General features: G+C 39.3%; 3 protein-coding genes and 1 non-coding gene across 8 annotated transcripts in view; 3 read left to right on the forward strand and 1 right to left on the reverse strand.

The window, feature by feature from the left end:
- Nucleotides 1-1403: 1403 nt before the first annotated feature.
- On the reverse strand, nucleotides 1404-18995 carry anp32a (acidic (leucine-rich) nuclear phosphoprotein 32 family, member A). The gene is made up of 7 exons (XM_061887700.1): nucleotides 18812-18995; nucleotides 16868-17017; nucleotides 16671-16793; nucleotides 13164-13362; nucleotides 11814-11923; nucleotides 7641-7713; nucleotides 1404-2412 (listed from the first exon to the last, which is right to left on the reverse strand). The coding sequence occupies exons 1-7, from the start codon at nucleotides 18863-18865 to the stop codon at nucleotides 2330-2332; spliced, it is 792 nt and encodes a 263-aa protein (XP_061743684.1). The 5' UTR covers nucleotides 18866-18995; the 3' UTR covers nucleotides 1404-2329.
- Nucleotides 18088-59795, forward strand: LOC133543190 (uncharacterized). The gene is made up of 7 exons (XM_061887701.1): nucleotides 18088-18749; nucleotides 52169-52367; nucleotides 52454-52489; nucleotides 52557-52640; nucleotides 53878-53926; nucleotides 53991-54122; nucleotides 58887-59795. Exons 2-7 carry the CDS (start codon nucleotides 52194-52196, stop codon nucleotides 59159-59161), a joined length of 750 nt encoding a protein of 249 aa, XP_061743685.1. The 5' UTR covers nucleotides 18088-18749; nucleotides 52169-52193; the 3' UTR covers nucleotides 59162-59795.
- Nucleotides 59796-68566: 8771 nt separating this feature from the next.
- Nucleotides 68567-68660, forward strand: trnai-uau (transfer RNA isoleucine (anticodon UAU)). The gene is made up of 2 exons: nucleotides 68567-68604; nucleotides 68625-68660. It is a non-coding gene; the product is annotated as a tRNA-Ile (tRNA).
- A 17592-nt stretch (nucleotides 68661-86252) lies between these two features.
- The window catches only part of glceb (glucuronic acid epimerase b), an 83275-nt gene continuing 35741 nt past the window's right edge, over nucleotides 86253-133786 (forward strand). For 3 of the 5 annotated variants that reach the window (XR_009804292.1, XM_061887444.1, XM_061887445.1), the window contains exons 1-4: nucleotides 86253-86454; nucleotides 112436-112525; nucleotides 117821-118335; nucleotides 132291-132536. Coding sequence is in view for 3 of the 5 variants with exons in the window: in XM_061887444.1 (XP_061743428.1) it covers nucleotides 117834-118335; nucleotides 132291-132536 (748 nt within the window). In the remaining 2 variants the exon portion in view is untranslated. The remainder of the gene's footprint in view (nucleotides 86455-112435; nucleotides 112526-117820; nucleotides 118336-132290; nucleotides 132537-133786) is intronic. The other 2 variants (XR_009804291.1, XM_061887443.1) reach the window with 1 other exon arrangement.

Below are 133786 nucleotides of genomic sequence, written 5' to 3' on the forward strand. Positions count from 1 at the left end.
AAACCTGTATGTACCTTTCAGCATTAATGGGGCCTTCACAGATGTGTAAGTTACCCATGCCTGGGACATTAATACACCCCCATACCATCACAGATGCTGGCTTTTGAACTTTGTGCCTATAACAATCCGGATGGTTCTTTTCCTCTTTGGTACGGACACAATGTCCACAGTTTACAAACACAATTTGAAATGTGGACTCGTCAGACCACAGAACACTTTTCCACTTTTCATCAGTCCATTTTAGACGTGCTCGGGCCCAGCGAAGCCAGCAGCGTTTTTGGGTGTTGTTGATAAATGGCTTTCGCTTTACATCGTAGTTTTAATTTACACTTACAGATGTAGCGACAAACTGTAGTTATCGACGGTGTTTTTTAAGTGTTCCTGAGCCATGTGGTGATATCCTTTACACACTGATGTCGCTGGTTAATGCAGTACCGCCAAAGGGATCGAAGGTCCGTAATATCATCCCTTAATTGCAGGGATTTCTCTAGATTCTCTGAACCTTTTGATGATATTAGACAGTAGATTGTGAAATCCCTAAATACCTTTCAATAGCTTGTTCAGAAATGTTGTTCTTAAGCTGTTCGCATTCGTTCACAAAGTGGTGACCCTTGTCCCATCCTTGTTTGTGAATGACTGAGCATTTCATGGAAGCTGCTTTTATACCCAATCATGACACCCATCTGTTCCCAATTAGCCTGTTCACCCGTGGGATGTTCCAAATAAGTGTTTGATGAGCATTCCTCAACTTTATCAGTCTTTTTTGCCACTTGTGCCACCTTTTTTGAAACATGGTGCAGGCATCAAATTCCAATTGAGCTAATATTTGCAAAAAATAACAAATTTTTCCAGTTTAACCGGTAAGTATCTTCTTTGTAGTCTATTCAATTGAATATAGGTTGAAAAGGATTTGCAAATCATTGTCCATCCATCCATCCATTTTCTACTGCTTATTCCCTTTCGGGGTCGCGGGGGGCGCTGGCGCCTATCTCAGCTACAATCGGGCGGAAGGCGGGGTACACCCTGGACATCTCATCGCAGGGCCAACACAGATAGACAGACAACATTCACACTCACATTCACACACTAGGGCCAATTTAGTGTTGCCAATCAACCTATCCCCAGGTGCATGTCTTTGGAAGTGGGAGGAAGCCGGAGTACCCGGAGGGAACCCACGAATCACGGGGAGAACATGCAAACTCCACACAGAAAGATCCCGAGCCTGGATTTGAACCCAGGACTGCAGGACCTTCGTATTGTGCGGCAGACGCACTAACCCCTCTGCCACCGTGAAGCCCAAACCATTGTATTCTGTTTTTATTTACGATTTACACAATGTGCCAACTTCACTGGTTTTGGGTTTTGTAGATTGATTACATCGTACAAATCACAAAGCGCCAAAATTATATCAAAAATGGTTTTATTGAGGTAAATGGGATGGGAAAAGAACATAATTTGGAGGGTTGACATAGGCCAATTTGACCATTACGTATAATAATGAAAATCTGAATAATTAACAGTTCATTCCGCACATTTGAAGTCATAACTTAAGGTCCACACCTACGCCCGGCATATTTTCAAACCAGAAAGAACACAGACAAAGCCAGAGAGAGTTCTTCGGCCGAGTCTTGATGAAAATCTGCATATAAAGTCCAAATCCAAGAAATATCACACTGACCCCATTTCAGGTATAGTAGCATACATCATCCATATCTTAATACATAGTATAGTTTGACATTAGTTATAATGTTCAATGTCTGCTGCCGTCAAGAGGATACAAAAAATAGATTTGGTCATTATTTACAAGAAACACATAATATCTGAACTATCAAAGCTGAGGATTAGACGAGGGTAGAGTTTTGGCGATAATTGAAAAACATGCCCTTAAGATGGTGTCAGCATGTAGCATGTTCATACACACCATTACATCTGGACAGCCTGTGACACAGAATTTGTATTTCTGGTAAATACAAGACAAGGGATGGACACATTCACCTGGATTTGATGTGATTACTGGACTGTTACTTGCAGCAGTCCCAGCTGCGACGACTTGACCTGCACTTTTTCCTCTCCTTTGACTTGTTATAGTGCGGGGCTTCAAATCTACAAGTCTTCACAAACTGGGTTCTTACAAAGAGTGAGAAAACAAAATGTCTTTTAAAAAGGTTGACCCTTGCCTTGTTTTTTTGTACAAAAATGTCGCGTCTGCAAAGTCGTTAAAGAGTGGACCGTAAAGAGCATCAAATGTGCTCTACTGCTGCAGGAAAAGACACTGGGAAGAGATCAAGGATATAGAAAATTCAACCAAACAAATTCTCCTCCAAATGACTCAATCGTCGTCGTCGTCATCGGGTTCGTCTTCTTCTCCTTCTTCATCCAGTTCCCTTTTTCTCTTCTGACCTCGCTCCTCCTCTATGGTAGGAGAGTAAAGATCAAAAAGATGCAAGCAGAAGCTTCTCATTTAATCAAAAGAGAAGTGCACTTTTTTTTTGCCTACATTTCCCATTCCTTATGTAAGACAAGAACACATCTGGCTAATTTGTAATGTACGGCTAGTATGAGGTGGCTAACAATGCAGCTCATGGGTGTGATCTATTATGCCCGTAAAACATTTTAAAAGGTCTACTAAAAGAGATTTTCTTATTTAAACGGGGATAGCAGGTCCATTCTGTGTCATACTTGATCATTTTGCGATATTGCCATATTTTTGCTGAAAGGATTTAGTAGAGAACATCGACGATAAAGTTCGCAACTTTTGGTCGCTAATAAAAAAGCCTTGTCTTTACCGGAAGTAGCAGACGATGTGCGCGTGACGTCACGGGTTGTAGGGCTCCTCACATTGTTTTCCAATCATAGCCAGCAGAAGCTAGAGCTATTCGGACCGAGAAAGCGACAATTTCCCCATTAATTTGAGCGAGGATGAAAGATTCGTGGATGAGGAAATTTAGAGTGAATGACTAGAAAAAAAAGAAAAAGAAAAAAAAAAGGCGAATGCAGTGGGAGCGATTGAGATATTTACACATTTACAAGGATCATTCTGGAAAATCCCGTATCTGCCTATTGTGTTGCTAGTGTTTTAGTGAGATTAAATAGTAACTGAAAGTCGGAGGAGTGTGGCCACGGGTGTGTTGACGCCACAGTCTCTGAGGGAAGTCACGGCAGCTGCAGCAGGACGGAAGCTCCGCTGATGTCTCCGGTAAGAGGAGACTTATTACCACAATTTTCTCACCGAAAACTACCGTTTGACATGTAGTCGGGATCCATGTTCGCTTGGTCCATAGTAAAGCTTCATCTTCCGGTATTTTAAACAAGGAAACACCGGCTGTGTTTTTGTGGCTAAAGGCTAAAAGCTTCCCACCTCCATCTTTCTACTTTGACTTCTCCATTATTAATTGAACAAATTGCAAAAGATTCAACAACACAGATGTCCAGAATACTGTGTAATTATGCGCTTAAAGTGGAAAACTTATAGCTTGGATCGGGCTGGAAAATAATGTCCGCTACAACCGGTGACGTCAAACGCACGCGTCATCATACTGCGACGTTTTCAACACGACACTTCGCAGGAAATGTAAAATTGCAATTAAGCAAACTAAAAAGGCCGTATTGGCATGTGTTGCAATGTTAAGATTTCATCCTTGATATATAAACTATCAAACTGCGTGGTCGGTAGTAGTGGGTTTCAGTAGGCCTATAAGGAACATTCAGAAATCGCCAACAATACTCCAGTTACAAGTCATGACCTGCATATTAACCCAGTATTAGCGATATTGTTATTCTAAGTGCTGACCCAGAGGAACTACTTTTAGCAGCGCAATGATCACAGAGAGGGAACTCGCTTATGCAGCTACATTGGCATACTAAGCCAGTGAGCTGCTGCATCACCTCTGAGCTGGTGAAAGTTAATTCTAGATTATAAATCATGCATCTCACTTGTATAGTTGAAGGTCATGGACATAAACCAGGAAGAGTTTGCTTAGTTAAAAAAATTAGCTTTCATTTTTTATGGAAAAACTGCTGTTCTAAATGTGACTGGATGTCACAATAACAATTCTGTTATTCCAGTCTATACAAACAAGAGATAAACAGTGGCTATGGCTCCTCCCATTCGACATGAATGAAACGTAATACTTGCCGTTTTACATCCTTTGATTTGAACAAATTGTGCTTTGGCACCCTCATTGCCCCAATTTTGGCTGTCAAAAAAGAGAACAGTGGATGCAGAATGCAACTCAACTCTCCTGTACGCCTAGGTCATCCGTTTTTCGTTTAGATTAGAAAAATAAAAAACTTTCCCAGTTTAGTTTGATAATACAAAAAAAACAGTTGTCTGTTATCTGAACGTATTAAAGATAGGGTATCCAAGTTGTATTCTTTAACTAAAAAAAAATCATATTAGCATTATACAGTATATCGTAACAGTAATCATTTACAAAAAAATGGTATGTCTGCGCCGTATAATTAAGTATTTTAGTAAATTAAACCCCGGAAGACAAAAACATTTGTCAACCCCTCTAGATCCAAACGCAGGATTTAAAGGCCTACCAAAACCCACTACTACCGACCACGCAGTCTGATAGTTTATATATCAATGATAAAATATTAACATTGCAACACATGCCAATACGGCCGTGTTAGTTTACTTAATTGCAATTTTAAATTTTGCGCTGAAATACCCTGCTGGAAAAACGTCTCGGTATGATGACACGTGTGCATGATGTCACGGATTGTAGAGGACATTTTGTTCCAGCATCGTGTCCAGCTATTAATCGTCTGTTTTCATCGCAAAATTCCACAGTATTCTGGACATCTATGTTGGTTAATCTTTAGCAATTTGTTCAATGAACAATGGAGACATCAAAGAAGAAATAGGTGGGAAGCGGTGTATTGCGGCCGGCTTTAGCAACACAAACACAGCCGATGTGTCATTGTTTACATTCCCGAAAGATGAGAGTCAAGCTTTACTATGGAACAGAGATGTCAAGCGAACACTGTTGGATTGGACCACACACAAAGTACAGTGTATTATGTGTATTAATAAAAAACATTTTACCATTCTGTATTTTGAAGGCGATCTATCATGTGCTACTCCAGCATCAATAACAGCAGCGTCCTCCTGACAGTCAGCGACGGGTTCAAAGCGGTATGGCTCCATCCTTTGTTGCGGTTGGGACTGGCCGAGTGGTCCTGCCACCCCCACAGCGCCTCTCACAGTATCTTCTCTATCTGAATCGCTCCCACTGACTTCTTGTCTTTTTTTTTTCTACTCCTTCACTCTCACTTTCCTCATCCACGAATCTTTCATCCTCGCTCAAATTAATGGGGAAATCGTCGCTTTCTCGGTCCGAATCGCTCTCGCTGCTGGTGGCCATGATTGTAAACAATGTTCAGATGTGAGGAGCTCCACAACCCGTGATGCCATGCGCACATCGTCTGCTACTTCCGGTACAGGCAAGACTTTTTTATCAGCACCAAAAGTTGAGAACTTTATTGTCGATGTTCTCTACTAAATCCTTTCAGCAAAAATATGGCAATATCGCCAAATTATATTAAAATGGACCTGCTATCACCGTTTAAATAAGAAAATCGCATATCAGTAGGTCTTTAAAGAAAAGGAGGGCTGAGCAGAGGCCATCAAAAAGCCTTTTCATTAGCTGACTTGATATGTAGTAAAGCGCATGCACGATGCCAACTTGTGGTTGCAATACCTGCGCTTCTTGTCACAGCTTATACTGCTTAAACACCACCAAAAAGATGAAATCAGAGGAAGAAAAGAAAGACGCTGTACATATAAAAACCCAAAGAAAAGCCAAAACTCAAATAAATATTTTGGACATGCAAGGGGATGTTTTCCTTCAATAGACAGGTAATCTAATGTTCCATTTTCCTATATTTTGTGTGTATCCTTTTACTTAGCAACGTGTGCTACCTAACAATAGTCATTTAGTTTCTGGATATGGGGATCCTTTGATGCAATTTCAGACTGTGAACGACCTATCCGTGTGCACATACGTGCATTGGAGACTGGAAAAGACTATCAGTGAGGTTCGCAGGTGCGCAGAATGGGGGGCGGGATTTACAGTTTGAACTCTGCCTGGTGACACAAGATTCAAGTACCACAGCTTTAATGTGTTTGAAAATCGAAAATGTGAATTTAAAAAATAAGTGGAAAACTATTTTCTCTATTCCTCGACATATGGGTGGATTACACATGTGCAGTGTCTCTTCTCAGGACCCTCGTCTGTGTGTGACGCGGATGAACAGAAGAAGACGACAACGACAAAGAACAGTGTCCTCGTCGTCAAAACAATTTTGTTGCAGTCAAGAGTTTCCCTTTTATATTAATGTGCACAGACATTGAAAGTGGCTCATTTGATTGGTTCTCTATCAAGCAGGCAAACCTCACTCTTCTTCTTCTGTTGTTGGTGTTCCGAGTCACACACAGACGAGGATATGGAAAAGAGACACTGAACATGCGCAATTATACCATATCTCTAAACATTGAAAATGGCATACAGAAAATAGTTTTCCACTCGCTGTTGTAATTCACATTTTCGATTTTCAAACACAGTATTAAATTGGGATAATGGATAACGATCCATATTCCGTTTTTTTTTTTTTTTTTTTTTTATTATATCAAAAAACAGGGAACTGCTTTTCTGTTCCAAACAAAAAGCGGATGGCCGTGACGTACAGAAGAGTTGTTATTTTTGTATTATCTACTTAGTATTTTGTTCTATCGTAGATAGGCTGTGATTTAAAGTTCAACCATAGTTGTGTAGATAGACAGACAAATTCTAGGTTCATTGTGTCCTTTGTTGTGTTTTGGAAAACAAACAAAATCTGAGGTGGTCTTTATTTTTAAGTTATTGTGCCATGATTTTACCAGTCCGGCCCACATTGGCTAAACAGAGAAGTTGGTCAACATTCAACTTAGACCTGGAAAGGGCTCGTTTGTGCCCATTTAATTTCACCTGCGTGAGGATTATGACTAATTCTTCATCTAAACGGGGAGCTATGAAGATCCCATCAGTTGGAATCCCATTAAGAGCAAACACTGTACAGTAAGTGAATATCTTTTAAATGTTCGTAGTTTGTATTTCTTGTTTAGCATTTGGCAATAGTGCTAATTGCTGGATCTGCTTATCACTCAGCTTTTAAAATTTGTAGCTCATTCTCCTAAATTCAGCCGCAAAAATATTAGGTTCTGGATAGTCAGTTGCCGTTGGCTCTCATAAAGTCTGCCATTATTAGTAGTTGTTGTTGAAGGAAATAGCATACGTGGTGATGAGTCTGTGAAATTTGTACGCCGCTGTATGCTTAAAATGCATAAATATTACATTTTGATACTAATGTATTAAAATATATATATGTATGTATATATATATATACATATATATATACACATATATATATATACAGAATGTATATAAAACTGAGTTTTTTTTAGAGCGCTTTATTGGCGGAATCGAGCAAATCTCAATACCTTCATTATTAGCTGACTTTTGCTAGCGTTTATTGAGGAATTAGAATGCATTAAAAAAAGCTATACCTGTGCTTGTCTTACATTAGGATTGTGAATGATAGACACAATTCCAAAATAAGTGCAGTTCCCTTTGAAGTTAGTCAACTCCACTCACCCTCCTCATCTTCGCTGTCGTCGTCCTCGTTGTCGTCATCTTGGTTATTGACATCCTCCTTCTCGCCTTCCTCCTGATTATTACAAAGTCATGTCCATGAATTGTTCTGTGACATTTATACCATTAATTGAAATAAACCTTGCAGTACACCAAGATAACCCCTTAATACCTCGGTTCCCAAAAAGCAGGGTACGTCTAAAGTCTATATATGAAGATATATGTTGCAGCCTACTGCCATAACAATATAAATAACATTATGTGTGGTATGTAAATGATAGAAGCATTTCAAAACAGTTTACAACAGCTCCTAATTTAGCTGCTGACATATGCAGTCACATATTGAGTCATATCCAGTTGTATTATTTTACTTTCTATTTACAGGTAATATTTGATTACTTCATGTTGAACCATGTTTTTTTTCTACACTTCGGTTAAAATATAATATGCACATATTTTTCTGTTGTTTGGATACTTAGCTAGTTGTGGACGACACTCCAAACTTGGGTATCAATCCAATACCAAGTAGTTACAGGGACAGTATCGGTCATATCTATTCTGATGCTGATAATTTAATGATCTTGAAAAACAAATATTTTTGATAAGTGGTGTAACAATACCAATTAAATATTCAAATTATTTCCAACTGTAGGCTCTGATTTAAACATGTGCGCAGAGTGTAACTCCACCCTTCTTAATAGAGTCCGTGTTAGTCGAGACCATCCATTTTTTGTTTGGAATAAAAAAAAAACCTAACACAAACATCTACTTTACCGGTTTGTTAGTTTAATAATTAAAAAACAAGAAACGGAAAGTTATTCATTATCCGTTATATATATATTGTCTTGCAAATTGTTGTATATTTTCGGATAATGTAGATCTGGACATTTGTCCTTCTTAATGGTTGATGCATACAAACAATGTTATTGTAAGTATTATATCAAACCCAAATTAAGCTCTGATTAGAATATATAATAATAATCCATCCATCCATCCATTTTCCACTGCTTGTCCCTCTCAGGGATGCGGGAAGACTGGAGCATATCAGAGCTGCACTCGGGTCCAAGGCAGGGTCCAAACTAGACAAGTATAATGCAAGTATTCCTTTCAAACGCAAAAAATAAGCAGTTGTCCTTAAAAGCATCCAGACTCCAACAAAGCAACATTTTAAAAAGGAAGAGGAAAAAGCAATAAATTCCCCAAAAATGAACAAATCAATACAATACTCTCAGCAGACAAAGGGCGGACAACAGTCTTCCTGGATAAACACACATACCACAAACAGATTGAAACCACGCTACAAGACAGCGACACATACTCACTGTAAATATGGAACTCGTTAATAAAGAACTCCAAAAATACACAAGAAAAACATGCCATTACAACCAATGATTGACAGCATAGCATCACCCAAATATAACTTATCAAAAGCTTTGGTTTGGGGGCGGCATAGCTCGGTTGGTAGAGTGGCCGTGCCAGCAACTTGAGGGTTGCAGGTTCGATTCCCGCTTGTGCCATCCTAGTTACTGTCGTTGTGTCCTTGGGCAAGACACTTTACCCACCTGCTCCCAGTGCCACCCACACTGGTTTAAATGTAACTTAGATATTGGGTTTCACTATGTAAAGCGCTTTGAGTCACTTGAGAAAAGCGCTATATAAATATAAGTCACTTCACTTTGGTTGAAATCATCAGCTCCCACTTCAGTAACACTAAACACCACTGCAAGAACTCCCAAAAGCTGTCAGAAGAACTGAAAAAACATAACTCTTAAAAAGAATGAAACATGCATATATCATTATGTCACCTCATTATTAAACAAGACAGAACCCTCAAGACATGCACAAACTTAAAAATAAATGACATTGCCACTTTACTGCAATTTGCCTCCAAACGAACATACTTCCAATACAACAGTGATTTCTAGACAGAAGGAAGGTTTCGCCATGGGAGATCCACTATTCCCCGTCATGAGCAATTTCTTCATGGAGGACTCCGTGAAAAAAATCCATTCAAACTGCACCGCCTTGGGAAGCATTACTGTATGTAGACGACATAATGGAAACAAAGACTGGACACAAGTTTTACAGATCACAAAGACAATAGACAGCACTGGTAACACAAAATGTACACATTAAGAAGAAACAAACCAGACAATAGCATTTCTGAACATGAACATATGCCACAAAGATGATGACAAAATTAAAACCTCAAAACCCACACATACGGACCAGAACTCCCTGGACATCAGAATCTCCTACAGCACAAACTCTCGGTAGTCAGAACCCTTTACAACCAGATTAACAGATTAAAAAGGACAGGCAAGAGAAATAAAAACATATACAACATGATCTCACATGCTGCCAATATTTAAGATGGTCCATAGAGAAAAGAAAACAACAAGCCAGACAGAAAAAAGACAGACGAGCAAAACAAAAAGAGGAAACTAGCACAGAAAATAAAGATACGATAACACTACCTAACAAAAACCATACAACAAACCATGAACACATTTCAAACAAGCACAGCAGTAAAACCACACAGAAAACTACAACAGCAACATGTACACCCAAAAGATAGTATAACACGAGATAGGAAATGTGACATAATCCATTAAATCACAAGCAAATCATGCAAAAAAACATATTGGAGAGACTAGACGAACTTCCAGCACCCGGAAAAAGAACACAAAAACAAATGCAGAAATGCAGAAAACTGTTTCAAAGTAGGGCTGGGCGATATTGGCTTTTATTAATATCGCAATATCTTTATGCCATATTGCGATATATATTACGATATTTTGCCTTGGCATTGAATGAACACTTGATACATATAATCACAACAGTATGATGATTCTGTGTGTCCACATTAAAACATTGTTCTTCATACTGCATTAATAAATGCTACTTTTAAACTTTCATGCAGAGAGGGAAATCACAACTAAGTCAATTGACCAAAACTGTATTTATTAAATACTCTTCATTCTCTCACGGGTGACTTTTTAAATGAAAGAACAAATTAATAGTGTTGCTACCTTTTTGTAGTAACACTTCTGCTGCATACTTTGCATATTGCTGTTGTCTGCTGAATATCTTCCCACTTGAAGCCAAACAACCACCATTATTTTGGGCATTTATTGATCTTCCTCCATTTGTGATCAGTTTCGCACCTTCTCTCTCTTGTATTGTCACAAGCTCTGCTCCGCTCTGCTTGTACAATCTGCCTCAGCTAACGTTAGCCATGCTGCTACCTCTCTGGTCGGCAAGAGCGTATGAAGCTAGACGCGCAACAGTATGTGACGTATGTAAGAAGGCGGCCTTATTTTCCGTCTCTGTGAGAAGAAGAGACGAGGAGGAGTGAACAACGCCAGTAATGTAATGCCCTCAGCTAAAAGCAACTGTGTGAGAATATATAATCGAATATTACAAAACAGTCATTTTATATATCCCACAGAGACAAATCTGCGATATATCGTTTGTATCGATATGTCGCCCAGCCCTATTTCAAAGTTTACCAGAACAAGATAACAAACAAAAAAAATCAGCTATAACAGACAACTGCATGAGGAGCAATCACCTCATGGACTGGAACCAGGGAAAATTCATAAGATCAGAGACAAATACAACAGATGGATGAAGGAGGTTATGGAAATCAGGAAGCGAGGGCCTGACCTCATCAACAGCGATGAGGGGCATACATGCTTTTTGCACAAATGAGACACTGTACTTCATTGGCGACGCCAGGACAGACAACAGATATGGCCGGGAACATTATTTTGAAAGTTTTCCCGACCCAGTCAGCTGTTCTTTGACACTTCAGACCAGAAAGGTAAAACAGCTCTGCCAGAGGCTGAAGTGTTAGCAGAAACTGTCAGCAGGTAAGAAACCTCTTACACAAAAAATTGTTGCCTGACCACATGAGTTTTGCACCTATTTTAGAAAACATCATGAACTCAATCGATGACACATTTAACGTCTTAATAAGCCCCCAACACACACTTTTAACCATTTCAAACATGACATACACACACGATGTACGTTTAACATGAAACAGGTACTAAAATCTTAAGAGTTCTCAATTGTACTGTAATATTTGCAATGTACTGAGGCTGCAGTAAATCAACCGCAAATCGGCGAGGGAACGCAAACACTTTTACTATAACACGTTTCAAGTCTCACCTCTCCACTAAGGCCCTCTTCTTCATTCTCCTCATCATCATCATCTTCTTCGTCGTCGTCTTCCTCATCTTCCGTTGCGCCATCTTCATCACAGTCCTCCTCGTCTAACGCTGTGTGAAACAATTGGTTTTCACATGAATGGTGTACACTCGATATGTTCCCAACAAGATTTTATGTTGCCGATTCAGATCATCCATGAGTGAAATGGGCAAATACCAATACCGATCACATGTATTGGATGTACATTTTTTCCACTTTATTTCTAGTGAGTGCTATTGGCAGTTTCACAATATTGACACAATATTTAAATTAGTCCCTTATTCTCTTTTATTACAGTGGGGCAAAAAAGTTTTTAGTCAGCCACCGATTGTGCAAGTTCTCCCACTTAAAATGATGACAGAGGTCTGTAATTTTCATCATAGGTACACTTCAACTGTGAGAGACAGAATGTGAAAAAAAAATCCAGGAATTCCCATTGTAGAAATTTTAAAGAATTTATTTGTAAATTATGGTGGAAAATAAGTATTTGGTCAACCATTCAAAGCTCTCACTGATGGAAGGAGGTTTTGGCTCAAAATCTCACGATACATGGCCCCATTCATTCTTTCCTTAACACGGATCAATCGTCCTGTCCCCTTAGCAGAAAAACAGCCCCAAAGCATGATGTTTCCACCTCCATGCTTCACAGTAGGTATGGTGTTCTTGGGATGCAACTCAGTATTCTTCTTCTTCCAAACACGACAAGTTGAGTTTATACCAAAATGGATACATGGATGATACAGCAGAGGATTGGGAGAATGTCATGTGGTCAGATGAAACCAAAATAGAACTTTTTGGTATAAACTCAACTCGTCGTGTTTGGAGGAAGAAGAATACTGAGTTGCATCCCAAGAACACCACACCTACTGTGAAGCATGGGGGTGGAAACATCATGCTTTGGGACTGTTTTTCTGCTATGAGGACAGGACGAATGATCCGTGTTAAGGAAAGAATGAATGGGGCCATGTATTGTGAGATTTTGAGCCAAAACCTCTTTCCATCAGTGAGAGCTTTGAATGGTTGACCAAATACTTATTTTCCACCATAATTTACAAATAAATTCTTTAAAATTCCTAAAATGTGAATTCCTGAATTTTTTTTCCACATTCTGTCTCTCACAGTTGAGGTGTACCTATGACGAAAATTACAGACCTCTGTCATCATTCTAAGTGAAAGAACTCACACAATCTGTGGCTGACTAAATACTTTTTTGCCCCACTGTACATACATTTGTTTGAGCAAAAAAAAGAGTCTAGTACACAAAAACTAAATAAAAAATTGGTAGTTCAACCTGAAAGGTGTCAAACTTACCATCATCATCTTCATCATCATATTCCCAGCCTTCGGAATAAAACTCGGTGTCCGAATCCGGTGCCTCTTTGTCGTTTTTGTCGTATCCGTCCAAATACATGAGATGTGGTATCAGCTTGAAAACACTTTCTCTATAGTCGCTCAGGTTTGTTACATCACAGTTCCAGAAGTCGAGGCTTTTCAGGGTCCTCAGTTCCTTCTGTCAGAAGAAAGACTTATGACCAATCATTTTATATACATGCACTGCTTCCCATAGATGTATTTATAAAGACAGAAAGTAGGGATTGGTAATAATGGCCTAAAATTTATTTTGCACGACCATATACATTACTTTTGCCTCCTTGTTTGGTATATAAATGATAAACGAAGCATTTCAAAATGGGTCAAAGGGCTCCTAATTTATCTAGTTATGTATGCAGTAACTAAAGGTAGGGGAAATAATCAACCATCTGCCGGTGGACCTTGTGTCTCTGCGCACTCTACATTACCATGCGACAGGTGGCGGGTGATTATCGATTAGTAAATGTCAATAATACATTTTTTTATTTATATATTGTAAATAAAGTAATGCAGACAGTTCTAAAATTTGGCTGACTGCAGCGAGCCACATCACCAAGTGATCTGACCAACTCCTTTAAATTAGGGCACTACTTCAGGTTTTGCACATACAGTATTTCCATTAATTTAGTAAATAGTATAATTATTTTAACTGTTTATTTTGTTTTTTAAAGTTGCAAGTGATAAACGCTTATTTAGTGAAACGAAAATAAGTTTTAATTTATTAATATATATAAATTACAGAACCATCAATAATTGATTTTTAATCGATTTGTAGTTCCCGAATCGTGAAGTGCCTAAATATTCCCACCTCTAGCAGTAACATATTGCATAATTTCCTGTTATTATTTTGTCAAAACTATTATTAATCTACTTGCTAATTTACTGTTAATATCTGGTAACTTTCTGTTGTAGCATGTTCCATCTAGACTTCTGTTAAAATGTAACAAGTACTTATTAATTTGTTTTTTGGATACTCTATATTAGTTTTGGGCGATACTACCCACATTTTTAGTATTGTAGTAGTTACAGGGGAAGTATTGTTCATATCAATGCTGATATGGATATTTCAAATTTTCAAGACCATTGAATCATTACATTTTTGATCACATTTATAAATCAGACAAAAACACAAGATGGCTTTACAACAATACTCAAATATTACAATTTATTTAAACTATTCTCTCATATTAGATACAATATGTCGAGTAAAATAAAGCCAACGGTGCAAAAATAACTAGACGTACGCAAAAACTTCCATTGGCTCTTATTTAAATCCTTTGATTTTTTTTACCTTAAAAGGGAACTTATTATGCAAAATCAACTTGTCTCACCTACTGGTATTTGCTTTTGTGTATTTGTGATTGGCCCAAAATGTTGAAATCAAACCGGGGAGTCATTGCAGGGATATTTATAAAATAATATTGCCTTCCATCATACTTCCTTTCATAAGAGTCGTTTAAAATTTGGAGAAGGCACTACCGGCTCACAAGCTGATGAAGGATCACCTCACATTGCTAGTTTGTGCTAACGCTGGGGGTCACCATGCAAAGCCACTGCTCTTTAATCACTCCGAAACTCCCAGACTGTTCAACAATGCCACAAATATTTGGAGACGCAAGGTCAAAAGGTTTAATTTTTTTTTGTTTTCTGAGCGCACAAACAAGACTTTTGTGTTGACATTTAAAGGCCTACTGAAACCCACTACTACCGACCACGCAGTCTGATAGTTTATATATCAATGATGAAATATTAACATTGCAACACATATGCCAATACGGCCTTTTTAGTTTACTAAATTGCAATTTTAAATTTCTCGCAAAATGTCCTGTTGAAAATGACGTGTGCATTTGATGTCACCAGTTGTAGCGGACATTTTTTTCCAGCCCGATCCAAGCTATAAGTAGTCTGCTTTAATCGCATAATTACACAGTATTTTGGACATCTGTGTTGCTGAATCTTTTGCAATTTGTTCAATTAATAATGGAGAAGTCAAAGTAGAAAGATGGAGGTGGGAAGCGGTGTATGGCAGCTGACTTTAGCAACACAAACACAGCCGGTGTTTCCTTGTTTAAAATTCCCGAAGGTGAAGCTTTACTATGGAACAGAGCGGTCAAGCATACATGGTTCCCGACCACATGTCAAACGGCAGGTTTCGGTGAGAAAATTGTGCTAATAAGTCGGCTCTTCCCATAGACATGAGCGGAGCTTGCGTCCTCCTGCAGCTGTGGACTATTACCTCCTCCCACCGGAGACACTGGCGGTCACCACACCTGTGGCCACACCCCTCCGACTTTCAGGTACCATATAATCTCACAAAACACTAGTAACACAATAAGCAGATAAGGGATTTTCCAGGATTATCCTAGTAAATGTGTCTAAAAACATCTGCATCGCTCTCACTGCCCTCGCCTTTTTTTTTTGTTTGTTTTTCTAGTCCTTAACTCTCACTATCCTCATCCACGAATCTTTCATCCTCGCTCAAATTAATGGGGAAATTGTCGCTTTCTCGGTCCGAATCGCTCTAGCTGCTGGTGGCTATGATTGTAAACAATGTGAGGATGTGAGGAGCTCTACAACCAGTGACATCACGCGCACATCGTCTGCTACTTCCGGTAAAGGCAAGGCTTTTTTATTAGCGACCAAAAGCTGCAAACTTTATTGTTGATGTTCTCTACTAAATCCTTTCAGCAAAAATATGGCAATACCGCGAAATGATCAAGTATGACACATAGACTGGACCTGCTATCCCTGTTTAAATAAGAAAATCTAATATCAGTAGGCCTTTAAGCTTGGTGTAATGTTATTTGGATAAAGAGATTGAGCCATTAACCCCTCAATATATTGGTTTAAAATATATATGTACAGTATACTCTACACAAAAAAGTGTCTTCAAAGTGTACAGTTTTACAAAAATAGGGACTTTGTTGTCGAGGCAAGAACTATTTATGTTTACACTGTTTCTTATGGGGAACTCTGCTTCACTATACATTTTTTTAGTCTGCAAACAATTTTCAAAAACCAAATAAGTTTGTAAATTGAGGTTCCACTGCACTAAATACTCCATAACCACAAACACATTACAACTTCAACTGTGTTTTATGAGTGACAAAGCACATTTACAGTTGCAGTGTTTTTTGAATAGACGCGTATTGAGCCAAGGCAAAATATTTTACAGGTGTATACACAGGTTAATTATGTTTGCTATCTAGTGGAAGAGCATTTAGTTGTCACTATACTGTACTAAAAAAATCGAAACAAAATTATTTTTTTCATTGTAAACAAATACTTTTCGGACCAATTAATGTAAACTGGATAATTTCCTGCAGCACAGCTGGACTCTCACAGCTCAACATGCATAGAAACGTATGTTTAAAACGAATGAGCGCAAACAGCAACAATAACTACCATTCGGCTGCATGTTTCAGCCATGTTAAAGTCACAACTCACCAATGGTTCAATGGAGCTGATGTCTTTTATCTTGTTGGCACTGAGGTTAAGATGTGTGAGATTGGGGCATTTCTCTGCCAACACTTCCAACCCTCCGGAGATCATATTTTCACTGAGTTCAAGCTGGGGATAACGTAAGCAATCAAAACATGCGCACACCCTCTCGCAGCATTGGTGTAACCAGGAGAAAAGCAAACCTTCTTGAGTTTTTTGAGCTTTGGAAAGTGGGCCACTGTCGTCAAGCCAACCCTGATTGTGCTCAGCAATTCCAGCTCCTCAAATTCATCCGTTAGACCTTCGATTTTGCCTTCATTGGAGACACAATAATCCAGCACAAGTTTTTTCACCTAAAGAGGAGACAAATCACAATTGTGTCGGTTTAGTTTTTCTTAGCGTTATTGCTCAAGCAAGCACAAGGCGAACGTGCAAACACCACACACAAATATTTTAACGAAAATTCCCTCCCGGTTCTCCAGACTGTAAGCTTGGCGTGTTAATGCTAACTACTACATTTTGTGAACAAACAGCGAAGAAAAGACAGGACGCTTCTGCTTAGTGTGGTAGAAGACAGGTTGATGCTGGAATCATTTTATTTAGCATTGAACAGGGAGTCACTGTGCACACGTTTTGCTTTTAAACAACCTATTCAAATCATATTATTAGTGATTTAATTTTAAAACAAGTATAGTGATGCATGGTTGGTCATGGTTTAAATTCATAACCAACGACTGTTTATTGTCAGTATCAAGATTATGTTTTTAATGATTTCTGCTGGTGGTGTGCCTTTGGATTTTTTCAATGAAATAAATGTATGTCACAAGACCTTACAAACTGCTGTTTGTAAGTTGGGCAGATGGATTTTCATATTGGTGATTAGGGCTGCAACAACTACTCGATTATATGTATATATATGTATATATATATATATATATATATATATATATATATATATATATATATATATATATATATATATATATATATATATATATATACATATATATATATATATACATATATATATACATATACATATATATATGTACACATACATATATATATACACACATATACATATATATGTATATGTATATATATATATATACACATATACATATATATATATATATGTATATATATATATATACACACATATACATATATATACACATATATGTATATGTATGTATATATATATATATATATATATATATATATATATATATATATATATATATATGTGTGTGTATATATATAAATATATATATATACACACAAATATACATATATACATATATATATATATATATATATATATATATATATATATGAAATACTCGAGTTGGTCAATTGTAGCTGTAAATATACTCCTCCCCTCTTAACCACGCCCCCCGCGCCAGCCACGCCTCCGCCCCACCCCCCGAAATCGGAGGTCTCAAGGTTGGCAAGTATGTTTGTGAGTAAGAAGGAAAGCTAAAGCCGATTAGTAAACGTTCATTCTTCTTTTACGACGAACCGACAAAGACAGGCTCGATTTGCTTCTATTATAATATATTTTATATACATATGTCTTCGTTTGTGTCGAAACAACGCGGCGTTCGAAGTGCCTTTGCACGGCATTAAAATGGCGGCGTGTCCTGGTTGGAAATAAACAGCACACAAGCCATTTGGTGTTTTGCAATGGCAGATGTTACGTATATCAAAAAAATACCAAGTCGTACACGGAGGATACCTGCCTGTTAGTCCCGATAAGAGGATGTTAATGTGGGCGGATAATGTCGCTGTTTCGACGGTGTGAGTGCTAAGTTACACGATGTTTAGCGTGACAAGAAACCCAATAACAGGACTATGGAGGTGTCGGGTGGTGTTAGCACTTGGAGTTTAATGGACTCTCGCAGAATTTAAAAAAAAAAAAGTTACTATTATGGCTTCTCATGCTGTTCGCCTTGTTTGCACGGTGGCGCTTCACACTTTTTAAATAGTCTCTTATGACAGGCGCACCTGTCACTTGTCAAGGTGTCGGCGTCGATGTCGGCTTCACCCTCACTTGACAAACTTCGGAGCACCACCACGACCAAGGTAACACATCAACGCTGTCTTCCCGCCTCCGTCATTCGGGGGAGACTCGGATGTTAACTTACGTCTTTCGGTGTGCGGTTCCGCAGTTCTAGAAGGATTCTTTTCTTCATCTCCATCCTGGATCAGGGCGCCCCTTAGACACACACTTGGAATAATTAACGCTAAAAAAAAAAAAATAATCTCCCTGGCACCTCCGGAGCGAGGCTGCTGCGCTTCATTCAAACTTGATCCGCTAAAGTGGGCGGGAGCGCGGGGTGCAGATTGACGTTACTACCGACCAATGAGAGGCGTCTACTCCAGCGGGCGCTGAGAGACGCATGGACCAGCCAATGACGTGGAAGCTATAAACTGGGTGGGGTGTTTGTTGACACAGAAACGATAGCCCAAGTCAGTGGTTCTCAAATGGGGGTACTTGAAGGTATGCCAAGGGCAGTGGTTCTTAACCGAACCCCACCATTTTAGTATACGCATTCACCGAACCCTTATTTAGTGAAAAATATATACATATATATTTTTTCAAATTCAAGACAAAATACCGTAATTTTCGGACTATAAGTCGCAGTTTTTTCATAGTTTGGCCAGGGGTGCGACTTATACTCAGGAGCAACTTCCATCCATCCATCTTCTTCCGCTTATCCGAGGTCGGGTCGCGGGGGCAACAGCCTAAGCAGGGAAACCCAGACTTCCCTCTCCCCAGCCACTTCGTCTAGCTCTTCCCGGGGGATCCCGAGGCGTTCCCAGGCCAGCCGGGAGACATAGTCTTCCCAACGTGTCCTGGGTCTTCCCCGTGGCCTCCTACCGGTTGGACGTGCCCTAAACACCTCTCTAGGGAGGCGTTCGGGTGGCATCCTGACCAGATGCCCGAACCACCTCATCTGGCTCCTCTCGATGAGGAGCAGCGGCTTTACTTTGAGCTCCTCCCGGATGGCAGAGCTTCTCACCCTATCTCTAAGGGAGAGCCCCGCCACACGGCGAAGGAAACTCATTTCGGCCGCTTGTACCCGTGATCTTATCCTTTCGGTCATGACCCAAAGCTCATGACCATAGGTGAGGATGGGAACGTAGATCGACTGGTAAATTGAGAGCTGTGCCTTCCGGCTCAGCTCCTTCTTCACCACAACGGATCGGTACAACGTCCGCATTACTGAAGACGCCGCACCGATCCGCCTGTCGATCTCACGATCCACTCTTCCCCCACTCGTGAACAAGACTCCTAGGTACTTGAACTCTCCACTTGGGGCAGGGTCTCCTCCCCAACCCGGAGATGGCATTCCACCCTTTTCCGGGCAAGAACCATGGACACGGACTTGGAGGTACTGATTCTCATTCCGGTCGCTTCACACTCGGCTGCGAACCGATCCAGTGAGAGCTGAAGATCCTGGCCAGATGAAGCCATCAGGACCACATCATCTGCAAAAAGCAGAGACCTAATCCTGCGGTCACCAAACCGGAACCCCTCAACGCCTTGACTGCGCCTAGAAATTCTGTCCATAAAAGTTATGAACAGAATGGGTGACAAAGGACAGCCTTGGCGGAGTCCAACCCTCACTGGAAATGTGTTCGACTTACTGCCGGCAATGCGGACCAAGCCCTGGCACTGATCATACAGGGAGCGGACCAACACAATAAGACAGTCCGATACCCCATACTCTCTGAGCACTCCCCAGGAGCGACTTATGTGTGAAATTACTAACACATTACCGTAAAATATCAAATATTTTATTTAGCTCATTCACGTAAGAGACTAGACGTATACGATTTCATGGGATTTAGCGAGTGATAGATTGTTTGGTAAACGTATAGCATGTTCTATATCAGGGGTAGGGAACCTATGGCTCTAGAGCTAGATGTGGCTCGTTTGATGACAGCACCTGGCTCTCAGATAAATCTTAGCTGACATTGCTTAACACGATAATTAATGAATAATTCCGCTGGTAAATACAGTGTCAAAATTATGTTCAAAATATAAAACATTCTCATGCATTTTCATCCATCCATCCGGTTTCTACCGCACCTGTTCAAGAATTCGCATTAATGGTAAGAAATATTTGATTTATTTTTGGTTAGCCTCAGAATAACAATGTTATTAAAAAGAATAAAAGACTTATTATACTCTAAAAATGTTGGTATTTCTTAAAAATGCAGGTATAAAAAAATTATATGGCTCTCACGGAAATACTTTCAAAAATATTTGGCTTGTATGGCTCACTCAGCCAAAAAGGTTCCCGACCCCTGTTCTATATGTTATAGTTATTTGAATGACTCTTACCATAATATGTTACGTTAACATACCAGGCACCTTCTCAGTTGGTTATTTATGCGTCATATAACGTAAACTTATTCAGCCTGTTGTTCAGTATTCTTTATTTATTTTAAATTGCCTTTCAAATGTCTATTCTTGGTGTTGGCTTTTATCAAATACATTCCCCCCAAAAAATGCGACTTATATTTGTTTTTTTCCTTCTTTATTATGCATTTTCGGCAGGTGCGACTTGTACTCCGGAGCGACTTATACTCCGAAAAATACGGTAGTATGTTTTTGGTAAGACTTTAATATGGGAAACATATTCTAAGTAACAAAGACTTCATTTAGAGTTATTTGGCCACTAGGGGAACATATTCTAAGCAGTAAAGACTTAGTTTACAGTTATTTGGTTAGGGTCAGGGTTAGAGAGTTAGGGTTATAATAAGGCCATGCCGAATAAGGAATTAATAAGTACTTAATAATGACTTGTTAAGAGCCAATATGTTACTAATTTGCATGTTAATAAGCAACTAATTAATGGTGAATATGTTCCCCATGCTAAAGTGTTACTATGTTTTTTTTTACTGGAGCACACAATGAACCGTGCATGAACATCACCTTGTTCAAAAAACAAAACCAACACATTGCATAAACTCACAACAAATTACACACCTGCAAATCAGTCAGGTGATAGGGGGAAGTTTGTATTTACACGATGAGTCGGGTGTGTTTTGACCTCCGCCGAACCCCTGAGGCCGACTCACCGAACCCCCAGGGTTCGATCGTACCCAGGTTAAGAACCACTGGCCTAGGGGTGTGTGGCATTTTTTTTTTAAATAGTCTAAAAATTGTAACATTTCAAAAATCCTTTATAAATATATTTTTTGAATAATACTTCAACAAAATATGAATGTAGGTTCATAAACTGTGAAAAGAAATGCAACAATGCAATATTCAGTGTTGACAGCTAGATTTCTTGTGGACATGTCCCATGAATACTGATGTTAAAGATTTCTTTTTTTGTAAAGAAATGTTTAGAATTAAGTTCATGAATCCGGATGGATCTCTATTACAATCCCCAAAGAAGGCACTTTAAGTTGATGATTACTTCTATGTGTAGAAATCTTTTTTTATAATTGAATCATTTGTTTATTTCTCAACAAGATTTTAGTTATTTTTATATCTTTTTTTCAAAATAGTTAAAGTACCAATGATTGTCACATACACACTAGGTGTGGTGAAATGTGTCCTCTGCATTTGACCCATCCCTTTGTTCACCCCCTGGGAATTATTTTTGGTGATTTGACCCCCAATTCCAACCCTTGATGCTGAGTGCCAAGCAGGGAGGTAATGGGTCCCATTTTTATAGTCTTTGGTATGAACTCACGACCTACCGATCTCAGGGTGGACACTCTAACCACTAGTCCAGTGGTTCTCAACCTTTTTTCAGTGATGTACCCCCTGTGAACATTTTTTTAATTCAAGTACCCGCTATTCAGAGCAAATCATTTTTGGTTGAAAAAAGGAGATAAAGAAGTAAAATACAGCACTATGTCATCGGTTTCTGATTTATTAAATTGTAAAACTGTGCAAAATATTGCTCATTCGTAGTGGTCTTTCTTGAACTATTTGGAAAAAAAGATATAAAAAATAACTAAAAACTTGTTGAAAAATAAGCAGGTGATTCAGTTATAAGATTTCTACACATAGAAGTAATCATCAACTTAAAGTGCCCTCTTTGGGGATTGCAATAGATATCCATCTGGATTCATGAACTTAATTCTTAACATTTCTTCACAAAAAAAAAAAAAATCTTTAACAGCAATATTTACGGAACATGTCCCAAAAAATTCTAGCTTTCAAGACTGAATATTGCATTGTTGCATTTCTTTTCACATTTTATGAACTTACATTCATATTTTCTTGAAGTATTATTCAATAAATACATCTATTAAGGATTTTTTAATTGTAGCTATTTTTAGAATATGTTTGAAAAATCTCATGTACCCCTTGGCATACCTTCAAGTACCCCTAGGGGTACGCGTACCCCCATTTCAAAAACGCTGACTTATGCCAGTAAATTGGGCCTAGTGTGTGAATGTGAGTGTGAATGTTACGTTATGTTACGTCTCGCCTCGATTACTTTAACGTATTATTTTCAGGTCTCCCCATGTCTAGCATTAAAAGATTACAGTTGGTACAAAATGCGGCTGCTAGACTTTTGACAAGAACAAGAAAGTTTGATCATATTACGCCTGTACTGGCTCACCTGCACTGGCTTCCTGTGCACTTAAGATGTGACTTTAAGGTTTTACTACTTACGTATAAAATACTACACAGTCTAGCTCCAGCCTATCTTTGCTGATTGTATTGTACCATATGTCCCGGCAAGAAATCTGCGTTCAAAGGACTCCGGCTTATTAGTGATTCCTAAATCCCAAAAAAAAGTCTACGGCCTATAGAGCCTTTTCTGTTCGGGCTCCAGTACTCTGGAATGCCCTCCCGGTAACAGTTCGAGATGCTACCTCAGTAGAAGCATTTAAGAACTCATTTGTATAGTCTAGCCTTTAAATAAACCCCCTTTTTAGACCAGTTGTTCTGCCGTTTCTTTTCTTTTTCTCCTCTGTCCCACTCTTCCTTGTGATGGGGGTCCGGTCCGATGGCCATGGATGAAGTACTGGCTGTCCAGAGTCGGGACCCTGGATGGACCGCTCGTCCAGAGTCGGGACTCAGGATGCACCGCTCGCCTGTGTGTCGGCTGGGGACATCTCTGCGCTGCTGATCCGCCTCCGCTTGGGATGGTTTCCTATTGGCTCCACTGTGGACGGGACTCTAGCTGCTGTGTTGGATCCGCTTTGGACTGGACTCTCGCGGCTGTGTTGGATCCACTATGGATTGAACTTTAACAGTATCATGTTAGACCCGCTCGACATCCATTGCTTTCGGTCCCCTAGAGGGGGGGGGTTGCCCACTTATGCGGTCCTCTCCAAGGTTTCTCATAGTCATCATTGTCACCGACGTCCCACTGGGTGAGTTTTCCTTGCCCTTATATGGGCCCTACCGGGGATTTCGTAGTGGTTTGTGTTGTGGTTTGTGCAGCCCTTTGAGACACTAGTGATTTAGGGCTTTATAAATAATCATTGATTGATTGATTGATTGAATGTTGTCTATCTGTGTTGGCCCTGTGATGAGGTGGCGACTTGTCCAGGGTGTACACCAACTTCCACCCGATTCACCAGCGACCCCAAAGGGAATAAGCGCTAGAATATGGATGGATAGATGTGGACCGCCAAAAGCTGGAAGTAATATAAGTCAATAAAATATTTTCTAAATGTATTTGTTATATTCAATTAGACAGGAAAAAATACTGTATATTAGTAAAATTTGATACCACAAATTTTCTTTCTGATGCGATACCAAGGGAAAATCATGGTTGGTATCAGCGATACCAATTCTGTGTGCAAACATACTATGTATGGTCAAATTAAAAAAAAGTTGTGTAATTCAAATAACATGTCTTATAGCATAAATAATACAAGACAGTTATTTATTGAAGTAGCGGCGTGAGTAACAATTCAGTCAAGCTAAGAAAACCGGACAAAATCATACAAAATACACAATAGTGTTCAAACAATAAAAAAGGAAATCATTAAAATAATAATAGCATGCATTATTATACCAATAGCAACAAATCATTCACAATTCAGTTACATGAACATGTTAAAGTGAAAATAATGAGCATGCAAACACTCAACAAAAGCATATGGGAGTTGTATCAATGCTCAATGTAAATATAACTCCTTAACTTATTTACGGTGGGACTGTTTTAAACGTCATCAAGTGTGAGCAAAATGTACCAAATAAATGGTTTGCTCTTTGTGTAAGTTTATAGTGCACGATTGTGCTGATTCCCAAAGCCATGTATGTTATGAGAATGAATATACATGCAAAAGGGTTAGTGTACCACAAGAGGGGGATATATATTAAGAAGACAAAACATGGTGTTTTGTGTTGTTTTGGCTGTAGCTAAAGCAGATATAAATAGCTTATCAAAGTGATAAGAAAAAACAAAGTCATAAAACAGATTAGCCAATCTCCAGACAAACTTCAGTAATAGGATTGACCTTTAAAGCTGTGTAACTTTTTTACTTGCTTAATCACTTAGAGAAGTAGTTTGACTTAATGATTAGGAAAATGTCATCCACCCTGAACAACCTCAGCAAAAAAAAAAAAAAATCCAAACTGTGATGTTAAAAGAAAAGCAATTATATACATCAGGGCTATTCAACAGGCGGCCCGGGAGCCAAATCGGGACCGGGAATGACACCACAAAGTTCAGTTCAAAGGTTGTGAGACAAATATGTTTGATACCTACAAATACCTACTAACACAAGACTGCCCCGTTTTGGTGTAGAGCATGGGTGTCAAAATTTGGCCCGCCGTGTAATTCCATTTGGCCCTTGAGGCAATATTAAATTAACATTAGAGCTGGCCCGCGGGTATTATACAGTGGCGGTGTCGCTGTATCACTGCATTCAACGCTAATTCTCATACTTGCCAACCCTCCTGATTTTCCCAGGAGACTCGTGAATTTCAGTGCCTCCCCCCTGAAAATCTCCCGGGGCAACCTTTCTCCCAAATTTCCACTCGGACAACAATATCGGGGGCATGCCTTAAAGCAGGGGTCGGGAACCTTTTTGACTGAAAGAGCCAAGAAGCCAAATATTTTAAAATGTATTTACTTAAGAGCCATATAATATTTTTTTAACACTGAACACAACTAAACGCGTGCATTTTTAAGTAAGACCAACATTTCTAGAGTATAATAGGTCTCTTATTCTTTGTAATAACATTGTTATTCTGAAGCTAAATGTGGAGGGGTCGTGGCCTGCGGGCCTGCAGCAAAGCGGGGTGTTGCCAGGATCGGCCTTGAAATCAGCAACAGGTGTGTAGAAGGCCCACCTGGGCCTTGTTATCTAATCATCTGTCGCTCTGTTATAAACAGCAGCCAGGAGGAGGGACGGGGTTGGGGCTGGAGCCAGAGCGTGAGCGAGAACAAAAGAGAAAAAGACAATTGCTGGAAAGCAACTGAGAGACTAACTGAAAAATAAAACAATATTGTAACCCTGAAACAGGCTCTTATGTCGGTGCTTGGTGGTCTGAAGAAAACCCCCAGGAGGGCAAGCCCCACACTAACCAATAATAAATAAATAACTTCTTACCTTTGATGCAACTTCTTGAACAGGTGCGGTAGAAAACGGATGGATGGATTAAAAATGCATGAGAATGTTTTATATTTTGAACGTTATTTTTAACACTGTGATTACTTATCGTGTTAAGCAATGTCAGCTCAGATTTATCAGAGAGCCAGATGCAGTCATCAAAAGAGCCACATCTGGCTCGCGCGCCATAGGTTCCCTACCCCTGCCTTAAAGGTACTGCTTTTAGCGTCCTCTACAAACTGTCGTCACGTCCGCTTTTCCTCCATACAAACAGCTAGCCGGCACAGTCACGTAATGTATGCGGCTTCTACACACATACACAAGTGAATGCAAGGCATACTTGGTCAACAGCCATACAGGTCACACTGAGGGTGGCCGTATAACACTGTTACAAATATGCGCTACACTGTGAACCCACACCCAACAAGAATGACAAACACATTTCGGGTGAACATCCGCACCGTAACACAACATAAACAAAACAGAACAAATACCCATGACCCCCTTGCAGCGCTAACAGGACGCTACAATATACACCCCCGCTACCAACAAAACTCGATTTTGCATGTCACTATAAAGTTATATAAGCCTTGTTTGTTCAATATTCAATGCAAAACTTGTTTGGGTCCCTATTAAAAGGTTAATTTGTTGCTATTTTTCGAATATTTAAAAAAAAAATCTCACGTACCCCTTGGCATACCATGTAGTACCCCCAGGGGTACGCGCACCCCATTTGAGAACCACCGGTCTAGACTAGCTGTATGTACATATTGCATCATTATGCCTCGTTTGTAAGCATATTTCAGCTGATTTAATTGCCTTTACTTATGTCCTCTGTGTATTTAATTTATATGTGCTTGTCTCGTGACACATTATCTGTATGTAATATTGGCTGCATTTCTCATAGTTGTTTGTGTGCCATGTTGTTCCAGACCATAGCAAACGTTACCCAGCTTGCAAAGATTGTAATAAATCAATCAGAAGACAGCCTGCCAGTAATTTCTAAAAGTTATCTCATCCTATGAGAAGCCTTCATTTTACTACTGATTTCCAATGTTGCAAAAATGTGTAGAATAAAAATTAAAATACAAGATTTGCTTCAACGTTTGATGGTAGGCTAATATAGCTAATATACCGTATTTCCTTGAATTGCCGCAGGGTATATAGTATGTACCTGCCTTGAATTACTGCCGGGTCAAACTCGCTTCGCAAAATAATTAGTGCATGCTTAGTATTACCGCCTGGTCAAACTCGTGACATCATGACTGAGTGACACTTCCCCTGTCATCATTTTCAAAATGGAGGAGGCTGATTTCAGTACCGGTAATTTCAAATCGCATAAAGGGAAGAAGATTAAAGAGCTATTCAATAGGATTTAAGGTCCAAGCTTACATCACACTCATATTTTTACGGCATGCCTTTGGTAAGTGCCGGAGTGAGAAGAGGTTTTAAAATAATTAGCGCATGCTTACTTTTACCGCATGCCTTTGGTAAGCGCAGGAGTGAGAAGAGGTTTTAAATTAATTAGTGCCCCGGCGGCAAATCAAGGAAATACGGTAGACACTTTCATCATGTGTTGCCTTCATTATAAGACTTATTTATAAGGCTTTTATTTTTTTTGTGGCTCCAGACAGATTAATTTTTTGTACTTTTGGTCAAATATGGCTTTTTCTACATTTTGAGTTGCCGACCCCTGGTCTAGGTCTTCTCTTTTTCATCATTTGGGATAATAAACTGGTGGTCCCGAGTGCAGCAGATTTTTATACGGGAGGTCTGTCACAGACATGACAGCCCTTTTGCAGAAGGTCCTTTTAAAAACAGCACAGCAGGGTTCTCCTTTAAAGCAGAACTGCACTTTTTTTTTAGAATGTTGCACAGTCATTATGAGAGAGAAGAACATATGTCTTTTTTTATTTTTTTTATTTTAGGGTGAATAAAAACACTTGGAAGATACGGCTGTCGCCGTTGTAGCCTTCGAAGCTCTGTAAAACAACTTTAAAACCCTCCATCAATGTTTTATATACACACTGCAATGTTTGTTTATAATGTAGTAACAGACACGTTCATTACAATATGTAATGTGTTCAATATTTACCAAATTTTAATAATTTTAATAATTGCTACGACTGATCTTTCAGCGCAATTATTACGGTTTCCATAGCAGCGCACTTCCAACTTCAGGTGTTCCTACTTCCGGAAACAAACGCAAGTGTGTTCAAATTATGGCAGACTTGGTAACAGACAACAAAAACGAATGACGATTTACAACCTTATCTTTTTGAAGCTGAATATAAGGAGGATGAACTGCTGCTTCTAGAAGCCAGCACAAAGGAAGGGTGAGACTTTGTAGGAGACGGAAGCCGGGAGAGTGAAGGTTGGTGTGTCCTGAAGCTGCAAAATGTGGAACTTGAAGCCATGCTATTTCGACATAAATTGAGTGCTTACCCAAATAAACCGGAAAGAGCGAGAACAAACACACAACTGTCCATTGTGTGAGTCACACTCATGATACACGCTGAACATCACCGTTCAACTACAGTGGGTATGCTGTCTGGCTAGCTGTGTAGAAACAAAATATAAAATGTGGGCTAATACTTTACAGATACTGTATTATGATTGTCCATGTTTTTCAGTTCATATGGATTGGTGTCCTATTGCAATGTGTTGTGCATTACAAGCTCAAACGTGTTCTGTGTTGGTGTCGAAGCTAACTTATCTCTTTCCGTAGCTAGATTTTACGGCAAATACCAAAGCATGCGGATGTGTTACTACGCCAGAAAAATGAAACAAAGAGAAGTTAGGATTTACACATTTATCTTTACAAATGTATCTTTTTGAAGCTGAACAGAAGGAGTACGAACTGCTGCTTGTAGAAGCCAACACAAAGGAAGGGTGAGCCTTTTTAGGAGACGGAAGCCGAGAGAGTGAGGTTGGCGGGACTTGAAGCTGCAAAATGTGGAACTTGAAACCATGTGATTTCGACATAAATTGAGTGCTTACCCAAATAAACTGGAAAATGTGTCCTCGGCCAGCTAGAACGAACACACAACTGTCAGGTACTGTTATGTGGTTGTTCATGTTTTTCAGTCAATACAGATTGATCGCATTGTGTGGTGCATTACAAACTCAAACTTGTTTCATGTTTACGTAGAAGCAAGCTTATCTCTTTCCGTAGCTAGCATTTACGGAAAATAGCAAATCATGTGGATGTGTTTCTACGCTAAAAAGTTCCTCAGTGTTCGCTCCTACAATAAGATTTTCGCTACAGCTTGGTTATTATACAGGTTATGTATAATAATGAAGTATTGTTAATGGTTTTTAAATACATTTTTAACGTGATTTAAGATGTAAAATTGATTCATCCCATTAGCTGCATTTCTAGCCACCAAGAATTAGCCGATTTTTACATGTTAGAAAGCGAAAAAAACATAACCTTTTATTTTCTTGTGTCTCATGTTGATTGTAAATGATATGCAAAATTCTCCAAAAAAGTGCAGTTCCTCTTTAAGCCTGTCAAAACAAATAGACCAATATCATTTATCTACTTCAGAGGGTTCTACGGAATATACAAACTCAGACTAATTGTTAAGAGAGAAGTCCAGCCCCCCGTTCATAGCTCTCTGGAAATGTAGTTTAGTATCCATGATGTACATTGTGTTAGATACACACAAAAAAATGTTAGGTAAAAAAATAACCCAATTTTAACCCAACTGCTGGTTCAGAAAAGGACAAACCCCTTATTTGAGTTACTTTAACTCAACATTTTGGGTTAATTTTTTTCCTACCCAACTTTTGCGTTGAATCATTTAACCAAAAAGTTAAGTTATGATAACTTAATGTTGGGGTTTTCCCAACCAAAATATTGGGTTGAATTATTTAACCCAAAAGTCGAGTTATGCCAACTCAATGTTAAGGTTAATCATAACCCAAATATTGGGTTGAATTTATTGAACACAAAAGCCAAGTTATGCTTACTACAATGTTGGGTTATTCCAAACCCAACTATTGGGCTGCGCAATTTAGCGCTCCTTGACCTAATAGTTGGTTAAAAATGATACATTTTACTGCTGGTTTGTCATACTCCTTCTTAACTACTGATCAAAATGATTCTTATTCCATTAAAATATACTCAAAAGCAAGCTATGAGTGACATTTTTGTGCGGAAGTATCATGCTAAAACGTTGCGGTATGGTGACGCGTGCGCGTGACGTCACGCATTGTAGAGAACATTTTGGTCCAGCACTGTTCACAGCTATAAGTTGTCTCTTTTCATCGCATAATTCCACATTATTATGGACATCTGTGTTGCTGAATCTTTTGTAATTTGTTTAATTAATAATGGAGACATCAAAGAAGAAAGATGTAGATGGGAAGCGGTGTATTGCGGCTGCCTTTAGCAACACAAACACAGCCGGTGTTTCCTTGTTTACATTCCCGAAAGATGACGGTGAAGCTTTACTATGGAACAGAGCGGTCAAGTGAACATGGTTCCCTACCACATGTCAACCGGCAGGTTTCGATGAGAAAATGGTGGTATTAAGTCGGCTCTTACCGTAGACATGAGCGTAAAGCTTGCCTCGTTCCTCCTGCACCTGTCAAAGACTTAGCTGCGGACTCTCTTGCCTCCTCCCACCGGCGGCCTCCGACCGTCGGATGCGTCCACCGTAGAGGAAAAAAAAATAAAAATCTCAGACTGGCCCCAACGGCTGCCTATGCCTCGTAGAGAAACGTGGCTTCCCTAGGAGGCACTACCGGCCACCACACCTGTGGCCACACCCCTCCGACTTTCAGGTTGTACAGGTACGACCAAATAATCTCACTAAAACACTAGTAACACAATAAGCAGGTAAGGGATTTTCCAGAATTATCCTAGCAAATTTGTCTAATAACATCTGAATAACATCCGCCTGATTGTAGCTGAGATAGACCCCAGCGACCCCAAAAAAGGGAATAAGCGGTAGAAAAAGGATGGATGGAACATCTGAATCGCTTTGCCGTCTAGTTTAATTTTTTATTATTTTTTTCAAGTCCTTCACTCTCACTTTCCTCATCCACAAATCTTTCATCCTCGCTCAAATTAATGGGGAAACCGTCACTTTTTCTCGGTCCGAATCGCTCTCGCTGCTGGTGGCCATGATTATAAACAATGTGCGGATGTGAGGAGCTCCACAACCCGTGGCGTCACGCGCACATCGTCTGCTACTTCCGGTACAGGCAAGGCTTTTTTATTAGCGACCAAAAGTTGCGAACTTTATCGTTGATGTTCTCTACTAAATCCTTTCAGCAAAAATATGGCAATATCACGAAATGATCAAGTATGACACATAGAATGGACCTGCTATCCCCGTTTAAAGAAGAAAATCTAATTTCAGTAGGCCTTTAAATTAGGTTATGAAAATAACCCAACATTTTTTAGTGTGTAGAGGGCCTGAATTGGTCACGTTTAATTAACTAAGTGCATGTTTATTTAACTGTATGCCATTTTTTACCAAACTAATTCCCTTTCTGTACCTATAAGCAGATATGCAAGAATAATGTGAGCTCTGACAAAATAAGTCGTGGAGCCATCAACAGACATTCATTATTCACGATAATTGATTGTGGCAGGTTGGAGACAGTTCCTTGTAATGCAGCACCCATCTAGGACAGGAGCACCATAAACACACTAATCTCCTCTGTCATACATGTGGAAAAACACCGCGGTCTGCTTTTATTCCTAATGCTGGATTTTGATGTGTTTTCTCAACTTTTGATGTGAAAGTGTCAAGGGCTATCATTTGCATGAAATAACAACAGCATAATGATGTTGTTGGTGCGCTGGCCTTTAACAAGGAGAAGGGCATTACTGATTTTAGTGGTTTAGAAGTGGTGCCTAAGGGCCAATCCAGCGAATCGGTGCCATTTGTGTCCCCGGGAAGTACATGTATAATTGATATAATCAACTGTAAAACTGTACTCTTTATTAGGTAATGTGTGTGTTTCTTTTTAACCACTAAATGTTAAAATGAGTTCTTGAAGACGTATGTCAGGAAAGGGTTTAAGTAATGGTTTGATAGCTATACTATCATAATATTAAAATATATTGGTAGTCAATTAAAATCATAATTGCCTTAATTTAATATTAATTGGATGTGTTTGGATGAACGGGACAAGGGGTGGAAATTGCATATATATATATATATATATATATATATATATATATATATATATATATATAGTGGGGCAAAAAAGTATTTAGTCAGCCACCGATTGTTCAAGTTCTCCCACTTAAAATGATGACAGAGGTCTGTAATTTTCATCAAAGGCACACCTCAACTGTGAGAGACAGAACGTGAAAAAAAATCCAGGAATTCATATTCTACAAATTTTAAAGAATTTATTTGTAAATTATGGTGGAAAACCAGTATTTGGTCAACCATTCAAAGCTCTCACTGATGGAAGGAGGTTTTGGCTCAAAATCTCACGATACATGGCCCCATTCATTCTTTCCTTAACACGGATCAATCGTCCTGTGCCCTTAGCAGAAAAACAGCCCCAAAGCATGATGTTTCCACCCCCATGCTTCACAGTAGGTATGGTGTTCTTTGGATGCAACTCAGTATTCTTTTTCCTCCAAACACGACGAGTTGAGTTTATACCAAAAAGTTCTATTTTGGTTTCATCTGACCACATGACATTCTCCCATGTGCTCTCTGGCAAACTTCAGACAGGCCTGGAATTGATTAACGTGGACCCCGACTTAAACAAGTTGAAAAACTTATTCGGGTGTTACCATTTAGTGGTCAATTGTACGGAATATGTACTGTACTGTGCAATCTACTAATAAAAGTATCAACATGCACTGGCTTAAGCAGGGGGACACATCTGGCACTGCAGGATTTGATTCCCTGTCGGCGTAGTGTGTTACTGATGGTAACCTTTGTTACTTTGGTCCCAACTCTCTGCAGGTCATTCACCATCTTTTTCCCACACCCCCATTATATATATGTGTGTGTGTATATACACATTTATATACATATATGCACACACACATACATATGTATATGTGTGTATGTATTCATATGTGTGTTTAAGTGTATATAAAAAATGTGTAATTGTGTGTACTTAAGTGACTTGCAACAAAACACTTCAAATGTTGATTGAGACACCTACTATTCACTTCATAAAAGTAGAGTAGTTTTTTGTAGTACATTCTATTGTATTTTATACTCTATATATCTGAACTAAAATGTTTTTCTTTTAAAAAGACATGATACCAATTGGGCTGTTTTATGGGTCCAAGCACCAACCAAATGAAAACTAACATTTGTTTAAAAAATGCTGTTTTTGAAATAGGAGTGCTTTGATTTATGAGCATGAAACATGTTTCATCATTCATCAAAGTGTCTTACAAAATAACGATGTGTTTTAAAAACACCCCTTTCAAAGCCCTGATGCTTTTATGACGCTTGGATTTAGCCCCAATTGCAAGGTTGGTACAATCAGTAGACAAAAGAAGGGAGGCTGAGACAAACTGGTCTGCAACATCTAGTGTTGGCTGGAAGGTAAGTTTAGATGTCAAAAAATGTTACAAGCTATGCCCCAATTCGGCTGCCGCATCCCTCCAAGGACCCAGATGGCGAGAAGATGAGAAAGGATAAACCCTAACAAAAGTATAAAGATAGGAAGCAAAACTTTTTTTCAGATGCATGGCGGCAGATTTATTAAATCTTGTATTTTTAAACAGTGAACTACACTGTGGAAATGCAAATGGTATATACTACGGATAATTTAAAGGGGAACATTATCACCAGACCTATGTAAGCGCCAATATATACCTTGATGTTGCAGAAAAAAGACCATATGTTTTTTTAACCGATTGACGAACTCTAAAAGGGTGAATTTGGCGATTTAAACGCCTTTCAATTGTTCGCTGTCGGAGCGCTGACCTTTCATCCGTGACGTTACAACGGGAAGCAGTCCGCCATTTTCTCAAACACATTACACACACCAAGTCGATGCGAGACTACTGGTCTGGGTAAGGAGTCAGTTAAATTAGAACAAGTTTTTTCTGCTTTGAGTGTTTCAGAGTTGGACATGTGTTCTACCGAGGTGGCTAACTATGATGTCGAGATGCCACCTCAGTAGAAGCATTTAAGTCTCACCTTAAAACTCATTTGTATACTCTAGCCTTTAAATAGACTCCCTTTTTAGACCAGTTGATCTGCCGTTTCTTTTCTTTTTCTCCTATGTCCCACTCTCCCTTGTGGAGGGGGTCCGGTCCGATCCGGTGGCCATGTACTGCTCGCCTGTGTATCGGCTGGGGACATCTCTGCGCTGCTGATCCGCCTCCGCTTGGGATGGTTTCCTGCTGGCTCCGCTGTGAACGGGACTCTCGCTGCTGTGTTGGATCCGCTTTGGACTGGACTCTCGGGACTGTTTTGGATCCATTATGAATTGAACTTTCACAGTATCATGTTAGACCGGCTCAACATCCATTGCTTACCTCCTCTCCAAGGTTCTCATAGTCATCATTGTCACCGACGTCCCACTGGGTCATTATTGTCACCGATGTCCCACTGGGTGTGGGTTTTCCTTGCCTTTATGTGGGCCTACCGAGGATGTCGTAGTGGTTTGTGCAGCCCTTTGAGACACTAGTGATTTAGGGCTATATAAGTAAACATTGATTGATTGATTGAAGTCAAATCAGCTCTGTTATTTTCCATTTGTTCGACTGTTTTCCGTACTTTGGATACATTATGCCTCGTCGGTGTGTTGTCGGAGGGTGTAACAACACGATCAGGGACGGATTCAAGTTGACTTACGGCATGCTAGTCGATGCTGACATGCTATTTAGGCTAGCTGTATGTACATATTGCATCATTATGCCTCATTTGTAGCTATATTTGCAACCAGCCTTTCCCTCCACCCACATTTTAATGCCAAACAAACACATACCAATCGACAGATTCAAGTTGGACCGCACCAGTGGTCAAAAGATGCGAAAGTCCCTTTACCGATGATAGCGATGCTACGACAGAGATGTGTGGATATCCTGCGACACTCAAAGCAGATGCATTTCCAACGATAAAGTCAACGAAATCACAAAGGTCAGTTTTGTTGATGTTATTGACTTATATGCTAATCAGACATATTTGGTCACGACATGACTGCCAGCTAATGGATGCTACCATGCTATTTAGGCTAGCTGTATGTACATTTGTAGCTATATTTGCATCCGGCCTTTCCCACCACCCACATTTAATGCCAAACAAAAACTTACCAATTGACGGTTTTAAGTTGCTCTAGTGGTCAAAAGATGCAATCGTTGGTTAGAAGGCGTTCGCCGAATTTGTCGTCGTTGCCTTTGCCGTCGTGATATGGCTCATTAGCTTCAGTTTCTTCTTCAATTTCTTTTTCGCTATCTGTCTCCACCCTCTAACCATCCGTTTCAATACATGCGTAATCTGTTGAATCGCTTAAGCCGCTGAAATCCGAGTCTGAATCCGAGCTAATGTCGCTATATCTTGCTCTCCTATCTGCCATGTTTGTTTGTATTGGCATCACGCAGTGACGTCACAGGAAAATAGACGGGTGGATTTACAGATAGCGAAAATCAGGCACTATAAAGCCTTTTTTCGGAATATTCCATGATGGGTAAAATTTGGAAAAAAACTTCAAAAAATAAAATAAGCCACAGGGAACTGATTTTTCAGTGAATTTTTTTTTTTCAGTGAATTATATTTATATAGCGCTTTTCTCTAGTGACTCAAAACACTTTACATAGTGAAACCCAATATCTAAGTTACATTTAAACCAGCGTGGATGGCACTGGGGGCAGGTGGGTAAAGTGTCTGGCCCAAGGACACAACGGCAGTGACTAGTTTGGCAGAATTGGGGATCGAACCTGGAACCCTCAAGTTACTGGCACGGCCACTCTACCAACCGAGCTATACCGCCCCCTATTTTTATCGGTTTAAACCCTTCTGAAATTGTGATAATGTTCCCCTTTAAAGCTCATTTTTAATAGATCATATGTTGCGGGAGGCCGTGTTGTGTGTTGTCCAGTGAAAGGTTGTACAAATACTTCAAGTTAGAATCTTCATATACCGCTCAAATGTCTGAAAACGCAGGCAGACATTTTGCAGATACGAGTGTTGGTGAGGGGCAGCATGGTGGAGCTGTGGTTAACGCTCAAGCCTCACAGTTCGATTCATGGAGTACGGGTCTTTCTGTTTGGAGTCTTCGTGTTCTCCCCGTTCATGTGTGGGTTTTTCTTCGGGTTCCACGGCGTCCACCCACCTCCAAAGACATGATTGGCAAAACTAAATTTGGCCCTAATTTGTTTTACAGTACGTTTTTTTCATAGTAACCAAAATCAGGTACCAACTGCAAAAAAATAACAGATCCAGCATCAACATATTGTAATGTCCTGCACATAATTACTGTGTTTTTACAGTGAATTCCTGGTGAATTGTGCGGATTTTTTAAATGTTTTTATTCTTAACTGGAGGGATCCTGATTCTCTTTAGAAAGCCAGGAAAATTATTTTAAAGTTAAAAATTACACTACATCTTGTCCTTAAAAATTGCCCCCTTTTTTCCGAAATACAAACCCCGTTTCCATATGAGTTGGGAAATTGAGTTAGATGTAAATATAAACGGAATACAATGATTTGCAAATCATTTTCAACCCATATTCAGTTGAATATGCTACAAAGACAACATATTTGATGTTCAAACTGATAAAAAAAATTTTTTTTTGCAAATAATCATTTACTTTAGAATTTGATGCCAGCAACACGTGACAAATAAGTTGTGAAAGGTGGCAATAAATACTGGTAACGTTGAGGAATGCTCATCAAACACTTATGTGGAACATCCCACAGGTGTGCAGGCTAATTGGGAACAGGTGGGTGCCATGATTGGGTATAAAAACAGCTTCCCAAAAAAATGGTCAGTCTTTCACAAGAAAGGATGGGGCGAGGTACACCCCTTTCTCCACAACTGCGTGAGCAAATAGTCAAACAGTTTAAGAACAACGTTTCTCGAAGAGCATTTGCAAAAAATTTAGGGATTTCAACGTTTACGGTCCATTTTATCATCAAAAGGTTCAGAGAATGTGAAGAAATCATTCCACGTAAGCGGCATGATTCTCTATAGGATATCACCACATGGGCTCAGGAACCACTGTCACTAAATACAGTTTGTCGCTACATCTGTAAGTGCAAGTTAAAGCTCTACTATGCAAAGCGAAAGCTATTTATCAACAACACCCAGAAACTCCGCCTGCTTCTCGGGGCCCGAGATTATCTAAGATGGACTGATGCAAAGTGGAAAAGTGTTATGTGGTCTGACGAGTCCACATTTCAAATTGTTTTTGTAAATATTCGACATCGTGTCAGCCCGGACCAAAGGGGAAGCAAACCATCCAGACTGTTATCGACGCAAAGTTCAAAAGCCAGTATATGTGATGGTATGGGGGTGCATTAGTGCCCAAGGCATGGGTAAGTTACACATCTGTGAAGGCACCATTAATGCTGAAAGGTACATACAGCTTTTGGAACAACATATAATGCCATATAAGCGCTGTCTTTTTCATGGACACCCCTGCTTATTTCAGCAAGACAATGCCAAGCCACATTCAGCACGTGTTACAACAGCGTGGCTTCGTAAAAAAAGAATGCGGGTACTTCCCTGGCCCGCCTGCAGTCTAGACCTGTCTCCCATCGAAAATGTGTGGCGCATTATGAAGCATAAAATACGACAGCGGAGACCCCGGACTGTTGGAACGACTGAAGCTCTACATAAAACAAGAATGGGAAATAATTCCACTTTCAAAGCTTCAACAATTAGTTTCCTCAGTTCCCAAACGTTTATTGAGTGTTGTTAAAAGAAAAAATGATGTAACACAGTGGTGAACATGCCCTTTCCCAACTACTTTGGCACGTGTTGCAGCCATGAAATTGTAAGTTAATTATTATTTGCAAAAAAAAAATTTAAGTTTATGAGTTTGAACATCAAATATCTTGTCTTTGTAGTGCATTCAATTGAATATGGGTTGAAAAGGATTTCCAAATCATTGTATTCCGTTTATATTTACATCTAACAATTTCCCAACTCATATGGAAACAGGGTTTGTAAAATCAGAAAATAAAATCAAACACAATCATAATTAATTAAGATCAATCAAAGGCTGTAGATACAATCATTTCAGTTGTCATAAGCACAATTAAGTGTTTTCAAGCTGGTTTTGAACATTGAGGCCCGTCTCACATATTCAGGAAGACTATTACAGATTTTAGGTGCATAAAACTGAATCACTTGACACCTAGCACCAGCGGGAGACCACTCCCTATGGTTCTCAGAGTTGGAGATGGTTCATATGGCCCAGGTGTCGGCAACCCAAAATGTTGAAAGAGCCATACTGTATTGGACCCAAAAAAAACTAATCTCAGGAACCGCCTAAAATAAAAAGCCTTAAAATGAAATGAACACATGATGTAAGTTTCTATATTCGCTATTATAGACTGCATGCTTTTATCCATGAGGCGGGTGCGGTATTTGGATTTGATGTTCATGTTTGAGAAAATCTGCTTGCTGACGCAGATCTTCGTTGACAGAAATGTTTAAATCTAATATTTATTCCACATATTTTACAACATTGGAAAACATTAGCAAAACGGGAGGCTTCTCAGAGGGTGAGATAACGGCTGACTTAGAATGACCAAAGGTGTAGATGTGTATGTCCATGTGAAAGGAAACGGCAGGGTGTCTTCTTATTATGGATTTATTACAATGTTTGCAAGCTGGGTAACGTTTGCTGTGGTCTGGAACAACATGGCACACAAACTCACTATCAGAAATGCAGCCAATATTACATATAGCCAAAGTGACACGAGACAGGCAAATATAAATTAAAAATACTGAGGACATCCATCCATCCCATCTATTTTCTACCGCTTGTCCCTTTTGGGGTCACGGAGGGTGCTGGAGCCTATCTCAGCTGCAAATCAAATGACCTCAAATATACCTACAAACGAGACATAATGATGCACGGACCAAACATGCCCGATTAGCACTCCACACAAGTCAATAACATCAACAAAGTGTCAAATTAGGACTATGAGGTGGTTTGTTTTTTCGAGGCAAAGGAAAGTTGGCACGAGCGAGACGTGATTGTAAGTACATATTTATTTCTTATACTAACAAACTACAAAAAGGAAGGAAACAAAAGGCGCGCACGATGGCGGAAGTACAAAAATTGGCTATACAACAAAGACTAGCACTATGGCATGACTGTGGACCAAAGACAAAACTCAATAACTGTGACATAAAAAAACTAAAACTTATGTGGCATGGGCAGGAGGGAAACTTTGCATAGTAGAGCTTTAACTTGCACTTACAGATGTAGCGACGAACTGCATTTAGTGACAGTGGTTTTCTGAAGTGTTCCTGAGCCCATGTGGTGATATCCTACAGAGATTGATGTCAGTTTTTGATAAAGTGCCGTCTGAGGGATCGAAGGTCACGGTCATTCAATGTTGTTTTCCGGCCATGCCGCTTATGTGGAGTGATTTCTCCAGATTCTCTGAACCTTTTGATGATAAAATTGACCGTAGATGTTGAAATCCCTAAATTTCTTGCAATAGCACTTTGAGAAACATTCTTAAACTGTTTGACTATTTGCTCACGCAGTTGTGGACAAAGGGGTGTACCTCGCCCCATCCTTTCTTGTGAAAGACTGAGCATTTTTTTGGGAAGCTGTTTTTATACCCAATCATGGCAACCACCTGTTCCCAATTAGCCTGCACACCTGTGGGATGTTCCACATAAGTGTTTGATGAGCATTCCTCAACTTTATCAGTATTTATTGCCACCTTTCCCAACTTATTTGTCACGTGTTGCTGGCATCAAATTCTAAAGGTAATGATTATTTGCAAAAAATAGATTAAACAGGCATGGCATGGCATGAAGGAAGTGTAGGTAAAGTCCCCAGCCTAACCACCTGGGAGCTACAGGTTTAAATAATGGACATGATTAGTGCAAACAGGTGTGAGACATGAGGACAGGGGCGTGACTAATGAGTTGCTATAACAAAACAAACCAGGAAGTGCGAAAACAGGAACTGATTGTCCAAAAAACAAAACCGAACATGACAAAAACAAAACATGATCCCATAGACGTGACACAAAGCTCACATTTGCGTACTCACTCCCAGCATAAAACGTTTGGTTGTCAAAATGAGACAAAAAATGAGTGGCATAAAACACTTCTTTCTGTAGCAGCGTCGATTCCCTGAGCAGCTGGAAGCCAGTGCTGTGCCCCAAGCACTGGACTAATATGGTCGTATTTCCTGGTTTTAGTCAGGACTCGAGCAGCAGCATTCTGGCTATACTGCAGCTGCTTCACAGCTTGTTTAGCAGAGCCCGGCGAGAAGGCCATTACAGTAGTCTAACCTGCTCGAGCCAAAAGCATGGATCAGTCTTTCTAAGCCTGATTAAGACGTTATTCCTTTGGTTTCGGTCATGTTTTTCAGGCGATAAAAAGCTACTTGTCAAGCTTGTCCGTGACAGTGTAGCCATGTTTTAGTTTCACCTGTCTGTTTCCTGTCAGCGCTCTTATTTTGTCTGTTTCCTGTTTTTTTTCCCCTGAGCGCTGTTTCCCCTCAGCTGTGGCTGATTGGCACCTGGCCACACCTGGTGTCAATCAGCCCGCTCCTATATGAACATGTTTGGTCGCGTGCTGGATTATTGGATTGTATTGTCGCTCCTGTCGTGTCGTGTCGCATCCTGTCGTGTCATTGCAGCGTAGCGGCAAGCTTTATTTCGGTAGCAGTTTGTAGCTTACTGTCTTTCGTTCCCTGCTTTCAGTTTGTCTTTATACAACACGTAACGACTTCTGTTTTCCTAGTCGCTAGCTTCCACGCTAGGCCCTTTTGTTTTTGCTAGTTTCCATGCTAAGCTCTGTCATGCCAAATTTCTTCTCCCTACAACCCCCCCACCCCCATTTACTTCCGGGGGTCACGATTAATACAGACGTTTTGTTAACGCTATATTATAAAAATATAACGCTATATCATAAAAATGCAGACGTTTTGTTAACGCTATATTATAAAAAAAATTAAAAAACAATTTACAAACACAAGCTATGGGATGACATAAGAGGAAACGTGACCCTGGAAGTAAATGCGTCATCCCATAGCTTGTGTTTGTAAATTGTTTTTTTAATTTTTTTTATAATATAGCGTTAACAAAACGCCTGTATTTTTATAATATAGCGTTATATTTTTATAATATAGTGTTAACAAAACGTCTAATCATGACCCCGGAAGTAAATGGGGGGGAAGGTTTTTGTAGGGGGGAAGAAATTTGGCGTGACAGCTCCTTTTGTTTTCTAGCTCCCATGCTAGCACTTTTAGTTTGTTATCCACCTTGTGCCCGCTTTTTGTTAGTGCCCTTTTTGTTTGTTCGTGTTGTAGTATTTTAATTAAATCATGTTTTCCTGTTCAATGCCTGCCTCCTTCTTTGCATCTTGGGGTTCGTCACCAACTAACTCTGACACGACTGATTTTATTGACTTAATGTGGATGTTAAAGTTCAAGACTACGTCCATCTAATTACACTTAGAGTTAGATCCCATGGTGTTAAAATATAGAAGTTTTTTTTTTTGTTTTGTTTTGTTTTTAATCACTACAGTCACCCCAGCTTCACATGTCTGGTTTTAGGTCTTTTGAATGAATAAATAAATAAAGCTATATTTACATTTTAAAGTCTTATTTTTCCGCTCGGCATAGAGCTGCCATGTTGAAGGTATTTTTAAGAGCTGGGCAAGCAAAGGATCTTGGGATATGAAAGGACGTGAAGGATAAAAAAACATGCATATTTGCTGCTAAAAGGAAAAAAGGCCACCTTCATCCGAAGGACACTTGGAGCTTTTTTGAATTGTGACAGCCTTCACGCACCGCAATGACGTTAACACCCCACAACTGTGAAGAATGCAGCCGCCAAATTGGGACACAGCTTCTGAACACTAATATTTATTCAGACAAGCATTGAACAATATTTATTGTGAGTAATATTTGGATTGGAGCAGAGGTGGGTAGAGTATCCAAAAAGTGGACTCAAGTAAGAATACCGGTACCTTTACTTTAGAACAGATCTGGGCAAATCAAACATGTGGCCCGTTAACCTTTTCAATCCGGCCAAATAATTTTTTTTAGATCTTTAAAGGCCTACTGAAATGAGATTTTCTTATTTAAACGGGGATAGCAGGTCCATTCTGTGTGTCATACTTGATCATTTCGCGATATCGCCATATTTTTGCTGAAAGGATTTAGTAGAAAACATCGACGATAAAGTTCGCAACTTTTGGTCGCTAATAAAAAAGCCTTGCCTTTACCGGAAGTAGCAGACGATGTGCGCGTGACGTCACGGGTCGTAGGGCTCCTCACATCCTCACATTGTTTATAATCATAGCCTGCAGCAGCAAGAGCTATTCGGACCGAGAAAGCGAAAATTTCCCCATTAATTTGAGCAAGGATGAAAGATTTGTTGATGAGGAAAGTTAGAGTGAAGCACAGAGAAAAAAAGGAAAGAAAAAGAAAAGGCGACGGCTCCAGACGGCAGTGGGACCGTTTCAGATGTAATTAGACACATTTGATAGGATAATTCTGGAACATCCCTTATCTGCTTATTGTTTTAATAGTGTTTTAGTGAGATTGTAAAGTCATACTTCAAAGTCGGATGACTGCGGTGAACGCCAGTGTCTCTGAGAAAAGCTGAGGAGCCAAGATCACAGCTGCCTTTTTAACAGCTACAGGAGGAGGTCCCATAATCCACTGATGTCTCCGGTAAAAGCCGACTTAATATCACAATTTCCCCATCCAAAAACTTGCTGGTTGACGTAGAGAAACATGTTCGCTTGACCGCTCTGTGTTAAAGCTTCACAACAAACAAAGAAACAGCATATGATGTAAGAAAGTGCGTTTGTTTTACGTTTCTGTGAGAACGTGCTAAAGGCAGCTGCAATTCCTATTTCGCTGTGTTTTTTGCATGTTTGTTGCTTCACGGTGGCAGAGGGGTTAGTGCGTCTGCCTCACAATACGAAGGTCCTGCAGTCCTGGGTTCAAATCCAGGCTCGGGATCTTTCTGTGTGGAGTTTGCATGTTCTCCCCGTGAATGCGTGGGTTCCCTCCGGGTACTCCGGCTTCCTCCCACTTCCAACGACATGCACTTGGGGATAGGTTGATTGGCAACACTAAATTGGCCCTAGTGTGTGAATGTGAGTGTGAATGTTGTCTGTCTATCTGTGTTGGCCCTGCGATGAGGTGGCGACTTGTCCAGGGTGTACGCCGCCTTCCGCCCGATTGTAGCTGAAATAGGCGCCAGTGCCCCCCGCGACCCCGAAAGGGAATAAGCGGTAGAAAATGGATGGAAAAAAATGGATGTTGCATTTTTGTTGTGTTTCGCTTGATAGTAAAATATGTCGATCAAGGGAGGGTGTGATGTTCATATGTTGTCAATATTCAGTGTGTTATCCTTCATAGTTAATATCGTAAATATCACATTCTTTATTTTCATGTACATTCTGGGTGTCTCATTCAGTAAAAAAAAAAAATGCTGAATTGTTTTAGCATTCAATCCGACATTATTGTGAGTTTTTGTATTAGTGTTCCTAAAAATAGATATACCGGCCCCCAGACTAGAGATGCGCGGATAGGCAATTATATCATCCGCAACCGCATCACCAAAGTCGTCATCCACCCGAACCAACATTTTATCAGAACCGTAGCCGCCCGCCACCCGCCCGCTGAAATACATCATATCAGAGGTCGGCCACCTTTACCACTTGCAGAGCTATTTAGACCCATTTCACAGAGTAATGAAGACAATGGGAGCCGCTAACGTTCTCGCAAATGTCCAATGGCGTTCATCCTGAATATAAGAATATGGGCATGCTGTGAAGCAATTGCCTTTGACACCTTCAACAACATGTACAAGCCGATCGTTAGTCCAGCAACATGTTGTGTGCAGCTTCCGCAATCACACGTACAAGATTGAAAGGGATACTGGGTGATAGAGTACACTGATGGTTGTGATATAAACAACTTTAACACTTACTAATATGCGCCACGCTGTGAAGCCACACCAAACAAGATTGAAAAACACATTTCGGGAGAACATCCTCACAGTAACACAACATAAACGCAACACAACAAATACCCAGTATCCTTTGTATCCGTGGCAATGCCTGAATATATTTTACAACCCCGCGCCCCCAACCCCGCCCACCTTACTGACGCACGGGGGGGGGGGCGGGGGGGGGGGGTTTGCTGCTAGGAACTGTCATGGATACAAAGGATTCTGGGTATGTTGTGTTACTGGGAGGATGTTTTCCCGAAATGTGTTTGTCAATCTTGTTTGGTGTGGCTTCACAGCATGGCGCATATTACTAAGAGTGATAAAATTGTTTATATCACAGCCATCAGTGTACTCTGTGTCACCCAGTATGCCTTGCAGTCGCGTGCGTGTGTCTGCGGAAGCCACACACAACATGTTGCTGGACTGACAAGCAGATCGTACATGTTGTAGAGGGCGACAAAGTCAATGGCTTCATAGCACGCCCTAATACTTATTAACTGGATGATTGCCGGCAGTCATTCTAGAGAATATTAACATCTCCTATTTTCTTCTTCGCTTTGTGTCACGGGACTTAAATGGCTCTTTGAATGGTAAAGGATACCGATACCAGAACTATGTATATCAAATATTTCCGGATGGTTCAACCGCCACCCGCCCGTATCTAATTAAAATCTATTTTTTCGTCATGTCACCCGCCCGACCCGCGGTTAATCCGCTTACTCCGCGGATGAGACCGCAAACCGCGCATCTCTACCCCAGACACATTTTTTTCTCAAAATTTAGCCCCTCGAGTCAAAATAATTTCCCAGGCGTGCTTTCGAACAATACGACTCAAATATAAGTAAAATGTAGTCAACAAAAAAACTGAGTAAGTGTAAGTGCGTATTCTATGAAAAATTACTCAAGTATTGAGTAACTTGTCAGTAACTTCTGATTTATTTAGTAACTATTTTTTAATAGTTCTTGGACAACAACTCTCCCGTCTAAAGGCAAAACCCAGTAACTAAATTTTGGTCAAAACTGAGCTGATAATATTTTTGGAGTTCCTAGGTTATATGATTTACATTAGTGTATGGGATATTGTAATTTGTTCCGTAAGTAAGCTGTTACGCGCATGGCAGGACCTAGCAACTACCACATAACCGCGTAGATACAACAGAAAAACCTAGTATCTCAAGGGACCAATCGGAGCTTCTTTGTCAGTCGCCTTATTATCCTTAATGAGACATTTGCACGAATGGGGGCCGACGGTCAACCTGATTATGTGATATTATGGCACGAGGGGATATTTGGAAGATTGGCCCAGGACGTTGCAAGTACCTTCATTAAGTGTATTGTTCTTGATTCTTCCCCTTGCATACTCTTTTGGGCAGATAACTGTGGAGGTCAAAATAAAAACTGGGCGCTGTACACGGCTCTTGCCCAATGTGCAAACGCAGAATGGGGCCCACCCGAGATTGTGGTAAAATATCTGGAGAAAGGGCACACGTTCATGAGAGCAGATTCAATCCATGGCTCAATCGGCAAGAAAATGAAAGCTCAAGAAAACATCTATACGCTTGATGACTTTGTGGATCTTTGAAAGACAGCATCAAGATAGATTGGTTTTCCTTTGTTTTCTCAAAATCAGCTAGAAGTGAGTTACTAGGTTTTGCCTTTGGACGAGAGAACTGTAGTTGATTGATGTGAGCGTGCAACTCATGGAAACGGGGTTTGTATTTTAGATTAAAACTATGTCCCATTTGACATCTGGACATTATATAGTTTATAAGAAAATATATCTATAAATAACATTTGAGTGTAATGTGATTCTGCAAAAATAACCGATCTTTCTGTTAACTGACATAGCTCACGTCAATGATTTTGAATTGGACTGGAGGAATAGTACCTTTCCTTACCTTTCCATGGGCTTCACGGTGGCAGAGGGGTTAGTGCGTCTGCCTCACAATACGAAGGTCCTGCAGTCCTGGGTTCAAATCCAGGCTCGGGATCTTTCTGTGTGGAGTTTGCATGTTCTCCCCGTGAATGCGTGGGTTCCCTCCGGGTACTCCGGCTTCCTCCCACCTCCAAAGACATGCACCTGGGGATAGGTTGATTGGCAACACTAAATTGGCCCTAGTGTGTGAATGTGAGTGTGAATGTTGTCTGTCTATCTGTGTTGGCCCTGCGAGGAGGTGGCGACTTGTCCAGGGTGTACCCCGCCTTCCGCCCGATTGTAGCTGAGATAGGCGCCAGCGCCCCCCGCGACCCCGAAAGGGAATAAGCGGTAGAAAATGGATGGATGGATGAATAGTACCTTTCCTTTTGGCAGAATAAGAACACTCTAGATATCTCTATAGCTTTGGCCTTGGTTCTGCTTGAACAGACACAAAAGACAAGCTCAGGCTGTTATCTATGCACTCTCACACACACATATTAATATCTCCAGTTTAATGTGTCATGAAGTACCAGGTGAGGGAGACAGTGGAGAAGATGTGTGCTCTCCAAGGAGGCATAGGCAGAAGAGACGGACAACCATTTTACCGAATGCTCCGACCTTTAGACAGTTCGGTTTGCTCTCTATCTCTGGTATTCCTTTATCCGTGGAATAAATTCTTAAACTTCATTTCTAGCCTCAAACTAAAAAGATCTGGGTGGACTCTTCCCAACTAGTCCTAAAAATTCTGACTATGACTGATGTATAAAAAAGCCAATGAAATTGTGGAAACACAAATAAGACATAGCATGTGTCATAAAAGCAGGGAATTTCTTCATAATGGTGGTAGAACCATATTGTAGTATGAGGAATCTAGTAAGCACGAGAAAATAATTGTATGTCTTACTATTAAAATGGGCTCTATGGTTCATTCAGTACTTGTCCATTCAAAATATTAGTCCGATTTCTCAAATAGTTTAGCTCTAAACAAGCCTCCTACAAGCCATGGAAACACTTTAAAGGGGAACATTATCACCAGACCTTTGTAAGCGTCAATATATACCTTGATGTTGCAGAAAAAAGACCATATATTTTTTAACCGATTTCCGAACTCTAAATGGGTGAATTTGGCGATTAAAACACCTTTCAACTGCAAGACGTGCACAGCTGTATCTATTTTCACCAGCACTATTTTAGCAACACCTGGCCAGCTGGATGGCACTCCGCTATTCCACTCCTTGACCTCGTTAGGATGAAGACTCCTAGACTCCTTGTATTTTTGCTACATACAGTACCATCTTGACTACTTCCTGTGGCATCCAGCGTGGTATGTACTTTGTAGGTTGCACGTCTTGCAACTTCGACCCTAGTTTTAGTTAGTTTGTAGTTTAGCTTTAGTTCTTTTTGTCACGGTGCTCTTTTGTGTTCTCCTTTTTTTGCACCGTCGCTTTTTGTTACATTCTAGTTCTGGATCATTGTTGTGATTTACTTGTTTTTGTGACGTAAAGAAATATTTACTCTCAAATCCATCTGCATCCTTGGGTTTCTCTGTTCAACTGTTAGTTAAATTGTGACATATATAAATATACATAAATATATACTTATATATATATATCGACATCTGTGTTGCTGAATCTTTTGCAATTTGTTTAATTAATAATGTAGATGTCAAATAAGAAAGATGTAGGTGGGAAGCGGTGTATTGCGGCTGCCTTTATCAACACAAAAACAGCCGGTGTTTCCTTGTTTACATTCCTGAAAGCTGACGGTGAAGCTTTACTATGGAACGGAGCGGTCAAGTGAACATGGTTCCCTACCACATGTCAACCGGCAGGTTTCGGTGAGAAAATGGTGGCAATAAGTCGGCTGTTACCGTAGACATGAGCGTAGAGTTTACGTCGTTCTTCCTGCAGCTGCGGACTCTCTTGCCTCCTACCAACGGCTGCCCCCGACCATCGGATGCTTAATGCTTACACCGTGGAGGAGGGGGGGAAAAAATAATATCAGCCCTGCTACCGAGAAACGTGGCTTCCCACGGAGACACTGGCGGTCACTACATCCGTGGCCACACCCCTCCGACTCTCAAGCACCACCATATAATCTCACTAAAACACTAGTAACACAACAAGAAGATAAAGGATTTTCCAGAATTCTCATAGTGTAACAAACAGTTCAGGGTGTCACAAGTTCACCTTTCTGAGCGACGACGTCAGAACGTGACGTCCCATCGGTACTCAACGCCAGTTTTCCCTACCACATCACACGCATCGAGTTAATCCGTTTTTTCGACTGTTTTCTGATACCTTGGAGACATCATGCCTCGTCGGTATGTTGTCGGAGGGTGTAACAACACGATCAGGGACGAATTCAAGTTGATTTACGTAGAATGTGCATCGATTAGCACGGCATGCTAATAGATGCTAACATGCTATTTAGGCTAGCTGTGTGTACATATTGCAGCATTATGCCTCATTTGTAGCTATATTTACATCCAGCCTTTCCCTCCATCCACATTCAATGCCAAACAAACAAATACCAGTCGACGGATTTAAGTTGCTCCAGTGTCAAGAGATGCGAAAGTCCCTCGTTTGGTTTTTACCGGCGATGCTACAACAGAGATGGCAAAAATGTCTGGATATCCTGCGACACTCAAAGCAGATGCATTCCCAACGATAAAGTCAACGAAATCACAAAGGTGAGTGTTGTTGTTGTTATTGACTTATGTGCTAATCAGACATATTTGGTCGCGACATGACTGCCAGATAACCGATGCTAACATGCTATTTAGGCTAGCTGTATGTACATTTGAAACTATATTTACATCCAGCGTTTCCTTACACCCACATTTAATGCAAAACAAACACTTACCAATCGACGGATTTAAGTTGATCCATTGTCAATGCGAAAGTCCTGATGGGTTGGTCTGCACATTTTAACGGCGATGCTAAGACAGACATGCATGGCCGAATAGCGTCAATAGCTATTTGCTCAATAGCTTTAGTTTCTTCTTCAATTTCGTTTTCGCTATCTGCCTCCATACTCCAACCATCTGTTTCAATTCATGCGTAATCTGTTGAATCGGTTAAGCCGCTGAAATCTGAGTCTGAATCCGAGCTAATGTCGCTAATCTTCCTGTGCTATTTGCCATTGTTTGTATTGGAATCGCTATGTGACGTCACAGGGAAATGGAGAGTGGCTTAAGCAAATAGCGAAAATCAAGCACTTTAAAAGTTTTTTCAGGGATATTCCGGGACGGGTAAAATTTTGAAAAAAAGTTCAAAAAATAAAATAAGCCACTGGGAACTGATTTTTATTGGTTTTAACCCTTCTGAAATTGTGATAATGTTCCCCTTTAATCAGAGTGTTTCGTTTTGGAAAAGTTGGACAAACACCTGCATTATGCGATCGATCTCTCCAGAGGTTTTGTGCCGCCAGACAGGACTATTCATATCGTGAATGCGCCAGTCTCAGCGTCCGCTTAGAATTCTGACTCGTGAACGAAATAGGAATGAGAGGAAAGAAAATGAAGTAGATCTTGTCACATATTGTTGGTGACAAACCCCAAGGTGCAGAGATGGCATACAGGCTCTGTGCAGGAAAACATGATTTAATGTCCGAAAATTAAGAAAATACACAAACCAGGAATCGGGAACAGGCAAACTGGAAACAGGAACTAGCAAACAGAAAAACTGGAACCAGCTGACGGCTAACAGGATACACAGTGGGGCAAAAAAGTATTTAGTCAGCCACCGATTGTGCAAGTTCTCCCACTTAAAATGATGACAGAGGTCTGTAATTTTCATCATAGGTACACTTCAACTGTGGGAGACAGAATGTGAAAAAAAAATCCAGGAATTCACATTGTAGGAATGTTAAAAAATTTATTTGTAAATTATGGTGGAAAATAACCATTCAAAGCTCTCACTGATGGAAGGAGGCTTTGGCTCAAAATCTCACGATACATGGCCCCATTCATTCTTTCCTTAACGCGGATCAATCGTCCTGTCACCTTAGCAGAAAAACAGCCCCAAAGCATGATGTTTCCACCCCCATGCTTCACAGTAGGTATGGTGTTCTTGGGATGCAACTCAGTATTCTTCTTCCTCCAAACACGACGAGTTGAGTTTATACCAAAATTGATACATGGATGATACAGCAGAGGATTGGGAGAATGTCATGTGGTCAGATGAAACCAAAATAGAACTTTTGGTGTAAACTCAACTCGTCGTTTTTTGGAGGAAGAAGAATACTGAGTTGCATCCCAAGAACACCATACCTACTGTGCATCGGTTGGGGACATCTCTGCGCTGCTGATCGGTCTCTGCTTGGGATGGTCTCCTGCTGGCCCCACTACGGAGGGGACTCTCACTATTATGTTGGATCCACTATGGACTGGACTCTCACTATTATGTTAGATCCACAATGGACTGGACTTTCACAATATCATAATAGACCCGCTCGACAGCCATTGCTTTCGGTTTTTCCTAGAGGGGGGGAGTTGCCAACATATGCGGTCCTCTCCATGGTTTCTCAGTCATTGTCATCGACGTCCCACTGGGGTGAGTTTTTCCTTGCCCTCATGTGGACTCTGTACCGCGGATGTCGTTGTGGCTTGTGCAGCCCTTTGAGACACCTGTGATTTAGAGCTTTATCAATAAACATTGATTGGTTGATTGATAGCTTTCAGGAACCAGCAAACAGGAACAGCTTACCGCAAACAGCGACAGGGAAAATGACAATAATCCAACACTGACTGGAGGGAAAAGCAGGTTTAAATAGCAGCCGGCTGATTGACACCAGGTGTGGCCAGGTGCCAATCAGCCGCAGCTCAGGGAGGAAAGCAGGAAACAACCAAAATAAGAGCACTGACAGGAAATAAAACCAAAACAAAACTGAACTGTCAGTGACATATTAGAAGCAAATAATACAGTGTTTTTAAACCTCTTCATACTGCATTTGTGGACTCCCAACTGATCAGCAACAGCTCTGTATTCCACATGAATTGGCAAGATAGTCCGGAACATTAACAACATTTATCTGGAACAGTTTCAGTCGGGAAGTGGGAGGAAGCCGGAGTACCCGGAGGGAACCCACGCATTCACGGGAAGAACATGCAAACTCCACACAGAAAGATCCCGAGCCTGGATTTGAACCCAGGACTGCAGGACCTTCGTATTGTGAGGCAGACGCACAAACCCCTCTGCCACCGTGACTTGCACCTGGGGATAGGTTATTTGGCAACACTAAATGGTCCCTAGTGTGTGAATGTGAATGTGAATGTTGTCTGTCTATCTGTGTTGGCCCTGTGATGAGGTGGCGACTTGTCCAGGGTGTACACCGCCTTCTGCCAGATTGTAGCTGAGATAGGCGCCAGCGCCCCCCGCGACCCCAAAAGGGAATAAGCGGTAGAAAATGGAGTTTCAGTCGGGTCACGAACAGTCCTTTCCTTCGGATTTAGAATGCCTTACGTCAATCCACACAGCTAGTAAATGAACTCTTTAATAGTTTTGTTTGGATGATTCTCTATTCTAAAATTCCTTGGTCCTGGGCCTGCCCCGGCACATTCTTGGTAGTAATGTCAAAAGTTTGTAGCGCAGTCCGAGATACTTCTTGATACTCTCTTCTATTTAACAGCAGCATAGCCATTAGAGACGTATAATATTTGTAATCTGTGTCAATATTGTCATTGAGAACAATTCGTAAGCATCCGCAGAGCCCTTGTGTGATGTCGAAGGTCAACCGGAAAAGCAAAACTTTTATCCATGCTTAAAGGAAATTAGCGCCCCCCGGTGTACGGGAGGCTCACGGCGTATGAGCAATAGTCCTATCAGAGTGTATGCATGAACACGTGGACTTCACACGTAAGGGTGAAAATACGCGAATGCATGGAAACGTAATGACTGTTTTTGTTTTCAGGACAGATCACTAAATAAGTTGAACCATGCAGAGCAAGACGTTGCTAATCATGGCCTACATCCGCTTGGGCTTCATCTTTGGAATCATCGCCATTATGACCTCTCTCCCCTCGGCCGTCGTGATTGGCGTCATCTTCATCCCAGCATCCCAAGCTGGCATCATTCCGTCTTGGATGGAGAAATACTTCCCTTCATTTTACGTAAAAAAACTACACTTTTACACTTCATTTGCATATATGAATGCTGACTACTGGACCAAGTTGACGCACAACCTTTCCTCCTACAGAACAGACAGGCTACTGAGAACTTGAACGAAATTGAGGTAAAGAAAAACTCAACACATTTTTTACACTTGGATGATAAAACTGATCCTGATCATTTTCTCTTAGAAATTCAGGCCTCTGATGAAGAATGTGAAACAACGTCTGGACATAATGGACCATCAGATCGCAGAAGCTACAAAAGAAATTGAGGTAAAAACACATTTTTACATCGGACCAGATGAGTAGCCCGCTGGCCTGTTCTAAAAATAGCTCAAATAGCAGCACTTACCAGTGAGCTGCCTCTATTTTTATTTTTTTATTTTTTATTTACTAGCAAGCTGGTCTCGCTTTGCTCGACATTTTTAATTCTAAGAGAGACAAAACTCAAATAGATTTAGAAAATCCAAGAAAATATTTTAAAGACTTTGTCTTCACTTGTTTGAATAAATTATTACTTTTTTTTTTAACTTTGCTTCTTATAACTTTCAGAAAGACAATTTTAGAGAAAAAGTACAACCTTAATAATTATTTTAGGATTTTTAAACACATATACCTTTTTACCTTTTAAATTCCTTCCTCTTCTTTCCTGACGATTTAAATCAATGTTCAAGTATTATTATTTAGTTTTTTTGCAAAGAATAATAAATACATTTTAATTTAATTCTTCATTTTAGCTTGTGTTTTTTCGACGAAGAATATTTGTGAAATATTTCTTCAAACCTATGATTCAAATTCAAAAAAAATATTCTGGCAAAGCTGGAAAATCTGTAGAATCAAATTGAAATCTTATTTCAAAGTCTTTTGAATTTCTTTTAAAAAAATTTGTTTTGGAAAATCTAGAAGAAATAATGATTTGTTTTTGTTAGAAATATAGCTTGGTCCAATTTGTTATATATTCTAACAAAGTGCACATTGGACATGTCATCAAAATTCTAAAATTAATCTTAATCAGGGAAAATTACTAATGATGTTCCATAAATTCTTTTTTTAATTTTTTCAAAAAGATTCAAATTAGCTAGTTTTTCTCAAAAATTTTTGCAGTTGAATTTTGAATTTTAAATAGTTGAAATTGAAGATAAACTATGTTTCAAAATGTAATTTTCTTTTTTTTCGTGTTTTCTCCTCTTTTACCGTTCAGTTAAGAGTTTTTTTCGTCATTTTTTCTCTACAAAAAAACCTTCCATAAAAAGGAAAAAAAATGTACCACGGAATGACAGACAGAAATACCCATTTTTTTAAATATATATAGATTTATTTATTAAAGGTAAATTGATTAAATTGGCTATTTCTGGCAATTTATTTAAGTGTGCATCAAACTGGTAGCTCTTCGCATTAATCAGTACCCAAAAAGTAGCTCTTGGTTTCAAAAATGTTGGTGACCTCTGCCGTATAAGATACGTACATGAAAGAAATGGACGCAATTGACCATGAACAACTCGTCCCGCAGAGACTTGGACCAATCGTCGACACGCTGAACAAGAACGCCACGGACGAAAGTAAGTGAATGTAACACGAATAAACTTGACCCATGACCTTGACCGCACATGTGTCATCCTGCAGCCAACGCTGCGGTGGTGTTCTCCGCATGGTTGGGAGATATTGGATGTACCTTTAAGGCCAGGAATGAGAACAGAGCATTGGTCTATAAGAATGTTCAGATCAACATGGGTGGCGGCTATGACGCCAAAACAGGTATGATGTCACCTCACGGCAAACTTGCGTGGTATTTCATGGCATATGCTGGACTGTACACTGCAAAAAGTCAAGTGTTCAAAAACAATAGAAAAATATATACAAACCCCGTTTCCATATGAGTTGGGAAATTGTGTTAGATGTAAATATAAACGGAATACAATGATTTGCAAATCATTTTCAACCCATATTCAGTTGAATGCACTACAAAGACAACATAATTGATGTTCAAACTCATAAACTTTATTTTTTATGCAAATAATAATTAACATAGAATTTCATGGCTGCAACACGTGCCAAAGTAGTTGGGAAAGGGCATGTTCACCACTGTATTGCATCACATTTTCTTTTAACGACACTCAATAAACGTTTGGGAACTGAGGAAACTAATTGTTGAAGCTTTGAAAGTGGAATTCTTTCCCATTCTTGTTTTATGTAGAGCTTCAGTCCTTCAACAGTCCGGGGTCTCCGCTGTCGTATTTTACGCTTCATAATGCGCCACACATTTTCGATGGGAGACAGGTCCGGACTGCAGGCAGGCCAGGAAACTACCCGCACTCTTTTACTACAAAGACACGCTGTTGTAACACATGGCTTGGCATTGTCTTGTTGAAATAAGTAGGGGCGTCCATGATAACGTTGCTTGGATGACAGCATATGTAGCTCCAAAACCTGTATGGACCTTTCAGCATTAATGGTGCCTTCATAGATGTGTAAATTACCCATGCTCTGGGCACTGATACACCCCCATACCATCACAGATGCTGGCTTTTGAACATTGCACCTATAACAATCCGAATGGTTATTTACCTATTTGTTCTGGAGGACACCACGTCCTCTGTTTCCAAAAATAATTTCAAATGTGGACTCGTCAGACCACAGAATACCTTTCCACTTTGCATCAATCCATCTTAGGTGAGCTCGGGCCAAGCCAAGACAGCGTTTCAGGGTGTTGTTGATAAATGGGTTTGGTTTTGCAAAATAGAGTTTTAACTTGCACTTAACAGATGTAGCGACCAACTGTAGTTACTGACAGTGGTTTTATGAAGTGTTCTTGAGCCCATGTGGTGATATCCTTGCACACTGATGTCGGTTTTTGATGCAGTACCACCTGAGGGAGCAAAGGTTTGTAATATCATCGCCTACTTGCATTGATTTCTCCAGATTCTCTGAACCTTTTGATGATTTTACGGACTGTAGATGGTAAACTCCCTAAATTCCTTGCAATAGCTCGTTGAGAAATGTTGTTCTAAAACTCTTCGACAATTTGCTTACGAAGTGGTGACCCTCACCCTATCCTTGTTTGTGAAATACTTAGCATTTCATGGAAGCTGCTTTTATACCCAATCATGGCACCCACCTGTTCCCAATTAGCCTGCACACCTGTGGGATTTTCCAAATAAGTGTTTGATGAGCATTCCTCAACTTTATCAGTATTTATTGCCACCTTTCCCAACTTCCTTGTCACGTGTTGCTGGCATCAAATTCCAAAGTTAATGATTATTTGCACAAAAAAAATGTTTATCAGTTTGAACATCAAATATGTTGTCTTTGTAGCATATTCAACTGAATGTGGGTTGAAAATGATTTGCAAATCATTGTATTCCATTTATATTTACATCTAACACAATTTCCCAACTTATATGGAAACAGGGTTTGTAAAAAATGAGGGGTATTTTATTTGAACTAAGCAAAATGATCTGCCAATAGAACAAGAAAATTTGGCTTGTCAAGACTTTCCAAAACAAGTCAAATTAGCTAACCTCAATGAACCCGAAAATACCTTAAAATAAGTGTATTCTCACTAATAACAAGTGCCCTTTTTTTTGGTAGAAAAAAAAATAAATTTTTGCTCAATATGTTGAAAAATAGTCTTTAATTAAATAAATGCAACTGCCATTATCTTGACATTGAATATATGCGCTCGGCATTACATTTCTTGAAACCAGCAAATTTATACCAAACTGATGTATTGGTCCTAATGGAAAAGCGACAAGGCAACCACTTGTTACTCTCGGGGTCTCCTAGCTGCTCAGGCGGTCTAAAAATTTATTTTTCCATCGATAACTTGACATCATCGCGCCAAGTGCGTGCTCTTTCAGGCAATAGGTGCTCACACAGCACCGGCCCAAAAATGTAAAATTGTGATTTGGAGGAATTTATCTGAATATGCATGAACTATTTCTGTTCCAAATTGTTTGGAATGTAAAATGTTAACTGAACTGCGCCAACTGTACTACAATATGAGTACGTATTTTCTATTAAAACTGCAAAGTCAATTTGGCTGTCATCTGTTTTAATTGTGCGACACAATTGTCAGGCTTGGTAAAAAGGATAGCACTCAGATGCAGAGTAGGGAAATTTGACAGGCTTTTATTTTGATAGCTTCCTTTCACCTCCAAAGTCAAGGCATAGCTCGGTTGGTAGAGCAGCCGTGCCAGCAACTTTAGGGTTGCAGGTTCGATTCCCGCTTGTGTCACCCTAGTTACTGCCGTTGTGTCCTTGGGCAAGACACTTTTACCCACCTGCTCCCAGTGCCACCCACACTGGTTTAAATGTAACTTAGATATTGGGTTTCACTATGTAAAGCGCTTTGAGTCACTTGAGAAAAGCACTGTATAAATATAATTCACTTCACTTCAATTACAATATCAATATTAAACAAAAAACTGATCGTTGAAAAAGGTTCCAAAAAAAAAAGGAACAACCGAAAATCACTCCGAACGGAGGAAAACACAAAAGCAAAGACGAACTACAATTGGCGCCGTATATGCTATAAAATGTATTAACAAAAAAACGTCCCAACAGGAGGAAGAAACAGCAGCTATAAACAAATTCTACACTACCTAATCTTATAAAGTTTTAACAAAAATTGTCACTCAAAAATTTGAGGAATGAATGAAAAATTACTGATAACTCACCACTTGGGCTGAATAAACTAAATAACAAAAAAAAAAACACTCTGCTGAGGAGGAAGAAAGGATAACTCAAAATAGTAACAAAGGGATTCAGGATCAAGGAACATAAGCACGAGACAAGGCAAGGTAAGGCAAGGCATGGGCATGGACGCTAGAGAGCACGAATAAACGAAACAATCCGGCACAGAACAAAGGGAGGAGTGGGCTTATAAGACACATGAGGGTAATAGGTAACTCGTGGAAACAATCAGGGAACAGGGATGACGTCAGACTGATGCCACAAAAGGAAGGGCAAGTGACCTGAAACGAGAGGAGTTATTTTTCAAACTAAAACATGCAAATAATAAGACAGAAAAAAAACCAAGTCAAGACATCCCTCACTGCGGTGTGACAACAATTGTGGCAAAATCATGATTTTTTTTTTTTTCATACTGAAATGAAGAAATTATTATTAAAAAGCAGTTTTATACTTGTGAGTGTTGATGACACAGCTTTGCAGCAGTTGATATTCTAGTTTCAAGCATGTTTTACTCAATATAAGTCATAAAATCTCAGCAACAAGATGTAACATCTTACTGAGATCATTTAGGACCAAAACACTTAAAACAAGTAAAAGACTCAAAATTAAAGGCCTACTGAAACCCACTACTACCGACCACGCAGTCTGATAGTTTATATATCAATGATGAAATATTAACATTGCAACACATGCCAATACGGCCGGTTTAGTTTACTGAATTGCAATTTTAAATTTAAATTGAAAACGTCGCGGAATGATGACGCGTGTTTGTGACGTTATTGGTTGGAGGGGACATATTAGCCAGCACCACTTGCGGCTAAAAGTAGTCTCTTTTCATCGCGCAATTACACAGTACTTTTGACATCTGTGTTGCTGAACCTTTTGCAGTTTGTTCAATTAATAATGGAGAAGTCAAAGTAGAAAGATGGAGGTAGGAAGCTTTAGCCTTTATAGCCACACATACTCACGGTGTTTCCTTGTTTCAAATTCCCGGGGGTGAAGCTTTACTATGGATCAGAGCGGTCAAGCAAACATGGTAAACGAGTAAATGTAAACCGGCAGTTTTCGGTGAGAAAATTGTGGTAAAAAGTAGCCTCTAACTGGAGATCAGCGGAGCTTGCGCCGTCCATGCAGCTGCCGTGACTTCCCTCAGAGACTGGCGTCAACACACCCCTCCGACTATCAGGTACTATTTAACTCACTAACACACTAGCAACACAATAGAAATATAAGGGATTTCCCAGAATTATCCTAGTAAATGTGTCTAAAAACATCTGAATCGCTCCCAATGCAATCGCCTTTTTTTTTTTCTAGTTCTTCACTATCAATATCCTCATCCACAAATCTTTCATCCTCGCTCAAATTAATGGAGAAATTGTCGCTTTCTCGGTCCGAATAGCTCTTGATGCTGGAGGCTCACATTAGAAACAATGTGAGGATGTGAGGAGCCCCCACACCGGTGACGTCATCGTCTGCGACTTCCGGTACAGGCAAGGCTTTTTTATTAGCTAACAAAAGTTGCGAACTTTATCGTCGATTTTCTCTACTAAATCGTTTCAGCAAAAATATGGCAATATCGCGAAATGATCAAGTATGACACACAGAATGGACCTGCTATCCCCGTTTAAATGAGAAAATCTCATTTCAGTAGGCCTTTAAAATCTGCTTAGTGAGAAGAATTATCTTATTAGACGGATATTTAATCTTATTTGGATTTAAGTTTTTGCACTGTAAGAGTAGTGCTATAGATTATTCTAAGACACACCTACTGCTGACCTTTGAACGTCCACCAGTTCCACTAACATTTGTACGATTGTCCTCCTGCAGGCGTTTTCACAGTCCCCATCAAGGGCCTCTACTTCGTCACCTTGACCTGCGGCACAACTTCTAAAAAGATTTACGCATGGGTGGCAAAGAACAACCAAAACCGGATGGTCGCGGTGGAGATCAGCAAAAAAAGCAAATGGAGAAGCGCTACCAACAGCCGGGTGGTGGAACTGGAGGTGGGCGACAAACTCCAGGTTTCCTTGTTAGTCGGCTGTTATATTTACGGCTACAATAAAGAGAGCACATTCAGCGTTTTTCTCATCAAGCGCACTTGAACTACAGGTGGGTGCATCCATCCTCATATTAGTATCATTGATATAGGGCAGTATCAGATGGATGGTGGAGGGATGACTCTATGTGCCCTACAGGTTGGTGCTTGAACTTGTGGTCAAATATACATGGGCAAACTTGTATTAATCTGATAATAATCCAGATTCGAATGTTATTATGTACGTATGTGGACCCTGAAAAAAATGATCTGATTATGTAATGCATTTTCTTGCATTGCACCTTAATTCGGAATACTTTACGTTGACATGCGCACCCAATGCTGCTCTGGCGCCATCTACTGGACAAGTTTGCTGTCTGCAGGTGCAGAAAAAGCAGTGACTCCCGCGGTAAACAAATGTAGCTTTGTGCATTTGTCCGACCTTGTCACTGTATTTATCATGCTTTTTTTTCTGTTCACGACTTTTGTTTTACCTCTCTTTTTGAAATGGAGCCGCTCCGTGCCTTTTTATGTTGCAATATATACGGGTTGCTGCCCGTCTTCATACTATCACTTTCTGTGTATGTGTCCGAGGCTCGCAGTTAGCACTTTAAATAGCTGTAAGGTGGTGAATAAAACAGCTCGTTAAAAGATGAATACCGGATCCCCTTTTTTTGGTATATCGACACAACACTCAAGGACACCCCGGCAGGCTCAAGACATTGATTATACAAACCCCGTTTCCATATGAGTTGGGAAATTGTGTTAGATGTAAATATAAACGGTATACAATGATCCTGCCCTGTCGCCATTTCTAATATAAAGTACTGTAAAGTTATCATAACTGTCAGTAAACCCGCCATGAAAACGCTAAAACATACCGGTGTAGTGAGTTTACATTATCCACCCAATTAACTTTAGTTATTAGAGACTTCCGGTCGGACGTTTTTTCACGGACCACATTGTTTTTTGCACTAGTGAGCCACGAATGAGGAGATGCTGCCCTATTGGTTGAAGTAAAGTCTGAATGTCACTAAATCAGTCAGCTCCATCTTTTCACACTTCTTCCACTTCGTCCTTGCACGCTACACCGCTACAACAAAGATGACGGGGAGAAGACGCTGTCGAAGTGGAGCCACGAAAATAAGACCACCCAAAAAACGGTGCATCCTAAAGCGACGGTCAGAAAGCGGCTTGAAGATGATCTGCAAAACTTAATCCATGCAACATTTTGACCAAAGAACCACCATACATGTTATGTCGACCACAAGGAAGTGTTTTCCATTTGGAAAAAAAAATAATATGACCCCTTTAATGCACTTTATAATCCGGTGTGTCTTTTGTAGGAAAATAGACCCGCTCATCGGCAGTGCGCCTTATAATCAGTTGCGCCCTATGGTCCTCAAAATACGGTATAGCTAAGACTCAACAATGACCAGTTTTCTCCCACAAATGTGATGTACAAACTCTCTTGGTCGAAGCTTTGTGAGGGGGGGGGGGAAGAAGGCCACATGCATCTTGACGTCGATGGCAAGGCACTCAGCACTGTGCAGCAATTAAATTTTAATGAGACCTCTTCATTCGCCTCAACTGCGGCATATTCGGATGTTAATGTGCAGACACTCCCGTGCTTCCCGTCACCTCCTGGCTTTTTTCACTGGCATGCGACGCCCAACACGCAACACGAGATGATGTAATAATAACAGTCATTTAGCGCAATGAATTCCTATACAGATTTTCGCTTGCCTTTGTGCTTCTTTAAACCTCTGCTTTTTTGCAAAGACGCCAATGGAGAGAGACGACAGAAACGCAAACAGCTGCTACCGCTTGATGGTATTTCGAACATCATGATGCATAATTACGGTACATGTTCGCCAACGTGATAATCTGCAGCAGTCTCCTTGTGTTAATTATGAGCTAACAGAGCTTTTGACACTGATTTGATTATCTCTAGTACAGTACAGTACATCCATGACTGCAGTAGATTAGACTGCAGTAATTCCTAGTGGAACTTTCCAGAAGCTTTCGTTAATATTTCTTTTTGTTGCAGAGAAAACCCCCTAAAAGTTCAGCAAACATGTTATACTGTCATGCAGTGGTCCTCAAACCTGTTTCACAAAGTACAACTTTAGAAAACACTCGGCTCTCAAGTAGCACCGTAATGAGCAACATTAAAATACAGTAGCGTAGTAAGCCTAAGTATTCATTAAAACAAGACACAGGTTTTATTTTTAGCAAGCGTATTTATGTTTGGCACACACAGTTTGAACAGCAAGACTGTTTGAATGTTTAATTAAAGTGATTCTTTGGCATAGCACCAGATCAGGGGTCGGCAGCACAAAATGTTGAAAGAGTCACTTTGGAGCAAAAATACAAAAAATAATCGGTCTGGAGCCGCAAAAAATTAAAAGCCTTCTATAAGTGCTACAATGAATTCAACACATGATATAAGTGTCTATTAGCCATATTGGCCTACTGTCAAATTGACAACTTTAAAAGTCCTATATAAGTGTTATAATGAAGACAACACATGACATAAGTGTCTATATTAGCCTACTATCAAAAATTACTTTAAAAGTCTTATATAATGAAGACAATACGTGTCTATATTAGCCTACTATCAAAACGACAACTTTAAAGGTCCTATATAAGTGTTATAATGAAGACAACACATGATATAAGTGTCTATATTAGCTATATTAGCCTACTATCAAAATTACTTTAAAAGTCTTACATAAGTGTTATAATGAAGACAACACGTGTCTATATTAGCCTATCAAAACGACAATGTTATACTGAAGACAACACATGATATAAGTGTCTATATTAGCTATATTAGCCTACTATCAACATTACTTTAAAAATCTTATATTAGTGTTTTAACGAGGACAACACATAATGTATCTATTACCCTACTATTAAAACGACGACTTTAAAAGTACTATATAAGTGTTATAATGAACACAACACATTATACAAGTGTCTATATTAGCTATATTAGCCTACTATCAAAATTACTTTAAAAGTCTTACATAAGTGTTATAATGAAGACAACACGTGTCTATATTAGCCTATCAAAACGACAATGTTATACTGAAGACAACACATGATATAAGTGTCTATATTAGCTATATTAGCCTACTATCAACATTACTTTAAAAATCTTATTTTAGTGTTTTAACGAGGACAACACATAATGTATCTATTACCCTACTATTAAAACGACGACTTTAAAAGTACTATATAAGTGTTATAATGAACACAACACATTATACAAGTGTCTATATTAGCTATATTAGCCTACTATCAAAATTACTTTAAAAGTCTTACATAAGTGTTATAATGAAGACAACACGTGTCTATATTAGCCTATCAAAACGACAATGTTATACTGAAGACAACACATGATATAAGTGTCTATATTAGCTATATTAGCCTACTATCAACATTACTTTAAAAATCTTATTTTAGTGTTTTAACGAGGACAACACATAATGTATCTATTACCCTACTATTAAAATGACGACTTTAAAAGTACTATATAAGTGTTATAATGAACACAACACATTATACAAGTGTCTATATTAGCTATATTAGCCTACTATCAAAATTACTTAAAAAATCTTATTTAATTGTTGTATAATGAAGACAACACATGATGTGCCTATATTAGTCTACTATCAAAACGATGACTTTAAAAGTCCTGCATAAGAATTATAAAGAAGACAACACATGATGTAAGTGTCTATTAGCTATATTAGCCTACTATCAAAAATGACTTTAAAAGTCTTATTTAAGTGTTAAAATGAATTCATCACATGTGTCTATATTAGCCTACTATCAATTCGACAACTTTAAAAACTATAAGTGTTATAATGAAGACAACACATGATGTAAGTGTCTATATTAGCTATATTAGCCTACTATCAAAATTACTTTAAAAGTCTTATATATAAGTGTTGTAAAGAAGACAACACATGGTGTGTCTATATTAGCCTACTATCAACACAAAAACTAAAATTAACACTATAAACTTTAAAATTAACACTATAAAGTCAATTACAAGTGTTAATTATAAAACTTATAATTAACATTATAAGTGTTATAATGAAGACAACACACAATATAAGTGTGTATATTAGCTATATTAGCCTACTTTCAAAATTACTTTAAAACTCTTATATACAGTAAGTGTTATAATGAATACAACACATGATGTGTCTATTGGCCTGCTATCAAAACAGTGACATTAAAAGTCCTATATAAGTGTTATAATGAAGACAACACATGATATAAGTGTCTATATTAGCTTACTATCAAAATTACTTAAAAATATTTTTAAGTGTTATATAATGAAGACAACACATGATGTGTCTATATTAACCTACTATCAAAACGATGACTTTAAAAGTTTTATATAAGTATTATAAAGAAGACAACACTTGATGTAAGTGTCTACTAGGTATATTAGCCTACTATCAAAAATGACTTTAAAAGTCTTATTTAAGTGTTATAATGAAGTCAACACGTGTCTATATTAGCCTACTATCAATACATCAACTTTAAAAACTCCTATATAAGTGTAATAATGAAGACAACACATGATGTAGGTGTCTATATTAGCCTACTATCAAAATTACTTTAAAAGGCTTATATAAGTGTTATAAAGAAGACAACACACGGTGTGTCTATATTAGCCTACTATCAATACGACAACTTTGAAAGTCCTTTATAAGTGTTATAATGAAGACAACACACGATATAAGTGTGTATATTAGCTATATTAGCCTACTTTCAAAATGACTTTAATGGCCTACTGAAACCCACTACTACCGACCACGCAGTCTGATAGTTTATATATCAATGATGAAATATTAACATTGCAACACAAGCCATCCATCCATCCATCCATTTTCTACCGCTTATTACCTTTCGGGGTCGCGGGGGGCGCTGGCGCCTATCTCCGCTACAATCGGGCGGAAGGCAGGGTACACCCTGGACAAGCCAATACGGCCTTTTTAGTTTACTGAATTACAATTTTAAATTTCCCGCGGAGTTTCCTGTTAAAAAGGTCGCGGAATTATGACGCGTGTTTGTGACGTTATTGGTTGGAGGGGACATATTGGCCCAGCACCACTTTCGGCTAAAAGTCTTCTCTTTTCATCGCGCAATTACACAGTATTTTGGACATCTGTGTTGCTGAATCTTTTGCAATTTGTTCAATTAATAATGGAGAAGTCACAGTAGAAAGATGGAGGTGGGAAGCTTTAACCTTTAGCCACACAAACACACGGTGTTTCCTTGTTTAAAATTCCCGGAGGTGAAGCTTTATTATGGATCAGAGCGGTCAAGCGAACATGGATCCCTACCACATGTCAACCGGCAGTTTTCGGAGAGGAAATTGTGGTAAAAAGTCGCCTCTTACTGGAGATCAGCAGAGCTTCTGTCCTGCTGCCGCTTCGTGACTTCTTTCAGAGACTTGCGTCAACACACCCGTGGACACACCCCTCCGACTATCAGGTACTATTTAACTCACTAAAACATTAGCCACACAATAGAAAGATAAGGGATTTCCCAGAATTATCCTGGTAAATGTCAATCAATCAATGTTTACTTATATAGCCCTAAATCACTAGTGTCTCAAAGGGCTGCACAAACCACTACGACATCCTCGGTAGGCCCACATAAGGGCAAGGAAAACTCACACCCAGTGGGACATCGGTGACAATAATGACCCAGTGGGACGTCGGTGACAATGATGACTATGAGAACCTTGGAGAGGAGGAAAGCAATGGATGTCGAGCGGGTCTAACATGATACTGTGAAAGTTCAATCCATAATGGATCCAACACAGTCGCGAGAGTCCAGTCCAAAGCGGATCCAACACAGCAGCGAGAGTCCAAAAACATCTGAATCGCTCCCAATGCAATCGCCTTTTTTTTTTTTACTTTAAAAAAAATAATAATAATTATAGTCTTTCACACTAAATTTCCTCATCCACGCGTATTTCATCCTCGCTCAAATTAATGGAGAAATCGTCGCTTTCATCGTCTGCTACTTCCGGTAAAGGCAAAGCTTTTTTATTAGCAGCCAAAAGTTGCAAACTTTATCGCCGATGTTCTCTACTAAATCCTTTCAGCAAACATATGGCAATATCGCGAAATGGTCAAGTATGACACATAAAATGGACCTGCTATCCCCGTTTAAATAAGAAAATCTCATTTCAGTAGGCTTTTAAAACTCTTATATAAGTGTTATAATGAAGACAACACATGATATAAGTGTCTATATTAGCTATATAAGCCTCCTATCAAAATGACTTTAAAAGGCTTATATAAGTGTTATAATGAGTACAACACATGATGTGTCTATATTAGCCTACTATCAAAACACCAAGTGGAAAAGTCCTATATAAGTTAAATTGAAGACAACACATGATATAAGTGTCTGTAAGCTATATTAGCCTACTACCAAAATGACTTTGAAAGGCTTATATAAGTGTTATAATGAAGACAACACATTATGTAAGTGTCTATATTAGCTACATTAGCCTACTATCAAAATGACTTTAAAAGGCTTATATAAGTGTTATAATGAGGACAACACCTCATGTGTCTATTAGCCTACTATCAAAACGACGACTGTACAAGTCCTATAAACAAGAAAACATGGTTTTAATTCAAACACTAAAACAAAACCAAACAAAGGGTACAAACAAAAGGTGCGCACAAGGCGGATAACAAACTAGGCTATGAACAAACAAATCGGAAGCAGGGAACAAAAAACAGTAAGCTACAAACATCTACCAAATATAGCTTACCGCTACGCTGCAATCACACGACCATTAGGAACGACAAGTTGAAAATGACATTGACACGACACGAGCGACAATGATTTCAAAGCAAGTTATCCATTAAATTATACAAATGTAAAAAAAACTTGATTTTATGGAAAATACAAAAAAGGCAGCACAGTTGCCAGAATTTTTACTGTAAAAAAACTGGTACTGTTTTCCCATTTCCAGTAAAACACAATAAAAGTAACAACTATATATTTTACAGTAAATACCTGACTGCTGTCAGGTATTATCATAAAATGTATAGACTTATTTTTAAAGTGTACGTAAAAATATATATAATAACAAAATGCTGTGGGCATTCACACATTTACGGTCTCTGGACAAAATTGCAAATTGGATAACAACTTGGAGAAGCTGTCTGCTCTGCAAGGTGAAGTTATGATCAGTTTGAGGACCAGGAATGGACGGAGTGGTAAGATGGTTGCTTCTAGACTTCCGACAAGTTGAAAATGACATTGACACGACAGGGGCAACAATAATCCAGCACTGACCGGAGGAACAAAGCAGGTAAAAATAGGAGCGGGCTGATTGATGCCAGGTGTGGCCAGGTGCCTATCAGCCGCACCTGAGGGGAAACGGTGCTCAGGGAGAAAGACAGGAAACAGACAAAATAAGAGCGCTGACAGGATATACTACACACATACAGGAAAGACTAAAACACAACCAAACTGTCAGGGGCAAGCCTGACACATTTGCGTCAATAAAGTACCTTATCTTTTCTTACGAAATGTATTCATTCTTTCCAATCCGACAGAAAAAATATACATGTACTGCATGGAATTGAGTGTATTTTAAACATTAATACACCACCATTGTCTTGTAATGCATTCAAATATATTTTTTTACAATAAAAATAAATATTTAAATATATCTGCTTGACTTATGATTTCAAAGCAAGTTATCCATTAAATTATACAAATGTAAAAAAAACCTTGATTTTATGGAAAAAATAAAAAAGGCAGCACAGTTGCCAGAATTTTTACTGTAAAAAAACTGGTACTGTTTTTCCATTTCCAGTAAAACACAATAAAAGTAACAACTATATATTTTACAGTAAATACCTGACTGCTGTCAGGTATTATCATAAAATGTAGAGAATTATTTTTAAAGTGTAGGTAAAAATATATATAATAATAAAATGCTGTGGGCCTTCACACATTTGCGGTCTCTGGACAAAATTGCAAATTGGATAACAACTTGGAGAAGCTGTCTGCTCTGCAAGGTGAAGTTATGATCAGTTTGAGGACCAGGAATGGACGGAGTGGTAAGATGGTTGCTTCTAGACTTCCGACAAGTTGAAAATGACATTGACACGACAGGGGCAACAATAATCCAGCACTGACTGGAGGAACAAAGCAGGTAAAAATAGGAGCGGGCTGATTGACACCAGGTTTGGCCAGGTGCCTATCAGCCGCACCCGAGGGGAAACAGCGCTCAGGGAGAAAGACAGGAAACAGACAAAATAAGAGTGCTGCCAGGAAATAAAGACAGGAAATACTACACACACACAGGAAAGACTAAAACACAACCAAACTGTCAGGGGCAAGCCTGACAAATTTGCATCAAAGTACCTTATCTTTTCTTACAAAATGTATTCATTCTTTCCAATCTGACAGAAAAAATATACATGTACTGCATGGAATTGAGTATATTTCAAACATTAATACACCACCATTGTCTTGTAATGCATTCAAATATATTTGTTTATAATAAAAAATATTTAAATATCTGCTTGACATATGATTTCAAAGCAAGTTATCCATTAAATTATACAAATGTAAAAAAACCTTGATTTTATGGAAAATATAAAAAAGGCAGCACAGTCGCCAGAATTTTTACTGTAAAAAAACTGGTACTCTTTTTCCATTTCCAGTAAAACACGATAAAAGTAACAACTATATATTTTACAGTAAATACCTGACTGCTGTCAGGTATTATCATAAAATGTAGAGACTTATTTTTAAAGTGTACGTAAAAATATATATAATAACAAAATGCTGTGCGCATTCACACATTTACGGTCTCTGGACTAAATTGCAAAGTGGATAACAACTTGGAGAAGCTGTCTGCTCTGCAAGGTGAAGTTATGATCAGTTTGAGGACCAGGAATGGACGGAGTGGTAAGATGGTTGCCACTAGACTTCCCAGAGAACTGCGGTAAAGAAGCGTCAAATTCCTTACCCGTCTTTCAGGGACACACACCTATTGCTGACTTTCGTTGGACTGACTGGCTGTGTTGTTGCGAAAACACTCTGCGAGAGCACCAAGACCTGGAAGTAAACGACTCTTCAAGCTTAGGTATGTGCCACACACACGTAACTCACCCCCTACATCCCACGGCGTAATCGCTTCACCTCTTGCGGTATAATGGTGGCAATTTTGGGTCGGGTGTCCCCCCGCGCCACCTGTATCAAATCCAGTATGAGCTGAGTTTGTGGTTTTTCCGCAGTTTTCCTGTTCTGTATACCCTGTCTACTTTATGTCTGTTCTGGGTCAGGTTGTCCTGAAAACAAATTTTAACTGCATTAACAAAAAGTTATCTTACATTTCATGGAAATACTAAAAGATATATGTAAAATTGGAAGTAGTGTTTGAAATCAAAGACTAGCATCTGCTCCAGTGGCGCAATCGGTTAGCGCGCGGTACTTATAAGACAGTAACCTGCAGAGTGATGCCGAGGTTGTGAGTTCAAGCCTCACCTGGAGCATGCATCTTATTTATTGTCACTGTCAAAGTGCCTTTGAGCAATGAGCAGAATTATATTGACAGTACCGTCATTATTCCCCCTTTCACAGTCATAAGTAGTTTTGCACCATTTTTTGGATCAGAAAAAAAGGGCACGCATCATGAAAATAATTCATAAATCTATAATGATAAGAATCACAGCAGGATATTTTCCAACTTCTACGCGTTAGTACTGAAATGATCAAGTTGAATAATAAAATACATGTGTACCGTTTGTTGGTTTTTCCACTGTTTTATAACAAAGTTGGATCAAAAGCAGTGTCACACTCTTAACACAACAAATATACCTCCCCAGTCTGTCATACCCAGCAGGCACAATGTTGACAACGTGTTAAATTAGGTCTGGATGTTGAGCAACTCAAACCAAACGTTGAAACAACATTCTTTTTGATGACCTTTAACCCTTGTGTAGTGTTCATATTGTTGTGACTCAGCCGGTGTTTGTGGGTCTGATGAACCCGTTGCATTTTGTGGCTTTTAACGCCTCGCAATCAAACACTAATATCATATTTCCTGGAATTAATTTAAAACCTCTTCTCATTCCTGCGCTTACCAAAGGCATGCGGTAAAAATAAGCATGCGCTAATTATTTCAAAACTTCTTCTCACTCCGCCACTTACCAAAGGCATGCAGTAAAAATTTGAGTGTGATGTAAGCTTGGACCTTAAATCCTACTGAATAGCTCTTAATCCTCTTCCCTTTATGTGATTTCAAATTACCGGTGTTAAAATCAGGCTCTTCCATTTTGAAAATGATGACAGGGGAAGTGTCACTCGTGACGTCACGAGTTTGACCAGGCGGTAATACTAAGCATGCGCTAATTATTTTGCGAAGCCAGTTTGACCCGGCAGTAATTCAAGGCAGGCGCATTCTATATGCCCTGTGGCAATTCAGGGAAATACGGTATATTCAATTGAATAGACTGCAAACACAAGATACTTAAAGTTCAAACCTAAAAACTTTTGTTACTTTTTACAAATATTAGCTAATTTTTAATTTGATGCCTGCAACATGTTTCAAAAAAGCTGGCGTAAGCGACTGAGAAAGTTGAGGAATGCTCATCAAACACTTATTTGGAACATCCCACAGGTCCATCCATCCATCCATCTTCTTCCGCTTATCCGAGGTCGGGTCGCGGGGGTAGCAGCCTAAACAGGGAAACCCAGACTTCCCTCTCCCCAGCCACTTCGTCTAGCTCTTCCCGGTGGATCCCGAGGCGTTCTCAGGCCAGCCGGGAGACATAGTCTTCCCAACGTGTCCTGGGTCTTCCCCGTGGCCTCCTACCGGTTGGACGTGCCCTAAACACCTCCCTAAGGAGGCGTTCGGGTGGCATCCTGACCAGATGCCCGAACCACCTCATCTGGCTCCTCTCGATGTGAAGGAGCAGCGGCTTTACTTTGAGTTCCTCCCAGATGACAGAGCTTCTCACCCTATCTCTAAGGGAGAGCCCCGCCACACGGTAGAGGAAACTCATTTTGGCCGCTTGTACCCGTGATCTTATCTTTTCGGTCATGACAAAAAGCTCATGACCATAAGTAAGGATGGGAACGTAGATCGACCGGTAAATTGAGAGCTTTGCCTTCCGGCTCAGCTCCTTCTTCACCACAACGGATCGGTACAACGTCCGCATTACTGAAGACGCTGCACCGATCCGCCTGTCGATCTCACGATCCACTCTTCCCCCACTCGTGAACAAGACTCCTAGGTACTTGAACTCCTCCACTTGGGGCAGGGTCTCCTCCCCAACCCGGAGATGGCACTCCACCCTGTCATTCACAAACAATAATGGGGCGAGGGTCACCAATTTGTCAACAAATGCCTGTGCAAATGATCAAACAGTTTAGGAACAACATTTCTCAACAAGCTGTTGAAAGGAATTCAGGGATTTCACCAGGCTAATTGGGAACAGGTGGGTGCCATGATTGGGTATAAAAGCAGCTTCCATGAAATGCTAAGTAATTCACAAACAAGGATGGGGCGAGGGTCACCAATTCGTCAACAAATGCCTGCGCAAACTATCAAACAGTTTAGGAACAACATTTCTCAACGAGCTGATGAAAGGAATTCAGGGATTTCACCATCTACGGTCCATAATACCATCAAAAGGTTCAGAGAATCTGGAGAAATCACTGCACCTAAGTGGCAATTCTGTGACCTTCGATCCCTCAGGCGGTACTGCATCAAAAAGCGTCATCAGTGTGTAAAGGATATCACTACATGGGCTCAGGAACACTTCAGAAAACCACTGTCAGTATCTACAGTTTGTCAGTTTGTCACTACATCTGTAAGTGCAAGTTAAAACTCTACTATGTGGATGTTCTCTACTAAATCCTTTCAGCAAAAATATGGCAATATCGCAAAATGATCAAGTATGACACATAGAATGGACCTGCTATCCTCGTTTAAATAAGAAAATATCATTTCAGTAGGCCTTTAAACAAGCTTAGCTGCAATGTAGTCACTTTAGTGGGAACTGAAAAGCGACATGTGATGATTACTTTTTATTGTATTACAAATGTTTTTTGTTTTTAGCTCAATGCCTTCCAGATGGTTTTTATGTTGTTTGTATTTTATGTCTTTTTACCTTGTTTTTACTGTTGTACCTTGTTTTTAATGACTACTGCTGCAAACCAAATTGCCCCTTGGGGACAATAAAGATTTTCTAAGTCTAAGTCTAAGCCCCACACGCGACCCCGAAAGGGACAAGCGGTAGAAAATGGATGGATGGATGGATGATCTAAAAACTGACATTGATTACTGCACTTTGATAAACTTGAAGAGCCATCTGCAGCCTAATCATCGAAGCAAGTTGGCCTAAACTAATATTTCCAAATGACTCAAACTGTACTGAATTACTGTTACTATTAAAGGGGAACATTATCACAATTTCAGAAGGGTTAAAACCAATAGAAATCAGTTCCCAGTGGCTTATTTTATTTTTCGTAGTTTTTTTTCAAAATGTTACCCATCATGGAATATCCCGAAAAAAGGCTTTAAAGTGCCTGATTTTCGCTATCTGTAAATCCACCCGTCCATTTTCCTGTGACGTCACTGCGTGACGCCAATACAAACAAACATGGCAGATAGAACAGAAAGATATAGCGACATTAGCTCGGATTCAGACTCGGATTTCAGCGGCTTAAGCGATTCAACGGATTACGCATGCATTGAAATGGATGGTTGAAGAAGAAACTGAAGCTATTGAGCCATATCACGACAGACAAAGGCAACGAGGACGAATTCGGCGATCGCCTTCTAACCAACGATTGTGTTGCGATCCGTGACTTCGATCGTCACATGTTTATTTTTCCATCTTTGTTTCATTCTCCGTTTGACCCGTTTATTTCCTGTTTTGTCCATCACTATGGTTACTCATTAGTTCACCTGCAACCTGCTACACTCGGTCCGCACACCTGCTTCAGCTAATCACCCTCCTTTATAAGCCAGCCTCTTCTGTTTATTCTTTCTGGGACTCTTAATTTGCTCACATGCAACAAGTAACGTCAGGTATGTTTTTCTCGCTAGCTCATTAGCTAGGCCACCTTATTGTCATCTTTAGCTCACATGCTACTCATCTTTGTTTTTACTTTCTGTGCCATCGTGCCAAGTCTTAGTTCTTTATATTTCCTAGCTTTCACGCTAGCGTCTTTTGTTTCCCTTTTTATTAGCTCCAGTGTTTTTGTTCAGAGCTCACTTTTTGTTAATACTTTTGTTTGATCGTACCTTTGTTGTGTTCTTCGTTTGACGCATCCTCGAGGGAATCGAACCCTGTACCACGATGCCGAACCGGCGTTACAGATTGCATCTTTTGACCACTGGAGCAACTTAAATTTGTCGATTGGTAAGTGTTTGTTTGGCATTAAACGTGGCTGGAGGGAAAGGCTGGATGAAAATATAGCTACAAATGTACATACAGCTAGCCTAAATAGCATGTTAGCATCGATTAGCTGGCAGTCATGCTGTCACGCCAAATTTCTTCTCCCTACAAAAACTTTCCCCCCCATTTACTTCCGGGGTCATGATTAATACAGACATTTTGTTAACGCTATATTATAAAAATATAACGCTATATTATAAAAATACAGACGTTTTGTTAACGCTATATTATAAAAAAAATGTAAACAATTTACAAACACAAGCTATGGGATGACATAAGAGGAAACATGACCCCGGAAGTAAATGCGTCATCCCATAGCTTGTGTTTGTAAATTGTTTTTTTATTTTTTTTTATAATATAGCGTTAACAAAACATCTGTATTTTCATAATATAGCGTTAACAAAACATCTGTATTTTCATAATATAGCGTTATATTTTTATAATATAGCGTTAACAGAACGTCTGTATTAATCATTACACCGGAAGTAAATGGGGGAAGAAATTTGGCGTGACAATGCCGTGAGCAAATATGTCTGATTAGCACAAAAGTCAATAACATCAACAAAACTCACCTTTGTGATTTCGTTGACTTTATTGTTGGAAATGCATCTGCTTTGAGTGTCGCAGGATATCCACACATCTCTGTGCCATCTCTGTCGTAGCATCGCTATCGTCGGTAGCGATGCTACGACAGAACAGAACAAACGAGGGACTTTCGCATCTTTTGACAACTGGTGCAACTTGAATCCGTCGATTGGTATGTGTTTGTTTGGCATTAAATGTGGGTGGAGGGAAAGGCTGGATGCAAATATAGCTGCTAGAGATGCGCGGTTTGCGGTCTTATCCGCGGAGTCCGCGGCTAAACCGCGGGTCGGGCGGGTGACATGACGAAAAAATAGATTTCAATTCGATTCGGGCGGGTGGCGGTTGAACCATCCGGAAATATTTGATATACATGATTCTGGGATCGGTATCCTTTGCCATTCAAAGAGCCATTCAAGACCCGTGTCATAAAGCGAAGAAGATAATAGGTGACGCTATTATTCTCTTGAATGACTGCCGGCAGTCACCCAGTTAATAAGTATTAGGGCGTGCTATGAAGCCATTGGCTTTGTCGCCTTCTACAACATGTACGATCTGCTTGACAGTCCAGCATCATGTTGTGTGTGGCTTCCGTGGCAACACTCACACGACTGCAAGGCATACAGGGTGACACAGAGTACACTAATGGTTGTGATATAAACACTTTTAACACTCTTAGTAATATGCGCCATGCTGTGAAGCCACACAATACAAGATTGACAAACACATTTCGGGAGAACATCCTCACAGTAACACAACATAAACGCAACACAACAAATACCCAGAATCCTTTGTATCCGTGACACATCCGGACTATTTTATACACCCCGCTAGCAGCAAAATGGGGGATTGCTTCCCGTTGTAACGCCACGGGTGAAAGGTCATTGCTCCGACAGCGAACAATTGAAAGGCATTTCAATCGCCAAATTCCACCCTTTTAGAGTTCGGAAATCGGTTAAAAAAACATACGGTGTTTTTTCTGCAACATCAAGGTATATATTGACGCTTACATAGGTCTGGTGATAATGTACCCCTTTAAAGATGGTAGAGAAGGATCAAGACTGCGTACTCTACCTCTACTTTTGTAGTACCTATAGGTGAGTTTGCCCGCCAATCTAGAATAAAACTATATTTTTTCTTCATGAGACCATTTTAGTCACATGTTATTTGAAAAAAATGCTTAATTTCAGCTGAAACAATAACACACAGTAAGGTACTTATTGAATTATTCATGGAATGCAGGTCTTGTTGTGAATTTAGCTTTTGAGATGCTCCGCAATAATTAATAATTAATGAAAGTGCCTTGAAGGCAACTTCAAAGATGTGTTGTCTCTTATACTTTATATTTTAGTTGACAAAATGTACTGTAATTTTAGTGGGAAAAAACTGGAGGAATTTAGCCGACTAAAACTCAATTAATACACATGACTAAAATTTGACTAAAACTAAAATACATTCTCGTCAAAAACTATGACTAAAACTAAATTAAAACCTGCTGTCAAAATGAACACTGGTCGGTGGTATGATAAGTTAGAAACCTACTTGTTTAACAAGGGTCAGAATTTTCCCAAAAGAAGACAATTTAAGAAGAAGTAGACAAAAGAAGACATATTAATTACGTGACATGAACCCAGTTGTTTGAGACAACTTTAAGCAGAAACCTCCTAAAACAGTTTACTAAAATTTTGCTTTTTTTGTATTTCTCTATTAACCCTAATAACCCCAAGTGTCATTTAAATATATTAAAATATTGCCAAATCAAACCAAATAGCAGTGGACATGTGTAGTTATCTGTTAGATCCGGAGGTTGAAAGTTACTAGCGCTAGCTTATTAGCATGTAGCATTCTCTTCTTCTACTGTATTTACATTTCCACATAGCAAAACAAGCTGAAATAACCACAATCACCCCCTAGTGTATGAGAGGCACACTGCGTATGACCAACAATCACATTAGAGCAGGGGTCACCAACATGGTGGACCAGATAAGTAGCCTGCTGGCCTGCTCTAAAAATAGCTCAAATAGCAGCACTTACCAGTGAGCTGCCTCTATTTTTTTAATTTTATTTATTTACTAACAAGCTGGTCTGGATTTGCTCGACATTTTTAATTCTAAGAGAGACAAAAATCAAATAGAATTTGAAAATCCAAGAAAATATTTTAAAGACTTGGTCTTCACTTGTTTAAATACATTTATTTATTTTTTTGCTTTGCTTCTTATAACTTTCAGAAAGACAATTTTAGAGAAAAAATACAACCTTAAAATGATTTTAGGATTTTTAAACACATATAACATTTTACCTTTCAAATTCCTTCCTCCTCTTTCCTGAAAATTTTAATCAATAATCAAGTTTTTTTTTTTTATTGTAAAGAATGATAAATACATTTTATTTTAATTTTTAATTTTAGCTTCTGTTTTTTCGATGAAGAATATTTGTGAAATATTTCTTCAAACTTATTATGATTAAAATTTTAAAAAAATATTCGGGCAAATCTAGAAAATCTGTAGAATCAAATGTAAGTCTTATTTTAAAGTGTGTTTTAATCTCTTTAAAACATGTCATCAAAATTCTAAAATTAATCTTAATCAGGAAAAATTACAAATGATGTTCCATTTTTTTTTTTTTTTCAAAATGATTTGAATTAGCTAGTTTTTCTCTTTTTTTTCAGTTGAATTTTGAATTTTAAAGAGTCGCAATTGAATATAAACTATGTTTCAAAATTTTATTTTTTTTCCTTTTTTCTCCTCTTTTAAACCGTTCAATTAAGTGTTTTTTCATCATTTATTACCTACAAAAAAAACTTTCGTAAAAGGAAAAAAAAATGTACGACGGAATTTTTTTATACATGTATAGATTTATTTATTAAAGGTAAATTGAGCAAATTGGCTATTTCTGACAATTTATTTAAGTGTGTATCAAACTGGTAGCCCTTCTCATTAATCAGTACCCAAGAAGTAGTTCTTGGTTTCAAAAAGGTTGGTGACCCCTGCATTAGAGATAAGAGAATGGAAACTACCAATCCAAATGTAGGTATGAAAATAGAATAAACTGAATTATATGACAAATCAGATTAATTTAGTGAATAGAAATGTTCTAACTGTAAAAAGTGACATGACGTCAGACAAGGCAACACAAATCTTCAATGATTACTTTGAAATTGTCACGCCTGTAGATTATGTTTTTTTTTTGCCATGTTTGGTCATGTTATGTTTAGTTTTTTGGGACATTTAGTTCTGTCTTTGCACTTTCTGGTTTGTTTTCGTCTCCATGCCAACCCGTTAGGGTCACCTGGTCTCCTAGTCACGTCCCTGTCCTCAGCCTCACACCTGTTTGTCTCTAATCATCATAGCTGCTATTTAAGCCATTCTTTTTCTGTCCTCGTCCTGGCATCTTCACCTACCCATGCTGCACCTCCTTCATGCCCTCAAGCACCTTCTATGCCTTCCATGCCATTGATCCATGCCCCATGTCCCTGTCCAAGTAAGTTTTGTATTTATGCCTCTGTGCAAGTTTTGTTTTATGTCTTTAGTCATGCCATTGTGCTAGTTTTGCTTTGAGTAGTCTAGTTTATTATCCGTCATATAGCGCGTCCTTGGTTTGCCTTTTTGTAGTTTGTTTGTTAAATAAAACAATACGTACTCACGTTCACGCCTGGCTCGTTCCAAATTCCCTCTGCGTCGAAGAAACTACCCAAATCCATCCATCCATTTTCTACCGCTTATTCCCTTTCAGGGTCGCGGGGGGCGCTGGCGCCTATCTCAGCTACAATCGGGCGGAAGGCAGGGTACACCCTGGACAAGTCGCCACCTCATCGCAGGGCCAACACAGATAGACAGACTACATTCACACTCACATTCACACACTAGGGCCAATTTAGTGTTGCCAATCAACCTATCCCCAGGTGCATGTCTTTGGAAGTGGGAGGAAGCCGGAGTACCCGGAGGGAACCCACGCATTCACGGGGAGAACATGCAAACTCCACACAGAAAGATCCCGAGCCTGGATTTGAACCCAGGACTGCAGGAACTTCGTATTGTGAGGCAGACGCACTAACCCCTCTGCCACCGTGAAGCCTACCCAAATCCATGTCCCATTTTGACACAAACTAGTAAAAATAACATTCATATAATGTGCTGTCATCTGTGTCAGTACAGGGATGTTCACATTTTAACCTACAAGACGTCCACTTATCATGAGAGATAATTGTGTATTAATTATATGTTATATACACACACACTCACATCAACTACAATTGTTGTCCAAAAACTATTAAAAATAGGGACTAAATAAAGCAAAACTTACTCAAAAGTTACTCAATAATTGAGTCTTTTTTTCCGTGGAATACTTACTTACACTTCCATCCATCCTTTCATTTTCTACCGCTTGTCCCTTTTGGGGTCGCTGGAGCCTATCTCTGCTGCATTCGGGCGGTAGGCGGGGTACACCCTGGACAAGTCGCCACCTCATCACAGGGCCAACACACATAGAAAGAGAACATTCACACTCACATTCACACACGAGGGCCAATTTAGTGTTGCCAATCAACCTATCCCCAGGTGCATGTCTTTGGAAGTGGAAGGAAGCAGGAATACCCGGAGAGAACCCACGCAGTCAAGGGGAGGACATGCAGACTCCACACAGAAAGATCCCGAGCCCTGGGATTGAACCCAGGACTACTCAGGACCTTCGTATTGTGAGGCACATGTGTCAGGCTTGCCACTGACAGTTTGTTTGTGTTTTAGTTTTTCCTCTGTGTGTGTTTAGTATTTCCTGTTTTTAGTTCCTGTCAGCACTCCTATTTTGTCTGTTTCCTGTTTTTTTCCCTGTGCGCTGTTTCCCGTCAGCTGCGGCTGATTGGCACCTGGCCACACCTGGTGTCAATAAGCCCGTTCCTACTTGTACCTGCTTTGTCTTCCAGTCGGGGCTGGATTATTGTCGCTCTTGTCGTTGCTACATGTTTTGTATTGTCGCTCCTGTCGTGTCGTATCGTATCTTTGCAGCGTAGCGGTAAGCTATATATTTTGCCAACACAAATAGAAAGAGAACATTCACACTCACATTCACACATTAGGGCCAATTTAGTGTTGCCAATCAACCTATCCCCAGGTGCATGTCTTTGGAAGTGGAAGGAAGCAGGAGTACCCGGAGAGAACCCGCGCAGTCAAGGGGAGGACATGCAGACTCCACACAGAAAGATCCCGAGCCCTGGGATTAAACCCAGGACTACTCAGGACCTTCGTATTGTGAGGCACGTGTCAGGCTTGTCACTGACAGTTTGTTTGTGTTTTAGTTTTTCCTCTGTGTGTGTTTAGTATTTCCTGTTTTTAGTTCCTGTCAGCACTCCTATTTTGTCTGTTTCCTGTTTTTTCCCTGTGCGCTGTTTCCCGTCAGCTGCGGCTAATTGGCACCTGGCCACACCTGGTGTCAATAAGCCCACTCCTACTTGTACCTGCTTTGTCTTCCAGTCGGGGCTGGATTATTGTCGCTCTTGTCGTTGCTACATGTCTTGTATTGTCGCTCCTGTCGTGTCGTATCGTATCTTTGCAGCGTAGCGGTAAGCTATATATTTTGCCAACACAAATAGAAAGAGAACATTCAAAATCACATTCACACATTAGGGCCAATTTAGTGTTGCCAATCAACCTATCCCCAGGTGCATGTCTTTGGAAGTGGGAGGAAGTAGGAGTACCCAGAGAGAACCCACGCAGTCACGGGGAAGACATGCAAACTCCACACAGAAAGATCCCGAGCCCTGGGATTAAACCCAGGACTACTCAGGACCTTCGTATTGTGAGGCACATGTGTCAGGCTTGCCACTGACAGTTTGTTTGTGTTTTAGTTTTTCCTCTGTGTGTGTTTAGTATTTCCTGTTTTTAGTTCCTGTCAGCACTCCTATTTTGTCTGTTTCCTGTTTTTTTCCCTGTGCGTTGTTTCCCATCAGCTGCGGCTGATTGGCACCTGGCCACACCTGGTGTCAATAAGCCCGCTCCTACTTGTACCTGCTTTGTCTTCCAGTCGGGGCTGGATTATTGTTGCTCTTGTCGTTGCTACATGTCTTGTATTGTCGCTCCTGTCCTGTCGTATCGTATCTTTGCAGCGTAGCGGTAAACTATATATTTTGCCAACACAAATAGAAAGAGAACATTCACACTCACATTCACACATTAGGGTCAATTTAGTGTTGCCAATCAACCTATCCCCAGGTGCATGTCTTTGGAAGTGGGAGGAAGTAGGAGTACCCAGAGAGAACCCACGCAGTCACGGGGAGGACATGCAAACTCCACACAGAAAGATCCCGAGCCCTGGGATTAAACCCAGGACTACTCAGGACCTTCGTATTGTGAGGCACGTGTCAGGCTTGCCACTGACAGTTTGTTTGTGTTTTAGTTTTTCCTCTGTGTGTGTTTAGAATTTCCTGTTTTTAGTTCCTGTCAGCACTCCTATTTTGTCTGTTTCCTGTTTTTTTCCCTGTGCGCTGTTTCCCGTCGGCTGCGGCTGATTGGCACCTGGCCACACCTGGTGTCAATAAGCCCGCTCCTACTTGTACCTGCTTTGTCTTCCAGTCAGGGCTGGATCATTGTCGCTCTTGCCGTTGCTACATGTCATGTATTGTCGTATCGTATCTTTGCAGCGTAGCGGTAAGATATATTTCGTTAGATGTTTGTAGCGTACTGTTTTTTGTTCCCTGCTTCCAATTTGTCTTTATACAACACGTAACGACTTCTGTTCCCGGTTCTGTTTATGCTAGCCTCCATGCTAAGCCCTATTTGTATTTGCTAGCTTCCATGCTAAGCTCTGTTTATTTTCTAGCTCCTATGCTAGCTTTCTTAGTTGGTTATCCGCCTCGTGCGCGCTTTTTGTTGTACCCCTTTTGGTTTGTTCTTGTTTTAGTATTTTTATTATATCATGTTTTCTCACTCCGTGCCTGCTTCCATCTCCGCATTGTCATGCCTATGGTTGATGTTTTGTTTTGGTCATGCTATGTTTAGTTTTTTGGACATTTAGTTCTGTTTTGAATTTCCTTGTTTGTCTTACCATGCCAACTGATTTAGTTTTCTGTCATGTCTGATCATGAGTTTTGTATGGCCATACTACCCTGAGCATCCCCAATCTCATCTGTTCTCAAAGCTAAGCAGTGTCTGGCCTGGTTAGTACTTGGATGGGAGACTGCCTAGGAATACCAGGTGCTTTTGACCTTTGGACTTTAAGTTCCTTTTTTTTCACTCCCTGTTTTGTTACCATGACAACCAATCAGTTCACCTGTCTTGTCTCACACCTGTTTTCACATATCATGTTCATTATTTAAGCCACAGTTACCAGTTAGTCGGTCTGGCAACATCACCTCATTCACGCCCTCGATTATCTGCTTCATGCCTTGCATTGCTGTCCATTTTGTCCACGTAAGTTTTTGTTATTCATGCCAGTGCGCAAGTGTTTTCGTTTCATGTTTGTAGTTTATAGCCTTTGTGCTCGTCTTTTGTTTCATAGCCCAGTTTTTTGTACCGGCATTGTGCGCGCTTTTTGTTGGTTCCTGTTTTTAGTTTTAGTGTTAAAATAAAGATGTCTTTACCTTCACGCCGTTTCCCCTCCATTCGCTTTGCACCTCGGGAAAACAAACTAAGACCAAGTCCAAGCCTGACATGCATCTTGGGGTTCGTCACCAACTAACTTTGACAACATACACCAACCCCTGTTCCACCGTGCTTATTTTATTTAAAGATAAAAATTTATTAACACATTTGAACACACACACAATTACGGAAAAATGGTACCAGTATCGATTCCCAGCCACCAGGAATTGGTACTGTATCCATTCAAATTTAAAAAAGGCACCTGTCTTTTGCAATAATTGTAGCTTTTCTTTGTCTTGAGCCTGTCCTGCTAGAACTCTTGTCACCTTCAGGTTGTGTGAGGGCAAAATGAAGGTGAGCACATCTTACGTGTGCACACAAATCCTCCAATGACATTCCAAACCTTGGCCTAGTAATGGCTGAAGAAGATGTCATCGTGATAAAGCGGTGATAAAAGAGTTTCATATGAATGTCTCCATCTGCAGTGACGCCCGCGTAACACAGACACACACACACACACACACACACACGTGCACACACACTCAGTATTGCCATCCACACGGCACTGTCAGTCAATTTATTTTGCCCCCTTGTGCCTGAATATGATGTCAGATAGAGAGAGTGCCACATTAAAGTGTGAGCTTCCTCTCCTTCCCAAAAGTCAAAATGAGAGATGGACTTCGAATACAAATCAGGCAAAGATCAAATGAATGTTAAGGGTTGTGAGAGCCTTATCTCTCCCAGTCAGTCAGTTTGCAGTTTGTGCCCGCTTACAAAGACCCACAGGGAGGATGGTGACATTCATGCAACTCTCACTGCAGCGGAATATGTTTATTGCACACTTTTAAGCCTTCCTTCAATTACTAACAATTTTTTTTTCCCTCTAAAATGTACTCCATGAGGGCTGGGTCGCATTTGATGGTTCACATTTGCTAATCCTTTTTTCTCCACTGCTGTCACTCAAAAACATTTTCTGAAGAGGAATTAAAAGTGGGACTGCTGTCAGAGGAGTTATTAAAACTGCCGCATACAGTAGAGACCTGCTTCCAAAAAAAAATAACTACTGTAAGAATTTACCCAAAATTCACGGCGTTTAAAAGTATTACATCACGGTAAAATTCTGCAATCTGAATTTACTCCAACATTCTCTAACAGTGTTACAAAAAAGATCAGTTAGAATAATACATAATGTTGGATATAGAGAACATACAAACCCTTTATTTATAGAATCAAAGATAGTGAATTATTTTTATATAGCGCTTTTCTCAAGTGACTCAAAGCGCTTTACATAGTGAAACCCAATATCTAAGTTACATTTAAACCAGTGTGGGTGGCACTGGGAGCAGGTGGGTAAAGTTTCTTGCCCAAGGACACAACGGCAGTGACTAGGATGGCGGAAGCGGGAATCGAACCTGTAACCCTCAAGTTGCTGGCACGGCCACTCTACCAACCGAGCTATGCCACCCTAGATACTGAAATTCCACGACATAGTGAAATTGCAAACAGCTGAGATTATACACAAAGCAAACTATAACCTGCTTCCCAAGAATATACAACAATTCTTCTCAACAAAAGAGAAATATAATCTTAGAGAAAAATGTAATTTAAAACATTTGTATGCACGTACAACACTTAAGACTTTCAGTATATCAGTATGTGGAATTAAATTATGGAATGGATTAAGCAATCAATGTACTAATATGATCCACTTCAAGAAACTCTTCAAACTGGAAGTGTTTACAAAGTACAAAAAAGAAGAACCATGATAAACATTCTGATTTTACTCACCCATTCATTCTCAAAATAATCTTACTTATCTCATCGTATGGAATAAAACTTACTTCACTAATTATTTAGTTATTTATTTATTTGTATTGTGATTACTTATTACTTATGGAGTATACATTGTGAATACATTGAGAGCAGGAAGTGAACAAAAGTTTTAGCAACTGTTGTGTAAAGAAAAGGGGTAAGATTAAATAAACTCTGCTTCTTCCTACTCCTTTTCGAACATGTTGAAAAGAGAAACTGGAAATTGTGATGTGTCATGTTGTATGCTTGCATGTTTGAAATAAACTCAAACTCAACTCAACATTACAACAAATGACCGTAAAATTTACAATGCCCTCATATTTTACAGCGATTAAATGATTTTTTTTCCACAGCAAAATGCAGTAATCATGGTCAAAATTTCCCTACAAATTACTTTGCATTTTAACAGATTCATCTCTGTACTGCAGATTACTTTGCCCACTCCTGTAAGAGACGATAAAATTACAGCTGTGAAGTTACAGCATGTAGTTGTAATTTTATTGTCATAAACCAGGGATGCCAAAAAATTTTGACTCGGGGGCCGCATTGGGTTATATTATACATGATGAGGTGGCGACTTGTCCAGGGTGTACCCCGCCTACCGCCCGAACGCAGCGGAGATAGGCTCCAGTGACCCCCCACGACCCCAAAAGGGATAAGTGGTAGAAATGGATGGATGGATGGATTTATATATGGTAACACTTTAGTATGGGGAACATATTCTATGTAACAAAGACTTAATTTAGAGTTAATTGGACACTAGGGGGAACATGTTCTAAGTAACACAGACTTTAGGGTTGGGGTTATTGTAGTTTTGTGTTTTGTAAGAACATCCATCCATCCATTTTCTACTGCTTATTCCCTTTTGGGGTCGCGGGGGGCGCTGGCGCCTATCTCAGCTACAATCGGGCGGAAGGCGGGGTACACCCTGGACAAGTCGCCACCTCATCGCAGGTCCAACACAGATAGACATAGGTTGATTGGCAACACTAAATTGGCCCTAGTGTGTGAATGTGAGTGTGAATGTTTTCTGTCTATCTGTGTTGGCCCTGCAATGAGGTGGCGACTTGTCCAGGGTGTACCCCGCCTTCTGCCCGATTGTAGCATTATAAATCGATTTTTTCTATTCAATGCAATTCTCGATTCAAAAACGATATTTTTCCGCTTCAAAACGATTCTCTAGTCATTGAATACATAGGATTTCAGCAGGATCTACCCCAGTCTGCTGACATAGCAAAGTAGCAGATTTAAAAAAAAAAAAAGCTTTTATAATTGTAAAAGACAATGTTTTATCAACTGATTGCAATAATGTAAATTTGTTTGAACTATTAAACAAACCAAAAATATGACTTACTGTATTTCCTTGAATTGCCGCCGGGGCGCTTATTAACTTAAAACCACTTCTCACTCCTGCGCTCACCAAAGGCATGCGGTAAAAGTAAGCATAAACTAATTATTTTAAAACCTCTTGTCACTCCGGCACTTACCAAAGGCATGCAGGAAAAATTTGATTGTGATGTAAGCTTGTACCTTAAATCCTACTGAATAGCTCTTAATTTTCTTCCCTTTATGCGATTTCAAATTACCGGTTTTGAAATCAGCCTCCTCCATTTTGAAAATGATGAAAGGGGAAGTGTCACACGTGACATCATGAGTTTGACCAGGCGGTAATACTAAGCATGCGCTAATTATTTTGGGAAGCGAGTTTGACCCGGCAGTAATTCAAGGCAGGCGCATACTATATTTCCTGCGGCAATTCAAAGAAATACGGTATATGTACATACACCCGGGTTTCACGGTGGCAGAGGGGTTAGTGCGTCTGCCTCACAATACGAAGGTCCTGAGTAGTCAGGGTTCAATCCCGGGCTCGGGATCTTTCTGTGGGGAGTTTGCATGTTCTCCCTGTGATTGCGTGGGTTCTCTCCGGGTACTCCGGCTTCCTCCCACCTCTAAAGACATGCACCTGGGGATAGGTTGATTGGCAACACTAAATTGGCCCTAGTGTGTGAATGTGAGTGTGAATGTTGTCTATCAATCTGTGTTGGCCCTGCGATGAGGTGGCGACTTGTCCAGGGTGTACACCGCGTACCGCCCGATTGTAGCTGAGATAGGCTCCAGCGCCCCCCACCACCCCAAAAGGGAATAAGCGGTAGGAAATGGATGGATGGATGGATAATAATGACTAATTAAGAGCCAATATGTTTTGATTGTTTAATTGAAACTTTTATTAGTAGTTTGCACAGCCCAGTACATATTCCGTACAATTGACCGCTAAATGGTAACACCCGAATAAATTTTTCAACTTGTTTAAATTGGGGTACACGAAAATCAATTCATGGTAAATTGTTACTAATTTGCATGTTAATAAGCATCTAATTAATGGTGAATATGTTCCCAATACTAAAGTGTTGCTATATATATATATATATATATATATATATATATATATATATATATATATATATATATATATATATATATATATATATATATATATGGGCTTCACGGTGGAAGAGGGGTTAGTGCGTCTGCCTCACAATATGAAGGTCCTGCAGTCCTGGGTTGAAATCCAGGCTCGGGATCTTTCTGTGTGGAGTTTGCATGTTCTCCCCGTGAATGCGTGGGTTCCCTCCGGGTACTCCGGCTTCCTCCCACTTCCAAAGACATGCACCTGGGGATAGGTTGATTGGCAACACTAAATTGGCCCTAGTGTGTGAATGTGAGTGTGAATGTTGTCTGTCAATCTGTGTTGGCCCTGCGATGAGGTGGCGACTTGTCCAGGGTGTATCCCGCTTTCTGCCCGATTGTAGCTGAGATAGGCGCCAGCGCCCCCCGCGACCCCAAAAGGGAATAAGCGGTAGAAAATGGATGGATATATATATATATATATATATATATATATATATATATATATATATATATACATATATATAAAAGTTCTATTTTGGTTTCATCTGACCACATGACTTTCTCCCAGCCCTCTGCTGTATCATCCATGTATCCATTTTGGTATAAACTCAACTCGCCGTGTTTGGAGGAAGAAGGATACTGAGTTGCATCCCAAGAACACCACACCTACTGCGAAGCATGGGGGTGGAAACATCATGCTTTGGGGCTGTTTTTCTGCTAAGGGGACAGGACGATTGATCCGTGTTAAGGAAAGAATGAATGGGGCCATGTATCGTGAGATTTTGAGCCAAAACCTCCTTCCATCAGTTAGAGATTTGAATGGTTGACCAAATACTTATTTTCCACCATATTTTACAAATAAATTCTTCAAAATTCCTACAATGTGAATTCCTGGATTTTTTTTTCTTCACATTCGGTCTCTCACAGTTGAAGTGTACCTATGATGAAAATTACAGACCTCTGTCATCATTTTAAGTGGGAGGGCTTGCACAATCGGTGGCTGACTAAATACTTTTTATGTGTATATGTATATATATATATATATATGAAACATTAAAAAAAATTGTATTTTGTAAAACAATTTTTTATACTAAAATGTTCAAGAGGTGTAAACAATTTCTGACAGTATAAGGTGATTCGATATAGGTCTTGTAGTGAAACCCAAATACTGTATATTTACTGTATATTTATTATTATTATGACTTCCTCGGATTATACATGTTTTTATGGGGTGTTGGCGTTTTGATTGGCCCATGCCGTTCTCGCTTTGTCTCGCGATACTAAAACTCCTTGCCCCTCACAAGGCAGACGCTTCACTGCGCGGCTCCGCGGCCAGTCGCTGTAGTGCCGGAGAGGCGGCGTGACCACCCCGTCCCTTCCATGGCTGATTCCGCCTTGGGTCAAGTGTGGAGCTTTTAAACTCAACCGCCAGACGAACACCAACTACCGCCAGCGACCCCGAGCACGATTAATCTTTGTGCCGTTTATCACCTTTAATGCAGCAGGTAAGGTCGACAACAGTACATTTTATTTTTTTTTTTTGTATTGCTTGGTCTTGACAGAGTAATAAGCAGAGCTAGCTGGGTCACACTTGTATTAAACGACAACCCCACTCCAAAAAAATATGTTTTTAAAATCATAAATAAATATCGCCGGTTTTCTTCTCTTAAAACGTCTTTTTTTTCTGTAACCACTTTACCGTTCATTTGTGTGCAGCACCGTTGAGCTGCTGGAAGTAGAACTAGGAGAAGAATGCAGGAACTTCAAAGCTGGGATGCAAAGCCGCTGTTAGCTAGTATGCTAACGACACGTCCGCATGATGATAGTCCGCTTCATAACCGTGGGATCATTTCTGCTTTCTTATTATCATCGGGGGAGGAGGTTTGAGCACTTTGTAGTTTAGGCTCCGTTTTAAAAACTTAAACGTCTGTTTACTTCCCCCTTGGTGATGCATGCAAGCTACACCGGTGCAGCAGTCAGAAGTTCTCAACATAAATCACAGATTGTTTACCCAAAATGCACAATCAGAATCATAAACACCGTATTTCCTTGAATTGCCGCCCGGTGCGCCAATTAATTTAAAACCTCTTCTCACTCCTGCGCTTACCAAAGGCATGCGGTAAAAGTATCCATCCATCATCTTCCGCTTATCCGAGGTCGGGTCGCGGGGGCAGCAGCCTAAGCAGGGAAGCCCAGACTTCCCTATCTCCAGCCACTTCGTCTAGCTCTTCCCGGGGGATCCCGAGGCGTTCCCAGGCCAGCCGGGAGACATAGTCTTCCCAACGTGTCCTGGGTCTTCCCCGTGGCCTCCTACCAGCTGGACGTGCCCTAAACACATCCCTAGGGAGGCGTTCGGGTGGCATCCTGACCAGATGCCCGAACCACCTCATCTGGCTCCTCTCGATGTGAAGGAGCAGCGGCTTTACTTTTAGTTCCTCCCGGATGACAGAGCTTCTCACCCTATCTCTAAGGGAGAGCCCCGCCACCCGGCGGAGGAAACTCATTTCGGCCGCTTGTACCCGTGATCTTATCCTTTCGGTCATAACCCAAAGCTCATGACCATAGGTGAGGATGGGAACGTAGATCGACCGGTAAATTGAGAGCTTTGCCGGCCGGCTCAGCTCCTTCTTCACCACAACGGATCGGTATAACGTCCGCATTACTGAAGACGCCGCACCGATCCGCCTGTCGATCTCACGATCCATTCTTCCCCCACTCGTGAACCAGACTCCTAGGTACTTGAACTCCTCCACTTGGGGAAGGGTCTCCTCCCCAACCCGGAGATGGCACTCCACCCTTTTCCGGTAAAAGTAAGCATGCGCTAATTATTTTAAAACATCTTCTCACTTCGGCATTTACCAAAGGTATGCAGTAAAAATTTGAGTGTGATGTAAGCTTGGACCTTAAATCCTACTGAATAGCTCTTAATCTTCTTACCTTTTATGCGATTTCAAATTACTGGTATTGAACTGTGGGGAGTTTGCATGTTCTCCCCGTGAATGCGTGGGTTCCCTCCGGGTACTCCGGCTTCCTCCCACTTCCAAAGACATGCACCTGGGGATAGGTTAATTGGCCACACTAAATTGGCCCTAGTGTGTGAATGTGAGTGTGAATGTTGTCAGTCTATCTGTGTTGTCCCTGCGATGAGATGGCGACTTGTCCAGGGTGTACCCCGCCTTCCGCCCGATTGTAGCTGAGATAGGCGCCAGCGTCCCCCGCGACCCCAAAAGGGAATAAGCGGTAGAAAATGGATGGATGGATGGAAACCAGCCTCCTCCATTTTGAATATGATGACAGGGGAAGTGTCACTCGTGCTGTCACGAGTTTGACCAGGCGGTAATACTAAGCATGCGCTAATTATTTTGGGAAGTGAGTTTGACCCGGCAGTAATTCAAGACAGGCGCATACTATATGCCCTGTGGCAATTCAAGGAAATACGGTACTCAATTAAAGGCCTACTAAAATGAGATTTTCTTATTTAAACGCGGATAGCAGGTCCATTCTATGTGTCATACTTGATCATTTCGCGATATTGCCATATTTTTGCTGAAAGGATTTATTAGAGTACATCGACGATAAAGTTTGCAACTTTTGGTCGCTAATATAAAAAGCCTTGCTTGTACCGGAAGTAGCAGACGATGTGCGCGTGACGTCATGGGTTGTGGAGCTCCTCACATTTGTTTACAATCATGGCCACCAGCAGCGAGAGCGAGTCGGACCGAAAAAGCGACCATTTCCCCATTAATTTGAGCAAGGATGAAAGATTTGTGGGTGAGGAAAGTGAGCGTGAAGGACTAGAAAAAAAAAGATGAGGGCTGTGGAAGCGATTCAGATGTTATCAGACACATTTACTAGGATCATTCTGGAAAATCCCTCATCTGCCTATTGTGTTACTAGTGTTTTAGTGAGATTATATAGTACCTGAAAGTCGGAGGGGTGTCTCTGGGAGGAGGTAATAGTCCGCGGCAGCTGCAGGAGGACCAAGCTCCGCTCATAACTACGGTAAGAGCCAACATATTACCACAATTTTCTCACCGAAACCTGTCGGTTGACATGTGGTCGGGATCCATGTTTGCTTGACCGCTCTGTTCCATAGTAAAGCTTCACCTTCGGGAATTTTAAACAAGGAAACACAGTGTGTTTGTGTGGCTAAAGGCTAAAAGCTTCCCACCTCTATCTTTCTACTTTGACTTTTCCATTATTAATTGAACAAATTGCAAAAGATTCAGCAACAAAGATGTCCAAATTACTGTGTAATTATGCGATTAAAGCACACTACTTATAGGTTGGATCGGGCTGGAAAATAATGTCCGCTACAACCCGAGACGTCGAACGCACGCGTCATCATACCGCGAGGTTTTCAACATGACACTTTGCGGGAAATTTAAAATTGCAATTTAGTAAACTAAAAAGGCCGTATTGGCATGTGTTGCAATGTTAAGATTTCATCATTGATATATAAACTATCAAACTGCGTGGTGGGTAGTAGTGGGTTTCAGTAGGCCTTTAACGTCTGTTTACCTCCCCCTTGGTGATGCATGCGAAAAGGCAATATCGCCCAGCGCTAGTGTGAATGTTGACTGTCTATCTTTGTTGGCCCTGTGATGAAGTGGCGACCATACTTGCCAACTCTCCGGATTTTCCCGGGAAACCCCCGAATTTCAGTGCCCCTCCCGAAAATCTTCCGGGTCAACCATTCTCCCGAATTTCTCCCGATTTCCGTCCAAACAACAATAGTGGGGGCATGCCTTAAGGGGGAACATTATTACCAGACCTATGTAAGCGTCAATATATACCTTGATGTTGCAGAAAAAAGACCATATATTTTTTTAACCGATTTCCGAACTCTAAATGGGTGTATATTGGCGAAATAAACGTCTTTCTATTTATCGCTCTCGGAGCGATGACGTCAGAACGTGATGTCAACTAAGTAGTCAATCGGCCATTTTGTCAAACACATTATGCACATTGAGTCAAATGAGCTCTGTTATTCTTCATTTTTTCGACTGTTTTCCGTACCTTGGAGACATCATGCCTCGTCGGTGTGTTGTCGGAGGGTGTAACAACACGATCAGGGACGGATTCAAGTTGATTCACGTAGAATGTGCATCGATTAGCACGGCATGCTAATCGATGCTAACATGCTATTTACCGGCAATGCTAAGGCAGACATGGCACAGAGATGTATGGATAACCTGCAGATGCATTTCCAACGATAAAGTCAAAGAAATCACAAAGGTGAGTTTTGTTGATGTTGTTGACTTATGTGCTAATCAGACATATTTGGTTGCGGCATGACTGCCAGCTAATCGATGCTAACATGCTATTTAGGCTAGCTGTATGTACATTTGAAACTATATTTACATGCAGCGTTTCCTTTCACCCACATTTAATGCCAAACAAACACTTACCAATCGATGGATTTAATTTGATCCAGTGTCACATGATGCGAAACTTCTGATCGTTGGTCTGCACATTTTACCGGCGATGCTAAGGCAAACATGGTCGAATAGTATCAATAGCTATTCGCTCAATAGCTTCAGTTTCTTCTTCAATTTCGTTTTCGCTATCTGCCTCCATACTCAAACCATCCATTTTAATACATGCGTAATCTGTTGAATCGCTTAAGCCGCTGAAATCCGAGTCTGAATCCGAGCTAATGTCGATATATCTTGCTGTGGTAACCGCCACGTTGTTTGTATTGGCATCGCTATGCGACGTCACAGGAAAATGGACAGTGTCTTCCCAGATACCGAAAATCAGGCACGTTAAAGTTTTTTTAGGGCTATTCCGGGACGGGTACAATTTTGAAAAAAACTTCAAAAAATAAAATAAGCCACTGGGAATGGATTTTTATTGGTTTTAACCCTTTTGAAATTGTGATAATGTTCCCCTTTAAAGGCACTACCTTTAGCGTCCTCTACAATCTGTCGTCACATCCACTTTCGCTCCATTAAAACAGCGTGGGGGCCCAGTCTCATAATATATATGTCTTGTATGCACACAAGTGAATGCAACGCATACTTGGTCAACAGCCATACAGGTCACACTCAGAGTGGCCGTATAACCAACTTTAACACTGTTACAAATATGTGCCACAATGTGAACCCACACCAAACAAAAATGACAAACACATTTCGGGAGAACCTCCGCACTGTAACACATCATAAACACAACAGAACAAATACCCAGAACCCCTTGCAGCTGCCATTACCAATGCCCCCACCCCACTTCAACACCCCATCTCCCGAATTCGGAGGGCTCAAGGTTGGCAAGTATGGTGGGGACTTGTCCAGGGTGTACCCCGCCTTCCGCCCAAGTGCAGCTGAGATAGGCTCCAGCACCCACCACGACCCTGAACGGGACAAGCGGTAAAATGCATGGATGGAGCACAATCCCATTCAAGATCAGACAAACATTACAGGGAGACAGAACAAGATCGCTGACGGGTCTGCCAACTTCCAACGGCCCTTACAAAAAAGGTGAGAAACAGGTAAACACTGAGGAGGTGAGGAAAAGTCCAAGTCTGGGTCTGGGCACCTGGAGAGGGGGTCCAAACTAAGGCCAAGGAAGAAAAAAAAATCTCATAGCTAGGGCTGGGCGATGGGTCCTTTTTTTAATATCTCGATATTTTTAGGCCATATCGCGATACACGATCTATATCTCAATATTTTGCCTTAGCCTTGAATTAACACTTGATACATAGAATCATCATACTGCTGTGGTTATATGTGTCTTCATTAAGTCATTCTTGTTCATACTGCATTAATGTATGCTCATTTTAAACTTTCATGGAGATAGAGAAGTCACAACTAAGTCAATTGACCAAAACTGTATTTATTAAGCAGTGGCACGACATTCATGTCCTTTCAAAACAAAAAGTGCAAGATTGTCAGAGACATTTTAAAACAAGCTATGAGTGCACTTTTGTGCGTGATGTCACTAAGATGACATATCAAAACAACACTAAATTAAAGTGTACTTTTTGTACAGAATGCCACTACAATATTTTAAAACAAATACAGTGCATTTTAGTGCATGATGTCACACAAGATATTTCAATAAGTCTCGCATAAAAATGAGCTGCATATGAAAGACTATGTGTCCTACGGTGTTGACGTAGAAATAGTTGCTTCGGCATTTTGTGGGTGTGGCACCGAACGGAGATGTTGACATGCACAGTTTGAAGCACTCTTCATTCTCAAGCGGGTGACTTTTCAAATGATGCTACAAATTAGCAGTGTTGCTACTTTTTGTAGCAACGCTTCTGTCGCATAAATGTTCAACATATTCCCGCTTGAAGCCAAACCACCACCAGACGATGCACCCCGTGCTGTTTATCTTGGGAATTAATTATTCCTCCATTTAATACCGGATTCGCACCTTCTCTCTCTCGTATTACCACTCGCAACACACCGTTAGCATCACAGCTAATGTTACCCATGTCGTTACGTCTCTGCTCGGGGAGGGTGTGTTACGTTGCACACGTGACGTATGTATGAAGGTGCGCTTGTTTTATGTCTCTGTGAGAGGGAAAGACAAGAACAAGGGAGAAACTTATGCAGTTTAATGCCCACAGCTAAAAGCACCTGCGTGAGAACGTATACTCTTAATATCACGATATAGTCATTTTCTATATCGCACAGAGACAAACCCATGATAGATCGAGTATATCGGTATATATCAATCCGTCAAAGACCCAAGAGCTGGTCATTGACTTTGGGAGGTCGAGTCCACAGTCACAACCTATTGTGATCGAGGGAGTTGAGGTACAGACTGTGGACTCATTCAGGTACCTTGGGGTTTGGGTGGACAATAAGCTGGACTGGACTGTTAACACGGACCACCAGTACAAGAAAGGACAGAGCAGACTGTACTTCCTCAGGAGACGGCACTCCTTCAACATTTGTAGAAAACTCCTGTGGATGTACTACCAGTCTGTGGTTGCCAGTGTTCTGTTTTACATGGTAGTGTGCTGGGGGGAAGTACATCTAAGAAGGACAGCTCCAGACTTGAGAAACTGATCAGGCGGGCCGGTTCTACAATGGGAATGAAACTGGACTCACTGGTGACAGTGGCAGAGAAGAGGACTGTTGACAAACTAGTGAGCATCCTGGATGATGCCAGTCACCCCCTGCATAGCGTTATCAGTAGCCAGAGGAGCCTGTTCAGGGCTAGACTGCTTCATCCCAAGTTCAGGACTAATAGACTAAAAAACTCCTTTGTCCCACACGCCATTAGACTGTACAACTCCTCTCTGGGGCGGGGGGTACTAGGATGATAGGGGATGCAAAACAATAACAGTGCAATACGTTTTCATAACATGGTCACTACTGCCTGCTTTCTGTTGTTATATTTTTATTTTACTGTTATATTTTTATTCCCATTGTTACTTTTTATTTTTTATTGTTATTGTAATATTTCTCTATTTTGTTTCCATTTAAACCCCCATTATTTACTTGTTTTTAAAGTGCTCTCAACTCTGTACACTGCTGCTGGAATTTTATTTTCCTGAAGGAACTCTCCTGAAGGAATCTATCTATCCATCCATCCATCCATCCATCCATCCATCCATCCATCCATCCATCCATCCATCCATCCATCCATCCATCCATCCATCGCCCAGTCATAGCACACACAAGCATGTGTGTAAGAGGGAAACATCAAGCAACAAAGGACATTAAATACATTAATAGAGCAGAGCTTATGCAACTAGACATTTCTACATACAGCTACAAAAGTAAAAAAAAAAAACATATACACTTTGGTGGCCCCTGCGGTGTTACACGCCATTGTCTGTTTGGGTGGGGGGGGGGTGGCCAGAGACACAGGAGCAGACCCATCAAAGTAACCAAGAGAGTCATCTCCAGCCTCGGCCGCCCACTAACTCTCGGCCAGTGTCCAGTCCGCATTTCCTCCAGTCTCTCCAAACGGATTCTGGTGTGCCATCATTAACACATTATCATTGTAATCACGCAAACAATGATGTAATTATAATGTAGGTGTACTATTCATTCATTCATTCATTTTCTACCGCTTATTCCCTTTGGGGTCGCTGTCGCCTATCTCAGCTACAATCGGGCGGAAGGCGGGGTACAGCCTGGACAAGTCGCCACCTCATCGCAGGGCCAACACAGATAGACAACATTCACACTCACATTCAAACACTAGGGCCAATTTAGTGTTGCCAATCAACCTATCCCCAGGTGCATGTTTTTGGAAGTGGGAGGAAGCCGGAGTACCCGGAGGGAACACACGCATTCACGGGGAGAACATGCAAACTCCACACAGAAAGTTCCCGAGCCTGGATTTGAACCCAGGACTGCAGGAACTTCGTATTGTGAGGCAGACGCACTAACCCCTCTTCCACCGTGAAGCCCCCGTAGGTGTACTATTGGTTGAATTTCTAAAATGCAGCTGAGATAGGCTCCAGCACCCCCCACGACCCCAAAAGGGCCAAGCGGTAGAAAATGGATGGATGGAGTTATATCTTGTGTATGTTGATATTCTCCCAGCATTTGTGAAAGTGTTGCAGCAGACGGTTAATGTTTTGGCAAATTTTTTTGTCAAATGTATTAGCTGTTTTGTTGTCCATAAGAGATTTACTTGGCCAGTGTTTTTCAACCACTGTGCTGCGGCACATTAGTGTGCCGTGAGATACAGTCTGGTGTGCCATGGGAGATTAAGTAATTTCACCTATTTTGGATAAGATTATTTTATGTAAACCCGTAATTATAATCCGAAAATAAAATGCCGTTGAGTGTCGGGTATTGTCTAAAGCTCAGCAGAGTAACCGTGTAATACACTTCTATATCAGTATCAACACTTGATACAGTGGGGCAAAAAAGTATTTAATCAGCCACCGATTGTGCAAGTTCTCCCACTTAAAAGGTCTGTAATTTTCATCATAGGTACACTTCAACTGTGAGGGACGGAGTGTGAAAAAAAAATCCAGGAATTCACATTGTAGGAATTTTCAAGAATTTATTTGTAAATTATGGTGGAAAATAAGTATTTGGTCACTTCAAACAAGGAAGATCTCTGCCTCTCACAGACCTGTAACTTCTTCTTTAAGAAGCTCTTCCGTCCTCCACTCGTTACCTGTATTAATTGAACCTGTTTGAACTCGTTATCTGTATAAAAGACACCTGTCCACAGCCTCAAACAGTCAGACTCCAAACTCCACTATGGCTAAGACCAAAGAGCTGTCGAAGGACAACGGGAAAATAATTGTAGACCTGCACCAGACTGGGAAAAGTGAATCTACAATAGGCAAGCAGCTTGGTGTGAAAAAATCAACTGTGGGAGCAATTATCAGAAAATGGAAGACATACAAGACCACTGATAATCTCCCTCGACCTGGGGCTCCACGCAAGATCTCATCCCGTTGGGTCAAAATGATCATGAGATTGGTGAGCAAAAATCCCAGAACCACACGGGGGGACCTGGTGAATGACCTGCAGAGAGCTGGGACAAAGGTTACCATCAGTAACACACTACGCCGACAGGGAATCAAATCCTGCAGTGCCAGATGTGTCCCCCTGGTTAAGCCAGTGCATGACTGGCACATGGGAGAATGTCATGTGGTCAGATGAAACCAAAATATAACTTTTTGGTATGAACTTAACTTGTGGTGTTTGGAGGAAGAAGAATACTGAGTTGCATCCCAAGAACACCATGTCTACTGTGAAGCATGGGGGTGTAAACATCATGCTTTGGGGCTGTTTTTCTGCTAAGGGGACAGGACGATTGATCCGTGTTAAGGAAAGAATGAATGATTTTGAGCCAAAACCTCCTTCCAACAGTGAGAGCTTTGAATGGTTGACCAAATACTTATTTTCCACCATAATTTACAAATAAATTCTTTAAAATTCCTACAATGTGAATTCCTGAATTTGTTTTTCTCATTCTGTCTCTCACAATTGAAGTGTACCTATGATGAAAATTACAGACCTCTGTCATCATTTTAAGTGGGAGAACTTGCACAATTGGTGGCTGACTAAATACTTGTTTGCCCCACTGTGTATATATATATATAATGTATACACGTTTTATCGGTCCAGTCCTACTTGCACGTACAAAATAAAGGCTATAAAAGTCGCCTGCCACTCTTACAGTAAACCAAGGAGTAGTAAGAGTACACAGCTTGCATATAACTGCAGGAGTCACTTCTATATGATGTCTATTGATGGTGTTGTTTAGTTATCTTCTGCAAAATGTATGCCTTAAATGTGTCTAACTTTAATGTTTTAATTTACTTTTTGTGACTTTGTCTTGATCTTTTCCTCATGTGAAGACTGACATGGCATTTTATTTGTTCTTACTTATTTTTCTTATGGAAACCTGTGCCCCTTCCCTTGTCAGCCTATTTTGCAACTTTCACATTCTCACAATTTGAACTACTGTACTACAAAAAGCATTGCGACTTCTGTCACAATATTTGGGAAAAGCTGCCACGGAAGTATGCATTTAAGATTGCCACAATCTCAAAATGGCCAAAGGAATCCTACGGGAAAGTGTGTGTTCCATCCGACATCAGGTTAGTAGATTCCCCTGCCTGATCTCTGTGAAATTATAGTCGATAACTAAACCTGACTACATCTCATGCATCACAGTGTTTGTCTTAAGGACTAAGAACCAGAGCAAATCCTAACAGTGTTTGTCCTAAGGACAAAGAACCAAAGCAAGTCCTAACTTATACTCACGCATGCTTCCAAGTTCCCATCATTGTATGTCTGTGCTTGTTCAAGCGCAATCTTGCACATTGCACAGTAATAACAATACATGGTGTTTTTCACAAGGTGACATTTTACTTGTAGTGGGTGGAGTGTGATATTTTGCCTGTCTCTGTGCATTATTAAATGACAAACCATTTCCCGACGTTTATTATGTTCAGAATTGTGGGGAGCTAAAGCCTATCGGAGCTAACTACGCCCTTCACTGGTCGCCAGACAATCCCAGGGCATCCGTCCTCCTGAGAACCAGAGTCCTCTGCAGTGGACATTTTGTTTTTGATATATTTATTTTTGGAAAAATAAAGCCTTGTTATGCAAAACACAAATGTCCACTGCAGAAGATGTTTGGTCTTAGGAAGATATTGAGACAAACCACAACAATGGTTTTCTGTTTTTATTGGGGGGCTTCTACCAACATCAGGTTGTTATATAAATTCCCATGATACTGTGGCAATTTGTAAATTATTTGTTATATTGCAGATTCGAGTAGGGCCGGTTATTATGGCTAATTGTACACATCGATTAGATTTTGATTCATGCTGTTTGATTTGATATGGTCTGCATTTAAATATTTAAAATGTCTCAAATCTGTAATAAATAACAGTATAATTAGCTTTTTTCTCCTCAAGTATACAACTTTGGACAGTTTTCAGTCCCTAAGGGACTGAAAACAGCTATCTACAGTATGTATCTCCATGCACAGTGTAGATCCGCTCCTTAAGTTAATAATCACGTCCGTTGTGGCAAATGGCTTGCATTTCTTAGTGTGTTTATGAAATATTGTTAAGTATTAGGAAGAGGCTAAACATGTTACACACCGAGAGCAAGGAAGAGCAGTCATGCTTAATAGTTAACCGTTATGAAAAACCGACCGACAACAACAATACGGGAATAAATAAGTGCTTAGTACATTTTAAGAAGTGTAGAAGGAACCACATTACAGCAAAAAGTATGTAAGAAGTTCGAGAAAGGAACATCAGTGTGTCAGCAATGTCGGAACCATAAATTGATGTATAAATTGGTGTCGAAACCATAAGAAATATTAGTATATAATTGATACGAGGGTGATTAGATCAATATTTTCTCAACATAATTTTTGGTTGTTTTTGTTATTGCTTACAAATTCAGAGAAAAAGTCCCTGGACGCAGGAGGACCTTGAGGGCAAAAGCCAAATATTTTAAATGAGCATTAGATCATATTCTTTAAATTTCTTTAGCAATTGTGTACTGTTTTCCTTGTTTTGCTGAAACTATTATATGAAATCAAAAAGAATAAATAAGAGCTAAAATATTGTGGTGACATTTATAAACTGTCATTAGCACTCACAGTACATTTAATTGAAACATTTAAAGTTGATACATGTGATCTGTATCGGTATTGTTATTGACTAATTTCATGGGTGTTTGGTATCGGAATTGGCAGCAAAAATCCCTGATTGGCACATCCCTTAATGCAAGTGAAAGTGTACTTCTGTGGTAACATTCTATTTGTACAAACTGCATTAAGGTTTTGTCAATTGCAAAATAATAGTCAAGCCCCTAATACCACAAGATAATTTGTCACAATCATTTTTAGTCGTCAGATAATCTGGCCTTTCCTGGCTAAAGGATTCTCTGGTTCAAAATCACCCCAATTATCTTTCTGTGGACTGGTCTTAAGTCAGTGAGGAATTGAGAGGGCTTTGTTGCATACCATCTACAATTTTGCAAATCGGTACAACTCATTATACATATACTCATAATACGATCTAAAATACTGTGTTGGTTCATGTCTCTTCCCACTCAGTCGACCATTTATTCATACTGTGTTGGTTTTTGGCAGTGTGTTGGATGAGTCAAGGACCCCGGGAGAGGCCTATGTTGTATAAATGTGTCCTTTGACCCGCAGAGTGCAGTGAGCCTTGGCCTTTCTCAAAGGCAATAGACACTCTGCTTTTGTCTGTCTTTTGAAGCTCTGTCCCTCAGAAAGCTTTTTCACTCTACTACAATCGAATAGTAGCCCCTTTGTCATGTTCCTTTATTACCATTTTGGTTTTATCTGCCTCCTGTGTTCTGTGTCTTTTCCTTTCCAGCACTTTTGTTTTGGTTTTCTATTTCCTGTCACTGCATCTCTGTCCTGAGCACTGTTTTCCTCACCTGCCTTTGATTGGCACCCAAGACACACCTGTTCTTGGTTGCCAATCGCCTGCTGTATATGCAGGGTTTGACCTTCATCTAATTGAATGTGGGGTACTGCCACGGCAGTATCATGGCCACCATACCTTGAAAATGTATTGGATTCAAAATGAAGTCATGTCCAGCTCACTGAAAATGTGTGCTGGTCAAGCCAGCGTAGGCGACACTCTGTTAAAGGTCTGTTTGATATACTTTTAACATTTAGTGTTTCCAATTTAAGTATTACCTTGATATTAATTGTATTTCTTAAGACACATTTTGGCTTCAAGTATTTCGTAAAGCACCAACTCGGCAAGTCTAAATAAAATAAATCAAGTGTGAGCTAAACCTAAATGACTTATTAAGCTTTTATCAAAAGCAACAGTCATAAATTAAGCTTTCAGCACATACACAACGTTGACATCTATTGTTATATTTTGATAAAGACAGGGAAAAACATGCGTAAACGGTGCATGCAACAAGGGCAGGCAAGAAACATGGCTGCAGACATAAAGTTAAATAATGAAATGCAACCTTACCCTAGCAAAAACTATGCATATTTATCCGGGAGAGTCTTGTGCCAATGTCTTTTACCCAGCCGGACACAAATAAGTTGTAGACCTTCATGCTTTTCCAAGTTTTCATCTGTTTTGTCGTGTAGAATGATGTCTGGAGCACACGATAGTTCGATATGTTTGGGAACTCCACTGACAAATAATCCTATATCACTCGACACATCTTTTTTTTTTTAAGTATAGGGATCTATTACATAGCATGGTAAAGATTTTTGCTCATATTTGCTCTGTGCAGGAATACTGTATAGAGCTCATGGCCCTTGTGTACTCAGTGCATGTGTTGCATGCTGTACAATAGCCATCATAGCTTGGTTGACCACCACCACTGGTTTTTACTTACAGGAAGAAATCGTTTGTCGGAATACAGGCAATAAGGGTTTTTACGTGAAAACATATTGAAGTGATACAATGTATTGTAGCCCCCAGAAGAAGTCACACAAAGAAAGTCCAACACTATTTTGACCTTTTATTGCGAATCTTATGATAACTAATTGCACAATTCTGCACAATAACTAGGGACGGCGTGGCGCAGTGGGAGAGTGGCTGTGCGCAACCCGAGGGTCACTGGTTCAAATCCCACCTAGAACCAACCTCGTCACGTCCGTTGTGTCCTGAGCAAGACACTTCACCCTTGCTCCTGATGGGTGCTGGTTGGCGCCTTGCATGGCAGCTCCCTCCATCAGTGTGTGAATGTGTGTGTGAATGGGTAAATGTGGAAGTAGTGTCAAAGCGCTTTGAGTACCTTGAAGGTAGAAAAGCGCTATACAAGTACAACCCATTTATTTATTTATTTAATTCCAACAGGTTTTTACCTGCCTTGCAAACATTTTTGTCTCCGTGCTTCCCCAGACACACATTTCCTCATTTACTGCCAATATGCTTTCAGGCACGAATTGTGTGGGAAAAAATTCAGATGAAATCAAAACCAAACAAAGATAAAACATTACCACCAGCAGGTAGTTACAGTATGTAAATGTATATGCATGCATGCATGCGTATGTGTGTACGTAAGTGCTGAATGATATGGCAAAAAAATTGATCAATGAATTTATTCATATCACCTGACCTCGATTAATATCACGATTATTTAAAAAAAAAATTAAGTCGAATTGTCTTGTGCATGCGAGTATAGTAGCATTCCTACTGTTCACTATTGCAGTATCTTGTAACAAACAATTCCACCATGTTTGATTAAGGTACTATATGCTAACAGCTGATAACTGTCATTTTGTTCATTGTTCTTACAAGAGGTGCAACGGTACAGGTAGTAACCCACGCTCCAGTCCGTACCTCGCTTTTAGGGCCACGGTTTTCCTTTTTTATCGGTATATTTTGTGGGAGTAGAGACAACTTATTTTCCTCTCAAAGTTCTTTTGTTATTTTGCTTGTCATCAAAAAGTGCATTCTGCAGTAAACAAAGTATCATTAGTGTAGTGAATACTATAAGACTTTTATTTCAAGTCAACATTTACAAAACAACACTTTCAAATGTTAAATAATTATTTGTATTCTTTTATTACTTGTATACTTCAGTGCTTCTCACCAGTTTTTTGGCAAATGGCACGCGGTGACCCAGATCGTGGAGTTTTTAAAAACTGAAATACTGTAGCAGCGTATATTGAATACAATTACAATAAAGTGCAGTTTGAATTTGAGGTACTTTAAAATAATGTGTACCAACACGTAAACAAGTTTAATGATTATTTCAGGAACACAATGTTGTTCATCCTCAAACGCAAAAATAATTTGACCACAAAGTGTCTCTATGCAGAGTTTTTTAGTACATGTTATATCAGAGGAGTTGAAACTTTGCAGACACATAAACAAAAATTCTAATTGAAAAATCCATCCATCCATTTTCTACCGCTTATTCCCTTTCGGGGTCGCGGCAAATATTCAGATATAAAAATGCCTTTTTCTGATTAAATTAGTGGGTCTGTTTGTTCTCCCAGTCGGGACTAATAAAGACTCCTCCGAGTGCCTGCAAGTCCGCATTCAGGGCAGGATTACGGGTAAGTTGCAGCAGATAGTGGAATTAAAGCCTGTCACTAAAGCTGCTGGTCCTTCTAAATGTTGCTTCAACTTATTTGCTAGTGTTAGTCATATTTATTTGATTTTGTTATTCTTGGCTGCACTTCCCAGCTGTGTAAGGGGAAGAGGCTGACTGAACATTAATTAGGTCTTGACGAGCCAGATTTTCGCGCCGTAGAACGATACATGGCGCACATACACGGACACAGACTTTCACAAAAACACACGCAAACGTTCACAAACACACACGCATTCACAGCCACACACACAACATCACTGTCAATAAAAGTGGATTGGTCCGAGCTGGATTATCCCGAGCATCGTTGCTCAACATAATACTGCATATTTTTACATTCTATTGTAATGTAATCAAGCTAATGTCATTAGCATTAGCTAATATGATAACAGTTTTATAAGTGTCTGTGTTATTATCAATAACTAGCAAAGGCATTCTGTTTGTATTGTTCCACTTTTGTGTATTCACCAAAACGTCACTTCTGTTTAGCTGATTGGAAAGCAAGCTTCCGTAGCTAGTGGGTTCATGACAATGACTCATGTTTTGTTTGATTTAGCCATTTTACTGCAGTGTTACAGGCACGTTTGGAAACAACTAAGGTGTGTAAATAAACATTTAGAAAATATTTCTTTGTAATTAACTCATGTCACAACATGTAAATCTGCGGCTTATAGTGCAAAGGGGCTAATATATGGAAACCATTTTTTTGCTTCTAAAATTTAGATAGTGCTGCCTATATATCAGTGCGCTCTATAGTCCGGAAAATGCGGTAAACCTTGAATGTAAAAAAAAATTGATGGACTGGTGTTATTTTAGCACATTGTATTCATTAAAGATGGTTAAAGATAAGTCAATACTATACCACCACTTCAGTAGATTGCAAGGTTTGAAGCTCTCAGTTCTGTCTTGCACACAATTAGCCCGCCTTGAGATCCTTTCCGTCCCTTCCTGACATTCACACATGATTGGGATTGTAAATGAAGTTTTCCTTGTTGAGCGGTTGGATGTGTGGCCTTGGCCTTGGAGACCTATTAAGTTTTTATTGGATTGGCAGCGCATACTAAAGTGGACAATGCGGTAATGCTCAAGTGCTTTGCTGCAACTTATGCAAGAAGCTGGGCCCGCAGACAGGGACAAGTCCTCTGCACTTGAGTTTAGTCCTTTAAGCAATTTAGAATCTATGTTTACAAGGTAAGGTTGTATTTTACCACATCCTTCACTTATTGTGTGAGTGAAGAATGCACAGATGCTACCTGGTGGTTGTTTGAGCACACTGCATCTAGTTCTGGATGGTCCCACTCTTTAATGCCTCACTTAAGAACTTTCAGGTTTGGTTGATTGTGGTAGACAAAGCGGTCGAGTTTTGTCTTATAAAGACCACTTTTCCCATGAGGACCAGCACATTGGGGCTGCAACTAACGATTATTGTGATAGTCGATTAGTCAACGATTATCTTAACCATAAGTAGGGTTGCAAATGGGTGGAAAGTTTCCGGTAAATTTCCAAAAACTTTCTGGAAATATACCAAGGAAGGTTTTAAGCTTGGGAAGTTTGGAAATGTTGACCATTTTTTTATTTGAAGAATGTACTGCACATGTGATGGAGGAATGCACAGAAGGGTTGAAATTCTACTGAATTTGAATTTTATCAGGTTGTTTTAGCTCATAATCATGCTGCAAGATCTAGCATGTTGCATTCAATGTTTATTGCCATTACTTTCCTGTTAATTCCCATAAAGTATTGTTAATTCCCATGGAAAGCTTCCAACTTTGAATATTCCCAGATTTTTGCAAGCCTAACAATAAGTCGACTAACCAAATAATAAAGTGTACCTTTATATTTAATGGGTTTAATTTTCCATTGACTTCTAAATGCATCTGAAGTTACTTTAGGCATGTACTTACGAAAAACAAAGATGACTAATTAATTCATAATTTATTTTTATACTGTATCTGTGCTGCTCATTCAGCTGTTACAAAAATTTAAATGACTAATAAAATTGTGTCCATTTAAAAGAAAGGAAAGGCTAAGTGCCAAGAAAATTTTTACCGTGTTTATGTCTTTAAAAGCATTTAGAATAGTAACAGTGAAAACAAACAACAAAACACAAAATCTAACTTCCTCAAAAAGAAAAGCATTTTGTGATGTTTAAAAATCTGCACACTGATAAATTAACTATTGATAAACTCTTGGCAGTTTTAGCACTCTAACAGACTCAATGTGTAAAATTATTTAGTTGATTAATTTTTAAAATGTTGGTTATTTAATGGGTTGTATGTTTAATCTTATGTAACCTCCGAATTGGTGCCTGTCTGTCTCTCTCTGCATGTGCTTGTGTGTTCACGCGCGGTTCGCTCGCTCCCTTTATATCATAATTATAATATTAAAAAATATCCAAATGACCATGGTCAACGTTTACATATCTTGGAGGTTTTGGCCTGGTAGTTGACAATATCAGCTTGTGTGCAAATTATCACCGGGGTTTAATGGCTACTAAATGTAACCACACTCACCTGTGACCTGTTTGCTTTTAATCAATGTGTGTGAATAAAAAGCTCAGTGAGTTTCTGGGATCCTGACAAACCACTACAGTGCTCGTTTCACCCAGTGCTATGCTGAATTTGCTGATCCGCGGAAGGCGGTCATTAAACTATATAAAATAGGAAAAATATTTAAAAACATACACAAGTAATTACAACATTTAATTAGCATTGTTTTAAAGTGTTTATATTGGTGAAAACTGTATCACAATATGAGAGTTTTATAATGGTCGATATCTAAAATTAATTATTTTTTAAGACCTATCAAAAGTAAGAACAATGACAAAAATATATCAAATGTAAGCATTTTTTTGATTATAAAATATCACCTTCTTCTTAATATAACCCTTTGATACTGTTACCTGATTGTTAGCACGTCTCTCCCAGTGATCAGTAATCAATTCCTGCTCAGTTTTCAGAGAACAAGTACCTTTGTTCATGCAACCAACCTTTCTTTACAACTTCCGATTTCTTCCGACGAAAAAAAACCCAAACCATTTTATCGAATGCATTTTTTATTGATATTACGCGTCTTTCACGGTGCATCTTGATATCGTTAATATCAGCCACCATATTCTCTCTCTGTCTAGCCATTTTAAAAGCATTTTTCCTGCATACATTTGAAGAATGGAATCACCTCAGCTACCCTACTCCATCAGAAGCCCTTGCTTCCCATATTTTCATTTTTTCATATCTGCCTAAGACTGAGGAATATAAACCATCAAAGCCTTTTTGAAGCTTCCTTCTCCCTGCCAAAATCCTTTTTCAATGCCGACAGCATGAGCTGCTTAATATTCCAAACTAGTCGATGGCCTTTTCAGTGAACTAACAAGGTTCTGAAGATTCAAGTCTTGTCTTTCCAATAGATAGCTGGAATTTAGCCTTATTTTCCAAAAATATCCTGGAAGTGTTACAAACAGGTCAGAGCTTCAAAGGCCAATCCTTTGGGCGTAATTTTGGATATGGGACGTTTGTATTGTTTCATGTCTCTCCAATATGTATCAGTTATTTAAATATGGAGTTGTGCTAAGGGTTCTTGGAAAATTCCTGGAATCTGGCATTTTTATTCCCACATATAATTCCAGTCATGAAAATAGGATGTCATTGTCAGATTGCCAAATACACTGAATCACTTGGTTATTCTCCCCCTAGAAGACAGTTGGGTGATCTTACCGTCTGGTGACCTTGTAATAGGGTCTGTATATAGCATTATACATACAGTAGAACCTCGATTTATGAACATCACTTCCTGTACAAATGGCCATGGCCATTTTAAAGTGGTGGGGCTCCCTCGTTAACAAGATGTTTTTACATCCTGTACACACCGGGCTCGGCCGTTTGGAAGGGATTTGACAGTTAGTGGCACTTTTGACATGTCTGTTCCCACGATTGTCGTAACTTGTCAGCCTGTTTTAGAGATCACTTTGTCTGCTCAGAAAAAGTTTAATTGTGTCCAAACTCTCACAGTTTTACTGTATAGCTTCGGGTAGCTAGACAACAACTTTGAGCGAGCGTTTACTTTAGTTAGCCTACGACTTGCGGCACCTTCAGTTTGAGGGTTTTATCAGCGAAGGGGGCTTTATTTTGCAGCAAGTCTTTAACTGTGATGAGACCAAGAAAGATATCACAGCGGACCTTAGAAGACCATAGAAGGCACTACCGGGATACAGGGCAATGAAGGATCACCTCACACTGATAGCTAGCGGTGATTACGTGACGCGACTGCTTATTGATCCGAAATTCCCAGTGTTCAACAATGTCAAGAATGTTTTCAGACACAAGGTAAAATGGTTTTCTTTTTTTGTTTTTAAATTGTGGCAACATGATGGTTAACGTTTTTGAGTGAACCAAGGATACTTTTGTGTGTGCTTGTTGACATTTACACTTGCTGTAATGTTTGGATAATAATGATGGTTACCCTATTGTCTTCTTGTCATGTTTGTTTGAAATACAGCTATAATTAGTGTGCTTTTTTTTTTTAACAGAAATAGGGACTTTTTTCAAGGCGAGAACATAGATTTTTTTATAGGGAACTTTGGTTCATTATACAAACTTTTCGGTTTATGAACCATGTTCTAGAACCAATTAATTTCGTAAACCAATGTTCCACTTTACAAATCAACAGGTCACCACGGCACGCTTCATCGGAACACTTAGGTTTCTTAAGTTTTTAAAGTTTTCATGCTGTAATATCTTTTGTAGAGTATTCTTGTGAAGTCTGAGCTGGTAAAAAAATGGAAATTACAAAAATAGCCAACACATTTAACTTATTACGTTTTACCACGTAATAAGTCAAAAATGCTGCCTAATCGTTTCCTTACATTATTCATGTACTATTTTATTTTGTATTGTGCAGCCTTTGTTCACATGGCAATTATACAGTTTTTGTTTTTTTTTCATTTTTGATTAAGACTAGCGTACCGAACCGAGCCCAGCCTGACAAAATGTAAAACCTGCTGCCTGCTCTCCTGAATATGTGTGACTGCGACACAACACCTTTATTTTGTACTGTGCAGCCTTTGTTCACATGGCAATTATATTTGTTCTTTTTTTTTTTCATTTTTGATTAAGACTAGCGTACCAAACCGAGCCCAGCCTACAAAATATAGAACCTGCTGTCTGCTCTCCTGAACATGTGTGACTGCGACATAACACCTCTCTGCATGCAAACTCAGCACCCGTGAAACCCTCTTTATTCCCTAAATCCAGCATGAAATCACACTGTTTTTGAGGTTGGGAATTTGGCATGGTGCCACTGCCGAGGCAAAGAAAACCCTTAGCAGCATTAAAATAGCTTGAGATATTTCATGTTGATGCTTTTTGATGATGCTGATAGAGTAGAATTTTATCCAGCCACATCACATTCTCCCAGCTGTACATTTACTTTATATATATACATATCCCCAGCTCCAGCAGAAGTAATAATTTCTGTCTAATGTTCAAAATGTATTCACAAGAGTGAGCCTGAAAGTTGATGCTCATGATTCATATGCGTGGTGGCAACTGCTTTCTGAAGAGAGGTTGACTGAAAGGGACAATATGTAAAAGCAGTGTAAATGGTGTCAGCGCAGGGCTAAACTGAGAGGGTCTTCTCAAAGAGGAGCTGGAGTGCTGCTTGGCTCTAACTGCTTTTTAATACCCAAAGCTTTCTTTGACCTGGTTTGTCTGTAATATGTTTAGAATCCCAGCAGTTGTGGAATTTTAACACATTAGGTATGATAAGCTATTCTTACTGTATGTCACGGGTCAACTATAATTACAGTTATATTAGCACGGTTTTGTTTGTGTTGTTCAACAAGATAGTTAATAAGGTATATGTCTAAGAGAGAGGAATATGGTTGTGTGAGACAAAAAGTACCGTATTTTTCGGACGATAAGTCACACAGTTTTTCTCATAGTTTGGCCAGGTGTGCGACTTACACTCAGGAGGGACTTATGTGTGAAATTAACGCATTACCGTAAAATATCAAATAATATTATTTACCTCATTCACGTAAGAGACTAGACGTATTAGATTTCCTGGGATTTAGCGATTAGAAGTGACAGATTGTTTGGTAAATGTATAGCATGTTCTATATGTTATAGTTATTTGAATGACTCTTACCATAATATGTTACGTTAACATACCAGGCACGTTCTCAGTTGGTTATTTATGCTTCATATAACGTACACTTATTCAGCCTGTTGTTCACTATTCTTTATTTATTTTAAATTGCCTTTTAAATGTCTATTCTTGGTGTTGGGTTTTATCAAATGAATTACTCCAAAAAATGCGACTTGTACTCCAGTGCGACTTATATGTTTTTTTCCTTCTTTATTATGCATTTTCGGCCGGTGCGACTTATACTCCGAAAAGTACGGTAAGTTATATGAATGCCAGAAATTCAGTCGTCGATACTGCAGCGGCACAATTAATTAGATTTTAATCCCGATCCCGATTTTTCAAGGACATGGTCATAAAGGCAATAAAGGAACGTTTGTATGTGTTTATCATTATAGATTCTTCTTTAAGAAGTGGTATGTTCACTCTTAGGTGTGAAATTTCTTCTAAGTGCTAAATGAAATGCAGGTTGTATTTCTGATCAATTGATTAAAGGCAGGGTCAACTACAGGAAAGTTCTGTATTGAAAAGCTTTACATGAAATGGCAATCAAACCACTACTTGAATCTAGACACATTTTTATTGGTAGCTTGTTAAAGGGTTTTATGAGAATGAGGAGCGTACTTAAAGCTTTTTACTGAGTGTTTTTAAATTTTTGGTCATGTGAATGCATTCTGTTGACAGGACCCTATTATGGAACGCAAACTTTATCCAAACGCACTATAGTTTACACACAATCACCTCTTTTATTCACATACCACTAGGGAGGGGTACCTCTCACAGAACCGATACGATACCAGTAACCTGGCGTACGCCTTTTTGCATTCCAAAGTTGAGATGTATCAAGACGTGGAAATGTGCGTTGCCTCATGCCAACTTTATGCTTCACGTATGTACATTTCTATGGGCTGAGGTTACTTTGGGTAACACGAAGAGGTGGTCGTTCTGTCTTTGCTAACATTTGATTTCAACAATGTAAAAAGGATCAAGGCAAGGCCACACAATTCACTTTTTCGCCAATGCATCTAACGATTCATCTTCATATTTGTCAGGACATCTGTTATTTTATGTTGGTGATGATTGTGCCACCTATTGCTGTCACAATGTGCTTTTTGGACTTCTTGGCCGTTTCGGGCGGGTAGCAGCAGCCGGCGTTGGTTGGGGCACATTGGTACCGGAGACTGGGGAATGTCCCGACTTGGTGTCACGCACAGCTGCTACCGCAAGAAGTTCTCCTGTGTTGTAATAACAAATTGAGTAATCAAACAACAGTTAAAGCCTTTCATATAGTTTTTGGATGGTGCTGGTATTTTTAAATGTAAAAGGTGGCATTCAAACTAATATTACATCATTTTCACATAAAACTCATCTGGCTCATGTCAGTATGAGTACAGTTTGTTGCAAATCACACAAATTATATTTATATTATGGGTAATCCGTACACCTGCCTCTTCGGAAGTTTTACTTACCATTGTAGCGACTGTCTTCTCAAACGGGGTGCAGCAGTAATTTCCCTAAGTTGGTTTGGGCCATGCACATGTATCTTCTTATTCAACTTTTTCCTAACCCAAACATTTATTTTTATTTTTTTCAGTCTGTGTTCAGTTCTCAGAGACACAGCAATGACAGGCTGACAATAACTCTGTTGTCTAGTCTTTTGTTGCGTCTTAAACAGGGTTTATACTGTAATTGTTTTACTTATTATGTACCAGCTGTTTGATTTTTACATTTTGTAGTTTTCATTGTCAAATCTGGAGGTGTGCAATACGCATGTACAATCGCTAATGCTAATCGGTAGCAAGTCGATGGAAAATGCAATGTAAATTAGCATCGACCTAGCACATTTTCAAAAGTGGAGCCTTACTTCAACGTTAAAGCATTGTTTATAAGCGTACTTGCTTTGTTGGCATGGACAATTTCAAGATTGCCTACAGGCAGTGCGGCAGAGTCTAATCTGAAAGCTTGTTTACCTGCCAAGTGGTTAAGCCTCAGAGTCTGCAACCGCATGAGACGTCACGTGGAACAAAGGTATCGAAATATGGCGCCGTTTGATTTTACTTGACTCGATACCCAGTAGTACTGACAGTTTGACCGGGGGCCTATAAAAGTACCATATTCGGCACCCACCCCTATATTGCACCCAAAAGAACCATTACTGTGTGTTTATTTTCATGTGTATTACTCTGCTTGCACCAGAGCTCATTTGTGATGCTACTGTACGGCTACAACGCTGAGTGTCAATAATCCACATGTTTTGTGTTTTTGTTTTTACAAATACAGACATAAAAGCAGCAGTCTATAATGAGCTGCTCAAATCTGGGACAATTGGACAATCTCTCATTTTCCATTCCTCACCACCTGCCTTCAGCATGCTAGGCCTAAAAAATATCAGTAGAACCATGCAGTGGACATGGTCGATTGTGTAAGACTGACATTTCTCCTTTTCTTTTTGTTAAGGTACAGTTTATTTTTGAATTGAACTGAATTTTATTTATAAAGCACTGTTTTCTAGTGACTCAAAGCGCTTTTTACATAGTGAAACCCAATACCTAAGTTAAATTATAACCAGTGTGGACGGCACTAGTAGAAGGTGGGTAAAGAGTCTTGCCCAAGGACACAACGGCAGTGACCAGAGTGGCAGAAGCGGGGATTGAACCTGTAACCCTCAAGTTGCTGGCACGGCCACTCTACCTACCAAGCTATACCGCCCTTATTAGCAAAAGATGCCCTAATTTTATTTACCATAAATTCCGGACTATGAGCCGCTACTTTTCTCCAACACTTTGAAACCTGTGGCTTAAAAAAGTATGAGGCTAATTCATAGAAAAACAACAAGCAATTTCACTGAAAGGTGTGTTCCTACAATGTCGCTATCTCTTGGACAAGTTTGTTTATTGCAAGTGCTGCTGTGTCCTTCCATTTAGTGCTTTCACCCGGAAGTAGAAGTTCTTTTCCGTTTTCCGCCGTCCATAGTATTCTTACTCATATGGATTCTTCACATTTGTAATTTTTATAATATATCTAAAACTGTTTATACTTACTAAACCATCCCATGTGTGATTTCTGTAGGAGTTTTTCATTCATATTTCTACGTTCAATCGTAATGTAATGAAGCTAATGTCGTTAGTTAATGATAATATGCTAAAATGTTTAAGAGAATCCGTGTTAGTATTATTAATTTAACAACAGCATTCTTTTTTGTCTAGTTTTATGTTTCACAAATTCCTCAGTAAATTCACCAAGACGTCACCGTGGAGTTATTGAGTCTGTTAAGCTGACTGTAGAGCTGGCTTCCTCAGCGAGTGGGTCCATTAAGATGACATCTGTTTTGTTTATTCAACCGTTTTACTGCCGCGTTAAAGAAACTGTTTGGAAACAATTGAGGTATGTAAATAAAGTTTTACGTAATCTTTCTGTGTAAATAACACATTTTACAACATATACCATACTGTATATCTGCGGTTTATAGTCTAGTGCGGCAAATATATTAAGAAAAATATAAATTCTAATAATTTTGTGGGTGCTGCTTATACACCGGTGTGCTCTATAGTCAAGAATAGTAGATCATCAATATTTTTGGAGTTTGTCTAGACTTGCTGTCGTTGATATTTTTGTGCAGCCATCATTACTTTTTTAATTGTCAATTATTCACCTCTGCTGTACATTTTACCGTTCCAGACCATTGCGTTACAGTATTTTGTCAATTACCGGATTTAATTAAAAAATCAATGTCATCCTTCAGTGTGTCAAAACCAGAACAATTTTAACAAGCTCGAAATGTATTGATCAAATTAATTGCTGAGTAAAGTATCCATGTCTTGCTGCTAATTTGCCTCGACAGATTGGTTGGGCTGTCAGAACACAGATTTATTCTGCACAGCTTCCACTTCACTGTAAATGTTTTTTTTCCTCTTATCTTGATTTATTTTGCATCCGTTTCAGAGTCCAAGAATTGATTTAAGATTGATTGCAATGTAGCTACAGTGAAAAATAATTACCAGAGGTAAAATGTGACTCAAGCATAGTGACGAAAAGCTGCTTTGCTTGTAAAATAAATGTCTTAATGTACTACCTGCAACAAATTAATCCTGACTAATTCCGTATTTATGTAATTGTTAATATGCATAGACAATTATGAACATTTTGTTTTATGTTAAGCAGATATGCTAACATGCATTAGTGCAGTACATCAACCAAATGTTATATTTTTTTTTACAAAAAAGTGTTATTTTATTGCATGTTATTGTTTATTTTTAAATAAGGTAACCATGGACTGCAGATGGAAATGAGCTGTTTAGCTGTAATCTCTTGCAGAACATATATGTATTTGAGCTTAATGTCTCTGTGCATAGTCACTTCAAAAAAATACTAAACTAACTAAATGCATTTCTTTTAGTGAATAAAAAAAATATATAAATGCTTTACTGTGGCCCCAATCTATCTTGGAAATGATCATTGAATGCAATGTAGAATTGCACTGTGTATGTAGGGGAATGTGTGTGGACATTTGCATAAAATTTGATGACTTTTTTTTCCAAAATGCGCAATTATCTCTGAATTCCCAACACGCAGATTTACATATCAGTTTATTTCTATTTATTCCTGTACATTTACCTTAAAAAAAATCCCAGAATTGTGAATACAGCCTGAAAAATGGTGTTAGAGTAAAAGAAAATCTGCCTAATTGATAACAATTATTAAATTTAAAAAGTGAAAATAAACAATTTGTATTTTCAAAAGCAAAATTGCATATTGAACAGGAACATGTGTACACACTGGGAATACATTAATTGTTACAGATGCAGTAAGCCATTGTGTTTTCTCTCATGTGTAGGTGGCCTGTTAACAACTAGCAAAAAGCCTCGATGGTGAGCTTGGCTACGATGTGCGGCCACTTGACGGTTTCTTTGTGAGAGGACTGAAGGTCAGTATTAAAATTGTCAACGCATACGTCATAAAAATAGTGCAATAAAATTATACGGACTTTACAGAGATGTAGTTAGTCTTTGCATGCCATTACTTTAACATACTGCACACTTCTTTAGGTACTCTCCATACTCCACTATGCTAAGGTTATGAGAATCGAAAAAGTGATTTCATTCCTGGGAGTCTTTTGTGGTTACATTTCACAAAAAAAGGATGAAAACAGGGCAATTTTCAAAGTGGCTATTTCGTCAAAGGGAGGAAATAAAGCCAATATGTAGAAACATTAGCACACAGCATGTCATAACTTTGAATGAAGGTTTTTAATGTGCTCCGATCAGAAGGGAATCTTTACCAGTGGCAATGTCAGCACGTCGCCTACAGTTAATATTACAGGTAACAAATTAACTTATACTGCCTGTCAAAATCTGATATAACTAATTTAAATATGCGGACATAGCAAAAGAGCCGTGGTGTATGGGTGGAGCGGAGTGAATGTATTATAGGTTCTCAGTGTAACGCGTTTTGATTCACAAGAAAAAAGCACTATATGAATTAAAACCATTATTCATTATTAACATTGGGTGCCATGATCTTTCTGCCAGCAAACCGCAATTTAAAAAAATATATACAATTGCTGACATGTTAAAAGTGCAATTTTAATGTTGATTTTGTGCATTTATTAGTAAAAAAGTGTATTGCAAGCAGAGTCCTAAAATATGTATCGTTGGTTTGGGCCGATTACTCGATTAATTGGACAAACTAATAGATGACTCGATTACTAAAAAAAAAAAAATTTGATAGCTGCTGCGCTAGTAAACTGAATCAAAAATAGAATTAGAATTGCAAAAATGTTTATTAATTCCTGTCCCTAATTAAGATCCCATTAGACCAGAGGTACACAACCTTGTTTGCACCATGAGGCATTGTTATCACGGACCGGCCTTCCACGGATGGCAGATAAATACAGCAAATATAAGTATTAAAAATACATCTTACCATAACGTTGAATTAGTGGGAGCCCTGGGCTTGTTTGTTTGCGATGACATTCTCCCCGGCAAGTCAATGATTTATACAACATACCAATAACCTAACATGTACTGCAGATGTTAATTAGCATTTGGCTACAATCTAAAGCATTTACATTGTGTATGTTCATTAATGTGCATTGTCACATGTAACAAAGATATACACTGAAAGCGCAATTTACAAACTTATTTGGTTCTTCAACATGTTTCGTAAACCAGAAAGGAATTTTATTATACATATATAAACAAGCTTATTGGTGTGTTCTAGAGGGACAGGTGAAAGAAAATGCGGTTGTTTAGAAATTATTTATTGCTTTTGAGCGGCCCGGTAGCAAATGCGTCTTGGACCGATGGTTGGGGACTACTGCGTTAGATTTTACCCTCATTGTATGGTTTTAGTCAGTGTTTTTTATCTTAATATCAATACATGCAACTGGCATACCCGCCCTTTAAAAATGTGATGAAAGGATTCCGCTGTTTTTTGCCTCCCTTTGTTGAAAAGTATGCTTAATCCCTCAGTGGGCTACAGTTGAGTAATGCACTGCTTAATCGTCCAACTGGAGATAAAATACACAGGCACGTTAAAGCTGCTTACAACATATCGGCCATTTTTAAACCATGCTATCAGTGATGCATTTACATGTTGATTTGTTTACAGTAATTCAGGTCACTTAAAGTCTTTAGTTTCTCATTGTTGGAAAGGAAAAACTTGAACCCATAAAAAAGACTGCTTGGTGTTAAACGTTGAGTTTAATTGAGAGAATATTTGCTAATTATGTTATTCATGGTGCTTGTAGAAGTAGCTCGAGCAGCATCCAGTAACAAGTAATCCTGAAAGCCATCATATGTTCAATCACTGGCATGCTTAAATGACTACTATTTAGCTCTAATTGACAGTTTGGTGTTAGCTTTACAAATGTTAATGCAAATGACGTTGCAGTAAGTGTGCGCAGCTAAATATAGCCCCCAAGCATATGTGTGACAGACTTTTAACATTGCTAGTTTTCACATGAGAAGTAACGTTGTACAACCCAAGTTTACACAACAGGACATTAGAGTTGATCAATTCAAAACAAGTGTTGCTTCTATTTTATTAGTAACTCCTATTTCTTTCCTGGAATCAAAGTTAAAACTGACGAAGTTCACATTGATGCAAACAACAGTATGGCTTCCATTTTCGTTTTAATCACCACGTGTTGCCGTTTCAAGGAAGCAGCAAAATTTGACAGAACATTGGAACTTTTTTGGGGGTGCATTGATTTCACAGATTGCATCCCAACATTCGCTGTTTCCCTCAACAATAACAACTGATACTAATCATAGTAGACTTCATGAGATCAAACAACTAGTTTTGGACAAATGATGCAGAAAGTTAATATTTTTGAGCCTAAATATATGGAGGATGTGCTATATGTTTTAGACAATGTGTGATAAGCAGATCCAGCTATAATGAAACACTAAGCATCATGTAGGAATATTTCAAAGTGCTAAACAATAAATCAAATCTTCTTACATAATAAAACAATCATCTATTGTACAATGTCCGCTCTTACTGGGATGCAAACTGATGGGATATGGGACGTTTATCTTTCAGCACAAGACTTGTGTTACTCATTTAGAAACTCATCGTAATCCTCAATCCTCAGGTAAAAAATGCTGGTAGAAAAAGAGTATATTGCCCGTCTTCCTTGCGATGTATTCTTTTTTAAATTCAATTTCAAAGTTGACCAACTTCTCAGCATATGGCCACAACCTTCAACAATACGAACATGTCTGTCACTCAAATGTCAGAGATGGCAAAGGAAAAAAACCCCACCCAAAAACAACCTTTTGCGCTTATCTATCTCACGTTTTAAAACCTCGAAGTTGATTTGATGTCGATTAATCATGCAGCCAGTTATAAAAAACACAAATGTCTACTGCACAGGACACTGGTTTTCAGGAGGTTTAAAGTCAATAGTCCAGACAGTCCAAACTATCCAAAAATTTCCAGATTTGTTTGGATTTAAGAGCCATCTTAACTAATACTGGAGTACTCTGCTATGTGTATTTATGGCCCATGTACAGTTCCTATGTCTGAGAAATATAGGTGTTTTTTTGTGGCATTTATTTCTTGTTCTCGTTCTAAACATTAATTGGGGTGATCTTTAGCTGACTGATGTGGAGGTATTGAATCAAACTCCGGTTATAAGGATTTTTCCCTCTCCCTCCTGTTATCCGAGGACTTGGTTCTCAGTAATATTCAATTCTGTTGGCAGTAATTATTGTGTAGGAAGGAACCTTGTAATTTCTTGCTGGCATAGACAATCACATCGGACATAAAACCTTGGCTGCAGATTGATTTGTCTGACTGACTCTGTTCACTGGTCTACCTACTTTATTTTAAGACATCAGCCCAATTGATTTAGAGTGCTTGCTGATCCAATTCAAAAGTCATTCGGCAAATCTCTTTTGAGATAGACCTCCAATAACATGACCAACATATTTTTTTAGAAAGAAATAAGTCATAGCTCAGGCAAAAACAACAACTTGTCTTTCACTTTAATTTGCTTTACTGTTCATGTCACTGTCATCTCTAACATACTCATCCTCATTCTCAAGTCTAAAGAAATGTAGTTTCAAATAATGTGAATTGGGATTTTCTTGCTTCGGATTGAGGTCACTATATTTTTTAATGGGCTCATACCATGATCAGGACCATGTGTTTACATTTTGAATACATCATAGTTTCTTTTTATATTATAATCCATTATTAGAATTAAAAAAATACATTTGTCGTTGTCTTAACAGGACCTCCTTAAAATCGTAGACAGACAGGAGACGTTCTTAATAGAAAGGCCGAAAATAATCCATCAAGTCAAAAACATGGCACACTCACTATCTTTGAATCTTGGTGGAATTAAAATATTGCTATTTGGTAACAGTAGAAGGGAAAGTCAGACAAAAATACAAATAGACGGAATAGATATTGAAAGGGGAAAAAATTTAATAATAGATTTTAAAATGAACTGGGAAAAGTAGCAAGAAACATGTCAATAATTAATAAAGCATAATATGTTCTAGACCAAAAATCATGTTTTATTCTCCACTGCTCGCTCGTGTTACCATATCTGAGTTTGGGTGTAGTAATATGGGGAAACAACTACAGATGTGCGCTTCATTCACTAACAATGTTACAAAAAATATCAGTCAGAATAATATATAATTTGGATATAGTGAATATACCAACCTTTTATTTATTGAATCAAACCTTTTGAAATGTAATGATTTGGTGCATTTGCAAACAGCTAAAATTACTGTATGTACAAAGTAAACTATATCCTGCTACCCAAGCATTCTTCTCAACAAAAGAGGAAAAATTAAACATTAGAGGAAAATCTATTTTGAAACATATGTATGCACATACAACACTTAAAACCTTTTACATATCTGTGTTTAAATTTATGGAATTTATTAAGCAAAGAAATCAAACAGAGTGCCACTATTATTCAGTTTAAGAAACTGTTTAAATCACAAATGTTCACAAAGAAGAACAATTATGATTAAAATCTTAAACCTTTAAAAAAAAAAAACATGGGATCATGACTATTTGTGTATTTTGATATTTGTTTACTTACTTATGATTTATTTCTTATTTATTTATTCACTGTTCTGTTACAAACAGAGAACAAGAAAATCGGATAAAATTGCTATGATATGAAAAGGGGTAGGATTAGTTAAGCTTTGCTTCTTCCTACTCCTTTTCGGACGTGCTGTAATGAAACAACTGGAAATATGTGATGCATTACATTGTATCGTATGCATGTCCAAAATAAACTGAACTGAACACTAACTCTACAGTACATTTATGTGTATAATAACGACAAGACATTAAAAAAAAGTAAATGCATTAATTCAATGCGATCACTCTTCCTGGCTTGTTGGTGGTGTTTGCCATCATCGTATAGACCCATGGCATTAAAGCCAGGTTGCCCAGGCCAGGAGGCTCAATAGCCCTTGAGTACAATAATAATTATAGTGTGATACCGTTTAAGTAACATTTTAAAACTCGTCATTTGGAAATGAGATGGCAGGTTAGTGTGATTTAAAATCGCAGTTTATTTGTTGATTAAATTTTTTAGCCCTAATACAGTTTATTTATCATATACAGTTTCCCTCACCTGTTAGTCCTTTAGCCATACCAAAAGATAGACTCAAAAAAAAAAAAAAATACATAAGTGTTTTTGTATAATTGTTTTGAACATGTTTTTGGTTTGTTTTGCTTTTAGGTCAGCTGTGACCATGCGTTGCCTGGCTGCTCGTGTCAACTATAAGACCCTCATTGTCATCTGCGCTCTTTTCACACTCCTCACTGTCTTGCTGTGGAATCGCTGCTCCACTAACACCTCCTTACGTTTCCTGCCTCGGGCTGCTTTGGTGGCACCCAGTCCCAAAGGTGGTGACGCGAGCAGTCAACAACACCCTCCACAACCTCCAGAACCCCCACCGATTGTTAGTGGGAGCAAGTATGAGGACATCGACTGCCTGATTAATGATGAATCCACAGTCAAAGGCCGACGTGAGGGTGGAGAGATCTACATGCCTTTCAGTTGGATGGAAAAGTACTTTGAGGTGTATGGAAAAGTAGTGCAGTATGATGGCTATGATCGCTTCGAGTTTCAGCATAGTTACTCGAAGGTGTACGCTCAACGGGAGCCCTATCATCCCAATGGTGTCTTCATGTCATTTGAAGGTTACAATGTGGAGGTCCGGGATCGAGTCAAGTGCATAAGTGGAGTGGAAGGTAAGATCTTCTTTTGCACACTTTCAATGAGATGTGTTATTGCAAAACTCTATATGACTTTAATTTGTATTACAGATGGACTTTTGTTTTCATCGGCCCTACTTTTTGTATTTGTTTTGGGTTTGGATTCATAGTGTTTGCCCCGGTTTTCGTATGTTGTCTTGGTTATTGTACGGCCATATATTGGACCTACAGTAACAATAAACGGTAGTAATTATAACCACAGTAAATCTTCCAATGGTTAATATTACTGTTTTAAAATAAAAAATTGTTGAAAAACCGTGACTGATAACTGCACTTTGATCAACTCATAGACTGACTGGTGCCAGCTCGCTAGCCTAAATGCTAACATAAAAACAAGAGACATTAACTACTTTCCCCATCGAGAATGAACATACCCCAATCTAAACTTACATAAACAATTTGCTGTCTGAGCAGCTAAGCTATTCGAATGTGCACATTTAACCTACAATCTGAGCTCCCTTAGTACAGAGTACTGTATTTTTCGGACTATAAGTCACAGTTTTTCCATAGTTTGGCCAGGAGTGCGACTTATACCCATTATGTGTGAAATTATTAACACATTACCGTAAAATATCAAATAATATTATTTAACTCATTCACGTAAGAGACTATATGTATAAGATTTCATGGGATTTATCGATTAGGAGTGACAGATTGTTTGTTAAACGTATAGCATGTTCATTATGTCATAGTTATTTGAATGACTCTTACCATAATATGTTACGTTAACATACCAGGCACCTTCTCAGTTGGTTATTTATGCCTCATATAACGTACACTTATTCAGCCTGTTGTTCACTATTCTTTATTTATTTTAAATTGCCTTTCAAATGTCTATTCTTTGTGTTGGGTTTTATCAAATACTTTTCCCCAAAAAATGCAACTTAGACTCCAGTGCGACTTATATATATGTTTTTTTCCTTCTTTATTATACATTTTCGGCAGGTGTGACTTATACTCCGAAAAATATGGTAATCGTTCTGTACTCACAGGCAGGAGATCACAGGTGTTTTTATGGTGTGTTCCCTGAACAAAGTAGGACGCCACAGCGCCCGCCTGAAATGATAATAGATTTTATTTGTTACGCACTTTTCATATGAACACATCTTTAAGTCCTACAGTACAAACCAATATTTTAAACAATACAAGTTTAGCCATTAAGACAAATAAAATACTAGCACTAAAACATTACTACTGAAGCATAAAAAACACAAAACATTATACTTATTAAATAAATAAACTTTGAAAACGTTTTCAGTGTATGTAATTTTGAGCACATTCAACAATACTGCAATGATAATGATAAGCATGATAATTTTGGTCACGATTACAATAACATCAGAAACTGGTCTCTTCATAATAATTTGTGTCATTCTATGGAATTTAGTGCCTAAACTATGTGTTGGTGACTCAGTCTGCACTTTCTCTATTGAGTACGACTGCAAATAAAGCCACTTAGGTGCCCAAAGAAAGATGTGAGTGCCAGCACTTTGATAGATTAGAGTAGGTGGGAAAAAAACTATTAAATTAAAAAAAAAAATTAAGCTCATAGCACACAATTTGTTTTCTGCATGTATTATTTCAGAATATTAGTCTTAACTGGGTTAGCATTTTTTTTTTATATTGGCCTGAAATTTTTTTAGTTTTTTTGGTGTTCATCTGAACTTTCGGAACAGATTACCCATTAAAACCAAGGTACCACTGTCTTCAATTTATAAGACTAACATGTTGTTTTATATCAATGATGTCTGATGACAAGGCTCTCAGTCTGCTTTATGACTATTTTCTCCAGTTATGTTCTGTCAACATCTTGTACCCAAACAACAAATTGAAACTTGTTTCTAAAGGTTGTTTACAAAATGTCAATCTTTTGGCCAATTAAAGTGTCCATCAAACATGTCTTTTAAATGCCATTCATTTGAATTCAAAATAGCACATAGTTTAGTGAAAGACGAGCCAAATTTTCTGCAACCTTGGGCAACTAATTACAATTCATGCGGAAAACAAAATGAATGATGTACACAAGGTAACATTTGGTGCTTATACATATTAATTAGGCCAGTGATTCTTGAATTGTGGTACTATTTTCACTAGTGCAGGGGTCAGCAACCCAAAACTTTGAAAGAGCCATATAGGACCAAAAAAAGAAAAGAAAAAAAAATACAAATCTGTCTGGAGCCCCAAAAATTAAAAACCTTATAAGTGTGGCAACATATAATGTAAGTGTCTATATTTGCTATAATAGCCTACAATCAAAATGACTGTGTCGCTGACACAAATCTTCGTTGACAGAAATTTTGAAATGTAATTTGTATCTACACATTTTTACATCATTGGAAAACGTTGGTAAAAAGGAGGCTTCTATGAAGGTGAGATGACTCCTGGAAATTACAAGCTTAGAATGGCCTAAGGTCTAGTCAATATGTGTGTCCAAGTTAACAGAAACGGCAGGCTGTCTTATAATGGATTTATTACAATCTTTGCAAGCTGGGTAAAGTTTGATGTGGTATGTAATGGCACAAAACTACAGAAAGGCATCCAATATTACATACAGATATGTAATGAGACATGCAAATATCAATCAATCAATCAAAGTTTACTCATATAGACCCGCATCACAAATGTCTCAAAGGGCTGCACAAGCCACAGTGACATCCTCCGCTCAGATCCCACATCAGGGCAAGAAAAAAACACAACCCGATGGGAACAATAAGAAACCCTGGAAGGGACCGCAGATATGGGGACACAATGCCTTGTGGATACAGTTAATAATGGGAGAGTCCTGTTCATAGTGAGGCCAGCAGTTTAAATTAAATACACAGTGGACATAAGTAGAGGAAATTAAATGAGCTCAAATATACCTACATACGAGGCATAATGCAATATGTACAAACCCCGTTTCCATATGAGTTGCGAAATTGTGTTAGATCTAAATATAAACGGAATACAATGATTTGCAAATCCTTTTCAACCCATATTCAGTTGAATATGCTACAAAGACAACATATTTGATGTTCAAACTCATAAATTTAATTTTTTTTTGCAAATAATTAGAATTTCGTGGCTGCAACACGTGCCAAAGTAGTTGGGAAACGGCATGTTCACCAGTGTCACATCACCTTTTCTTTTAACAACATTAAATAAACGTTTTGGATTTGAGGAAACTAATTGTTGAAGCTTTGAAAGTGGAATTCTTTCCCCATTCTTGTTTTTATGTAGAGCTTCAGTCTTTCAACAGTCCGGGGTCTCCGCTGTCGTATTTTACGCTTCATAATGCGCCACACATTTTAGATGGGAGACAGGTATGGACTGAAGGCGGGCCAGGAAAGTACCCGCACTCTTTTACTACGAAACCACGCTGTTGTACCACGTGGCTTGGCATTGTCTTGCTGAAATAAGCAGGGGCGTCCATGATAACGTTGCTTGGATGACAACATATCAATCAATCAATGTTTACTTATTTAACCCTAAATCACTAATGTCTCAAAGGGCTGCACAAACCACAACACAAACCACTACAACATCCTTGGTAGGCCCACATAAGGGCAAGGGAAACTCACACCCAGTAGGACGTCGGTGACAATGATGACCCAGTGGGACGTTGGTGACAATGATGACTATGAGAACCTTGGCGAGGACCAGATATGTGGGCGACCCCCCCCCCCCCTAGGGTACCGAAAGCAATGGATGTCGAGCTGGTCTAACATGATAGTAGTTAAATCATTACGTGCTCGGAGCACATAGGGGTCCAAATGTTAAACTTAAAATCACAAGAAATGTTAACTCTCCCTAAGCTTCTGCGTAAAGGCTGCAAACAGCCCCTTTTAGTGCTACCAACTGAATTTTCCCAGGAACCACATTAAATTACCACCTGTTTAGTCCGAGGGACTCACTACATTGAAAACCTACCAACATCACTAGTCATTCTGGCGTGTGTATAAGTAGCATAATGATATGTTATGTAATTGCGTGTGATGGGATGTTAGTCATGTTATGTAAATGTATGTGGGAGCTTGGTACGTGTGGGCGGCATGATGTAGTATTCCTTGATTGTAACAAGCTGTAGGAGAGGGCTGTTTTGAGTTACATTAGGGTTTATGATTTGTATGGTTGCACATGTTACGGTGTACATTGTTTGAGTGTTAATAGTACAAAACCCCAACCAATGAAGGTGGCATGTTGTGTAAACCGTAACTAAAGACAGAATTCAATGATTTGCAAATCCTTTTCAACTTTATATTCAATTGAGTACACTGCATAATGTTCGAACTGAGAAACTTAATTTATTTTGCAAATAATCATTAACTTAGAATTTAATGCCAGCAACATGTTATAAAAAAGCAAAGCAAAATAACTTTAAGAGGAAAAAAAGGTTTTCTTTACTCCCACAAAATGTACTGAAAAAGAGTCAAAACCGAGGCCCTGAAACTAAGGTATTAGACTGTAGCGTGGGGTACCTGTACCGTTGCACCTCTCGTAAATACAATTATAGATATAAACAAAATGACAGTTGTCAGCTGTTGGTATATATTATCTCTGTCAAACAAGCCGGAAATGTATGTTTCCAAATACTGCAATAGTAAACAGTAGGCATGCAACGGTAAATGGGTTGTACTTGTATAGCGCTTTTCTACCTTCAAGGTACTCAAAGCGCTTTGACACTACTTCCACATTTACCCATTCACACACACATTCACACACTGATGGAGGGAGCTGCCATGCAAGGCGCCAACCAGTACCCATCAGGAGCAAGGGTGAAGTGTCTTGCTCAGGACACAACGGACGTGACGAGGTTGGTTCTAGGTGGGATTTGAACCAGTGACCCCCGGGTTGCGCACGGCCACTCTTCCACTGCGCCACGCCACGGTACTCGCTATAATACTGTACGAGACAATCCGACCGATTGTATATGAAAAAATTAATCAGGATCATTTTTTTGCCATCTCGCCCAGCCCTACGATAAATCCCAGTCCTTGTTTTGATTGATGTCCGCTGTAATTTTTGCACGGATGACAAATATGCTTCGCTGATGTTAATTAACAGACTTCATCAAGAAATTATCTTGGCTTCTAACATGACACTCCTACCAAAAGTATGCGGGTCCCAGGCAAAGACGGGTGGTAAAGACTTAAAAATGTTTTGAAGGAAGTTTTGGACGGAGAATGGAATGAAAACTTTGGTGAATAAGCTCTGTGGATTGATGGAAGGAGTTTTAAGTTTGAATTAAAAAAAAGACGGTTTGTGCCCGCTTCATTTGTTGTGTACAAGCTTGCCAGTTGTGCGGAATACAGAGTTATTGGTAACCAATTTGGAGTACACAAATGCAGCGTGAAAGGATTTCTTTATCTTTGCCTTGCTATATTCCTGCTTCATTATCTTACGTCTCACTTGTAGGAAGTCCAAATGAAGCCGGTATTATACATTCCCTTTGCCATCTTGTTTAAATAAATATTGGTGTTTTTTTTTTTTTAATCCTATGAATGTACTTCAAAATATTACATTCTTTTAATTTGTGAAGCAAATAGACAATCTCCTCTTAATTCCGATTTTATTTTATTTTTTATTGAACGGTATCTGCTTCTGGGCTATATCTCACGCGTTGAGACTGGCGGATGCGAAGGATCCTGTGGGCGGCACACATCCACTCAAGATATCTGGTTTGTCAATCTCATAATCCAGCTGTGTTAGTCCGACTTTTAAAAAAACAAACATGATCATATTAAGGTGTTTCCATGAGTTTTAGGATACTTATTTAGAGCCAAACTATTTGAGAAATTGGACAAATTTAGTGCATGGACACGTACTGAATTAGTACCGAGTGCATCTCTGAAGTTAGCATCTCTGGTAGGTAGTTTTACTGCATAAAATAACAATTATAAAAATTATATAAGATATATATTTCCGTGAATTTTATTTTGGACTTTGTGTCTTACTGTTGTTATTAAGGATGTCCCGATCAGGGATTTATGCTGCTGATCCTGATACCGATTACATGTATTAACAGTACATTTTTCAATGTATTTGTATTAAGTGCTATTGACAGTGTAACAATATCAGCATAATATTTAAACTTGTTTTGGAAATCTTTTTTATTACATACAATTGTTTGATCAAAACAACGTCAAGAGTACAAAATAACTAAATAATATCTAAATTGATATTACTCATTGAAATCCCTTTTGGCCTCAAAGTCCTCCTCTGACCAGGATATATTCCCTGAATTTGTAAACATGAAGAAAATCAACAACAAAAATGTATTTTGAGAAAATAAAAATGTTGATCTAAACCAGGGGTCTCAAACTCAATTTACCTGGGGGCCACTGGATGCAGAGTCTGGGTGAGGCTGGGCTGCAAGAAAAGATTTCTTTAAAAAAATGTTGCATACTCCTCAGCATGTTCAGTTGTATAATGACGTTTGAAATTGTATTCCTTGTGCACCGCAACTTTCTCTGTGCAAATAAGACACGTCGGGGTGCCCCTGTGCTCAACAAAGGAATATTGCATCACCCACTTTTCCTGGAATTGTCTTTGCTCATCACTAACCCTTCTCTTCACTGCAGGCTTTGAAAAAGACACGTTTGGGGTATTGGGATGTATTTTTGTTTTCACCCGACGCGCGGAGAATAATGTTATTTCTGCAATGTGTGTCATTCCGCTTTCCCTCCCTACAGCAACACGACGGTCGGCGGATAATAGCCGGTAGAGTACCGGGATATTGAGCGCAAACAAGTGACGGCTCCCGGAGTGTTATCCGGCGTCATACAGAAATATATGTAGTGTTCATCGTGTGAGGCAATGCAAAGTAAACAATAAAGAAAACATAACGGTTTGAATTAGTCCAGTTTATCGGGGACTGTTATTACTGACGGACAGGTGTCGCGGTTTGACTGCAGCCAGGCACGTTAGAAAACCCCTGTCTCCATGGCAACGTCTCTGTCGCTTTCACTCATTTGCCGCTTTTCCAATAACGCAGGGGTAGGCAACCCAGAACGTTGAAAGAGAAATTTTGGACCCAAATAACACGACGCTGTCAAGCGCCATTCATATAAAACTTGCGGGCCGCACTAACGTTAAACTTTCATATTAAGGTGGGGGCCGCAAAATAACGTCTCGCGGACCCCTGATCTAAACACTCTCGTATTGATAATATACAGATAATACCCTTGGTCTTAAGACCACTAATGTATGATCGGTCTGCCCTCTTACATGTCGTGTACTGACTATGACAATGCTGACATGCACCAACAGTTGTTACATTAATCCCTCTCTACACTCTTATTATTTGTTCTTACTAGTTTTTTGATAACTGTTTACTTTATGTTGTCAGTTAAAGTGGTTCCATCTACACTTCATAAACTTTACCAGGTAATTATTTCTTGGTGTTTCAACCTATTTTTGAAACTACCTTAGCTCGCTCTTGTTGTGTAACATGTTTAGCCTGGTCCTCCAATGTTATTAGGACACTAAGAAATGCAGTTTATTTGCCATAATGGAGTTGATTATTATTAACTTAGGGAAGCGGGTCCACACTATGTATGGAGATACACAATTAGCTGCCAGTTTGTCAGCTGGGTGACTAAAAATAAATGCAACATTAGCCAGAGGAGTTCAACGTTTTTGATCGGTCATTGACGGCATAAATCAGCAATGGCGATCCCATACTTTTTCAGGAAAATCGTCCGATACTGGTTGTTTGCTGATCGATCGGCACATCCCTAGTCAGTATCAGACAAGTCATTTTAAGAAGTAACAAAAGCCCTAGTCTTAAAAGGTAGCAAAAAATAAATGGTAAATACATGGTAAATGGATTGTACTTGTATAGCGCTTTTCTACCCCTTTTTAAGGAGCCCAAAGCGCTTTGACAGTATTTCCACATTCGCCCATTCACACACACATTCACACACTGACGGCGGGAGCTGCCATGCAAGGCGCTCACCAGGGCCCATCAGGAGCAAGGGTGAAGTGTGTTGCCCAAGGACACAACCGACATGACTAGGATGGTAGAAGGTGGGGATTGAACCAGTAACCCTCATGTTACTGGCACAGCCACTCTACCAACTTTTCCGCGCCGACCCCCTGTATTTTTAATTATTTTTAAGATAGCACACAGTATGTTAATTTTTGGCATTTGTTTTGCTCACTAACTCTGCAGACACCATCTGCTTAAAATAGCTACTTGAAAAATATGTGCGAGTTTGATACTGCCCAAGGATGTTAAAGCTGGCCTTCTGAAAAGGCCCTACCTAAAATACATATGAAAAAAGGATTTCGTATTAGAGTTGATCAATTTGGATATTTTACAAGCAATCGTTTTTAACCTAAAAATAAGAAAAACACTCATCACTCAAAAATATACTGTAGTGCACAAGTAGTTTGTTCCAAATTACGGTGTCTTAAGCCTTAAAAAAAAAAATATATATATATATATATATATATATATATATAGGGAGTTTATATTTTCTTGTGTGAATGTATACTGAGTGTTGATAGTGTAACCTTTTGTGATAATTAAAATGATGAATCAACCCAAATCTCCCTAGCACACTGGCAAGAAAACTGCACAATGCACTGTTTTTGTGCACAGTACATTGACTGTTGTAATAGTCCAATTAGCAGAGGTACTGTTTCCCGGAATTGCTGTCTGTTGACTCTCGCTGCGCAAAATATATTCTGTACAAGTTAAAAATCTGCTCTAACAATGGAAGAACATGTTTTGTATAATCAAAGCACATGGGTATTAAATTGCCTGTGGCATCAAGAAGGCATCTATCTGTGTTGTTCATTAGTGTCGTGCAAATAATACATTTGTGTATTAGTGCACTCTAACTCCTTTCTGACCTAAATATCTGATATCTAAAAATGGTGTAAATCCAAGAGAAAGGCAACACATTCACAGAACTAGTTGCGGCGGCCTCTTTTTATCCTGTTTTGATTTGTGGAAATACAAATCTGTGGTGTGTCAAGAGGTATTTCCATATGGAGTTGTGTGACTAAGTTGTGGTTTAACAAAAATACATTTGTTTGAGGTTTTATTTCACGGATGTCAAAATCAAAGCTCAGGGGCCAAGTCTGGCCCACCACAGCATTTTATGTGGCCCGCAAAAGCTTGGAAATGTATCAATAAGGCATTTCATCTTTCTTAATGATGCCTCTCAATTTTGACATTTTTTTTATGTATGCAAATGCAGTTTTAACTTGATATTTCGATACAACAAAGAAACCTTTTTTTAAATTAAATTCTACTTGGAATCTGCTTGACTTCGGATTCCAAAAGAAGCTTTATATCAGATTGTAAAACAGTGTTATTGTGTGATAATTAATTATAATCAAATGAAGGGGAAACTGAGTATCATACAGTCCCTTTAGGGTTTTGGGGATTTTTTTGTGTGTGATTTTGGTGGCCTAAATTGCCTGGTTTTACTGCAGCATTTTAGAAAAATTGCGGTATAATCGCCCCTTTTTATGATGGGAGATATATGATTGGTTTGACCTGGGGTCTTCCTCAGGAGGTTTGCAGCGGTACTGAGGAGGGGGGGTCGTGAATTATTTGCTTTTTTCGACTTTATATTAATTGTCTTTTCTTTTTACTACTACACTGGCATATTTTTTTTTACAAATTTAAATGTTTTAAATCTTTATATACACATTAACATTGGTTTATAAATTGGCAGTGACATGGCTGCCTTGCAGGTTTGAAATAAAAACGTGAATCAATAATTACACTGCATTATTTTAATAATCTTAGCATTTAAGATAGCTAGGGATTAGCACGGTTGCTGCAATCTTGCGATATTATTGAAAATCTTAGTTTTGCACAACCGCAAGGTACGTTTAGGATATTCTTAAAGTACATTAAAACACAATTTTATACGGAATATGTAATATGCTCCATATTTTCATCAGTTTGGGTGTCTTTGGTCTGGAAAACGTTAAAGACCCCCTGTAACGGTTAGACAGTTGCGTCGTGTTTGAATACTGCTGGGACAAATTCTGTTGGCCAAAATGTACAGGATTAATTCCGAATATCGGGCAAACATTGCAAGACCGTGCGTAATTTGTAGGAATTGTTGAATTAGTGTGAGTTGGTGTCATCCCAACTTTGCAAAATCCTGGAAGGGGCTGATCAATATCATGAAGCGGCCCTCAGAGAGCTTCCGTGACTGCAACGTGCCCCATATTTCACACACAATTATCTGTCACAAGTTGTTGATGTCAGTTATCATTTAATCAGTTTTTCTACAGGCCGAGCTATTTTGGTCTCCTATAAAACGAAAAACTGGCCTCCGGTCCTGCAGATTAGATCAGATTACAGTCAGGCTTTCTCTTTTCTCCTAATGCTTGCAGAAGCATTTTAATGTTAAAAGTGTTGTCAAAATAAGCAACAGTGGAACACTGACCTTAAAACCAACTACCTCACAGGGCTCTTGAAAGGTGCATTTGTTAAAATTGTACATTGTTTGCAGTCTAAACAGCATCTAATAGCACGCCCTATATTACAGTTGTGATCAAAATTATTCAACCCCCACACAATTTTGGTGTTATAGCAAGTTGGACATTTATTCCGTATTTTTTTATAGTCATATCAAATAAAGAAGATGTGTCAAATAGACAAAAGCAACTTAAATTGTAACACTGTATTTTACAAAATACCAAAAAAGGACATTTTTCTTCATATCTCATTGACAAAATTATTCAACTCCTTGAAGATCATAACTCTTAAGAACAGAATTTGAATAAGGTCTTTTCAATCAGGTGTTAAAAACATCTGTAGATGTGATTAGAACCATAACGAGCAACAATTAAAATGATTGAAAAAGACCGTGACGCTCAGCTTCTTGTAGATGGTCAATGGTGTATTTGCAACATGGTGAAGTCCAGGGAGTGGTCAATGAAGTCAAGAGAGGAGGTAATTTCTCTTCATAAGAAAGGATATGGATATAAGAAAATAGCAAAGACATTACACATTCCAAGAGACACAGTTGGGAGCATAATTCGCAAGTTTAAAGCTAAAGGCACAGTGGAAACACTACCAGGGCGTGGTAGAAAGAGGATGCTGTGTGCGTACAGTGGTGAAAAACAGCTGAGGAACAGCTGAGGAACTACAACAGGACATTGCAGAGGGGGGAACGCAGGTTTCGTCCCAGACAATAAGGCGCGCACTATGAGATGAAGGCTTTCATACCAGAACTCCCAGGCACACCCCACTTCTGACTACCAGGCACAAGAAAAATAGACTCCAGTATGCCAAAAATCATCTGGACAAACCCCAAAGGTTTTGGGAAACTGTTCTATGGAGTGATGAGACAAAACTGGAACTCTTTGGGCCTATGAATCAACGTTCTGTCTGGAGGAGAAAAAAATAAGCTTACAAAGAGAAGAACACCTTGTCTACTGTTAAGCATGGTGGGGGGTCAATCATGCTCTGGGGCTGTTTCTCGGCCTCAGGTACCGGGAATCTCCAGCGCGTTCTAGGCATTATGAAATCTATTTCCTAGCAGGATATATTAGCTGCAAATGTCATGAAGTCAGTGACGAAGCTGAGGCTTGGGAGACGTTAGACCTTCCAACAGGACAACGATCCCAAGCATACCTCCAAATCAACATCAGAGTGGTTGCAGAAGAAGGGCTGGAAGACTCTGGTGTGGTCTTCACAGTCGCCAGACCTAAATCCTATAGAAAACCTGTGGCGGGACTTGAAGAAGGCAGTTGCAGCACGCAAGCCCAAGAATATGAATGAACTGGAGGCCTTTGCCCAAGAGGAATGGGCTAAAATACCTGTAGATGGTTGCAAGAAGCTTGTGTCCGGTTATGTATCACGTTTGAAGGATGTCATTACTGCCAAAGGGTGTTCTACTAAGTGCTAAAGATGCATGTAACTAGGGGGTTGAATCATTTTGCAATGAGATATTAAGAAAAATGTATTTTTTTGGTATTTTGTAAAATACAGTGTTACAATTTAAGTTGCATTTGTCTATTTGATATGAGTATAAACAAAATACGGAATAAATGTCCCAACTTGCTAAAACACCAACATTGTGTGGGGGTTGAATAATTTTGATCACAGCTGTAGGCCACTATTAGTTCGTACATTGAAAGTTTGTACATTTTGAGAGTAAATTTAAGAACATTATTAAAGTAAAATACAATTAAAATGGAGTTTGGATCATTTAGATATAGATAGTTGTAAGTAGGGGTGTGGGAAAAAAATCGATTCGAATTTGAATCGCGATTCTCACGTTGTTCAATTCAGAATCTATTCTCATTTTTTTTTTAAATATATTTTCTATTTATTTTTATCAATCCAACAAAACAATACACAACAATACAATCAATCCCTCATTGACTTTATCATTAGACATTTGTAAAAAATAAAAAAAAAGAACAATAGTGTCACAGTGGTTTACACTTGCATCACATCTCATAAGCTTGACAACACACTGTGTCCAATGTTTTCACAAAGATAAAATAAGTCATATTTTTGCTTTGTTTAATAGTTAAAACAAATTTACATTATTGCAATCAGTTGATAAAACATTGTCCTTTACAATTATAAAAGCTTTTTAAAAAAATCTACTACTCTGCTAGCATGTCAGCAGACTGGAATAGATCCTGCTGAAATCCTATGTATTGAATGAATACAGAATTGTTTTGAATCGGAAAAATATCGTTTTTGAATCGAGAATCGCGTTGAATCGAAAAAAATTATTTATAATCGAATCGCAACCCCAAGAATCGATATTGAATCGAATCGTGGGAAACCCAAAGATTTGCAGCCCTAGTTGTACTAGTTTTTTCAAACGTGCAGAAAGTTACAGTCTATACATGACGTATATAAGATTTCACACTCTAATACGTCCGAAAAGGAGTAGAAAGAAGCAGAATGTATTTAATCCTATGCATTTTCTTTTTTACAGGAATTACTAAAAAATGTGTTCACTTGTTTACTTGCCATTGTCTCAATCTGTATCACAAACAAAATAAATATCAACAGTTTACATGAAAAAATATAACAATAAAGTTCAAATGAATAAATAATTAATTGTGATTCACATTATTTGCTGTATATGTAATACATTATGTATTATGTCTCAGAGATAAAATTCAAGATGCTGTTCTTCAATTGAGGTTGAACAATTTCTTTACATGGAATATACAGGAACATTGTTTGACTTCTTTGCTTAATCCATTTCATAATTTAATTCCACATACTGAGATGCTAAAGATTTTAAGTATTTTAAGTAAATTGGACTTAGACTTCCTTTTTATTGTCATTCAAATCTGAATTTTACAGTACACATAAGAACAACATTTTGTTGCATTAAAATACAAAGATTTTAAATTAAAATATTCACTGTTATTTTCTTCTTCTGTTGAGAAGCATCGTTGCACATTCTTGAGTAGCAGGTTAACTGTTTGCATAATTTTAAGTTTGTGAAAGCACCATATTCTTGAATTTAAATATTTTTGATTCGATAGTGTTGAAAATGTTGTCCATCGCCGACATTATCTTAACTGACTTTTTTCTTAACACAATTAGTTAATGAAGTTGACTTTTGCAGTTACAGTATTTTCCCATATTTCTACAAAATAACTTGGATATGATAACACTTGAGAACAATAGAAAATAAGTTGTTTTTTTTGTCCAAAACATATTTTGCTTTATTCATTATTGAGGTGTTTTTGCCACTTCATGTTGTATATTTTTAATTTGAGATTTCCAGTCAATGTCGACGCTGTCTATTTGAATTTGTGTTTGACTTTTAATTCCTACTGTTTCCAAATGGTATAAATTTGGAAAGTTAGGAGGTCGGCAAGTTTTTCTTGTTTGTTGTTGCATTTTTGGGGGGAAAGACAACACTTAAAAGAAGTCTTCTTTTTTTTCTTTTTTTTTCAATAAGTCTTTGTAATTTTCATCCTATCTCCCCACACAGGTGTTCCTCTGTCTACTCAATGGGGTCCTCAGGGCTACTTCTATGCCATCCAGATTGCCCAGTACGGCTTGAGCCATTACAGCAAAAACCTGACCGAGCGTGCACCTCACGTGGTGGTCTATGATACCGCCGAGGAGAGAGATAACAGGATCAGCTCTGCAACATGGGCTGTGCCAAAGGGCGGAAGTCTCAGCCGTGTCTACGACAAGAGCCGCGCTTCCTCAGTCCGACAGTTTAGTGCTCCAGGTATGTAAGCATTCTGTCAGCCCAGGTGGCCATGAGGCAAGGAGCTTATCGCTTGTTAACTGTGGCTGTATAAGGTTTGATAGAAACATCTCCCTCAAGACAGGATGGTATGTGTGCCGCGTCCTTGCCACAAAATGCTTGTACTTTTTTGTCTGTCTGGATAGAAAATGGGTCCTAAATTATGTTCATTATGGTCTTAAGTCCAAAATTTTACTTGTTGAAACTGCAAAGAACCTAATACTGGCTCCTAATGATATCAATGATAAATGCCAACTTCAGGGTTTCCCACACATTAATTTATTTGTGGCGGCCCGCCACGAAAGAATTACGGCCGCCACAAATAAAAAAAATATATATATATTTTTTTTTTCCGGCTTTTGACTCACTTGACCGCTCTTAAAAGCAATGGGACTCTGTCTGTGAATGGAGCTTGTAATTACATATTATATAAATATGTACATAAAGTGTTGTAATTATATTCCAACTCTGCGTTCTTCTTGGTCATCGCCGCTGCCCCCACCCCGAACCCCACCCCCCCTTCTCCCATGCCGCCCGACCACACCACCACAAATAGATGCCTGACCTGTGGGAAACACTGAACTTACACAATAAAACAAAACACCTGCTTTCAATAAGTCACAATCATAACGTTGGTATATTATTATTATAGATATGCCTGAGCGTTAAATTGAATTTATGGATAAAATGCTGTTTTTTGTCGCAGACGATTTAAAATAAAAATCATCCATGTTTTTTTTCCTCCACCTCCGGCATACTTTTGCCCCTCCCTCCCTGAGCTTTTTTAGCTTCTGCTTGCCCTCTTATTTCTTTATCAGAGATCACACACCCAGTAAAAGATGGTTAATGCTAATTTGTCCCCAAGAAAGGAAAAGTGTTGTCAGTGGTTTAGATTTGCGGCAACAGGTGTGGAACAAGTAGCACGCTGCAAAGTTTGTTTATAAAAGGCAGCAGCACAACAGCATCGAGCCGGCCTGGGGAAGTGTATCTCTTTACAAGGCGAACATGAACACAAACAAACTCCCACTAAAAATCAGCTTTCTGTGGTGGAATCATTTACACAAGGTACCATGTTAGGTAAAAAAAGGAGCACAATGCACGGAGCAAACACTAAAGCAGTCACTATCCGCATCACCGAGATGTGGTGCAAATAAAATGGAAAAGCCTAGGTTTATCCACTTTTTAAACTATAGTCATCTTAATGTTTTACTTATTTGCATACAATGGGCAGC

The sequence above is a fragment of the Nerophis ophidion genome, linkage group LG25, assembly GCF_033978795.1.
Source record: "Nerophis ophidion isolate RoL-2023_Sa linkage group LG25, RoL_Noph_v1.0, whole genome shotgun sequence".
NCBI lineage: Eukaryota > Metazoa > Chordata > Actinopteri > Syngnathiformes > Syngnathidae > Nerophis > Nerophis ophidion.

Coding starts and splice junctions, on each gene's coding strand:
- anp32a (XM_061887700.1), bottom strand. CDS start 18,865: ATGGAGATGAAGAAAAGAATCCTTCTAGAACTGCGGAACCGCACACCG. Junction 17,018..18,811: donor GGAACCGCACACCGAAAGAC/GTAAGTTAACAT, acceptor TCTCCTCTTTAG/GTGAAAAAACTTGTGCTGGA. Junction 11,924..13,163: donor TGATGATGAAGATGATGATG/GTAAGTTTGACA, acceptor TGTTTCACACAG/CGTTAGACGAGGAGGACTGT.
- LOC133543190 (XM_061887701.1), top strand. CDS start 52,194: ATGCAGAGCAAGACGTTGCTAATCATGGCCTACATCCGCTTGGGCTTC. Junction 52,490..52,556: donor AGAACTTGAACGAAATTGAG/GTAAAGAAAAAC, acceptor ATTTTCTCTTAG/AAATTCAGGCCTCTGATGAA. Junction 52,641..53,877: donor AAGCTACAAAAGAAATTGAG/GTAAAAACACAT, acceptor CTCGTCCCGCAG/AGACTTGGACCAATCGTCGA.